This window comes from Oncorhynchus nerka, linkage group LG9a, assembly GCF_034236695.1.
Source record: "Oncorhynchus nerka isolate Pitt River linkage group LG9a, Oner_Uvic_2.0, whole genome shotgun sequence".
Lineage (NCBI taxonomy): Eukaryota > Metazoa > Chordata > Actinopteri > Salmoniformes > Salmonidae > Oncorhynchus > Oncorhynchus nerka.
In genome coordinates this window covers 44,144,210-44,270,282 of record NC_088404.1, presented here as the reverse complement: position 1 = coordinate 44,270,282, position 126,073 = coordinate 44,144,210, and the positions used below count along the sequence as shown (strand labels likewise).

At 43.7% G+C, this 126,073-nt stretch overlaps 4 protein-coding genes across 5 annotated transcripts in view; 1 reads left to right on the top strand and 3 right to left on the bottom strand.

Moving 5' to 3' along the window:
* Positions 1-4,711: 4,711 nt before the first annotated feature.
* jph3b (junctophilin 3b) lies at positions 4,712-50,870 on the top strand. Of its 2 annotated transcripts, none has more exons than XM_029668298.2 (5): positions 4,712-6,116; positions 19,607-20,408; positions 36,753-36,877; positions 44,325-45,322; positions 48,403-50,870. In XM_029668298.2, the coding sequence occupies exons 1-5, from the start codon at positions 5,735-5,737 to the stop codon at positions 48,481-48,483; spliced, it is 2,388 nt and encodes a 795-aa protein (XP_029524158.1). In that variant the 5' UTR covers positions 4,712-5,734; the 3' UTR covers positions 48,484-50,870. The 2 variants fall into 2 exon arrangements, with proteins under 2 accessions (XP_029524158.1, XP_029524157.1); XM_029668297.2 differs by having other exon boundaries at positions 44,319-45,322.
* A 3,777-nt stretch (positions 50,871-54,647) lies between these two features.
* On the bottom strand, positions 54,648-64,079 carry klhdc4 (kelch domain containing 4). Its single transcript, XM_029668296.2, has 12 exons — positions 63,863-64,079; positions 63,544-63,635; positions 63,132-63,210; positions 61,533-61,631; positions 57,667-57,803; positions 57,467-57,559; positions 57,099-57,261; positions 56,878-56,956; positions 56,540-56,748; positions 56,022-56,421; positions 55,811-55,930; positions 54,648-55,473 (listed from the first exon to the last, which is right to left on the bottom strand). The coding sequence occupies exons 1-12, from the start codon at positions 63,962-63,964 to the stop codon at positions 55,298-55,300; spliced, it is 1,749 nt and encodes a 582-aa protein (XP_029524156.1). The 5' UTR covers positions 63,965-64,079; the 3' UTR covers positions 54,648-55,297.
* A 19,546-nt stretch (positions 64,080-83,625) lies between these two features.
* On the bottom strand, positions 83,626-111,826 carry slc7a5 (solute carrier family 7 member 5). Its single transcript, XM_029668295.2, has 10 exons — positions 110,897-111,826; positions 100,855-100,980; positions 90,234-90,339; positions 89,067-89,111; positions 88,706-88,829; positions 88,433-88,536; positions 88,223-88,319; positions 87,842-87,991; positions 86,633-86,810; positions 83,626-86,518 (listed from the first exon to the last, which is right to left on the bottom strand). Exons 1-10 carry the CDS (start codon positions 111,474-111,476, stop codon positions 86,463-86,465), a joined length of 1,566 nt encoding a protein of 521 aa, XP_029524155.1. The 5' UTR covers positions 111,477-111,826; the 3' UTR covers positions 83,626-86,462.
* A 13,565-nt stretch (positions 111,827-125,391) lies between these two features.
* Positions 125,392-126,073, bottom strand: part of LOC115134389 (carbonic anhydrase 5B, mitochondrial-like) — a 21,383-nt gene continuing 20,701 nt past the window's right edge. The window contains exon 7 of the mRNA XM_029668292.2: positions 125,392-126,073. This exon is cut by the window's right edge and continues 5,326 nt beyond it. The gene's annotated coding sequence lies outside the window, so the exon portion shown is untranslated.

Below are 126,073 nucleotides of genomic sequence, written 5' to 3'. Positions count from 1 at the left end.
ACCTTCGTGCTGCTTGTATTGCGCAGATGATTACGGGTCTTGTCCCGTGTGGTATCATTGTGTGCTACGGGTCTCACCTCGGTGTATTCGAGGTACTCCTCGTTCTTTTGTTTGGGTTTCAACCCTGTGTTTTGTATACATGTTTGGTCAAATATGGATTTGATGTAGATTTTTCTTCTGTTCACTCACTTTGCATTTTGTTAATTGATAAATACAAACAATTAACATGTCTATTTTTGAAAGCATTCTTACTTTACAGCATTTTCTCACACCTGCCTAAAACTTCTGCGACGTACTATATATATATATATGAGAGACGACTGGGGCAGCTCTAGCAGGGCAGAAATTTTATGAACTGACTAGTTGGAAAGGTGGCATCCTATGACATTGCCACATTGAAAGTCACTGAGATTTTCAGTGAGGTCATTCTACTTACAATGTTTGTTTATGGAGATTACATGGCTGGGTGCTCGATTTTATACACCTGTCAGCAAACGGTGTGGCTGAAATAGCAGAATACACTAATTTGAAGGGGTGTTTACATACTTTTGTATATATGCTGTATATACTTGATTTTTTTTACTCAGTTGGGCTCTCAACTTACAGCTGCAAGTTAGAATAGTACACTTTTAGAAAAAAAGTGCTATCTTGAACCTAAAAGGGTTCTTTGGCTGTCCCCATAGGAGAAACATTTGAAGAATCCTTTTTGGTTCCAGGTAGAACCCTTTTGGGTTCCACGTAGAACCCTTTCCTATGGGGACAGCAGAACAACCCTTCTGAAACAATTTTTTGTAAGAGTGTAGAATACACAAGGTGCAATTTCAATTAGACCATGTCAGCAAAGATTTTTAGATTGGTAAATTAGTCTAGCGGCCAACTTAGTCTAAACTATCTAAATTTAGTAATCATGGTCGAATTACCGGCCGGAGGGCCCCTGTTGATTTTGTTAGTCAGTCTCAGTCAGATATCACATTATAAACTGCAAACATTTCACCACCCTATGGCAAAATGTGTAAAATTGCGTGAAATTTGCTGTAAAATGGAATTTTCCTCTCCACTCCATGGCAAAATAAGTAAAATGGGGGGGTTGGGGGGTGGTGGTGGTGGTGTGTCAGTCCTCTCAGTCTATTTATTCCCAGCTCAGCTCAGTCTGATCTCATCCCAGGTAATTGACTGGATAAACACATCGCCAACATGCCAGCTGAGTGTGTGATAGGGAGAGACATGGCGATTGGATAAGCGGGAGGGCGGAGTCAGCGAAACACTGGGCGCAACTAAAGAGAGACTAAAGGAGGACAATGTGTAAAGCGATTCTCCTTCACTGTGTCACAGATGTTTAACTCAGCATCCTCTCTCTCTATATCTTTCAATGAAGTCCCAACTTTGGATGTTAATACATCATGTCCTGACATTAAACGTAGGTTCAAAATGGGGATTTAAGAAGACCTGTTTTCTCATTTAAGTATCGTATGTCAATGTTATTCATCTGATGTCATATCAAACCAATGTCCATATATTATTAGTACTATGTGGGTTTACTGAAGGTGATACACATAGATTTTTATTTGTCACACGCTTCGTAAACAACATGTAGAGTAACAGTGAAGTGCTTACGGGTCCCAACAATGCAGAGAAGAAAAACCGAAATAATAGAAAGATAATGACACAAGGAATAAATCAAATCAAATTGTATTGGTCACAAACCAGTGTTTAGCAGATGTTATTGCGGGTTGTAGCTGTCACGACTTCCGCCGAAGTCGGTTCCTCTCCTTGTTCAGTCGGCGGTCGACGTCACCGGATTTCTAGCCATCGCCGATCCGCCTTTCATTTTTCCATTTGTCTTGTCTTGTTTTGCTACACACCTGGTTTTAATTCCCTCAGTATTAGCCGTGTATATAACCCTCTGTTCCCCCCCATGTCTGTGTGTAATTGTTTGTTTCGTGTATGTGCACGCTAGACTGGTTTGCGCTGGGTTATGTCAACCCATATTGTGTTTAGTGTTCTTAGTGCCGTGTGTTTTGTTCGCCCAAATAAAAGGCTCCTTTGTCTACCCAACTTCTGCTCTCCTGACTCCCTTACAGCCAGTTACACATACCTAACAGCAGCAAAATGCTTGTGCTTCTAGCTCCGACAGCGCAGTAATATCTAACAGTTTCGCAACATATACCCAAAATACACGTAAATCTAAGTAAGGAATGGATTAAGAATATATATACATATGTCAGAGCAGCATTGGACTAAGATACAGTGGCATAGTATAGAGTATATACATATGAGATGTGTGATGCAATATTTACACACAATTAAAGTGACTAAGATACCGTAGAATAGTGTAGTGTGCAGTTTACACATATGAGATGAGTAATGCAAGATACGGAGACATTATTAAAGTGGCAAGTTGCTTGGCCACGCAGTCATAGGTGACGAGGGAGTACAGGAGGGGCTGAGCACGCACCCTTGTGGGGCCCCTGTGTTGAGGATCAGCAAAGGGGTGTTGTTTCCTACCTTAACCACCTGAAGGTGACCCATCAGGAAGTCCAGGACCCAGTTGCACAGGGCAGGGTACAGACCCAGGGCCTCGAGCTTGATGATGAGCTTGGAGGGTACTATGTTGTTGAATGAACAGCATTCTTACATAGGTATGCCTCTTGCCTAGATGGGACAGGACAGTGTGCAGGCAATTACATCGTCTGTGGATCTATTGGGGCGATAAGCAAATTGAAGTGGTTCTAGGCTGGCAGGTAAGGTGGAGGTGATATGATCCTTGACAAGTCTCTCAAAGCAATTCATGATGACAGGTGAGGGCTACTATGAGTAATAACTTGGCTATATATATATATATATATACCTTTATTTAACTAGGCAAGTCAGTTAAGAACCAATTGCCTTGTTCAGGGACAGAACGACAGATTTTTACCTTGTCAGCTCGGGGATTCGATCTTGCAACCTTTCGGTTACTGGTCCAACACTCTAACCACTAGGCTACCTGCCGCCCCATACATGGGGTACAAGTACTGAGTCTGTGCAGGGGTATGAGGTAATTTAGGTAGATACGGTATGTACATATAGGCAAGGGTAAAGGATATATAATAAGCAGTAGCAGTAGCATATGTGATGAGTCTAAGGAGTTCCCACAAGGGAAGGGAAAAGGTGAGAGGAGGAGAGTGCATAGATGCGAGACGGAATGCAACAAACAAAGGGATAATGCTGTTATGCAGCTGCTATGAAAGTGAACTGTGTTTGCATGTGATCAGGGGTGTATTCATTCTGCCGATTCTGTTGAAAACCGTTTCATAAACAGAAGCAAACAGAACGAAACGGTGATAAACATACCTGAATTTGTCCAGTAGAAACTCTTCTTTGCAACTGTAGAACTAATGATTACACCCTAAATCAGCTAGATGCAGGCAAGAGTGTGAAAGGCGGTATTGAATGTGTCAATGTCTGTCTCATTGACTACTCAAATTTCTCTCGACCTGTGCACTTACGTTATAAACTTTAATTTGTAGGCTAGGTTGTAGCAACCACATGATGGGTATAGGGAAAATGTTAGTATCATGTAGTAGCCTAAACCTATCGATGTTACATCTAGCTGGGTGAGTGGGATATGAATGGCAGTAGGGGTGTGGACCATGTTAATTATTTACTGATGTGGACACCAAGGAACTTGAAGCTCTGGACCTGCTCTACTACAGCCCCTTGTCACGTTCTGACCTTTATTTCCTTTGTTTTGTATTTATTTAGTATGGTCAGGGCGTGAGTTGGGTGGGCAGTCTATGTTTGTTTTTCTATGTTTTGGGGTATTTCTGTGTTTCGGCCTAGTATGGTTCTCAATCAGAGGCAGGTGTCATTAGTTGTCTCTGATTGAGAATCATACTTAGGTAGCCTGGGTTGCACTGTTTGTTTGTGGGTGATTGTCTATGTTGATGGCTTGTTTCAGCGCAACTCGCATTAGCTTCACGGTTGTTATTTTGTTTACTGTTTTTGTATAGTGTTTCAGTGTTCAGTTCTTTCTTTAATTAAACATTCAACATGAACACATATCACGCTGCATTTTGGTCCTCCGATCCTTCTCGCCTCTCCTCTTCAGATGAAGAGGAGGACGACCGTGACACCCCTTCGATGTGAATAGGGGCCTGCTCAGCCGTCCATTTCCTGTAGTCCCCGAATCTCACAATGAAACAGAATTGTGGTGAATACAATCTTACCACAAGTACGAATGCTGTCTAATAAACTATCGTATAAACAGATTTAGCCGTCTCTATCTATTACCTTATAATTTGCGTACATGTTGATGAATCACGTTTTTATTCACAGACCAGAGATGGAGAGGTCAAAGGAGCTAAAGGATTAAGAAAGCAAATAAAATAACATCTCTACTTTTCAGGGCAGCAAAAGAGAGAGGAGACAGAGGCTTGGATCTTAAGCTGCCTCTGTCTCTTTAAAAACAGGAGCATGCAATCTCTGCTTTTCAGGGCAGCAAAAGAGAGAGGAGAGAGAGGCTTGGATCTTATGCTGCCTCTGTCTCTTTAAAAACAGGAGCATGCAATCTCTGCTTTTCAGGGCAGCAAAAGAGAGAGGAGAGAGAGGCTTGGATCTTATGCTGCCTCTGTCTCTTTAAAAACAGGAGCACGCATGTGAGGGGGAGGGGGTGTTGGCTAGTTGGAACAGTCCTCCTCTAATGAGGAGATTTGAGAGACACCGAAGAGAGAGAGAGACCCAACCATAAGGAGAAAGGGGGAAATGAGATGACAACAGAATGCAGGCTGTGATACATAAAAGAGCATGATGTATTGAATCAAAGGAAAAGGATAAATAAATCTGGATTTCTCACCGGCAAGGGAGCAAGAATAAAAGCATCAGTATCGCTAAACCACTTAAGGACGTGGATTAAAAAAGAGAGAGGGAAAGGGAAAGGAGAGGAGGAAAATAATCAGATCACTTGTTTATTTTCATGGTCCGTGTGCGCACTTGCTGTCGGTGAGAGTGTGCATATGTGTGTGCGCATATGGGAAGAGACTGCATTGCTGTTCACTAGCAGAGGCATCAGGAGAGAACCAAGCTGAATCCCTCTTTTCTTTCTCTCTCTCTATTTCTGTGTTGCACTGTGTGGCAGGAGCATGTTGGGTGGGTTGAGTACAAACGACAAGCTGAGCTAGCCAAAAGAGATGGACCTGTAACGCTGTAAATGCTGTTGGATCTGGCCAGTGGCTGTGTGGGATCCCAGGTTTCTAGGTGGAGCCTGGTGGTCTTCAGCTGCTAGGGAGAATTAAAGCTAAAAGCCCCAGAGAGGAGGAGGCACAAGTATCTGGGAGTGTGCCGGCAGTGGGGCCCTGCGTGGAGGGAGGGGGCCTGAACCTAAACCCCAAAGAAAAGGAGTTTGCTGCGTTTGTGTTGGCAGGGAGGACGCATGGCTGGCGTGGGCCTTCCCCCTTCTGTGAGCTGCAGCTGTAGGAGATTGGACCGGGAGTGAAAGTGAACCAAACCTCCAGGATAATGGTTTGAAGAGGTTCCCGCTGCTCCTCCCTGGCCTGACAGGAGGGACCCTACACTCTGGGGGTCTATTTTGCTTTTTCCTCTTTTTATTTTTCTCTTTAAGTCAACCCGGGGGATTTGTTTGGGTGTCTTCCTCCCCCCCACACCTCATCATCATCACTAACCCCACCTCCATATCTGTTTTTAGTTTGTTTTCTTTTTTTGAGATTTGGGGGATTTGCCAAAACCTATTTCATGCATGTCCACTGGGGGCAGGTTCAACTTTGATGATGGGGGGTCATACTGTGGGGGGTGGGAGGAAGGCAAAGCCCACGGCCATGGCATCTGTACTGGGCCGAAGGGCCAAGGCGAGTACTCAGGGTCCTGGAGCCATGGCTTTGAGGTGGTGGGGGTGTACACATGGCCCAGTGGGAACACCTACCAGGGCACCTGGGCGCAGGGCAAGCGCCATGGGATTGGAATGGAGAACAAGGGCAAGTGGGTGTATAAGGGGGAGTGGACAAGTGGATTTAAGGGACGCTACGGCCTCAGGGAGAGCACCGGCACCAGCGGGAAGTACGAGGGGACCTGGAACAACGGTCTTCAGGACGGATACGGCACTGAGACCTACTCTGATGGAGGTAAGACCCAGTCCCAGACCCAGACTGAGACATGTTTAATGGGTGAGTACCCTCTGTGTAAAGCATCAACATATGGATTTTGAGATACAGACCAGCAGGCCCATTCTTCAGAGTGATTTGACAGTATTCGGGAAACCTAGGTGGTAGGTGTCCCCACCCCACCCCCCTCCACCACACACACACATAATCTAAATGTATCCTGCTTCATTCTTCTCCTATCTCTCAGACACTCTCTAATCTCTTTCTCCGTCCATCTGTCAATTGGGAAAGCAGATCCGTCTCCCCTGCTCGTGCTGCAGTGGGAGAGACATTCCGAGGCCCAAATTAAGGCCACCGGACTCCGCATGCAGCCTGAGAGAGAGATTTCAGGTCACCCCCAAAGCATAGGGAACAAGCAGACAGACAGAATCATGGTAAACCTGGCTGGGAGGCCATAAATACACACCTTGAAGCTGACATTGATGAGAGTCTGGAAGTCCTTACTCTACCTCAAATTCACACACACTCTCTCTCTACTAAGGTGGATTTCAGATCCATTCTGATATATTTATCAAAACACTTCCTTTAGCAAGGCAACGGTACTTAAAACAATCACACAGTCAAAGGGCATGACGGTCTGTAGAATATTTTGATTTCTTCTGGTGAAACTTCCTGGTGCAACATCATAGTCTTAGAATAGAAGGTTCTATCTAGAACCTAAAAGGGTTGTCCAATGGATTGTCCCCATAGGAGAACCCTTTGAAGAATCCTTTTGGGTTCCATGGAGAAGCCAAAAAGGTTCTACATCAGTGGAGGCTGCTGAGGGGAGGATGGCTCATAATGATGGCTGGAATGGAACGAATGGCATCAAACAAATAGAAACCAGCCATCACCACGAGACCGTCCTCCCCAATTAAGGTGCCACCAAACTCCTGTGTTCTACATGTAAGTTTTTTTTCCTCTAATTTGATTTTGAATTCTCTTGTATTTTATATTCATAAAATGTGTGAAATTGTAAAATGCAGGGCTCCCTTGGTCTCAATGGGTATCCTTGTTAAAAATAGTAGAACCATTTTCACAGAGGGTTCTACATAGAACCAAAAAGTGTTCTACCTGGAACCAAAAAGTGTTACCCTATGGAGACAACGAGGAACCCTTATGGAACCCTTTTATCTAAGAGTGCATTGTTAAAGTTATATAACTCTCTAGCACCAGAACCTTACACAACTATGCACCCAACCAACAGTCCAATGAACACTGGCTGAGTCAGGAGAGGAGGCTAATGAGGACAGAATATGCAGAATAGATATGACACAGACAATATCCACAATGATAACAGTTACAGTGTCAGCTCTGAAGTGAGCACCAGGCCAGCGAGGCTTTGTTATAATGAAATGAGTATGAGGCATAAGATAAAGAAAGGGGGTTGGAGAAGACAGACTGGTAGATGAAGATGGAAAAGCCTACGATAGAATAGTGTACTATTTTCATATGAGAGACACTCCAGAGAAACTTCAAATCTACAGTATTCATTATGTAACACTTCAATGTGTCCGTAAATCAGTCAGTGTCTTTAAAATACTCCAAAATACTCTTCCTGTCTGAAGGCTTCAGTATTTTATGCCCAACAACAATTGCTATCAGTTGATTACACCATCTAACATTGACAATAAGAAAGTCTTGCATTCTACCCCCGAACTTTGCTCACACCCTGCTTATCATACCACTCCTCAGGAGAAGGATCTATGCCCGGAGCAGTTGTTTTTCTCTATATTTATATCTGTCTACCTCGTTCCACTGCATTACAGCAGTGGCGCCTCTGTCTCTGTACAGCAAGTTGCTGTGGGAACGCACACAGACATGCAGCAGGGCTGAGTGTCACAGGGGACTCAGTGTTGCTCACTCTGATTGGCTGGCTGACTCTGCTAATGTTGTTTACTTACTTGAGCAGTGAGCGCTTATCTGGCTGCTACATCATAATCACAGAAGAAAGTGACAGAGAGGGGGAGACAAAGATACAGAGAGGTTACAGTAGCATTGTCTTTGCTCTCCGGAGGAGTTAGAAATGGTATACTGTCAATGGCCATGGAATGAGGAACCCATCCAAGGAGCTATCTAAGGAGAACACTACAACAGTGCCTGTAAAAGAGAAGTTACTACATGTCATGTAGTGTTTTTGATGGTTGTTGACACTCCACCTTGATTGCTGATTAGCACATCTGTGATTGGGAGTAAAGCAAACTCACTGTACTGGGAGCTACAGGAAACTGTCCTGACAGTTGTTTCTGGATATGAGTCAATATTACAGTGCAGTAGCCTGTATGATTTGACCCCTGACCTACATACTGAACCATCATGGTTGTTTAGAAATGGTTTGTGCCCTGTAGAGATGAGGAGGGGCCTAATTTTGTAGATGGCCAGGCGATTTAGGTGATTGTATCCTTGGGCAAGGTGTGTTATCTAAGTTACTGAGGTAATCTTTTTGCTGTTGAAACCGATTATGTTAATGAGACCAAAGAGACACCAAGAGCAGTTCCTCAAAATGATGAACATGATGTGAACAAACGTTTGTGATGTCCCAATTCAATTTTTTGAGGGGAATTAACGTTCAAATCATAATTCAATTTTTTAGGATGTTTCTATGAGTTAAATAATCCTTAAATGGACAAATCTAAGACTGGGGCACATCATCGCCTCTCAAAAACTAAATCCCTTAACCGGATAACATCCGTAGTCGATTTAAGCTTACTGAGAGATTTAGCTTTTAAACTGCAGCTCATTTTGAATGTTGCCATTTCTCTAGCAGTTTCGCTAGCTGTAGTCTGTCCTGGATTGCAGTCTGTCTGTGTCTGTTCTAGCCAGCTCTTCTATGGTTGTCTTGCAAGCAGAGTGACATCAAACATTCCCATAGTCACATGATGCTCCTGTTTCAGAAGATGACACACACATTACGAAAGTAGCACCTGCTTACAGTCCAAACCTATCTTACAACACTGCTGTAGTGTGTCTCCTGTTCTGTCCCATGCACATTGCTCTGTGTCTCTCTCTCACACAAAAACACTCAAATCTGATCTGCAAGTGCTGACTTGATGAAATATAAAAATGTTAATAATTCATTGAAGAGTTCATCCAAACACACTTTTTGCCATCCTTACTTCAGTTTGAATATCCTATGTTATGAATTGTACACACTATGCGGTCGAGGGCTTTGTGTTGCATATTGGGGGGTCCAGGTCAATTGGTTCCAGGGTCAACACCCTGGGGGTTCAGGGGTAGACTTCGAGGTAGCCTACGTTTGCTCTGTTTGGTGGGTGTGGCTTGAAGTAATGAGTGACATATTTGAAGGGCAGCGGTGTATTTTGAACCCACAGCCCAACCCCCTTCCCGGTTTGTCAACTGGTTGTTCAGAACATCACTGTTGCCCTTTAATTGAACGTTGCATTAAAACAATTTGTCCTGAACACAGCTCTGGTGTCTTTTCTACTCCAAAATAAATGAAAATAAAATGATGGTAAGGCCATTAAAAGATCATTTCCCCCTCCAAAAATGAGGCTAACAACATATAAGCATGATCACCTGTAGCCCAACTGATGGAGCATAGTGGCTGAACCATAGGGTTGCCCATCTGTATTTGTGCTAATCATTAGCTAGATCAGTGCTTCCTAAACCCTTTCATCATGGGGGAACAGTATCTGCTGAAAAATATTATAAAGGAGAAATAAACCATTGAACCGCTGTGCAATGTCACAATCATCCCCATCAATGAAAACTAAGGTGGGCCAATTTCTTTTTTCAGTTGAAATCAAATGTAAAGGTGGTTCTGAAGCATTCTTAGGGTGATTATTAGGTTGCATTAACATGATGAGTGCTTTCCCCCAAAACATGTTGGCCTTCAAATGTGTTTTCTAAACATAAATATGGAGGATGGGTTGCTGCTGCTGATGGTCAGAGTATGTGAGACAGGCATGCTGCCTCTGACTGGGGAGATAATCAAAATCAAATCAAATTGTATTTGTCACATGAGCGGAATACAACTGGTGTAGACTTTTCCATGGAATGCTTGCTTAAGAACCCTTTCCAACTAGGCAGAGTTTAAATATAGTAATACAAATAGTAACACATTAGATATCAATGAAGATACACAAGAATGGAGCTTTATACAGAGAGTACCAGTACCAGATCAATGTGCAGGTACGAGGTATTGTGCAGGTACGAGGTATTTGAGGGACATGTACATGAAACAGGCTTGCTTGAGCCTACTGCTTGAGGTTCAGAGAAACAGCCCTTCTCTAATTCTGTAGCCTTCTAGAAACCAGTTGTTTCAAAGTTTATAATACTACCAAATTTGACTTTGAACTCACATAATTTTACCTAATATAACCGTTACCAATTATCAGTCATTTTGAGAAATACCGCTCACAATATAGTGGCACAGCAGAAGAGCGCTTCATTGGTTTATAGTTAATCCATGAGGAGCTCTTTGATCATGGGATGAAATACTATAAAGCAAAAAGAAGTTGCTGCTGGATAGTAAACACTGCGGAACAGCCTTTGTGTAAACAAACTTCCAGAAGTAGTCAAAGCACTCTTATTTAAAAGCATTTAATTTATTATGATCACGAACCCCCTGTCCCCCACCGCAAGTTATGCGCCTGTATGCTGCCTATTACAGTGGTCTCCAAAATGACTGGCACCCCTGACTGGCAATGCACAAACAATACTTAAACAAATATTTTAAAAAAATATTATAGAGAGAAACTCAAAATACCAACATGTGAGAAATGCTGTACTTTATTAATGTTTCAATGGAACCAACCAAAATCATTCAATTATTTAATACAAAATACATTTAACCAAAATCAAGGTTTCATAATTATTGGCACTCCTCATTTAGTACCTAGTGCCACCACCTCTGGCAAGGATAACAGCATGGAGTCTTTTCCTGTAATGTTTGACAAGGTTAAGGAACACATTTGGAGGGATTTTGGACCATTCCTCTATGTAGATCCTTTCAAAATCCTTCACATTCTTGGGTTTGCGCTTATCAACTGCCCTCTTCCACTCAGCCCACAGGTATTCGTTTGGATTGAGGTCCGGCGACTGAGATGACCATGGCAGAACATTGATTTTGTTGTCACAGAACCATTTCTGTGTGGATCTTGAGGTATGTTTCGGGTCATTGTCTTGTTGGAAAGTCCACCTAAGGCCAAGTCCCAGCCTTCTGGCAGAGGCAACCAGATTGTCAGCCAAAATTGCCTGATACTTGGTAGAATTCATTATGCCATCAATCTTAACCAGTGCCTCTGGAACTGGAATTAAAACAGCCCCAAAACATCACTGACCCCCCTCCATATTTCACCGTGGGTATGAGGTGCCTCTCCTTGTATACATCTCTGTTTTGACGCCAAACATCTGACCAAAACGTTCAATTTTGGTCTCATCTGACCAGAGCACCTTCCAGTCATAATTTAAATTACGTTTGACAAACTCCAAGCGCTTGCGTCTGTGTCTTGGGGCTTTCATCTCGCAACCCTTCCAAAGAGCCTGTGGATGTGGAGGTGGCGTCTGATGGTGCTTTTTGAAACCTGGTGACCCCAAGACGCCACCAAGGCCTGCAATTCTTTCACAGTGATTCTTGGGGATTTTGTTGCTTCTCTCACCATCCTCCTTCCTATCCTGGGGAACAAAATGCATTTGCGTCCTCTACCCGTGAGGTTTTTAACTGTTCCATATCTTTTGAATGTTCTAATAATTGCCCTGACAGTGCTCAGTGGTTTACTCAATTGTTTGTGGATCTTCCTGTAGCCATTACCAGATTTATGAAGGTTTATGACCATCTGTCTCTTTTGAACTGCTAGTTCTTTTGTTTTCTTCATGGTGTTGGATGACAAAGGGATATTGCATGTGTGTGTTACCTCATTTTTATACTCTAGTGAAACCGGAAGTGATGTCATGGCTCAATATAGTTCCTTAAGACTTAGATCAACTTAAATAAGTGGAATTTAATTTGTGGTTTAATTTTGGTAGATATTATTTACAATAATCTTTAAGGGTGCCATTAATTGTGAAACCTTGATTTGGAGGACATTGATTTTTAATTAAATCACTCAATTATTTTGTTTGGTTCCATTGAAACATTATTCAAGTACAGTATTTCTCACATGTTGGTATTTTGAGTTTATCTCTATAATTATATTGTTTATATTTGTTTAAGCATTGTTTGTGCATTGCCAGTCAGGGGTGCCAGTAATTTTGGAGCCCACTGTATATCAAAATGAGAGCCATCATTTGATTACAGGTTGAGTAAACTTGGAAAAAGTAATGCAATCTCGATTGGAAGGAATATACAAACAGCCAAGTTCAGCCTAAAAGCAGAACAACGCACATTGTTAAATACACTATAATAAATTATGTTTTGGCGCATAATCAAATCAGGGTTGCTGTGATGTGTCCGCGTCTCTGATCTTTCCGCGTTTAACCATTTGTGCTGCCGCCTGTACTGCTGTTCTAACGCATCTCGCAGCACTCCGGATGAAAACCTCCATCGATTTCGTTTTGACATGTGAGTTGCAGAGTCCATAGAAAACTAAAGATTCTTAGAAGATTATTGTAGGCTAAATGCATTACATACTAGGCCTTAATGTAAACAAGCTGTGCATGAAAACGACGGAAAGTGTTTTCGGGTGCGTTTCTTTCCAAATGTTAGCTGTTTTCATGGCTGTGGGGAAATTAAATAATATGCTCCCTGATTATTAACTCGACCGAGAGATGCCTCCACAATGCAGAATTTTCTACTGCGCCCGAGTTAACCGATGAAACTACTTACTGTAGCTTCATTCTGAAATGAAATAGGTTTTCCGACTTCCTGCTCGAGCTGTAAGGGCACATAGCCCGTGGGAAACTGTTCAGGCAAACCACAGATGAACGTGCATCCATCCACCCACCCCCACAAAGAGAACGTTTAATTAACACCATGGAGTCTATAACGGCTACGTACTGTACGGATGACACGATTCAAATAGGCCTGCCTATAACATGTTTTGCTTGATGTGAAATGATTCATGACATGCTTTTTATGTCAATGTCAATGAAAGGAAAATGTCACTGACATTTCAGGTGCGCATAATACCTTTTAATTTAATCAACACACATTTGTTCAAAGTTTATACAGATACTGCATTTTTTCTCTGCTAGATGTGACATTGGATTTAATTTATGTATATAATCCATGTTCATGTGTGATGCACCAGACATTATAGCCTAGCCTAGCTATGCTTGACTAATGACTGTAGTGAGATACAAGTCCTAATGGGGAGATTCCCATGGAGTCAATGGATCCCCAAAGACTCAGTTTACCCATGCCGCCCTCTCCTGAGAGAGAGAGAGAGAGAGAGACATCCATCCCTTCCCTACTTTCTTTATGCTGGACCTCCTTCACTGAGAAAATCTGCTGTTGCAGGTCGGGAACACACCAGTCTTTCATTACGGCCTTATTCTAGTTAATGTGTCTGCAAACTATAACAACAATATAATATGCTGTGTCATGGACCTGATCACACTTTCAAGAGAGGAGAAGTCACTTCTCTGTGTATGTGGACTCTGTTCCAGCCAGACATAACCCACGTTATTTCAGTCAGGAGTTTATTTCAGCTGTGTCAGCAAAAGCTGTAAAAATACAACATTTTCAAAGACACGCGGGAGAAGCACTCATACTCCTACTCACACACAGACACACACTCACACATTCTCAACCCCCCCATCTCTCTCTCTCTTTCTCTCTCCCTCTGTATTTCTCTCTTTACCTTTGGAGAGTCTGTGCTGGAGTTAGAGACAGTGGGTGAAGGTGCGGAGCAGAGAGCTGGAGAACAGGAAGTGATCCTGGATAGAAATACGAGATGTGCCAGAGCAGAGCTGGAAGGCACTGGCTAATTTCACTCTGTCTGTCTTGCTGTCACTGTCTTTCTCTGTGGGAATATAAATGTATCCTATCAATTGAGGCCTGTGTTTGATCCATCATATGTCACACAGCTGTTGACTGATCAGGCGGGTGTGGCCAGATGTCGGCCAGCTGTCTGTGACAGGAAGAGTGTTTTGGAGTATTTTAAAGACACTGACTGATTTACGGACACATTGAAGTGTTACATAATGAATACTGTAGATTTGAAGTTTCTCTGGAGTGTCTCTCATATGAAAATAGTACACTATTCTATCGTATGCTTTTCCATCTTCATCTACCAGTCTGTCTTCTCCAACACAGACACACACAGAAATATACAAATTATACAAAAAACACACACAAACCAAATGTTATTGGTCACATACACATGGTTAGCAGATGTTATTGCGAGTCTAGTGAAATGCTTATGCTTCAGCAGTATCTAACAGGTAATATCTAACAATACCACAACAAAACCTAATATCTAACAATACCACAACAAAACCTAATATCTAACAATTCCACAACAAAACCTAATACACACAATCTAGTAAAGGAATGGGATAAGAATATATAAGTATAAAATATATACAGTGGGGCAAAAAAGTATTTAATCAGCCACCAATTGTGTAAGTTCTCCCACTTAAAAAGATGAGAGAGGCCTGTAATTTTCATCATAGGTACACTTCAACTATGACAGACAAAATGAGAAAAAAAATCCAGAAAATCACATTGTAGGATTTTTAATTAATTTATTTGCAAATTATGGTGGAAAATTAGTATTTGGTCAATAACAAAAGTTTATCTCAATACTTTGTTATATACCCTTTGTTGGCAATGACAGAGGTCAAACATTTCTGTAAGTCTTCACAAGGTTTTCACACACTGTTGCTGGTATTTTGGCCCATTCCTCCATGCAGATCTCCTCTAGAGCAGTGATGTTTTGGGGCTGTTGCTGGGCAACACGGACTTTGCACAATTGGTGGCTGACTAAATAATGTTTTGCCCCACTGTATATAGGCCTGGCAGTATACAGCCCAGAGAAGATGCAGATGCCCACCGAGCTTCAGTCAGACTGCCAGGCCTGTTCTGAAGAGTAGTAGGTTTCAATAGGTTTCCATTCTAACTGTGGCGGCAGAAGTAGCAGCAGCACCAGTATCAGCAGCACCTCTAGCAGAAGTATCAGCAGCACCACTAGCAGCAGTAGCAGAAGTATCAGCAGCAGCAATAGCAGCAGCACCTCTAGCAGCAGTAGCAGAAGTATCAGCAGCACCACTAACAGCAGTAGCAGCAGTAGCAGCAGCACCTCTAGCAGCAGTAGCAGAAGTATCCGCAGCCCCACTAGCAGCAGTAGCAGCAGCTCCTATATCAGCCGAAGCAGCAGTAGCAGCAGCACCTCTAGCAGCAGTAGCAGCAGCACCTTTAGCAGCAGTAGCAGCAGCAGTGTGTTGCTGTGGGGGTGGGGATATCCAACACTCTCTCTGCTGTTGCCTTATTGAGCCATCCAACCCTATGCATTTCACTGACATGCCAGCCCACAGAGATCAATAAAGGCAAAGAGGACAGGGGAGTGTGTGTGCGTGTGCTTGGGGTTAGGGAGTTTGGAAAAGGAGTGATACAAACAGAGATACTGAGATTGGTTGGAATCCTTATAGGGGCCTAAATGTGCTGATTCCACACATAAGCAGCATATTATAGAATGCTTGGCACGTTGAATCACAGAGCAAGAGGAGCTATTACATCAGAGGGTTTGCTCAGTCTTTGGCAGCACGGAAAGGACAGAATATAGATTAGATAGGCTGATACTGTATATAGATGGATCCCATAGATCCGTCAATCCGGCAGTGTGTGTGTAGTGTGTATGTGTGCGTGTAAGAGAGGAAGATATAGAGAGAGAGGAACAGAGAGAAACAGAGAGCGACAGATAGAGAGATAGGCAGTGAATTGTCCTAGATTTCAGCACCACACAGTTGGACCTAAGCTGTAATGGGAAATAGAGGAGAAATCCTGCTACATCTAAAATACCAGCTACTAAGGCAGTATACAGAGGAAAAGTACTGGATTGCGCCTATTCACAGACAAAATAGACTCAGAGTGTAGTTCACGTTTTGAAACCATGCTACTATCTCTAAAGAAAGGCCTGTAATAATTCAAAACTGTCAAAACATCATGTCATGTATCGCATCGGGCTGAAAATCTGTCACATAACCTCACATAATAGTATAGCACTGAACTGAATTACGGAATCCAGAGAGCGGGTCAATCTCAGAGTGAAGCATTATTGTTTTGGAATGACAATTGGAACCTAATCTTTGACCCTAGCCAGTCAGGATCAGTTTGCTACCTCTACAGTGCATTTGTAAAGAATTCAGACCCCTTGAGTTTTTCCACATTTTGTGACGTTACAGCCTTATTCTAAAATGGATTAAATACATGTTTTTCCTCTTCAATCAACACACAATACCCCATAATGACAAAGCCAAAACAGGTTTTTAGAAATTTCTGCACATTTTTGCAAATAAAAAAAACAGAAATACCTTATTTATATAAGTATTCAGACCATTCGTTATGAGACTCGAAACTGAGCTCAGGTACATCCTGTTTCCAGGAACATCCTTGAAATGTTTCTACAACTTGATTGGAGTTCACCTGTGGTAAATTCAATTGATTGGACATGATTTGGAAAGGAACACACCTGTCTATATAAGGTCCCACAGTTGAGAAAATAGCTGTGCAGCGACGCTCCCCATCCAACCTGACAGAGCTTGAGAGGATCTGCAGAGAAGAATGAGAGAAACTCCACAAATACAGGTGTGCCGAGCTTGTAGCATCATACCCAAGAAGACTTGAGGCTGCAATCGCTGCCAAAGGTGCTTCAACAAAGTACTGAGTAAAGGGTCTGAATACTTATGTAAATGTGATATTTCAGTTTTAGTATTTTTTTGTAAATTTTCCAACATTTCAAAAACCAGTTTTTAGCTTTGTCATTATGGGGTATTGTGTATGGATTAATTGTGTGTAAAAATAAACAATTTAATCCATTTTTGAATACTGCTGTAAAGTAACACAATGTGGAATAAGTCAAAGGGTCTGAATACTTTCCGAATGCACTGTATATAGGACTATTCTGAGACGTGATCTGCCAGAGGGGTTGGCAGACAAGATGATAAACAGCTGCCATACTGGACGTCTCAGGGAAAATAACATTCCATTATTTTGTTGGCAAAATGTCCCATAAATAACGGTGCTGACAGGAAATGGGATGGACATGGTGATAGATGTTATAAGTGCTCTTCACTTACTTAGTACCTCTCCACAGTTTCACTCATACATATACTGAGTGTACAAAAGATTAAGGACTGCCCTTTCCATGTCATAGACTGACAAGGAGAATACATGGTAAAATCTATGATCCCTTATTGATGACACGTGTTAAATCCACTTCAATCAGTGTAGATGAAAGGAAGGAGAGAGGTTAAAGTTTTTTTAAGCTTTGAAACAATTGAGACATGGATTGTGTGTGCCATTCAGAGGGTGAATGGGCAATACAAAATATTTAAGTGCCTTTGAACAGGGTATGATAGTAGGTGCCAGGCACATCGGTTTGTGTCAAGAACTGCAACGGTGCTGGGTTTTTCACATTTCCTGTGTGTATCAAAAATGGTCCACCACCCAAAAGTCACCCAGCTAACTTGAGTCAACATGGGCCAGCATCCCTGTGGAACACTTTCTACACCTTGTAGAGCCCATCCCAACGAATTGAGGCTGTTCTGATGACAAAACATGTTCTTCATGTTTTGTACACTCAGTGTATATTGATGACAAGCATAGAGTAATAATACTATCTTTTGTATAGTAGTGTTGGTACTGGTAGTAGTAGTAGTAGTAGTGGTACTGGTAGTAGTAGGGGTAGTGTTGGTACTGGTAGTAGTAGTAGTGGTACTGGTAGTAGTAGTGGTGGTACTGGTAGTAGTAGTGGTAGTGGTGGTACTGGTAGTAATAGTACTGGTAGTAGTAATGGTACTGGTAGTAGTAGTAGTAGTGGTACTGGTAGTAGTAGTGGTAGTAGTAGTGGTACTGGTAGTAGTAGTGGTACTGGTGGTACTGGTAGTAGTAGTGGTAGTGGTGGTACTGGTAGTGGTGGTACTGGTAGTAGTAGTAGTAGTAGTGGTGGTACTGGTAGTAGTGGTGGTACTGGTAGTGGTGGTACTGGTAGTAGTAGTAGTGGTGGTACTGGTAGTAGTGGTACTGGTAGTAGTGGTACTGGTAGTAGTAATGGTGGTACTGGTAGTAGTAGTAGTAGTGTTGATACTGGTAGTGGTACTGGTAGTAGTAGTAGTGTTGATACTGGTAGTAGTAGTGTTGATACTGGTAGTAGTAGTGGTTTTGTTGGTACTGGTAGTAGTAGTAGTAGTAGTAGTAGTAGTAGTGGTACTGGTAGTAGTAGTAGTAGTGGTGGTACTGGTAGTAGTGGTACTGGTAGTAGTGGTACTGGTAGTAGTAGTGGTACTGGTAGTTGTAGTGGTACTGGTAGTAGTGGTACTGGTAGTTGTAGTAGTTGTCGTACTGGTAGTAGTTGAAGCATTCATTGTCTCAGGTAAGATGTAGACCATGCTGGACAGCGAGTATTACTGTAGTTCCATCAGCTGAGTCCCGACAGAGGGATTTACACATAGTAGACTCTTTGTTGAGATATGAAACGACTCCTCCCTCCCCAGTTCTCACTCTCCCCCTCTCAATGGCTGGAGCACATTAAAAAGCATGTCATCACATTTTTCCCCAAATATGACTTTCAGGAAAGTGTGGGGGAAAACATTTAATGGTGTTGCATTAATGAACGTGAATTGTAAGTGAATTTGTTCCAATACTTTTGGTCCCCTAAAACGAGGGGGACTATGTACAAAAAGTACTGTAATTTCTAAACGGTTCACCCGATATGGATGAAAATAGCCTCAAATTTAAGCTGACAGACAGACAGCACGTCAAAATACAGAGAAGTACAGAGCCAAAACAACAACAAATTGTCACTGTCCCAATACTTTTGGAGCTCACTGTATGTGCAATGTTCAGAGACAGTGAAGGAAGAGCTTTGACGTGGGTGCTAAAAAGATTGGAGGAGAAAATGATTGATTGGTTTGTTCTATGAACAGGGAATGAAAGGGAGAGCAGACACAGAGGGAGCTTTGGTATTGTTCTATAAAGCATTAAGTGAGAGGACGGTTGTCATGTAGTGTATTTTGTTGTCTGCTAGCAATCATACCATTCCCTTTTGAAGAACCTAAAGAGTGGGTATGAGTCTAAGGGGATAATATCATTGCTCTCTGCCCAGGAGTTCAGCCCTACAGCTGACCTGTTACTGTTAGTCTGGTGTCTCAATGCTAACAATGTGATACAACAAGGTCTCACTGTGAGGGTGAACAAACATATCTCGCAGTACCCCCAGACACCTTAGGCCCATATCTCCCTCACTAGTGTTGTGGTTGTCCTTGAAATATATGAAAATGAATTATTTATTGATATGCTGTTATATCATAGTGGCATGCATTGTAACATTTGTCTCTGTGTCTTTCTGCAGGTACGTACCAAGGCCAGTGGGTGGGGGGGATGCGGCATGGATACGGCATGCGGCAGAGTGTGCCATACGGCATGGCAGCCGTCATCCGCTCTCCGCTGCGTACCTCCATAAACTCCTTGCGCTCGGAGCACAGTAACGGGACGGCTCTGCTCGCGGACCGGGCCGGCGTGGGGAGTGTGGGCGGGACAGGCTCCACCAGCAGTCCGGCAGTGTCGCGGGGGGGCTTCGTGCTCACTGCTCACAGCGAGGCAGAGCTGCTGAAGGGCAAGAAAAAGGGTCTGTTCCGAGGTCGCTCCATCCTCAGCGGACTCAAACTGAGGAAGTCAGAGTCCAAGAGCTCCCTGGCCAGCCAGCGCTCCAAGCAGAGCTCGTTCCGCAGTGAGGCGGGCATGAGCACGGTCAGCTCGGTCAACTCTGACATCAACTCCACCATCAGCCTGGGAGAGGGCGAAGCCGAGCTGGCCGTCGCCGAGGACGACGTGGACGCCACGGCAACGGAGACCTACTGCGGCGAGTGGAAGAACGACAAGCGCACGGGCTGTGGGGTGAGCCGGCGCTCGGACGGCCTGCACTATGAGGGTGAGTGGGTGGGAAACAAGCGGCACGGGTACGGCTGCACCACCTTCCCTGACGGGACCAAGGAGGAGGGCAAGTACAAGCAGAACGTCCTGGTGAGCGGCAAAAGGAAGAACCTAATCCCCCTCCGAGCCAGTAAGATCAGAGAGAAGGTGGACCGGGCTGTGGACACGGCCGAAAAGGCTGCGGACATCGCCAATCAGAAGGCTGAGATCGCCATGTCCAGGTAAGACCCAGCAGCAGGTCCATGTATAGGCCTTAAGCCTAATTGACACCTTCCCGCTTCTTTGCTGTCCTCTAGGTCAACTCAAATTAAATGATCCAATTCGTACGTCCAGTCCCTAAATCTCTGCGACCACAGAACACTTTTCAAGGGAGTTGCCCTGATGAGGATGTGGACAACTGTGCGGAAAGGGGCGGACTTAAGTGGAAGGTGTAAATCACTAGTAGGCCTTATTAGGAGCAGGTCCATGTGTAGGCCTTACTAGCAGCATGTCTATGTGTAGGCCTTACTAGCAGCATGTCCATGTGTAGGCCTTACTAGTAGGCCTTACTAGCAGCAGGTCCATGTGTAGGCCTTACTAGTAGATGTTACTAGCAGCAGGTCCATGTGTAGGCCTTACTAGTAGGCCTTACTAGATGTTACTAGCAGCAGGTCTGTGTAGGCCTTACTAGCAGATGTTACTAGTAGCAGGTCTATGTGTAGGCCTTACTAGTAGATGTTACTAGCAGCAGGTCCATGTGTAAGCCTTACTAGTAGGCCTTACTAGATGTTACTAGCAGCAGGTCTGTGTAGGCCTTACTAGCAGATGGTACTAGCAGCAGGTCCATGTGTAGGCCTTACTACTAGATGTTACTAGCAGCAGGTCCATGTGTAGACCTTACTAGTTGGCCTTCCTAGCAGCAGGTTCATGTGTAGGCTTTACTAGTAGATGTTACTAGCAGATGTTACTAGCAGCAGGTCTATGTGTAGACCTTACTAGTAGATGTTACTAGCAGCAGGTCCATGTGCAGGCCTTACTAGCAGCAGGCCTATGTGTAGGCCTTACTACAGTAGTCTGTGTTTAGTTTCAAATGTCAAGATTTATTTGACACATGCACAAGTACAGTGAAATGCTTAACTTGCAAGCCCTTCCCAACAGTGCAGTACTCAATATCAAGATAGTATAGCAACACAAAAATAAATAGGAAATAAGAAAGGAAGAACCACATTTACAATGTGCAGGGATACTGGAGTAGCTCAGGTAGATACAAGTTACTGCCAAAATAATGAAAATACTTGAGTAAATGAAGGATAAAAAGTTTATTGAAATTAAATGCTTCCACACAGGTGTGGTTCCTGAGTTAATTAAGCATCATGCTTAGGATCATGAATAAAAATGATGGGAAGACTATTATTTTGGTCATTATTCTGCTACCATGACAATGCCACCAATTACAGGGCTGGAGTGGTCACTGAATGGTTTGATGAGGATGACAATTATTTAAACCATATGCCATGGCCATCTCAGTCACCAGATCTCAACCAAATTGAACACTTATGGAAGATTCTGAAATGGCGCCTGAAACGGCGCTTTCCCCCGCCATCGACAAAATTCTGTAATTTCTCGTGGAAGAATGGTTTCGCATCCTTCCGATAGAGTTCCAGACACACTGTTCTGGCTCGTGGTGGCCCAACACCCTAAGACACTTTACATAGTTTTGTTTAATTGGGCAGTTACCTGTATGTACTTGTTGGCAGGGATCAGGAGAAAGTGACTAGTAGCTGGAGAAATAATAATTATAGTGAACAATATGGCAGGAGGCTAAGCAATGGGTGTGTGAGTCTGCAACAGTGTCAGTGTAGGTGTGTGTGAGTGGGTAGCTATCGTCTATCTGTTTAAAAGTCCCATTGCTTGGGGTTAGAAGCGGTCTCAGAGCCTGTTGGTCCGAGACCTGATACTCTGGTACCGCCTGCTGGACGGAGGCAGAGAGAACAGTCTATGGCAGGGGTGGCTGGAGTCTTTAGCAATTTTTCTGGCCTTCCTCAGACACCACCTGGTGTGTATGTCCTGAATGGCTGGGAGCTCGCGTTGCAGTTGCCATACCAGGCAGTGATGTAGCCAGTGAAGATGCTCTCAATGGTGCTTCTGTAGAAGTTTTCAAGGGTTTAAGGGGCCATGCCAAATCTCTTCAGCCTCCTGAGGGCAAAGAGGCACTGTCCATGTTAAGTTATCAGTGATGAGGATGCCCCCATCCCATCAATGTGGATAGGGGTGTGCACGATTAGTTCCTTGGTCTTGCTGACGTTGAGGTGGAGATGTAGTCCTGGCGCCACATCAGGCCTACTACCGTTGTGTCGTCATCAAACGTGATGATGGAGTTGGAGCCGTGCATGGCCACGCGGTCGTGTGTGAACAGGGAGTACAGGACAGAACTAAGTACACACCCCTGGGGGGCCACGTGTTGAGGGTCAGCGTGTCAGATGTGTTGTTGCCTACCCTCACCACCTGTGGGCGGCCCATCAAGAAGTCCAGGACCCAGTTGCAGTGGGAGGTGATCAGTCCCAGGATCCTGAGATTGGTGCCAAGCTTGGAGAGGACTATGGTGCATGTTGAACGCTGAGCTGTAGTCAATTTACAGCATTCTCACATACACACAGCATTCTCAGGAGGCTGGTAGAGGGTCAGCTTTGGGTTAAGCTGGATGGATGGAGAGCTTATAGTATCTCCAAATAGCATTTACTAGGGCTTAGTTTGTGGAAGTATCCCCTAATGGATGAAGACTGGCTTTCACTTTCTGATTGGACTGACGAAATACACGGAACAAAAATATAAACACAACATGTAAAGTGTTGCTCCCATGTTGCATGAGCTTAAATTAAAGATCCCACAAATGTTCCATGTGCACAAAAAGCTTATTTCTCTCAAATGTTGTGCACAAATTTGTTTACATCCCTGTTAGTGAGCATTTCTCCTTTGCCAAGATAATCCATCCACCTGACAGCTGTGGCATATCCAGAAGTGGAATAAACAGCATGATCATTACACAGGTGCACCTTGTTTTGATGGAGCATGCAAAAGGCAAGATGACTGCAGGAATGTTCACCAGACCTGTTGCCAGAGAATTAAATGTTAATTTCTCAACCATAAGCCACCTCCAACGTTGTTTTAGAGAATTTGGTAGTATGTCCAAACGGCCTTCCAACCTCAGAAGATGTGTATGGTGTTGTGTGATCGAGCCGTTTGTTGATGTCAACACTGTGAACAGAGTGCCCCATGGTGGCGGTGGGGTTATGGTATGGGCATGCATAAGTTACGAACAACGAAAACAATTGAGTTACCGTGACGAGATCCTGAGGCCCATTGGCGTGCCATTCATCCGCCGCCATCGAAAGATCTGTACGCAATTCTTAGAAGCTGAAAATGTCCCAGTTCTGCATACTCACCAGTCACCCATTGAGCGTGTTTGTGATACTCTGGATCGAAATGCATGACAACGTGTTCCAATTCCTGCCAATATTGAGCAACTTCACAAAGCCATTGAAGAGGAGTGGGACAACATTCTACAGGCCACAATCAACAGCCTGATTAACTCAATGCGAAGGACAAGTGTTGCGCTGCATGAGGCAAATGGTGGTCACACCAGATACTGACTGGTTTTCTGATCCACGCCCCTACCTTTTTTAAAAAAGTATCTGTGACCAACAGATGCATATCTGTATTCCCAGTCATGTGAAATCCACAGATTAGGGCCTAATGAATTCATTTCAATTGACTGATTTCCTTATATGAACTGTAACAGTAAAATCTTTGAATTGATGCATGTTTTGCGTTTATATATTTTTTCAGAATAAAAGACTATGATAACATTGTGGTATATATCACATTGTGTTTCTTTTGAAGTAAATATCTTCAGGGAGTATTTATTTAGTGATAAACGAGGGTTGGACTACAAAGATGGTTGCTCTTGGAAATCATATATGGATATGGAAATTTGAATGGTGTCATGGCTATATAAACAGTGCATCCCTCTTTCAAACCATGTGTGCATTTGTTTGTATGTACGTGTGTATGTCAAATCAAATTGAATGATATTTGTCACGTGCTTCGTAAACAACAGGTGTAGACTAACAGTGAAAAACGTACATACGGGTCCTTCCTAACAATGCAGAGAGATAGATAAATAATATGTGTGTGTGTGTGTACTTGCCTGCCTGTCTGTCTGTTTGTCAGTGTTTGTGTGTGGTTGACAGATAATTAGAAAGTGTAACTAGGCCATAAGCTTTCATAACAGAATATCTGTGTGTGATCTGCTTGTTTATTAATTTAGTTCTCTACTCCTGTGTTGGGCCATGGAGGCCTGACCTACTCCTGGAGGGATGTGTGGGCCATGGAGGCCTGGCCTACTCCTGGAGGGATGTGTGGGCCATGGAGGCCTGGCCTACTCCTGGAAGGATGTGTTGGGCCATGGAGGCCTGGCCTACTCCTGGAAGGATGTGTTGGGCCATGGAGGCCTGACCTACTCCTGGAGGGATGTGTGGGCCATGGAGGCCTGGCCTACTCCTGGAGGGATGTGTGGGCCATGGAGGCCTGGCCTACTCCTGGAGGGATGTGTTGGGCCATGTAGGCCTGGCCTACTCCTGGAGGGATGTGTTGGGCCATGGCGGCCTGGCCTACTCCTGGAGGGATGTGTTGGGCCATGGAGGCCTGGCCTACTCCTGGAGGGATGTGTTGGGCCATGGAGGCCTGGCCTACTCCTGGAAGGATGTGTTGGGCCATGGAGGCCTGGCCTACTCCTGGAGGGATGTGTTGGGCCATGGAGGCCTGGCCTACTCCTGGAGGGATGTGTTGGGCCATGGAGGCCTGGCCTACTCCTGGAGGGATGTGTGGGCCATGGAGGCCTGGCCTACTCCTGGGGGGATGTGTTGGGCCATGTAGGCCTGGCCTACTCCTAGAGAGATGTGTTGGGCCATGGAGGCCTGGCCTACTCCAGGTGGGATGTGTTGGGCCAGGGAGGCCTGACCTACTCCTGGAGAGATGTGTTGGGCCATGGAGGCCTGGCCTACTCCTGGAGGGATGTGTTGGGCCATGGAGGCCTGGCCTACTCCTGGAGGGATGTGTTGGACCATGGAGGCCTGGCCTACACCTGGAGGGATGTGTTGGGCCATGTAGGCCTAGCCTACTCCTAGAGGGATGGGTTGGGCCATGGAGGCCTGGCCTACTCCAGGTGGGATGTGTTGGGCCAGGGAGGCCTGGCCTACTCCTGGAGGGATGTGTTGGGCCATGGAGGCTTGGCCTACTCCGAGAGGGATGTGTTGGGCCATGTAGGCCTGGCCTACTCCTAGAGGGATGTGTTGGGCCATGTAGGCCTGGCCTACTCCTAGAGGGATGTGTTGGGCCATGGAGGCCTGGCCTACTCCTAGAGGGATGTGTTGGGCCATGTAGGCCTAGCCTACTCCTGGAGTCATGTATTGGGCCATGGAGGCCTGGCCTACACCTAGAGGGATGTGTTGGGCCATGGAGGCATGGCCTACTCTTAGAGGGATGTGTTGGGCCATGGAGGCCTGGCCTACTCTTAGAGGGATGTGTTGGGCCATGTAGGCCTGGCCTACTCCTAGAGGGATGTGTGAGAAAGGCAGTATGAGAGGAAGAGCGAGAGAAAGCAAGCGAGAGAGAGAAGAGGGAGGGAGGGAGCGATTTCCGCATTATGCCAACAGTGTTGGCGGACAGCCGGAAAGAGACCAGGAAGGCTGAACTGGAGGCTGGCCCACGCACGCACGCACACACACACACGCACACACACACACAATTTGCAGCCAACAAATGTTCAAACATCCATGCTTACAACAGTCATACCCAGCACACTCTTCCAAGAGCTCCAAAGTCTTAAAGGGCAATTCTACCACTTTTGTGTTTTCGTGTCTGTACACATACATACAGTGCCTTCAGAAAGTATTCATACCCCTTGACTTTTTCACATTTTGTTGTGTGTCCGGATAAAAAATATACTTAATCAATTTTGAATTGAGGCTGTAACACAACAAAATGTGGAATAAGTCAAGGGGTATAAATAGTTTCTAAGTATCTACGTAAGGCACACTGACTACAGCTAAGTATCTACATAAGGCACACTGACTACAGCTAAGTATCACTGACTACAGCTAAGTATCACTGACTACAGCTAAGTATCACTGACTACAGCTAAGTATCTACATAAGGCACACTGACTACAGCTAAGTATCACTGACTACAGCTAAGTATCTACATAAGGCACACTGACTACAGCTAAGTATCACTGACTACAGCTAAGTATCTACATAAGGCACACTGACTACAGCTAAGTATCACTGGCTACAGCTAAGTATCACTGACTACAGCTAAGTATCTACATAAGGCACACTGACTACAGCTAAGTATCACTGACTACAGCTAAGTATCACTGACTACAGCTAAGTATCTACATAAGGCACACTGACTACAGCTAAGTATCACTGACTACAGCTAAGTATCACTGGCTACAGCTAAGTATCTACGTAAGGCACACTGACTACAGCTAAGTATCACTGGCTACAGCTAAGTATCTACATAAGGCACACTGACTACAGCTAAGTATCACTGACTACAGCTAAGTATCACTGGCTACAGCTAAGTATCACTGACTACAGCTAAGTATCTACATAAGGCACACTGACTACAGCTAAGTATCACTGACTAAAGCTAAGTATCTACATAAGGCACACTGACTACAGCTAAGTATCACTGACTACAGCTAAGTATCACTGACTACAGCTAAGTATCTACACAGGGCACACTGACTACAGCTAAGTACCACTGACTACAGCTAAGTGTCTACATAAGGCACACTGACTACAGCTAAGAATCTACACAGGGCACACTGACTACAGCTAAGTACCACTGACTACAGCTAAGTATCTACATAAGGCACACTGACTACAGCTAAGTATCTACACAGGGCACACACTAAGTACGTATCTACAGTGCATTTGGTAAGCATTCAGACCCCTTGACTTTTTCCACATTTTGTTACGTTACAGCTTTATTTTTAAATGGCATCCCCCACAGCATGATGCTGCCACCACCATGCTTCACTGTAGGGATGGTGCCAGGTTTCATCCAGACGTGACGCTTAGCATTCAGGCCAAAGAGTTCATTCTTGGTTTCATCACACCAGAATCTTATTTCTCATGGTCTGAGAGTCCTTTAGGTGCCTTTTGGCAAACTCCAAGCGGGCTGTCATGTGTCTTTTACCGAGGAGTGGCTTCTGTCTGGCCACTCTACCATACAGGCCTGATTGGTGGAGTGCTGCAGAGATGGTTGTCCTTCTGGAAGGTTCTTCCATCTCAACAGAGGAACTCTAGAGTGACCATCGGGTTCTTGGTCACCTCCCTGACCAAGTCTCTTCTTCCCCGATTGCTCAGTTTGGCCTGGGCAGCCGGCTCTAGGAAGAGTCTTGGTGGTTCCAAACTTCTTCCGTTTAAGAATGATGGAGGCCACTGTGTTCTTGGGGAACTTCAATGCTGCAGAATTGTTTTGGTGTCCTTCCCCAGACCTGTGCCTCGACACATTCCTGTCTCTGAGCTCTACGGACAATTCCTTCGACCTTATGGCTTGGTTTTTATCTCTGACATGCACTGTCAACTGTGGGACCTTATATAGACAGGTGTTTGCCTTTCCAAATCATGTCCAATCAATTGAATTTACCACAGGTGGACTCCAGGTTGTAGAAATATCTCAAGGATGATCAATGGAAACAGGATGTACCTGAGCTCAATTTGGAGTCTCATAGTAAAGGGTCTGAATACTTATGTACATAAGGTATTTCTGTTTCTTATTTTTTTATACAGTTCCAGTCAAAGGTTTGGACACACCTCATTCAATGTTTTTTCTTTATTTTTCCAATTTTCTAAATAGTAGAGTAATAGTGAAGACATCAAAACTATGAAATAAGACATATGGCGTTCTCCCAACCAGCTTCATGAGGTAGTCACCTGGAATGCATTTCAATGAACAGATGTGCCTTGTTAAAAGTTAATTTGTGGAATTTCTTTCCTTCTTAATGTGTTTGAGCCAATCAGTTGTGTTGTGACAAGGTAGGGGTGGTATACAGAAGATAGTCCTATTTGGTAAAATACCAAATCCATATTAAGGTAAAGAACAGCTCAAATAAGCAAAGAGAAACAACAGTCCATCATGATTTTAAGACATGAAGGTCAGTCAATATGGAAGATTTCAAGAACATTTAAAGTTTTTTCAAGTGCAGTCACAAAAACCATCAAGCAGCTGGTTGAGAGAATGCCAAGAGTGTGCAAAGCTGTCATCAAGGCAAAGGGTGGCTGCTTTGAAGAATCTCAAATATACAATATATTTAGATTTGTTTTTACACTTTTTTTGCTTACTACATGATTCCATGTGTTATTTCATAGCTTTGATGTCTTCACTTTTATTCTACAATGTAGAATATAGTCAAAAGAAAGAAAAAGAACGAGTAGGTGTGTCCAAAGTTATGACTGGTACTGTAACCTTTCGCTTTGTCATTAAGGATTAATGTGTCTAGATTGAGGAGGAAAAATATTTATTTCATCAATTTTAGAATAAGGCTGTAACGGAACAAAATGTGGGAAAAGTAAAGGGGTCAGAATACTTTCCGAAGGCACTGTAGGTCCTCGCTACAGCAGGAGATGGCAACCCATGTCAGCTGACTCAGTGTGTCACTGTTGTAGAATGGAGGGAGAGGAGAGGAGAAGAACTGGGGTAAAATAATGAGCTCAGAGCTGTATGAAGGTTCAGTAGGAACCCCAAATAAGACCCATACAGAGAAATGTTTTTATTTTGTATACAAGGAACAATAGCAGTCACTGCTTTACTTTGCAGCTGTGCTAAATACAGTAAGGAGAACGTCGGGAGCATATGTCTGTCTGTGAGAAGAGAGGACAGGGGAGCACATTTCGAGGAACAGTGTGTGAGAAGAGAGCTTGACCTCAGCCCTTCTATGCTAAAAATTGGAATTGCCTGTAGAACAGTTCTCTGGTGCATGCAGTACTCAGGCTAACCCAGATATTATGAGAGGGAAGGTATTTTCCTGGTAGAACACCAAGACAAAAGTTACTGTAAGAGGTAAGATACCAAGCACTAATGCATAGTCAAAGAATAATATAGACAATATTTTGGACAACAACAAACTCTCCCTCACACACAAACAGGGGCAAAGGGAGACCAAAGTAACAGTAGACAGAAACAGATGTTTGTGAGATGTGTTAAATTAAGCTTATCAGAGTCCCTGTGTCTTGTAGGTCATGTTTAAAACAGAATCCTGTCCTACACACATGTGCTGCTGATGAGGCACTGATACCGGAAACAAGCATGAATCATCTCTGGCTCCGCTTAAGTCCATCTTGATGCAACTTATTAAAAAGAGGCAGCTTACATGTGTCATCCTGAGGATTAGTGAGACTCTTTGTGTTCCAAATGGCACCAATTTCACCATGGGGCTCTGGTGAAACTTAATGTACTATATAGGGAATAGGGTGCTATTTGGGATGGAGCCTCTCACGCCTTGCCGTGTCTTCGCTATGCCTTAGTCAGGCCATTCTAGGTTATTGAAGATTGTAAGCATGGCCCCTTTTACAGTAACATAACGTTAGCAGCTTTTCTCAAGACAAATCCACTGAGTGTAAAAAATATTATGAACACCTGCTCTTTCCATGACCAAGTGAATCCAGGTGAAAGCTATGATCCCTTATTGATGTGAAAATCCACTTCAATCAGTATAGATTAAGGGGAGGAGACAGGTTAAAGAAGGAATTTTAAGCCTTGAGACAATTGAGACTTGAATGGCAGGGGCTGATTCCTCACTGTTCCCATTATCATTGCAACTCCACGAGGAGTAGCTCGTGGAGTTAATAGTTACTACTCCACGAGGAGTAGCTCAAGAAGAAGCACATTAAGGTCCTTGAGTGGTCTAGCCAGTCTCCAGACCTTAAACCCATAGGGAATATGTGGAAGGAGCTGAAGGTTTGAGTTGCCAAACGTCAGCCTCGAAACCTTAATGACTTGGAGAAGATCTGCAAAGAGGAGTGGGACAAAATCCCTCCTGAGATGTGTGCAAACCTGGTGGCCAACTACAAGAAACGTCTGACCTCTGTGATTGCCAACAAGGGTTTTGCCACCAAGTACTAAGTCATATTTTGCAGAGGGGTCAAATACTTATTTCCCTCATTAAAATGCTAATCATTTAAACATTTTTGACATGCCTTTTCCTGGATTTTTTTATTCTGTCTCTCACTGTTCAAATACAGCTACCATTAAAATTATAGACGGATCATTTCTTTGTCAGTGGGAAAACGTACAAAATCAGCAGGGGATCAAATACTTTCCCCCCTCACTGTATGCTCCCTGCTTTTGTTTTGCCGATTAGCTGAACAATCTGTCTTCAGGTCACTGTACCAATCTTTCACCCAAGGCTCAGACTTTCCAGAAAGCAGGCAAGGCCAGCAATACAGGCGGCTTGATGAAAGGCTCCCTGTTAACCAGCTATACATTTGATACCAATTGGTATTAAATGCCCTCACCTTTTCATCCCTCTTCATGAAACTAATCTCAGGCAGTGTCACGTGTGCTCCCTCTTCGGCCTCTAGGTCACCAGGCTGCTCGTTATGGCGCACACCTGTCACCAGCGTTACGCGCATAATGACACTCACCTGGACTCCATCACCTCCTTGATTACCTGCCCTTTATATGTCAATCCCTTTGGTTTCTTCCCCAGTCGTCATTGTTTCTGTTCCAGTGTCATGTCTGTGCGCTGTTTGTGGTTCTTGTTTTGTATTTAGATGCGACTAGATCCCGACTCTCAGCGCACATGGTTACACAGAGGTCGACCCTCGGTTTTATTCACACCTTTTCTGTGTACCCCTGAGAATGAAAGGGGTTCTTCAACAACATTTGTAGTAGTGTTGGTGAAAACTGCGCACTCGAGCTGGTAGCTACTGCTACTTGCTACTGAAGTTAGCAAGGCAAATTGAAATAAATTGCACTAACTGGACACAAAAATAAAGTTCTAAAACCAAGAAAACTATTTAGAATCTACCTCCACTGTCTCCTGTAATTTTAAGAAACTATTTTGAATTGAATAATATCCCAAAAATGCTGAACTATCACTATCCAATAATTTCCCCAACTCACCAAGCTTCTCAACACATAGAACCTCCCCCCATAATGATCTGTGGCACAACCCCAATACAACATACTAGGTTCATTCTCTGATCCTAATCCTATGATTGGATGGACGACATGTTAGTTCATACTGCATAAGCTTTGATTGGTTGGAGGTCGTCCTCTGGAAGTGATCATAATTACCATGTAGAGTACCAGTCAAAAGTTCGGACACACCTACTCATTCAAGGGTTTTGCTTTATTTGGACTATTTTCTACATTGTAGAATAATAGTAAAGACATCAAAATTATGAAATAACACATATGGAATCATGTAATATCCAAAAAAGTGTTAAACAAATCTAAATGTACTTTATATTTGTAACGTATACGCTGGGAGTTGGAAAGCAAGTGCAGTTAAATAATGAACGGAACATAGACCAATACAAGAACCACGAGTAGCGTATAGACATGAAACACATAGTCAATACTGCCTGGGGAATGGAACTAAGGAAGTGACAGATATAGGGGAGGTAATCAGTGAAGTTATGGAGTCCAGGTGTGTCTCATGATGTGACATAGGTGTGCGTAATGATGGTTGCCAGGGCCGGTGGTTAGTAAACCGGTGATGTCGAACGCTGGAGGGGAAGAGCGGGAGTAGACATGGCAATATTTTAGATTCTTCAAAGCAGCCACCCTTTGCCTTGATGACAGCTTTTCACACCCTTAGCATTCTCTCAACTGGAATGCTTTTCCAACATTCTTGAAGCAGTTCCCACATATGCTGAGAATTTGTTGGCTGCTTTTCCTTCACTCTGTGGTCCAACTCATCCCAAACCATCTCAATTGGGTTGAGGTCAGGTGATTGTGGAGGCCAGGTTATTTGATGCAGCACTCCATCACTCTCCTTCTTGGTCAAATAGCCCTTACACAGCCTGGAGGTGTGTTGGTTCATTGTCCTGTTGAAAAACAAATTATAGTCCCGCTAAGCGCAAACCAGATGGGATGGCTTATCGCTGCAGAATTCTGTGTAGGCATGCTGGTTAAGTGTGCCGTGAATTCTAAAATAAATCACTGACAGTGTAACCAGCAAAGCACCCCACACCATCACACCCCCTCTTCCATGCTTCACGGTGGGAACCACACTACTCTGCGTCTCACAAAGGCACGGGGGTTGGAACCAAAAATCTCACATTTGGACTCATCAGACCAAAGGACAGATTTCCACCGGTCTAATGTTCATTGCTCATGTTTCTTGTCCCAAGCAAATCTCTTCTTATTATTGGTGTCCTTTCGTAGTGGTTTCTTTGCAGCAATTCGACAATGAAGGCCTGATTCACGCAGTCTCCTCTGAACAGTTGTGTCTGTTACTTGAACTCTGAAGCATTTATTTGGGATTCAGTTTCTGAGGCTGATAACTATAATGAACTTATCCTCTGCAGCAGAGGTAACTCTGGGTCTTCCTTTCCTGTGGCGTTCCTCATGAGAGCCAATTTCATCATAGCGCTTGATGGTTTTTCCAACTGCACTTGAAGAATCTTTCAAAGTTCTTGAAATGTTCCGTATTGACCTTCATGTCTTGAAGTAGTGATGTCGTTTCTCTTTGCTTATTTGAGCTGTTCTTGCCATCATATGGACTTGGTAATTTACCAAATATATACCACCCCTACCTTGTCACAACACAATTGATTGGCTCAAACGCATTAAGAAATTCCACAAATTAACTTTTAACAAGGCACACCTATTAATTGAAATGCATTCCAGGTGACTACCTCATGAAGCTGGTTGAGAGAATGCCAAGAGTGTGCAAAGCTGTCATCAAGGCAAAGGGTGGCTACTTTGAAGAATCTCAAATATAAAATAGATTTTGATTTGTTTAACACTTTTTTGGTTACTACATGATTCCATGTGTTATTTCATAGTTTTAGTTTAAAAAAAAAAGTAAAAATAAAGAAAAACCCATGAATAATTAGGTGTGTCCAAACTTTTTTACTGGTACTGTAGGTCTTTGGAAGGGGATGAGGCCTTTGAGCCTCCCAGGTTTTGTATTGAAGTCAATGTACCCAGAGGAGGACAGAAGCTAGCTGTCCTCTGGCTACACCATGGTGCTACCCCAAAGAGTACTGTTGAAGTTACTATAGACATTCATTACAAAACTGTTTGTTTTAATCAATTATTTGGTGACATATGAATATATTTAGTATAGTTTTATCAAAAATGTGTAACTTTTTTAGTGTTTCATTTAAAAAAAAAAATGAAATTTCACTGAGGAGGATGGTCCTCCCCTTCCTCCTCTGAGGAGCCTCCACTGGTAAAGAGAGATCCTTGATGAAAACCTGCTCTGGAGCTCTCAGGACCTCAGACTGGGGCGAAGGTTCACCTTCAAACAGGACAATGACCCTAAGCACACGCCAAGACAACGCAGGAGTAGCTTCGTGGACAAGTCTCTGAATGTTCTTGAGTGGCCCAGCCAGAGCCCGGATTTGAAACTGATCGAACATATCTGGAGAGACCTGAAAATAGCTGTGCAGTGACGCTCCCCATCCAACCTGACAGAGCTTGAGAGGATATGTAGAGAAGAATGGGAGAAACTCCCCAAATACAGGTGTGCCAAACTTGTCGCGTCATACCCAAGGCTGTAATCACTGCCAAAGGTGCTTCAACAAAGTTCTGAATAAAGGGTCTGAATACTTGTGTTAATGTGATATTTTTTTAATATATTTTTTTTATAAATGTGCAAACATTTCTAAAAACCTGCTTTTGCTTTGTCGTTATGGGGTATTGTGTGTAGATTGATGAGGGGAAAGAACTATTTAATCATTTTTAGAATAAGGCTGTAACGTAATAAAATGTGGAAAAAGTAAAGGGGTCTGAGTACTTTCCGAATATACTGTAAATAGACAGAAAATCAGTACACCCCAACCCAGTACCACAGTAAATATAGATCAGATCAATATTTGCCTTACACGCCATCCCTACTGTGTATGTGTGTGTGTGTGTGTGTGTGTGTGTGTGAGAGAACCCTAATCCCATTACCATTAATTCCCTAAAGTATGTACATTGTATATAATTTACAAGTAATACATAATGTAACCATCATCCGTGTACATTTAGTTATTTATTAACCTTTCTTTTTCTTTTTATAATCTTAGTTTTCTTTAATTAAATGTATCGACCGACGATTACACAATACAACAGCAGTAGTGTTGTACCTGTATACATGATTATATGTACTATTATTATTATTACTAGTGAAATTAACTGTAACCTCATTGCATTGTACTGTATTTACTGAAACACTGTACCACTATACTGCTTTGGCAATATCTACAAATTGTATTTCATGTCACTAAAGAAATCTGAATTCGAATTTGAGACCACCACAGAGCCCCACGACAGCAACACAATTAGACTCAACCAAATCAAAAAGATAATTACTTGACACATTGGAAAGAATTTACCACAAAACAGTGCAAACTAGAATGCTATTGGGCCCTAAACAGAGAGTACAGAGTGGCAGATTACCTGACCACTTTGACTGACCCAAAATTAAGGAAATCTTTGGCTATGTACAGATGCAGTGAGCATAGCCTTCCTATTGAGAAAGGCCACCGAAGGCAGACCTGGCTCTCAAGACGAGACAGGCTATGTGCACACTGCCCACAAAATTAGGTGGAAACCTCCTGCCAAATGTATGACCATATTAGAGACACATATTTCCTTCTAATTACACAGACCCACAAAGAATTTGAAAACAAATCCAATTTTGGTAAACTCCCATTTCTTTTTGGTGAAATACCAAGGTGTGCCATCACAGCAGCAAGATTTGTGACCTGTTGGCACAAGAAAAGGGCAACCAGTGAAGAACAAATTCCACTGTAAATACAATTTATATTTATGTTTATTTATTTTCCCTTTCGTACTTTAACTATTTTCACATCATTACAACACTGTATATATACATAATATGACATTTGAAATGTCTTTATTCTTTTGGAACTTTTCTAAGTGTAATGTTTACTGTTCATTTCTATTGTTTATTTCACTTTTGTTTATTATCTATTTCTAAACATAAGTTTCTCATGCCAATAAAGCCCTTACATTGACATTGAAATTGAATTGAATTGAGAGAGCGATGATCACTGCATTATGTCTGAATCATGAAACTCTAAATGAACTCATGCAGTGCTCTGGGGCACAGTAACACTGAATGGAAGATTCCTATCCTCCCTCACGCTGCCTCCCTTCCCTTTCTCTCTCATTCTCTCTCTCTCGCTATTTTTCAATATTTAGTTCCTGCAGTTGCTAGGACAACGGTCCAGGAGAGGGCTAGTTCCCAGTGTAGAGCAGGAAATGGAGCTCTATCTCACCTCAGCTGCCTCCTCACCCCCATCCTGACCACACCCCTCTCCAACATCCACTAATGTGTCCCTACCAAACACACCAAGCCAGCCAACACTTTCGACACATGGCTAACTAAACCTAATAAACAGAAAAATGTACAGACTATTAGTCACGCTATAACTCATACAATATCTCTCTCGCTCACACACACACAGACACAGATACACACAGTGTTGTGAGTTCTCTGACATGTCCAGCATGGCTCTATTGCCAGGGTGAAGAGAGCCAGAAGCAAAAAGAAACAGAGAGGCAAAAAAAAATCAATAACCATCGACATGCAATACTGCACCAAGACAGTTCCTGCACAAACAAGGAGGAGAGAGGGAAATAGAAAAGGAAAGAGACTGAATAGAGGGTGGAGAGAGAGGGAGAGACAGAGAGAGAGAGACACACACAGAGCGAGAGAGAGACTAGGAAGAATGGTAAAAGCAAAACGCCTTCATGTCGGCATTATGTCATGCGAGCTTAAACAGAACTATCCATTTGAAGGGATTGTAAGTGCACATTATCATCAGGCCTCTATTCTTTTATAAGACCAGAGTAGCATGACAGAGAAAGATGAAAGCCTGGGGCTGTCTGTCTGTCTGTCATCGTATGTACTGTACACTCAGTAGGCTACCTCACCAGACTGCAGGGAGGAATCTCAGTCTAACGTGGGATTGAAGGTAGGTAACAAATATGGCAGAGATCAATGAGAGAGCAGCCAGATGAAAACACAGAGGAGACAGTGATTATGTCTGGGAATACAGGGTGGGCTCATTGTTTCTGCAGGTGCATTATTTATTAGGCTATGCCAGCTGGTCAGCCTCTTACTACTTAGAGGACCTCAAACAGAGTGGCTCTTAGGAAAAGGGAAATTGGCCATCTATTATATTTTAAGCACAACAAAAAAGCTGTACTTTCCAATGCACTTACAGTACAATCACAGTCAGTCATATCAACATGCCCCATTTAGTTGCTGTCTTGAATTTATTTTGATTTTTTATTAATATGATTATTACCCCCCTCCCCCCTAGGACGGCCCATGCACGGGGGAAGGCGGAGGCGGCCATGGGAGCCAGCCAGAAGGCCCAGGAGGAGTGTCGCCTCGCCAGGGTCACCGCCAAAGGGTTCTCCCCCTCCTTCCAGCACCGCGAAAACGGTGAGTGTGCCACCACTCACTGCCGGGATCACCATCCCCATGGCAACCATCAATACAATACACCAGAAGCACCAGTTTTAAAGACACACAGTCGTCTTTTTATAACCACAAATGCCAATGCACTAATGCTATTAGTCTATTTGACACTTACAGTGTGTCACTTTATGTTATCAACTCGAAATGCTGAGAGAAAATACTGTATCAAAGGGAGGCAACCACCTCATTGTCACATATGTCTCCTGAACATGTAACTAATGGAGAGGAACATGTAACTAATGGAGAGAGGAACATGTAACTAATGGAGAGAAGAACATGTAACTAATGGAGAGAGGAACATGTAACTAATGGAGAGAAGAACATGTAACTAATGGAGAGAAGAACATGTAACTAATGGAGAGAGGAACATGTAACTAATGGAGAGAAGAACATGTAACTAATTGAGATAGATAGGAGACAATGACAAAGTAAATCAGGTGTCAGTGTCAGACGTGTGGTTGCTGTAGAGTATGTGCTTGGGCCCAATGGGACCGGTTACCCACAGTGCAGTGCAGGCCATGAGTGATGGAGGCAGCAACAGGAAGCTGGAGGGAGGTCAACAATGACCTTTCCAACAAGCCCACGCAAGGCAGGCTGACTGGCACAAACACACAATCATACACACACACTTCCTGACATATACTGTCCCTAGCATGTTTTTTTTTGTCCACGTACCTGACGATACCTTGATAGCGGTTTTTAATGTCATGACATTATAAAGAATCACAGTCACAGATTCCCTATAAGGCTGGGTTTATCCTCAGAGCCATGGCAGCAGATTGTCCCAACCGCTCTGAAAAAGAGTTCATTTCAACAAGCTGCTATGGGCGAATAAAACGTAAGGTTACTATACTGCATAACCCCGGTTCACTGATATTATGAGTGAGATATCTCACAAGAGGGATTCACCAGAATCTCAGAAGCTCGAAGAACCAATCACGCACATCTGTCGGAGACAGACATGTTGAGTGTCAAAAAGTGACAGTAGGTGTACTCTGTGCCACAGAATAATCCTGACTGTGTAAGTGACGGGAGCAAATGCCGTTCTGATCAAGACGTGAAAATTCTGAAGGGAGGGTCAAAAGTGTCTCAGAGAGAGAAGCACTGTCAGCAATTCAAGGTAATTTATGTGAACAATGCAGAGTTGTGGGTTCCACACTCCATTTATTGGCTTCCCCTCGTGACCTACGCCCCAGCCTGTGAGTGACGAGTGTGTCGTCATCACGTTCCTCGTTGCCACTACCTCAGGAGAGTGCCAGTGCCAGGAGCGAAGATCGAGGGGCTTTTCTGGTGACGGAGAGCCAAGAAACATGCTTAAAGATGGCGGCGGCGGAGATGGCTGCTGTTTTATGGGTTCCTATCCAATTGTGCTATCATGTGTGTTTTTTCGCATTATTTGAAACTTATTTTGTGCATAATGTTCCTGCCACCGTCTCTTATGACCGAAAAGAGCTTCTGGATATCAGGACAGCGATTACTCACCTCATAACGGACAAAGATTTTTTCTTTAACGAGTCGGGCGCAAAGGTTTTACTTCAGACACCTAACAAGGCCTAAATCCCTGTCATTCGCATGAAGAAGAGACAGAGATATCGGGGACGTAGGTCGGGGCGCCTCTACCATGAGTCCTATTAGCCAACGTGCAATCATTGGATAATAAAATGGATGAGCTCCGATCAAGGTTAAGTGGTTAAGGGTGCTGTACTGCAGCGCCAGCTGTGCCACCAGAGACCCTGGGTTTGCGCCCAGGCTCTGTCGTAACCGGCTGCGACCAGGAGGTCCATGGGGCGACGCACAATTGGCCTAGCGTCGTCCGGGTTAGGGAGGGTTTGGCCGGTAGGGATATCCTTGTCTCATCGCGCACCAGCGACTCCTGTGGCGGGCCGAGCGCAGTGCACGCTAACCAAGGTTGCCAGGTAAATGGCGCTTCGTCTCTCCCGAGCCCGTACGGGAGTTGTAGCGATGAGACAAGAGAGATTACTAAAAACAATTGGATACCACGAAAAAGGGGTAAAATAAAAATATCTATATATATTTTTTTCATTAAAAAAAGAAAATGCTCATCCAGAGGTGGCGCAGCGGGACTTTAATGCTGGGAAACTTAAATCCGTTTTACCTTATTTCTACCAGCATGTCACATGTGCAACCAGAGGGAAAAAAACTCTAGACCACCTTTACTCCACACACAGAGACACATACAAAACTCTCCCTTGCCCTCCATTTGGCAAATCTGAACATAATTCTATCCTCCTAATTCCTGTTTACAAGCAAAAACTAAAGCAGGAAGTACCAGTGACTCGCTCAATAAGGAAGTGGCCAGATCACGCAGATGCTAAGCTACAGGACTGTTTTGCTAGCACAGACTGGAATATGTTCCGGGATTCTTCCGATGGCATTGAGGAGTACACCACATCATCCACTGGCTTCATCAATAAGTGCATCGATGACGTCGTCCCCACAGTGACCGTACGTACATACCCCAACCAGAAGCCATGGATTACAGGCAACATCCGCACTGAGTTAAAGGGTAGAGCTGCCGCTTTCAAGGAGTGGGACTCTAACCCAGACGCTTATAAGAAATCCCTCTATGCCCTCTGACAAACCACCAGGCAAAGCATTAATACAGGACTAAGATTGAATTCTATTACACCAGCTCCGACGCTCGTCACATGTGGCAGGGCTTGCAAACTATTGGAGACTACAAAGGGAAGCACAGCCGCAAGCTGCCCAGTGACACACGCTTACCAGACGGGCTAAATTACTTCTATGCTCGCTTCGAGGCAAGCAACACTGAAGCATGCATGAGAACATCAGCTGTTCCAGATGACTGTATGATCACGCTATCCATAGCCGATGTGAGTAAGACCTTTTAAACAAGACCAACTGGCAAGTGTCTTCACTGACATTTTCAATCTGTCCCTGATCGTGTCTGTAATACCAACATGTTTCAAGCAGACGACCATAGTCCCTGTGCCCAAGAACACTAAGGTATCCTGCTTAAATGACTACCAACCCGTAGCACTCACGTCTGTAGCCATGAAGTGCTTTGAAAGCCTTGTCATGGCTCACATCAACACCATTATTCCCTGAAACTCTAGACCCACTCCAATTTGCATACCGCCCCAACAGATCCACAGATGATGCAATCTCTATTGCACTCCACACTGCCCTTTCCCACAAGGTCAAAAGGAACACCTACGTGAGAATGCTATTCATTGATTACAGCTCAGCGTTCAACACCATAGTGCTATCACTGATCTTCACTAAGCTAAGGAACCTGACGGGCCATCCCCAGGTGGTAAGGGTAGGTAACAACACATCTGCCCTTAGGGTTGTGTGCTCAGTCCTGTACTCCCTGTTCACCCATGACTGCATGTCCAAGCACGACTCCAACACCATCATTAAGTTTTCCCGAAAACACAACAGTTGTAGGACTGATCACCGACAACGATGAGACAGCCTATAGGGAGGAGGTCCGAAACCTGGCAGTGTGGTGACAGGATAACAACCTCTCCCTCAACATGATCAAGACAAAGGAGATGATTGTGGACTACAGGAAACAGAGGACCGAGCACATCCCCATTCTCATCGACGGGGTTGTAGTGGAGCAGGTTGAGAGCTACAAGTTCCTTGGTGTCCACATCACCAACACACTATCAGGGTCCAAACACACCAAGACAGTCTTGAAGGGGGCACGACAATGCCTATTCCCCCTCAAGAGACTGAAAAGATTTGGCTTCGGTCCTCAGATCCTCAGAAAGTCCTACAGCTGCACCATCGAGAGCATCCTGACTGGTTGCATCACCGTCTGGTATGGCAACTTCTCGGGCTCCGACCACAAGGCACTACAGAGGTCCCAGTACATCACTGGGACCAAGCTTCCTGCCATCCCAGACCTCTATATCAGACTGTGTCAGAGGAAGGCCCTAAATATTGCCAAAGACTCCAGCTGTCACGTTCTGACCTAAGTTCCTTTGTTTTAGTATGGTCAGGGCGTGAGTTGGGGTGGGCAGTCTATGTTCTTTTTTCTATAATAAGGGATTTCTGTGGCCTGGTATGGTTCTCAATTAGAGGCAGCTGTCAATCGTTGTCCCTGATTGAGAACCATACTTAGGTAGCCTGGTTTCACCTTTGAGTTGTGGGTGATTATTTTCCGTTTCAGTGTTTGCACCATTCGGGACCGTTTCAGTTTTAATTTTGATTCTCTTGTTCTTTTGTATTTTTTTATTCAGTCTCATTCAATTATATTATGGATACATACCACGCTGCATTTTGGTCCTCCGATCCTTCCTACTACTCCTCCTCGTCAGACCGTTACACCAGCCACCCTAGTCATAGACTGTTCTCTCTGCTACTGCACGGCAAGTCTAGTTCCAAAAGGCTTCTTAATTTAACAGCTTATACCCCCAAGCCATAAGACTTCTGAACAGCTTATCAAATGGCTACCCGGACTACTTTCATTGTAGTAGAGGTGGAGGTCACCTTTATCTGACGATTGAGGTCACACCGTGCACACAGACATTGGGCATATGCCCAGCACTGGAAGTCTCTCATCCTCAGTAGGCCAAGATTTACCACTGAGTTGGTGAACGCCGTCAACCCAGTGTTAATTTTGTCAACAATAACTATGATAACTATGACTACTCGGCAACTACCTATTTTTCCAGATGAAAACGAATGATGATAACAAGACCAGATGCACTTAGAAATATGATAACTATTATCATTTACTTTTCATTTTTGCTGACGAAAATGTAACGAGACTAGAATTCCACATGAGAATGTGGATGTTCAATTTGACATGAAGCTCCTTTTCATCTGTTTTGTCCAATCATAAGCATGCATCTCTTTGCAGAAAATATAATGCATTCCTCTCAGTGGCCGATAATGTCTTTCTGTTATGCAGGTTGATTGAGTTGATCTGGCTCGTGGGCTAGTAGCCTAGCACAATGTTAGCTAAAGTAAGCTAGCGCTTTGTGGGTCTCGAAACGAAGAAAAGCATGGCTCTCAACCGATAAGCAGTGAAGCTAGGACGGTTGGTCTAGTCAACGTGGTGGGTTGAGCTAAACAAGAGAGCGAGCTAGTAATTCTACCCTTCCAGGTAGAAAAGCTAGTCAGCAGGATAGCTAGCCTTGCGGCAAGCTAGCCAGGTTAGCTAAGCCTTGCAGCTAAGCTAGCTAAGTCTCAGTAGCTAACCGTGAGATGCTAGCTACCACAGGAGACAAAGGAAAGAAAAAGCGGAAAAGCTAATTCTTACCTGAAACGAAAACGTTTGTTTTGGTAAAGTCACCCAACACAGAAAACCTGCGTTCAGCGGCGTAACCTCGCGGCACACCTGCGAACGGGAAAACTGGTCAAGTCGTGCTGAGGAAAGCTTAAAGTAGGACTCTTCTGTGAGGAAGAGAGGTGAGAATGATCAGAGGGCGGGCAAGTGGCTCTTGATGATGAGGGGAGGGGCTAACTTCATTCGCCACTCATACCCTATGCATACATTATTTGTGCATTTGTGCATGATAAATTAGCCATTTGAGCACTGTGCTGAGGATCAGAGTGATAGTGTGTTATGCTGTGCACTGTTAGAATTAGGGGTGACTCAAGGAACCCCGGAGATCCTCAAGGACACCTGGAGTTCCTCAAGTAACCATTGCAGTCAATGGGTTAATATTTGCACCTTTGGTTAGTTGAGGGGTTCGTAGAGGAACCTTTAATGTTTCAATATAGCACAGGGTTCCTGGAGGAACTAATCTTCTGTGCATGCAGAGCAATTTATTTAGCTGTTGGATTAGTTGTGCTGCCAGACTCAGAAGAAGATGAAAATATGTGGTTTTCGGCAATGGCTTTATGGGATAGCTAGCAACTTGTAAACAATTATCCATTCTTATATCTGAAGCATGCATGAGATTACTATCTCAATAGCAATATTAAATAATACAGCATTGGCTGTAAAGCCAATTATATTATGACTGCTTATTCCAAAAAGTGATGGTCATAACTTTTGTTTATGAAGATTTATGACTGATGATTTGATTGGATGTTGGCTTAGGTCGCTAGCTAGCTACAGTATCTTCAGCCTAGCTTTTAGCTAGCTCTGTAAGAGTAACAGCAATAATATTGTAGCGGTGGCAGCCTAACAGAAGATTGGAGGCTTGGCTTATTGGAGGCATGGCTTTCATATAGTTATTTTTGTCCACCCATGATAGTAAATGTCATGCCTGTTCTGTTATACTGATATTAAAGGCAAAGCTTGTACATTATCAGTTCCAAAGACTTACATAAGTGCATATGATACTAAGAGCCAAATAGCATTACATTTTTCAGATAGTCACAATTTTGTTAGTATTTTAACGAGGCTTCAGAACTGTCAGTGTACAACCTTAACCTATAATGACAATACAACAGAACACATGAATAGGTATAACATTTACTCCCACAGGTGGCCAAAAACAACTATCTGAAAGCCACGCCAATATGCCACGCCTCCCATCTTCTGATCACAAAAAGGTTCATGCTTGAAACTTTTCAGAGGGGTTCCTCTAAGAACCTTTTCAGAGGGGTTTCTGAATGAACCTTTTCAGAGGGGTTCCTCAAGGAAACTTTTAGAATTGAAAAGGTTCTCCCACAGTGACAATCGTTTTGAACCCCAAAAGGTTCTTCAAGGGTATTTTTCTTCTATGAGTGTACTGTGATGTGTTGCAAAAGATAAAGATTGTGTGCTGTGACTGTCTGGGTGCAGATGTCTAGGAGACAACAAGGTAAGGTAGGCAATGCAGAGAAAGAGAGGGGTGATTAGAGTAACTGAGTAGAATGCTTCACCAGCTCCCGATCTCACTCTGGTTCTGCTGACTTGAAAAGAGGCAGAGTCTAGTCTACAGACAAGACAAGGGTGGTCACGAATAGTCTGTCTAATTTAAAGAGGTATTATGTGCTGTGTGCATGATTGCATAATAGAATGGGGATGTCAACTACACGCATCTCTGGAAAGGAAATTAGGTCATTTAATTAAAGTCAATGTGTGGGGTAATGGTTCCTTCCAGATGCACTTCCCTTTGACTTCCTTAACATTATACTGACATCATCTGGTTGACATTAGCAGTACAGTTGTTCATGGCATTCACAAGGTAAGTTGGTCTCGCCCATAAAGCAGTTGTTGGACTACATGCATGCAAAACAGAGAATAGCTAAATAACTCTAAATCATTCACTTTGAAATGGAACTATGCCAATGTTCTGAAATGTGACTTTCCCAAAGTTGTGTGTCATGCTGTCCTTACTCTATGTGTGTGTCTCTCTCTCTGTGTCTCTCTCTGTGTCTCTGTCTCTCTCACTGTGTCTCTCTCTGTGTCTCTGTCTCTCTCTATGTCTCTCTCTCTCTGTCTCTCTCCCTGTGTCTCTTTGCTGTTGGTCAGGAGTAGAGGTCCAAAGGCCAAAGCATCAGAACTCCAGTGAGAACGACATTGAGGTGATCTCCAGTGGCACGGGGCCAGACAGTCCTGAACTCTACATAAAGGGCACCACACCCCCCAACCTGACCCCTGACCTTAGTCCTGAGGCCAGACACCCCTCCTCTCCACCCTGCAGCCCCACCACCTCCAAGCCATACCGCACCAAAAACGCACGCTTCCTGCGGCAGAGTGCTGTGGACGACGCTGGGGGTGGTGGCGGTGGGGGTGGGAGAGGGGGCAGTGGTGGCCAGGAGATCCAGGTGCTGATGGAGGGCCGTGGAGGAGGGGAGTACCTAAGGGCCAACAGCTGGAGCGAGGACAAACGCTCTTCTAAAGAGGGCAGCAGGGGGGGCAGCAGGGGCAGCAGTCGCTCCACCACCCCCTCTGTCCAGGACGAGGCCAGGGGCCGCACCAACGGCCACGGCCATAAGCACGCCTCCTCCAATCACAAGTCTCGAGAGCATGGCTCGTCCAATCACAAGGCCTCCAGGGACCGATGGTCGGATTGCCCGTCGGCATCGTGGAGGTCCCAGCGGACGCACAGCGGTGACACGCGGCTGCTAGAGCAGGATGAGGAGAAGCTGAGCAACTACGAGATGGAGATGAGGCCACTGCAGCCCATGGACTCCAACTCCCAGAAGCCCTATGGGTTGGGAGAGGAGCACCATGGTCACAGTGGCGAGGCCCGCTCCCACACGCTGCAGAGACAGCGGCCTTCTAAGACCCGGGAGGCCAGGGAGGGCAGGGAAAGGGAGGCAGCACGGCCGTCAGGAGCGCGGGAGGGCAAAGAGAGAAAGGAGGGACCGGGCCCAGACTCAATGCAAAAGCTGGACAGTCTGAGCAAGGGGGACAAGTTGGAGGCTCGGCCTCTGCGCAGGGATCTCACCCTCTCCCCCCCACAGAAATCCTCACCCATTGCACTAGAACACGACGACGACAAGAAACTAACCCAGCTCAAAGCAAACTCGGTAAGGACGCCTCCTCTCACCCACACATTCATAGCCACACTTAGTCATATAATTTGCTTGTCATGTGCACACATGCAGAAAATCACACACGCATGAGTAATCACTTGCATGCAGATGTTAACTGCATTTACACAGCATTCAGACACAATTGTACTGTAATCAATGATAGAAGAGCTATGAATGTATCATTACTGTGCGATGTACAGACATAATAACAGAATGAACTCATACAGTAGCTATGTACAGTAGTAAGTGGGAGCATCCGGGGCCCTGGTGTAGTCCCCTGATAGGCAGGTGCTCTACACAACACAGACTCTATGGTTGGACACTCTAACCTCCCACATCCCCTCCACCGCACCACACAGCCTCAGCTAGCTATCTCCCACTGCACCTTAGTAACAGCAGATTGGCAAAGTAGCTCCTTCCACAAAGCATCCCCGCATTGGCTGCCCCACGCTCTGTTGCTAGGAAACAGCTTATGCCTTGCTTCAGCAGTAGCCAATCAGTGGGCGTGTGATGGTGACTGGGGGGGGTTGCAGCCGCAGAGAGGCGAGTAAATGCAGCGGACTTGTGTAAGACAGGTTCACATGAAACACAGATACATTCACGCATAAGCAGACACAGATTCTGCAAGTGATCGCACTGTAGAACACTTTTGCACAAAGCTCTCCCCTATAATCTATTCCAGCAGAGCACAGTTAAACATACAGATATCCACGAGGATACGCCAACAGTGCACATGGAGCTAATGTCCACGTATCACACAGACAAATGGGATCAGTGAACTGAGCCATCTACAACATTTCTGGCATGGAGAGTGCACCACCGTAAAGACAGGGTCACTGGCATATGAAATGCATCAATTATACACAACATACATATCCTTCGGGAATGATCATTCAGTTACATGGTGTAGAGTAAACATAGCTGTTGTTAGAGGCTACCAATGAGCATGTGAATTACAGTTTAAAGTATTTTAGATGTCATACTATGGACTCAACTTATGTAATTGCTTTGATAATTACATAGGTGATCTGTAATGCTCTTTCCCTTTTATGAGTGCTCCAGTCCTATACATTTTCCATGGCAGTTACAAAAACCCATCAGTTAGATGTCCCTAATAGTCTGCTGTTTTAACAAGCTGGCTCTCAATAACATTGAGAGACTCATTTACAGTACATGAAAATGCAGTATCTCTCAAATGAACCTAATTATACAGAGTAAATACCAACATTAAATAAAGTACACATTAGCTGTGCCTTTGATTTTGTGTGTGTACAGGTAGAGCTACAGTGGGGCAAAAAAAAGTATTTAGTCAGCCACCAATTGTGCAAGTTCTCCCACTTAAAAAGATGAGAGAGGCCTATAATTTTCATCATAGGCACACTTCAACTATGACAGACAAAATTAGAAGAAAGAAATCCAGAAAATCACATTGTAGGATTTTTAATTAATTTATTTGCAAATTATGGTGGAAAATAAGTATTTGGTCACCTACAAACAAGCAAGATTTCTGGCTCTCACTGACCTGTAACTTCTTCTTTAAGAGGCTCCTCTGTCCTCCACTCGTTACCTGTATTAATGGCACCTGTTTGAACTTGTTATCAGTATAAAAGACACCTGTCCACAACCTCAAACAGTCACACTCCATTATGGCCAAGACCAAAGAGCTGTCAAAGGACACCAGAAACAAAATTGTAGACCTGCACCAGGCTGGGAGGACTGAATCTGCAATAGGTAAGCAGCGTGGTTTGAAGAAATCAACTGTGGGAGCAATTATTAGGAAATGGAAGACATACAAGACCACTGATAATCTCCCTCAATCTGTGGCTCCACGCAAGATCTCACCCCGTGGGTTCAAAATGATCACAAGAACGGTGAGCAAAAATCCCAGAACCACACGGGGGGACCTAGTGAATGACCTGCAGAGAGCTGGGACCAAAGTAACAAAGCCTACCATCAGTAACACACTACGCCGCCAGGGACTCAAATCCTGCAGTGCCAGATGTGTCCCCCTGCTTAAGCCAGTACATGTCCAGGCCCGTCTGAAGTTTGCTAGAGAGCATTTGGATGATCCAGAAGAAGATTGGGAGAATGTCATATGGTCAGACGAAACCAAAATATAACTTTTTGGTAAAAACTCAACTTGTCGTGTTTGGAGGACAAAGAATGCTGAGTTGCATCCAAAGAACACCATACCTACTGTGAAGCATGGGCGTGGAAACGTCATGCTTTGGGGCTGTTTTTCTGCAAAGGGACCAGGACGACTGATCCGTGTAAAGGAAAGAATGAATGGAGCCATGTATCGTGAGATTTTGAGTGAAAACCTCCTTCCATCAGCAAGGACATTGAAGATGAAACATGGCTGGGTCTTTCAGCATGACAATGATCCCAAACACAAACTTCGTAAGAAGCATTTCAAGATCCTGGAGTGGCCTAGCCAGTCTCCAGATCTCAACCCCATAGAAAGTCCATGTTGCCCAGAAACAGCCCCAAAACATCACTGCTCTAGAGGAGATCTGCATGGAGGAATGGGCCAAAATACCAGCAACAGTGTGTGAAAACCTTGTGAAGACTTACAGAAAACATTTAACGTCTGTCATTGTCAACAAAGGGTATATAACAATGTATTGAGATAAACTTTTGTTATTGACCAAATACTTATTTTCCACCATAATTTGCAAATAAATTCATTAAAAATCCTACAATGTGATTTTCTGGATTTTCTTTTTCATTTTGTCTGTCATAGTTGAAGTGTACCTATGATGAAAATTACAGGCCTCTCTCATCTTTTTAAGTGGGAGAACTTGCACAATTGGTGGCTGACTAAATACTCTTTTGCCCCACTATATATGTGTGTGTGTGTGTGTGTGTGTGTGTGTGTGTGTGTGTGTGTGTGTGTGTGTGTGTGTGTGTGTGTGTGTGTGTGTGTGTGTGTGTGTGTGTGTGTGTGTGTGTGTGTGTGTGTGTGTGTGTGTGTGTGTGTGTGTGTGTGTGTGTGTGTGTGTGTGTGTGTGTGTGTGTGTGTGTGTGTGAAGTCTGAATTAACATGTACTATTCTCTCCCTCCCTCCTCCACAGGGCTCCAGCTCAATTCTGGTCATCATGGTGATTTTGCTCAACATTGGAGTTGCAATTTTGTTTATTCACTTTTTTATTTAAAAATGGATTGCCTATTAATATCTATGCTATTATTATAACATATTATGAGTATTATCATGACTATACAGCCCTTGGGAATTTGACACTATGTAAAGAGTACAGTAAGAGGATTAACAATATGGGGATAAAGCTGGTTCCCAATGCCCAGATGAAAGATAAGCAGTGATCTGCAAAATATATATATATATATATATATGTAATTCTTTCTCTCCCTGACATTACCTGTTTTTCATCTTAAATCAATGTTTAAAAAAGGTTTGTAACTTATAATTTAACTTATTAATTTGCTCACGTATGATATATTCATTTAAATTATTTTTTATTCCTTACTTGCCTTTTCTCTGTTAATATTGCTGATGTTCTTTTGGTTTAGTTTGTTTGGAATGGTAGACTCAGATGAGCACTTCTTGTATAATGGTGTAGCGGGTCGAATGAGACAGGATATAATGTATCTAGTCTGGTTATGGCTGTGTCCACCTGACCTGGGTTCAAAAACTATTTGGCATAATTTAAAATTCTTTAGCTGTGCTTGATTGAGCTTGCCTGTTGCACTGGAAACAATCGAAAAGTCTGAAAAGTGCAAAACCCTGCCTACCTGGTGGTTGAGGCAGGCTAAAAGCAAATGCTGAAAGTATTTTAAAGATTTCAAGTAGTATTTGAACCCAGGTGTGTTGTCCACCCAGGTAATACAATGTTAAAGGGATGGGAAATGGACCCCTGTCCTACCCACTGCCCTCCAAACCCTCCCCCTTCTCTCCCTCCTGACACGTTGTTCCTCTTCCCAATTATTAATTCAGTCTCTCATCCCCCCTTCCTCCCCTTCCCGGTAGTCCCCTCATGACATCACGCCGTATCCTGTTACCCCCTTTATTTGTTTCATGTAACTCTCCTTTTATTTAATATTCCACCATGCTCCCCTATTCCTACAACCAGCCATCTTAACCAAGACTTCCCCAAATAGACCAGAGAATGTCCATGGCAAGCAGGTGTTTCATGAAAAATGAAACAACATATATATAGATATGATTAAATAAAATAGGGCTACAAAAACACTTTTGCAACTACAGATCCTAGTTAGCAACAGGACATGTTTACAATCTGAAAAACCGGGATGACCAACACAAAATTGCCTCTAACAACTATAGCACCATAAAACCTATCTATGTTAGAAAACCTGTTGCAAATTTAGCAACTTGGGTTACCAAGATTGAGCCATGTGCAAAGAACTACTGTGTATCAACTCTAATCTGTCTGTAACTGGAGTAGGAATAGTTTTGTCTGAAAGGGCTTCTAATGTGAAAGATTCTCTTTATAGTCAACATACAACAAAATGAACAAATGATCTAAAGGAAAGAACTCTCAAACACACACACACACACATTGTACAATACCATGTACACAACAGGTACAATACTCCCACACATACAGTGGTATGTGAATGATAAGCTATATTCATATAAAATATTGACATTCCAAAAAACTTTCTCAATGTCTCTCTGGCCTTTAACGCACAGGTTGAACTTTATATGAGGACTAGCGAATAACATTCTGTCAGTTCTCATCTATCTGCTCCTCTGTCCCCTACAGAGCCATTCTCTCTCTCTCTCTCTCTCTCTCTCTCTACAGTATCATGTCTAAAGGTTTCTACCCAAACCTCACCCCACACACCTGGTCTGGTCTGGAGGCACTGGCTGGCCGTACTGTAAGAGGCCTAGTGCAAGTTCAGAGACTGTTATGTTTAAAACTGCTGCTTTCAAAACAAATGATTTACCAAGACAGAAAAAAATAATATTTTTGAGCTATTTGCAAGACTTCTGAAAAAACGCCTACTGCCTTGTTTTATAAAGTTGAAAAAAATATCTAAAATGCATGCTCATGTATGTTTTAGTTTTGTATAGATAAATCTTTTTGGGGAAAAATATAAATGTCTCCTCTAGCCCTCTACTGCTAATATTCCATCCTATTTTTTGGGAAGATTTGGGCTTTTCTCACCCTCCACCCAGATTTCATTGTTGCTAAAACACTAAGGAAAACCTGATATATTTAGAACATTTATTAAGAGGAACATACTAGGGAAAAAACACTCTTTTCATAAGGAAATACAAGTTGGGGGCATAAACTAGTATTTCACTGCCTCTCAAACCTGATTCTTCTTCGCTGTCACTGTCCTCCAGCTCACTGTCCTCCAGCTCACTGTCCTCACTATCAGAGGGTGATCCTAACTACTCCATTAGGATCCTTTCGCCCATAGAATGTCGCTGTGTCCATTGCATGTGAATGTCAGTGGATATTTTGGCAAAAAATATCCATATCCATCAAATGTCTTTCATTGAGCATGATATTGCCCTGAAAAGTAGCCTAACTGCACAACGTTGCCCTGAGGCAACAAAAAGAAAACTACATTTGTTTTTTCATATATATATATATATATATATATATGAAAAAGAAAACTACATTTGTTTTTTCATATATATATATATATATATATATATATATATATATATTTGTGTTCAAAAATCAAATATGCTTCTTTACAGGTTCCTACACAATTAGATATTTTTAATTGTCAAGTTATCTCTAGTTAAACATGCAAAATAATGAAATGTATTGTACACTTCAGTCACACCACGTGCTCAGGCTGCTCTGCTTCCTGAAAGAAGGTCCCTCCCCCAGTTGATACATCATACCAACTTCTGCACCTCATTGGATTGTTTACAGACATGTCATCACATATTATCATAATAAGGGGAGGTTGAGGGGCAAAAATATTTTCTGTTGCCTAAGGGCAACGATGTGCAGTAGAGGGCTAGTTTTGGAAGCAGTATAAGAAGGGAGTGGGGGGGTGGGAGGCTGCAAAAAAAATAAAAAAAAAAAAAGTGGTACTTTACAGGCTTTGCCAAGTTGCTCTTAGTCCTGAGCAAGCAGAACTTTTCCAGCTGTTGTCCAGTATTGTTCTGTGAAGCAGACTCTTCCATAGGGTAGCCTGGGCTTGCGCTACAGTACAGTACATTACAGTACATTACAAGATCCAGACACAGGCTACTAGTCTACTGCATCCCACTGCTTCTCCAAGACAAAGCCCACATCTTAGACGCAATGAAAACAAGAGAGAAAAAACAAACAGACAAACTAAGAGAAGTGTTTTGCTTTTTTTTTTTTATATATAGCTGGCTAACTAACTCAAAGACTCTGAGATGTTTTTATAGCATGTCTGTAAGGGGCTTGTACTCCACCCTGATTCTCCTGGTCCTCCTGTAAGTGATCATCCGGTCTGTGTGTGCTCGCTCTTCTCTTCCTCCTATGCCTCTCCGTTTCTCTATCCAGCAAAGTTAAACAGAGCTGCCAATGTGAAGGAATGAAAGTTGGGGCCAAACGTGTGTAGTTTTATTTTTCAACAACGTTTGCTCCCCCAGTCTTGACTACATGAGTTAGTAGGTACTGTTGGAAACTGGACTGATACCGTTAGAGGGTTAAGGCATATTATGGGAAAGGGTTTACTGATTCAAAGAACAACTATGGAAAAGTGTTCCAGTGGCTGTTGATGATACTGAGAGGTGCAGAGGTGACGACTGGCTGATCTACCTGCTCCTGTGGTTTTTCTACCATTCCGACTGGAAGTACCCATCGCATGCCAAAGCATGCCCAGTTCTTTTCTTCTCCTCTCTTTTATTTCTTTACTTTTTGGGGGTCTGTTCGTTTTTGAGTTATGTGGAGAAAATAATGAAAGTGTTTGAAAGAAAACTCCTGGTTTGTGGTTATTGAATCTTTGTCCTCTCCCTCTTTCTTCAGGTCTGATTTTAATCAGGTCTTCTTTCCATAATGAAAAAGAGTATTGAAGATATCAGAGATAAAATTATTTGAATGTGCGTGTGTATGCAGGTATACACTGCATATTGTTAAATAGTTTAAGGTGAACAACATGTTAGATACCAAAGTGCAACAGAGACAGGAGTAAACCAAGCTGCTACTTTAAACTGCAGCATTGGAGTGTGGGTCACCATGGCAACCCTGACTTCGTATTCCCCTCCATCATATGAGGGGCGTGGTCAGACCGATGAGGGCGGGGTTTGTCTCCCGGGACCCATCTTCACAATGAAAGGGAGGGCAGAGAGAGAGAGAAAAGGCAGAGGAAAATGGTGAATCAAGCTCGACACACCTTCATTTCCCTCAGTCTTCCCTCTCTGTGCCGTTTCAGTCTATATACTGTATATGAACCCATCCTCTATCCTTTTCTATTCTTCTTTATTTCCCATGCTCTTGCATTACCATTACCCAGAGAGAAAAAAAGTATTCCCCTGAATAGATTTAAAATGGTACACTCCAAATACACAACTGCAGCTTGGCTTGTAGGCTTCATGTCAATAACATTAGTTTGTGTGTGTTGCCTTCATGTTGCTACATCAGCCAGCAAGACCACACAACAAAACCAGAAGGATGCAACTTACATACAAAATATATTCTTTAGCTTAGCTGGTATATAATGGCACAAGTACATGAGAACATATCCTAGTTGTATTGCTAGTATTGTCGTAGCCCTGTCAACTCCTATCTCAATTCCACTGTCCTTTTCTCAGTGCAGTTTTCGGTCTGTCTTGTCGTGTCTCTGACTGCCTCCCTGTCTGCTCATTGTCTGAAGGGAAGTTAAGCCAATTTCACCAGATTACTGTAATGAAATCACTGCGTGAAGTTTAGCTGTGTCCCACCACTGAACAGGATGATGGGTAATTTCTCTAAATCTATTGGAGGAGGTAGAGAAAGAGGTAACAGTCTGTCATGGACTCACCAAATATCTGTCCAGCTGACAGCTGTGTGTATGATCACAACTACTCACATTAAACACACAAACAAATGGCTATAAATTGAATTATTTGACTTCTTATCTTGGAAACTGTATTAGCATATTATGAGTCAGAATACCGGGCCGGAACAGCTTCAGTGCGACAACATTGAGAAGGGTTGATAATGAATGATGATTATTGCACCTAGTCAGTCTAAAAACACCTAATATGGTATTATAAAATAGGAGAACACCAAAAAGATCAAGAAAACAGGGAATGAAATTATACAACTAACACTGAAGTAGCCATACACTCTGAATGAGTCTCACTCTCACATGGGACCACTGACGAGTCTGTGACGATAACACTTCATGTGCTCCGACACGTCAGCAGCACTGGGCCCCCCAAAAAGTCTATTTTTAGTTATTTATATCGGTCTTTTTTACAGGATTTAAAAATTTGGGGTCGAAGGCGAATGAAGAAGAGAGTGAGGGAAAGAGTTGGAGACAGTCTGCAGCATCCCAGTAACCTCATCCATCTATCTGCTTTCCATCTATTATTCATCCCTCCACTCGTCATCCCTCATTCTTCTCAGAGCTGAGAAAATAGGTCACTCTGGGATAGCTAGCTAGCTAGGCTGCGTTTCATTTGGAGGCACAGCTTTCCTCGCCCCTCGTCTCTTATCTTGAAGAATGATCTGGCCTTAATGGCCATGTACTCCTATAATCTCCACCGACACAGCCAGAAGAGGACTGGCCATCCCTCAGAGTGTGGTTCCTCTCTAGGTTTCTTTCTAGGGAGTTTTACCTAGCCACCATGCTTTTACATCTGCATTGCTTGCTGTTTGGGGTTTTAGGCTCGGTTCCTGTATAGCACTTTGTGACATCTGCGGATGTAAAAAGGGCTTTAAAAAAACATTTGATTGATTGATACCTGACTACTATTCTAAAGTATTTTCATTGTCCTTTTCAAATCACTCACTCGCTGAATTGTCCTCCCTCTGCGATATACCTTCCTCTCTCCATCATCAGATAAGAAGATGAGTCTGGAGGAGAGGTAGAGCTAAAACGAAGGAACTGTTTTACCTTTAGCATACAGCAGGGGAAGTTTGACTACATGTTTGACCGCTGCACAGTGCGTAGTAAACAGTCAGGGAGCCAATGTACTACAGTATATGTTCTGGCAAAGCTTTGGTAGCAGGGTAGAGTGGTTCAAATATGTCAAAAGTTGAGTCAACAACCTATTTTAAAGGCTAAAACATAATCTTCTTATCTTCAATACAACACAAACACTGGGAAAGATCAACCAGTATTTATCAGGTTGAGCAGTTTTCAACACTACACACATTGGCCGTCACCTTTAAAAATACTACAGACACTACAGAAGTATTATGGTTGGATGTTTAATGACAAATTGGTTTAGAAAACAATAAATCAAAGGGGGTGAGCAATGACAAGGATTTTCTGACCATCTTCTTGAAGATATGAAACTAGAAACTAATTCCAAATACGATACAGTATACATACTGCAGTGTAGTCCAACTGCCAAAACAGCAGCATATTTTCGTGCACAATTAGGCCTACTGTACAAAGGCATGGGTGGTTATGAGGGCAGAAAATGTTCACCAAGCAGAGAGATTATTTAATTGGCCTCTTCAGTTTAAAGAAGTGTTTTCCAACTCTAATAATGTGTCATAGGGAAGAATGAGGATACTCATCAGTGGTTCCCAACTCCAGTCCTTGAGTACCCCCAACCGTGTACATTTTTGTTGTAGCCCCAAACAAACTAACCTGATTCAACTCATTGAGGTCTTGATGATTAGTTGAATCAGGTGTGCTTGTCCGTGGCTACAATACAAATGTGTGCTGTTGGGAGGGGGGGGGTACTTGAGGACTGGAGTTGGGAAACACTGATGAGTACCCTCGTTCTTCCCTATGACAAACTATCACTCTCCACCTGTCCCACACACACACACACACACACACACACACACACACACACACACACAAAGAAGGCGGATACACATACACCCTGGCTCACTGCTGGTCTTCATAGAACACCTTGGCCATGGCTATGCCCACTTTCTGCACCTTCGTGTCCTTAGCCTCTGGGCCCATGTTGGCCCGGGCCTGGCCTACCCAGTATTGCTCTGTACGGCTCTGGAAGTCTTCCAGCGCCTCACCTGGCTGCACTGGGGGGTGATCCTCCTCATCTGTAAACGCATACACCACACAGAAGAGAGTGTTACTGCTGGTGTCAACACTACTGCGACTGACATTGTGTTTAGACAGCACTGTCCCTTGAGGCTTTCTATAAGAGGCTTTTGGCTTCGGCTTTGATGCAACCTGTTCACTGCTCTAGTGGAGAAGTACATTCTCTGATATACTACGGCTTTCAGCCAATCAGCATTCAGGGCTCGAACCACCCAGTTGATATAGCCTGATATACCACAGCTTTCAGCCAATCAGCACTATTGAACACATGAAGAGCAGAATAAAGTAGGGTTAGAAACATACACCGAAAAGAATAAAGGGATATTTCTCATTTACCCTGTAAGTCACTTTCTTCTTCAGATTCCTCCCCTTCGTCATCACCTCCTTTAGCCTCCTCTTCATCCCCCTCCTCATCGTCCTCTGAGTCAGACCAGTCATCCAGCCACTCTTGGGTCTCTACAGAGAGAAGGGGTCAGTGTGATCAGGAAGTCAACCTCCATCCCACAGAAACACACGGACAGAAAAGCCCAGTTTCCCTCTTACTTACTGGGGTCCATCTCGACCAGCACCTCCCACTGGTCCATCTTGTGGAGGTCCAGACAGTACAGGTCGTTGAGGGTGAACTGGCGGTCACCCACCTCAAACATGCCCCCGTACAAATACAGCTTCCCATATTTCACTGTTGCCATGGCACTGGAGCGAGCACAGGGCTCGACAAGGATGGCCGAGGCACCTTCCTCACCTTCCTCCTCTTCCTCACTCTCTTCCTCCACCTGTGTCCCGGGGATTATTTCCTTGATGGTCATGACTGTTCCGTCTTCAGTGACGATCTCCTTGATGACCTCCACAGGTCCCTGTGCTGCTGCTCCTTCCTCCTCCTGACCCTCCCCTGACCCCTCCCCTTCCTTCTTCCCCCGTCGACGCTTCTTCTTCTCCGACTTACAGCCCTGGACAAGGGGAGGGAAAAACAGGTCAACAACAACAATATTAACACAGCTGCTTACAAATGTCCAAGTAAACATTATATCTACTGTATGTGCCAAAATAGAAGTTTCCAGCAGTTACCTTGAGCTGAGCAGGGAACCAGCGGTGCTTGTTGATGTCATACAGGTAAAGGTCGTTGTAGAAGTCCCCCTCCAGAGTCTCATCTTCCTCCTCGTCACACACCCCTCCGAAGAGCAGCGCCCGGCCCGTGGGCCCCACAGCCAGGGAGAAGCCCGACCGGGCGGGTGGCTTGGAGCCTGAGGGACTCACCCGGGACCACAACCACTTCTCTGAAAGGGACAGGGAGAAAATAAACATGAGGAACAATGTCATGTGAATAGAAATCCCATTGCCCTGCGTTTTATTTGTCCAGGCTAGTCTGTAGCCAATAGTAAGTATAAGCCTGAGCATCACTGTACCTTGTTCTTCTTTGCCATCTCTCTTGAGGAGAAACATGTCAGAGTGGATGGTTCCCTTTTCCACATCTTTCTTAGCTTTCTAATAGGGAAGAATAAAAACACAACTTTGATTTAAAATGTCATGGAGTCATTCAAAGACTTGCTGCATATCTCTCAATATCATATCAAATTAACATGAGCAAACTTAAGAACCTGTTGTGCACACACACACACACACACACCACTTTGGAGTATCCTCCGTAGATGATGACCCCGGAGCCATCGGGGGTAGAGGTCATCTGGCAGGCTGAACGAGGGGAGGGGCCAGTGCCGGAGGGGGAGAGGCGACTCCAGGTGAAGGAGTCCAGACTGAAGGCATGTACATCGTTGTAGTAGATAAAATCCCTGCAAGATAAGAAGTACACTATCAACAAAATAATCTAGTTCATTTTGCATATTTCATGCAGCGGCTGCATCTCATATTGTGATAGTTTGACCTCCATAAAGCTAGCCAGAAGGTTCTCTTTCCTCTCCTCTTATTTCCTACAATTACTCTGCCTATCACCTCTCCTTAACTGACACGATAGCTCCTCCCATCATCTCTCCTTACCTAGCACTTTCGTGGAAGCCTCCGAACACCAGCAACTGCCTCTTACTCAGGACCATACGATGTCCACTCCTACCAGAGGGGGCACCTGGAACCCTGGGTTACAGACACAACACTTGAACTCACACAAACAGGTTCATCTAGTAGCATCTCAAACATACGTTTAACACACTATTACTACTACAGCAATATGGCTCCCTCACTTGATCTGCTCCCAGGTGTTTGTGGAGAGGTGAAGAACCCAGAGGTCTTTATAGTGGTAGAACTGCTCCCCGTCAGGAGACGCAAACTCCCCTCCAAACAACCACAGCTGCCCCCCTGCCTGGGGAACTACCACCGCCTGCAGAGAGAGAGAAAGAGAGACAGAGAAAGGAGAGAGAGAGAAAGATGGAAGGGAGAGAGAGAGTTATCAGGTAGATATCATCTACTCTGGCAATCTCTCAAATCTCTTCATAGCTGTATCAAAGGTATAGTCTGTCCTCTGGTGTCCAAAAGGGAGAATGACAGCACAATGGGCAGGCTGCCACCTGAGACCCGCAGTGAGAGAAATCATTCATCCACAACAGAGAAAAAGTGAAAAATAAAATGTGTCAGTAAAGGTGTGACATGCCTTTGAGTTCCCCAAAAGTAGAACAAAGGTGTGAAAAAGTTACCCTGAGCTGTCTAAGTGACTATAAATAGTAAAGGTAGAATCCTGAAAGAAGGCAGGGGGGGGATCTGGTGAGCTCTGTAAAGTACAAGGATGCAAACTGGTGAGGGCCCAAAAAGTTTAAACAAATGTTTTGAACGGAAACACACGAGAAATCGATGGAAATGTTCTGAGTGGGGTTGTCTCTCTGCATTTAGATATATTCATACGGATACTGTACATTTTTACAGCCACTGTGTATCAACTGTATATCAACTGTATATCAACCATATACCCACTGTATAGCAACCATATACCCACTGTATATCAACGTATACCCACTGTATATCAACGTATACCCACTGTATATCAACCAGATACCCACTGTATATCAACCAGATACCCACTGTATACCGACTGTATATCAACCATATACCCACTGTATATCAACCGCATACCCACTGTATATCAACCACATACCCACTGTATATCAACCACATACCCACTGTATATCAACCACATACCCACTGTATATCAACCGTATACCCACTGTATATCAACCGCATACCCACTGTATATCAACCGTATACCCACTGTATATCAACCACATACCCACTGTATATCAACCGTACACCCACTGTATATCAACCGTACACCCACTGTATATCAACCGTACACCCACTGTATATCAACCGTACACCCACTGTATATCAACCTTATACCCACTGTATATCAACCGTATACCCACTGTATATCAACCGTATACCCACGGTATATCAACCGTATACCCACGGTATATCAACCGTATACCCACGGTATATCAACCGTATATCAACCGTCTACCCACTGATTATTTGTATATCTGCTCATTCTCTTATAGCTCTATGCTCACTGTACCTAATTGTATATCATGTATGTAAACTTTGTTTAAATGCTGCTGTCTGTATTCTGTCTATAAATATTGTCTATCACTAGCAGCACCATATCACTAAGTACAGTGGGGCAAAAAAGTATTTAGTCAGCCACCAATTGTGCAAGTTCTCCCACTTAAAAAGATGAGAGGCCTATAATTTATCATAGGTACACTTCAACTATGACAGACAAAATGAGAAAAAAAATCCAGAAAATCACATTGTAGGATTTTTTATTAATTAATTTGCAAATTATGGTGGAAAATAAGTATTTGGTCAATAACAAAAGTTTATCTCAATACTTTGTTATATACCCTTTGTTGGCAATGACAGAGGTCAAACGTTTTCTGTCTTCACAAGGTTTTCACACACTGTTGCTGGTATTTTGGCCCATTCCTCCATGCAAATCTCCTCTAGAGCAGTGATGTTTTGGGGCTGTTTCTGGGCAACACGGACTTTCAACTCCCTCCAAAGATTTTCTATGGGGTTGAGATCTGGAGACTGGTTAGGCCACTCCAGGACCTTGAAATGCTTCTTACGAAGCCATTCCTTCGTTGCCTGGGCGGTGTGTTTGGGATCATTGTCATGCTGAAAGACCCAGCCATGTTTCATCTTCAATGCCCTTGCTGATGGAAGGAGGTTTTCACTCAAAATCTCACGATACATGGCCCCATTCATTCTTTCCTTTACACGGATCAGTCGTCCTGGTCCCTTTGCAGAAAAACAGCCCCAAAGCATGATGTTTCCACCCCCATGCTTCACAGTAGGTATGGTGTTCTTTGGATGCAACTCAGCATTCTTTGTCCTCCAAACACGACGAGTTGAGTTTTTACCAAAAAGTTCTATTTTGGTTTCATCTGACCATATGACATTCTCCCAATCTTTTTCTGGATCATCCAAATGCTCTCTAGCAAACTTCAGACGGGCCTGGACATGTACTGGCTTAAGCAAGGGGACATGTCTTGCACTGCAGGATTTGAGTCCCTGGTGGCGTAGTGTGTTACTGATGGTAGGCTTTGTTACTTTGGTCCCAGCTCTCTGCAGGTCATTCACTAGGTCCCCCCGTGTGGTTCTGGGATTTTTGCTCACCGTTCTTGTGATCATTTTGACCCCACGGGGTGAGATCTTGCGTGGAGCCCCAGATCGAGGGAGATTATCAGTGGTCTTGTATGTCTTCCATTTCCTAATAATTGCTCCCACAGTTGATTTCTTCAAACCAAGCTGCTTACCTATTGCAGATTCAGTCTTCCCAGCCTGGTGCAGGTCTACAATTTTGTTTCTGGTGTCCTTTGACAGCTCTTTGGTCTTGGCCATAATGGAGTGTGACAGTTTGAGGTTGTGGACAGGTGTCTTTTATACTGATAACAAGTTCAAACAGGTGCCATTGATACAGGTATCGAGTGGAGGACAGAGGAGCCTCTTAAAGAAGAAGTTACAGGTCTGTGAGAGCTAGAAATCTTGCTTGTTTGTAGGTGACCAAATACTTATTTCCCACCATAATTTGCAAATAAATTCATTAAAAATCCTACAATGTGATTTTCTGGATTTTGTGTACCTATGATGAAAATGACAGGCCTCATCTTTTAAAGTGGGAGAACCTGCGCAATTGGTGGCTGACTAAATACTTTTTTGCCCCACTGTAACATTCAGAGTACGTGTAAATGTACTTGTCGAATAAAGGGGATTCTGATTTTCCTAACAATGTGATACCAGGCCAACTATAACAATACCTAGTAGTATGGTGATCCACCCCCTCAGATTGAGTTTAGAATGATATTGATTAGACATATGCATCCTACTTCGAAGCATCTCTTTGAGTAGGCTATCTATCCCTTTTCCCTGCGCCATCCAAATGTGTGTATAGCCAAGGTACCATGGTGTTCGTTAGCCAGGTAACATGACTAAACAAGGTCGTTTGTTATGAAACCAAAAACTCGCAAAATGGCCTGCTTGTTCTTAGAGGTGAAATCAAAAGATACCTATCCACTTTGCTCACCCTGGGAGCTGCTCTAATAATTGAACAAATTTAACAACAGAAATCCCATGACTGTCTGCACTCCCCAACTCGCCATTGCAGCTAAATAACATTTTCAAAACTTATGGAGATGCGCATAAAGAACAGACGGAGCGAAGCAGCTGAGTAGGCGAATGGCTGGTTAGGGGGACGCGGGTAACTGCTCACATCAGACACACGTGATATTGGATGAAGCACTCATTTTGATATAACATATCTGACATCACGCTCTGAACTCCGTTTGATATTCAATTTGTAGGACGCGTATGGTAGGGATGCATCCTGTACTCGTTAGAGAGAGAAGGAAGTAATCGCAGAGGGAGAAGATCTGCTTGCGCTCTCTCTTTTATAGCTTAATGTGTGATACACTCTAGGTCTGCACACTCTGATCCGCTAAGGTGTTGATCTATTTTGAGATCTAAACGGCGGATATCGTCGAAAAGAGACATGTTTGCATCCCTGAAAGAAAACGGAGGTGGTTGTAGAGATGGTGGTTGAAAGGAGGTACATAGTTACCTGGTGAGCACAGCGTCGTGGAGGAGGGTTGGGGATGTCTGACTTCACCCAGGTGTTCTTCTTTATGTTATAGAAGAACAGGTCATTGTAGAGGTACGTCTGAAAGGAAGAAAATTAACCCACTGTTAACCCTATTCATCCAAAGTCAATAAGGATTAATAACAGACAAAAAATGGTGAATATAAATATAAAAATACATTAATAAATATATGAATACATTAATAAGTATATGAATATAAAGGCTCCCGAGTGGTGCAGTGGTCTAAGGCACTGCTTCTCAGTGCTAGAGGCATCACTACAAACCCTGGTTCGATTCCAGGCTGTATCACAACCAGCAGTGATTGGGAGTCCCATAGGGCGGCACACAATTGGCCCAGTGTCGTCCTGGTTAGGGTTTGGCCGGTGTAGGCCGTCATTGTAAATAAGAATGTGTTCTTAACTGACTTGCCTAGTTAAATAAAAAAAATAAAAGGTGTTCAGCATATACTATATATACAAAATTATTTGGACACCCCTTCAAATGAGTGGATTTGACTATGCTGACAGGTGTATAAAATCGAGCACACAGCCATGCAATCTCCATAGACAAACATTGGCAGTAGAATGGCCTTGCTAAAGAGCTCAGTGACTTTCAATGTGGCCCCTTCATAGGATTCCACCTTTCCAACAAGTCAGTTCATCAAAATGCTGTGCGGTTATTGTGAAGTGAAAACATCCAGGACCAACAACGGCTCAGCCGCAAAGTGCTAGGGCAGACAAGCTCACAGAACGAGACTGTAAGCTTGAGTGCTGAAGCGCGTAAAGATCGTCTGTCCTCAGTTGCAACGCTCACTACCGAGTTCCAAACTGCCTCGGGAAGCAACATCAGAACAAGAACTGTTTGTCTGGAGCTTCATGAAATGGGTTTCCATGGCCGAGTAGCCACACAAGCCTAAGATCACCATGCGCAAGAGGTGTAAAGCTCGCCGCCATTGGACTCTGGAGCAGTGGAAACGTGTTCTCTGGAGTGATGATTCACGTTTCACCATCTGGCAGTCTGACAGACGAATGCATAGTGCAAACTGTAAAGTTTGGTGGAGGAGGAAAAATGGTCTGGGGCTGTTTTTCATGGCCCCTTAGTTCCAGTGAAGGGAAATCTTAATGCTACAGCATGCAATGACATTCTAGACGATTCTGTGCTTCCAACTTTATGGCAACAGTTCGGGGAAGGCCCTTTCCTGGTTCAGCATGACAATGCCCCCGTGCACAAAGCGAGGTCCATACAGAAATGGTTTGTCGAGATCGGTGTGGAAGAACTTGACTGGCCTGCTCAAAGCCCTGATCTCAACCCCATCGAACACCTTTGGGATTAATTGGAATGACGACTACGAGCCAGGCCTAATCGCCCAACATCAGACTTCACTAGTGCTCGTGGCTGAATGGAAGCACATACCTGCAGCAATGTTCCAACATCTAGTGGAGAGCCTTCCCAGAAGAGTGGAGGCTGTTATAGTAGCAAAGGAGGGACCAACTCCATATTAAAGCCCATGATTTTGGAATGAGATGTTCGACGAGCAGGTGTCCACATGCTTTAGGTCATGTAGTGTATATGAATCGTACCTTTTTGCCATTGAAGAACTCGCCTCCAAACAAGATCAGCTCATCCTTGTCGGGGTGTGCTGACAGTGAGGCGTTCAACCTGAGTGATGAGACAAACAGGATACCACTACTATCAAATCAAATCACATTTTATTGGTCGCATACAAATATTTAGCAGATGTTATTGCAGGTGTAGCAAAAATGCTTGTGACACCTGGCTCTGACTTGAGCTGCCACACCTAACACAAAGGCTCATGTTCAGTAGGCACGAAACAGCAAAGGTTTTGAAATGGAAAAAAAAATGAAAACGAGACAATTCTTATTGTACAAGATCAGCCAAAGTAACTCAGTAACACATTTTCTCCAGTTTTGTGCCCATTGAACATGATCCAGGTCAACACCTATCAACATCTAGGACAGAGTAGTGGGTCACCTGGGTGAGGGGGGCGGGCAGGCGGTCTCCACAACTGTTGTCTTCTTTGCATCCAAGGACTGAAACTCAGCTATCAGTGCAGCCAGGTCCTCCTGTATCAATGCCAAATGAAAACAACACAGCAGTGAACAGCTGAAACTATTCACTCTGTACAATGTCATGTGATTGAGTAGAAGTTAATTGACTTGGAATTTCACACACACGATTTTATGTAATAAGATGGTATGCTATAAATACATTGTAATGTACTGTAGAACTATCTAGCTAGCTAATGTTAGTAGCCAGCAGTTGAAAGGGAGACAGACATGCCTAACGTTACCTCTTCTCGTTTAGACCGCTTTGAAATCTTTTTATCCATTTTGGCTGCTGTCTTCTCTGCTCCTTTCATTTTCTTTTGTTCTTTTTGACCCTTTTTGCCCATTTTTACAGGACAGTACTAGCTACAGATTAGCTTTGAATCAGTTGTTGAAGCAGAACCACATGGAAATTGTCCAGCTAAATAAACTCACATGTACTTCCACAGACAAGCGCGGTTCACTTCCGGCAACAACAGCGAAGTGACATGGAAACATGTCTATTGTCTATACAGTATGAAATAGTGCCACCTGTTGCACTGGATGTAGTACTAGCTCACTCCGAGTAAAATGAGAAGCAGGTTTAGACTAGAAATATCAACTTGGAAAGTGTAGGCTAGTTCTGTGGACCAGTTATCTGGGAAGCATTGCAGATGTTATTTCACACAATGAGTTCAGTAGATTATGCTACATTTAAAGAAATGATGTTTCAACTCATATTTGTATCATGTAAGACATAATGCCTGGTATTGTAAAGAACTATGCTAAAGGGCACGTAAAAAGATTAAGCTCATTGTTTTTAGAGAGGACAAGCCTGTTGCATGTTGTAACATCATTCATTGAGCTGGTCAGGAGAGTCCCAATCACTCCATTCATTTCCATTCATCTTCTGCACATCTACCATTCCAGTGTTTAATTGCTATATTGTAATTACTTCGCCAGCATGGCCTATTTATTGCCTTAACTCCCTTATCTTACCTCATTTGCACTCACTGTATATAGACTTCTTGTCTTCTTCTTTTTCTACTGTATTATTGACTATGTTTTGTTTATTCCATGTGTAACTCTGTGTTGTTTTATGTGTCGAACTGCTATGCTTTATCTTGGCCAGGTCGCAGTTGCAAATGAGAACTTGTTTAAACTAGCCTACCTGGTTAAATAAAGGTGAAAAATAATAATAATAAAAAAATATATATTCCTCCTGGTGGTGTATAATTTAACATCACCTTCAAATTGATGGAACGAGTGTCAGTTTACTGTTGAAACCCTGTGACAGGCATAGACCATGTGCACCCAGCAGGCTTCATGTATGGCTCTCACACAAAGTGTCTAATCTTGATGTTGTTTTTGGCCCCTGCCTTCCTTGCTTTCTCTTTGAGTCCTGCCCTGATCTACAGTTGTAGCATTGAGGTATAACAATTTATTCTGGGAACCTTAAGGAACATGGTCAGTATGTCAGCATGCACGCGGAAGTTAGCTGATAGGATGGTTGGTCAGATAAGGTTAGTCACATTAGGCAAGTAGTACCGGTGCATCAAGTCTGACATCAACAGCTTCTATCCCCAAGCAATACGAGTGGTAAATAACTAACAAAATAGCTACATGGACGGAGTTTACCTTGTATCTTTACTTACCTTTTATTCCAATATTTGCACTGTCTCTATGCCCTCTCACAGGGCCCTACACACTCGGTCACTCCAACACACACACACACTCCTAATAAAATCTTGGACACAGAGCATTGGTAAGGAATTTTCTTTTTTAGGACACACCACTTGTTTTTCCATACATTGAGCGTGTAGAAGGGGCTCGGGCATTGGATACTCAATGGCCTTGAGTGGCAAGTCTGTCACATTCAGATTCAGCCTCTCACAGGCCAGGGCCAGCGGGTCATGGCTTCTTGGTGAGGATGGCAAATCTCCTCATTCACTTGGGTCAAAAGATCCCTGCGTAAAGATAGCTGCCTGGGCTGGTTGTAAAGCAGGAGAGTGATCTCTGCCAACCAAAGCTTCCCTGGTCATCGAAGGGGTCTCGAAGATTAGGGATAAGCCCTGTTCCATCACTCTGTTTACTGGAGTGGGGACTATTAGGCATAGAGTGGGAAAAAGCATAAGGCGTTATGCTTGCCAAGGGTGTGCTAGTGCTTTCACCCCTAGTGGTGCATTTTCCCCACGTGGGGATGGAGTCTCTAAAAACCCTTACAGGATTGTCACCTCTAACAGTCTGGGAGTCAGTCTGGATCGATGCGAGAAGCGGCGTCTCTAGAGGCTGGAATAAGCTAGTGCCTGCGTGTCATGCGCACCCAAGGGTGTAATAAATCTGCAGAGGGGGAAGAGAGTGTGTCCCAGTAACTGGGGTACTTCGAAAATGAGTGAAAACATGCTCAATACTCGTGGATTGTGCCCTAGTGAGTGGCGACAGGTATGGCCATAACATGTCACCATGCTGGGCTATGTGCAAGAGAGAAATGACGAAATAATGGAATGACGTCAGACAGTGTAGCTAAAAGAAAGAAGGAAACATGCTGGTTTCCCAGATGTCCTAATCCTGAGCAGTAGAGCAGCTACAGTATGTGTCTGGTCTGTCTTGGCTCTAAAATATTGTGGAAGTAGAGTGTGCCTTGACTGCACGTACCAAGCACAAGTGTAAAAACAGGACGAGGAAAAGACCTGAGCGTTTGGTACTCACAAATAACCGACAGCTGTCTGGGGCTCTTCTCTCTTTTTAACCAGAAAGTAGAAGTAACTGTACTGATAGTACTGAGCTCGATAGATAGGGTTCTCCGTCAATAGAGCCGAGTTTCCATTGGCTTGTCAAAAAATCCCCAAAACTAAGTGGGCTGTAGATGCAGGATCTTAATTTGAGCCAGTTTGCTACAGCAGGAAAGTTCTCCTGCAAATGTGATCAAATTTAGATCCTACACCTGTAAGGGGGTTTCATGGGTGAGCCAACAAAAACCTGTTCCCCTGTTAAATAAATTAAAACTGAGCTAATGAGTGACCGGAAGCCACAGAGTGAATGGGGAAGTGTTAATCAGGTTACATTTACATGCCTTGTTCACCTAGAGTGATGGCAACCGATAAGATCAGAGGGAATGCGGATATGCTGACTTTCGCCCCTGGCTGAAACCTGACAAGGCTCTGAGGGTAGAGTCTAAAGGGCTCTACACAGGCTAAGCAAAGGGAGCCGACGGAGTCCCTTTGCGTTGCATTCCAAAAATTCAGCTGGACAAATGTATGTAGAAATACGCCGAGAGCGATGCAAACAGATCCAAATCAGTCAGGTTTCAAGACTAGTCATTCAACTGAGACTGCTCTTCTCTGTATCACGGAGGCGCTCCGCACTGCTAAAGCTAACTCTCTCTCCTCTGCTCTCATCCTTCTAGACCTATCGGCTGCCTTCGATACTGTGAACCATCAGATCCTCCTCTCCACCCTCTCCGAGTTGGGCATCTCCGGCGCGGCCCACGCTTGGATTGCGTCCTACCTGACAGGTCGCTCCTACCAGGTGGCGTGGCGAGAATCCGTCTCCACACCACGTGCTCTCACCACTGGTGTCCCCCAGGGCTCTGTTCTAGGCCCTCTCCTATTCTCGCTATACACCAAGTCACTTGGCTCTGTCATAACCTCACATGGTCTCTCCTATCATTGCTATGCAGACGACACACAATTAATCTTCTCCTTTCCCCCTTCTGATGACCAGGTGGCGAATCGCATCTCTGCATGTCTGGCAGACATATCAGTGTGGATGACGGATCACCACCTCAAGCTGAACCTCGGCAAGACGGAGCTGCTCTTCCTCCCGGGGAAGGACTGCCCGTTCCATGATCTCGCCATCACGGTTGACAACTCCATTGTGTCCTCCTCCCAGAGCGCTAAGAACCTTGGCGTGATCCTGGACAACACCCTGTCGTTCTCAACTAACATCAAGGCGGTGGCCCGTTCCTGTAGGTTCATGCTCTACAACATCCGCAGAGTACGACCCTGCCTCACACAGGAAGCGGCGCAGGTCCTAATCCAGGCACTTGTCATCTCCCGTCTGGATTACTGCACTCGCTGTTGGCTGGGCTCCCTGCCTGTGCCATTAAACCCCTACAACTCATCCAGAACGCCGCAGCCCGTCTGGTGTTCAACCTTCCCAAGTTCTCTCACGTCACCCCGCTCCTCCGCTCTCTCCACTGGCTTCCAGTTGAAGTCGCATCCGCTACAAGACCATGGTGCTTGCCTACGGAGCTGTGAGGGGAACGGCACCTCAGTACCTCCAGGCTCTGATCAGGCCCTACACCCAAACAAGGGCACTGCGTTCATCCACCTCTGGCCTGCTCGCCTCCCTACCACTGAGGAAGTACAGTTCCCGCTCAGCCCAGTCAAAACTGTTCGCTGCTCTGGCCCCCAATGGTGGAACAAACTCCCTCACGACGCCAGGACAGCGGAGTCAATCACCACCTTCCGGAGACACCTGAAACCCCACCTCTTTAAGGAATACCTAGGATAGGATAAAGTAATCCCTCTCACCCCCCTTAAAAGATTTAGATGCACTACTGTTCCACTGGATGTCATAAGGTGAATGCACCAATTTGTAAGTCGCTCTGGATAAGAGCGTCTGCTAAATGACTTAAATGTTAAATGTTAACAAACCTCCATTGCTCCATTTGCTGTGTAAATGTTAAAACTGTGTAAATTAAGGGACGATGGCACTTGGGAGTAAAGTGCAGCTCCTCCATTTTCTCATGTGAGCAAGGCCACCAAAGTGAGCTGCACAGTGATATAAAAAAAGTGCACCGTGCCTCCCCACTGCCTTTTCAGGCGGAGGGGGAGAAATGGCTCACGTTAAACCTGAGAGAGAGTGTAAGGCAGGAAGGCGTAGGCTTTGCGCGCTATCTTCCTCCGCTGCCAGTGCTGCGTCCTAGGAGAGCGGACATGCTGAGTCTAAAGAGCGCTACACAGTCTTAGCAAACGGAGCCGAAGGAGGTCCGTTTGCATCGCGTTCCAAAAATTCAGCCACACAAACGTACGTAGAAATATGTAAAGAGCGACGTAAACCGACTTCCATCTGCTCCGTTTGTGTACAGTGTAGCACCTGTGCAGCTCACTTTCATGGCCTTGCTCACATGGAAAAACGGAGGAGCTGCACTTTATCCCCAAATGCCATCATCCCAAAGCCAGTTTGTTGTTCCCTCCAGTGTTGCCAACTCCTCAGTAAGGAAAGTAGCTATTGGCTGTCCTAAAAGTCGCTAGAAGTTAATTAAATGACGCCATCGCCGAATTTGCATAATTGGCCATGTACATGTAATTGTGATGGATGCAGTAGGAGAGAGGAATAACATCATGGGAGAGACAAAAAGTGAGTAAAAAAAACACCCTAAATATGTTTAGAACTACAAATGAACTCTCTTCTGTTTCTTCTTGAGGGTTTTTAATGTCACAATTCCAACCCTCCTCCTTTATCCGGGCTTGGGACTGCCAAAAGTGACCCTCTGGCAGAGTTACTTAGTTTTCTATTTCATTTTTTATTTTATTTTTTTGTTTTTAAGTTTAGTTTTCTTAGTTTGGTTTGTAACCTTATGGGTCCACTTAGGAGCCTACAACAAGTCACAGTAAAACATGAACATTTTTAACCATAACATTTTATTTTATTTTTGTACAATCGACATTAACAATCTAAATGGACCAAAAATAGAAAATAGAAAAAAACGGTCAATGGCATTGTGAGACAATTATGGTAACTAGTCTGGCCCTAATTCAGGTTAATTGTTTTGTTTTTCCAGACCCTCCTCCACACACACAAAGGGTGTGCTGGCTCACAGAAAGAGTGGGTCATCATCATTTTGGTCAAGGCTCTCTATGGCAGGTTCAGCAACTGAAGGAGCTGACTTACATGAGTAAGCAGCTGATGTGCCAAAAAGCTGAAAAACATTATCAGGCAGCTGGTGCTCATAGCAAGCCTCACCAGACAGCTTCAGTCCATATCGAATGTACAGGATGGAGTTAAGAGTCTGCAAGGACATTTGTTTTCTATTTAGCTTTTTACCACACTCATCTGGCTGAATACTCTCTCGACTTCAGCATTCGAGTGTGGCAAGGACAACACAGACACAGCATCCATGGCAAGTTCTTGAAACAGGTTGATATCAGCTGCATCCCTGAACACTCCAGAAGCCCAGTGTGTTTTTTGTCTCATTCCATTTACCAAGATGGATGGCATGCCATTGCTGGAGAATCTTGTCTATCTCTGCAGGGGAGTAGCCAAGGAGCTTGGCTATTTTTCTTTTTCTCCAGGGCTCTTATTGTGCTTCAGAGTTTCCTCCACATTGAAAACTGACATGTACTGCAATGCTTCGATGTTGTCCGGCAGTCTCACGCTCAACTCATTAGTGAGGGAGATGGTGAAGGCTACACACCGCTTTCAGACATTGTTTTCATCCTCAGGCGCAAGGTGGAGCTTAGCTGCCTTTGACTCAAAAAGGTAACCAAAGTACAGTTTGGGACTGATGTATCCATCTATTGGCCCTTTGATTACATCAACATTTGCCAGTGGATTCAGCACCCTGCTGCTCACAGACTTGATCAGGCTAACCAAGCTGTCAAGTAGCTTAAGAGGATCTACTTGCTCTCCCTCAAAAGCCTTCATGGCCAACTGTATCTCACCCAGCACTGACTTCAAAAAAGTCAGATACAATATGTTTTAAGGATCACTGTACATGGAGTATAAAACCTCTGCCATGTAGCAGTGTTCACTGGACTTGGTGACTGTGAAATGCAGCCTAAGCTCCTCCCACTGGTCCAAAATGCGTGAAACCGCAGGTTCAATGGAGAGCCAACGTGTGGCACACACCTTGGTTACCTGTAAAGGTTTCTCCACACAGTTTATGGTCTCATATATGGCCTTTTGTAGGCCTCCCTGCGCTTTGGAGACACTGAAAACCAGTTATAAGTCTCTCGTACCAAGTACTCCACACTACGGGGATGGTGTCATTGGAAGCATGACTTACAGCAAGCTGCAGAGAGTGGCACACACAGCGAATAAGAACCAGATATTTGAGACCAAACTCCTCCTCCAGCACTTTATGGACCCCATTGTTAATCCCCGTCATAAGAGGCATTGTCAGTCCCTATCCCCAGGAGTTTCTCTTTTTTAAGACAACACTTCTCGAGGAAAGCCACAACAGCACAGGCTATAGATTTGGCATCTACTCCCACCAACTCAACAAGCACCAGAAATGTTGATACAATTGTTTGCTTGGTGTCACTAAAGTACCTTATCATAACCCCCAGGTACTTAGAAACACTTACATCCATTGTCTCATCGAGGAGGCTGAAACGCTGGTCACCCACATCTCTGGACTCATCGAGGAGGCTGAAACGCTGGTCACCCACATCTGTGGACTCATCGAGGAGGAGGCTGAAAACGCTGGTCACTTACATCCGTTGTCTCATCGAGGCGGCTGAAACGCTGGTCACCCACATCTGTGGACTCATCGAGGAGGAGGCTGAAAACGCTGGTCACTTACATCCGTTGTCTCATCGAGGAGGCTGAAACGCTGGTCACCCACATCTGTGGACTCATCGAGGAGGCTGAAACGCTGGTCACCCACATCTGTGGACTCATCGAGGAGGAGGCTGAAAACGCTGGTCACCCACATCTGCGACCAACTTTTTCAGAAAGTATGGTGCTAGAACACCATTAATAATTTCTGTGCACTTTGTCCTGTGCATGTTGAAGTGGGTAGCAGTAGTGGAGTCTGAGAAAGCAGCTCTACATGCTTCTCCAATGTGATCACATGCCAGCATAGAACAGTGTTCAGAGATAGCTAATGCCATGGTGGCCTCAGCCTTTTTTGCAGAGCCAATTTTTTTAACCATAAATGCAGCTTGTTTTGGGTGGAACTGTTATAAGACTTTGCCTTTTGAGTATGTTTTTGAGTTTTCATGTTTTTTTTTACATCAATAAGTTTGGTGTAGAAATCAGCCTTACAATACAGGCACTATGCCCATGTATCATCTCCAATAAATGGCTTCAACCAGCCTCTGAATACATTTTTGAGTGTACAGTTTAGACTGAGACATGATGAGCTAGCCAGCTAGATGTTTAGCTTGTGTCACAGAGAGGCGCACACACACAGTGGACAAGGTGAGTAAGTGACTGAGGCTGTGTGAGTCACATGCAGTGATTTATTTTAGACAAAGAACATTTTACATTTACATCCCGCCCTGAATGTAAGCCAGGGCGGGATCAGCCAGCGGCGGCTTCCCGCAAGCGTGATTCATTTGCAGTCTGGACGCGGAGGGGTGAAAATCTGCTCTGACTGCAGCTGGGAGGGACTGCAGCGAGAGGACTGGGTGTTCTTTGGGACGGGGGTGGGGCCCAGGGTGGGGCCCACGGCAGCACCCACTGCTTGTTGAGAAGAGTAAGAACGATACGTGCTTTCACGTCAGAGTCTCCAAAAGTCTCCAATAACACCAGAAAAAGTACTAGATTTGTTGAAAATGTGTCGCTAGAGGGGTCTGAATACTCGCTAAATATAGTGACGAAGTCGCTAAATTAGCAACACTGGTTCCCTCCCGGTTGTGAGGCTGGAACGAGTTGTAGGACCCAACAGGCTGTGCCTTCTTTCTTATGTACAGTGCATTCGGAAAGTATTTAGACCCCTTCACTTTTTCCACATTTTGTTGCTTTAGAGAATTATTCTAAAATGGATGAAATAGTTGTTTTACCTCTGTCTCCACACAATACCCCATAATGAAAAAGCAAAAATAGGTTTTTAGAAATTGTTGCAAATGTATAAAAAAGAAAAAAAGGAAATCTAACATTTACATAAGTATTCAGACCATTTACTCAGTACTTTTGTTAAAGCACCTTTGGCAGTGATTACAGCCTCGTGTCTTCTTGGGTATGGCTGCACAGCTATCTCTGCACAGCTATGTCTCTCCAGAGATGTTCACTCAGGTTAATGTGCGGGCTCTGGTTGAGCCACTCAAGGATATTCAGAGACTTGTCCCGAAGCAACTACTGCATTGTCATAGCTGTGCACTTAGGGTTGTTGTCCTGTTGGAAGGTGAACCTTCACCCCAGTCTGAGGTCCTGAGCGCTCTGGAGCAGGTTTTCATCAAGGATCTCTCTGTACTTTGTATCGTTCATCTTTCCCTTAATCCTGACTAGTCTCCCAGTCCCTGCCGCTGAAAAACATCCCCACAGCATGATTCTGTCACCAGCATGAATTCACCATAGGGATTGTGCCAGGTTTCCGACAGACGTGACCCTTGGCATTCAGGCCAAAGAGTTCAATCTTGGTTTCATCAGACCAGATAATCTTGTTTCTCAAGGTCTGAGAGTACTTTATAGATCCCTTTCACCAAACTCCATGGGGGCTTAAAATATGAATTTTACTGAGGAGTGTCTTCCGTCTGGCCACTCTACCATAAAGGCCTGATTGTTGGAGTGCTGTAGAGATGGTTGTCCTTCTGGAAGGTTCTCCCATCTCATCAGAGGAACTCCAGAGCGACCATCGGGTTCTTGGTCACCTCCCTGACCAAGGCCCTTCTCCCCCGATTGCTCAGTTCGGCCGGCCGGCCAGCTCTAGAATGAGTTTTGGTGGTTCCAAACTTCTTCCATTTAAGAACGATGGAGGGCACTGTGTTCTTGGGGATCTTCAATGCTGCAGAAATGTTTTGGTACCATCCCCCAGATCTGTGCCTCGACACGATCCTGTCTCTGAGCTCTACGGACAATTCCTTCGACCTCATGGCTTGGTTTTTGCTCTAACATGCACTGTCAACTGTGGGGCCTTATATAGCCAGATGTGTGCCTTTCCAAATCATGTCTAATCAATTGAATTTAACACAGGTGGACTCCAATCAAGTTGTAGAAACATCTCAAGGATGATCAATGGAAACAGGATGCACCTGAGCTCAATTTAAAAAACAAACAAAATACCTTATTTATCTTTTATAAATTTGCTAAAATGAAGAAAAAAAATCTGTTTTCGCTTTGTCATTATGGGGTGTGTAGATTGATGAGGAAAATGTTTCATTTAATCAATTTCAGAATAAGGCTGTAACCTAACAAAATGTGGGGGGAAAACACTACTGCCATAAGGCAGTGACATTGGGCCCAAACATTTCCTCCAGGAGGTCCACTTTTTCTTTGTCTGTCAACCTGGACAAACTTAATCGAAGTGCCCGCTCTCCCACCACAGCCAGGCTCATGGTACCACCACAGCCTTGGATGGCATTACGAGAGGTGCTGACGTTTAGGTCTGTAATTATACAGAGCTCATCCCAAGCATCTGGATTCAGGGTGTCTGAATCCAGGTGATTCCCCACCTCCTCCAGTAACTCAAATCAAATTGTATTGGTCACATACACATGTTTAGCAGGTGTTAATGCGAGTGTAGCGAAATGCTTGTGCTTCTAGTCCCGACAATGCAGTAATATCTAACAAGTAACCTAACAATCTAACTAAGCCAACAATCTAACTAAATCAATAAAGAGGTCATGTTGAGTGCTCTGAATTATCTGGGCTGAGGATTTGTACATCTTCTGAAAAATGGAAGCAGAAAAGCATTCCATCTTTCCATGGAGGCAGGTACTGGTGTTGTTAGTAACACAACGCGTGGGGTGGAGGTGGTCAGACAGTGATGGCTCCACCGTGTGGGGTTGCAAAACCCGGATTCCTCCATATTTTGTATGTCCAGGCTAAGGGAACTCCTAGCAAGGATCTCACTAGTAAGGAACTTTTCCCACGTGCCCTGAGGAAAGCTGGGACAGTGGGAAGCAGTTGTTTAACAGTGGCCATACGGGATGGGAGTCTTTTCCCATCGTACAGGTCCCTTACGAAATCTTGACACCCACCAAGGGAGCCGGCCACTCGATGCAGAGTCTGTCCGAGGCTCACTTTTAAACACTGAAGAGCCCAAACTTAAAGTTGGGAAGAGCAGCTCCCCCGTCCTGGGGGCAGGGAGACATGGAGACTTGAGAGAGAGGAAGAATCTATCTGCCCGTGATGAATGGGGCGGCAGGAAAGAGGGGAGATCAGGAGTAATAGTGTTATCTGACTTGATAGGTGTTCCATTTCTTAAATATGAATGTTATCGCATATAGACCCATACACACAGGAGAAATAACCTGCTATTTCCTTGTTGCCCAGAGACAAGGCAAGCCGTGGTCACGCTCAATTACTCATCTGAACAATATCCCTTTCTCTCTCTCCCACAGACAAACACACACACTAATTTTACAATGACAGCCACCGCTTTCAAATATAATGGTGGACATTAATTGCGTCCAGATTGCCCTGTCCTTGTATGATGAGTAAGACTGGTTATTGAGGGAGAGTAGACGTGGGATATAAAGTGAAGGCATCTCCATGGTGATGATACCAGGCCGTAGCACCTGCCAATTCTGCCCACTGGGTGTTTCTCAGTGACATGTTGGGAAATGTTGTACTGGAGGTAACATATAAATAAAATGTCATGTGATAAGGAAGTGGTGATATCTGTATGATAATGTTATGTGATAACATCATCACACTACCTGTGTTAGCCTGTCATATATGATGAAATGCACTAAACTGGCACAATGTGGCAGCACTAATAATGAAACTATGAATGGTAGGGGAATGAGAATCTGACTGCAATGATAGTCGGGGCTCGGTAGGTAGAGCTCTTTTGCACAATAATTGTTTGAAATCATTCAATGAATTGATTTGAAGACATGCTGTAAATCATGATTTATGGAGGAAAAAATGTGCACACATTCACACTTCTCCTTTATTGTATTTCCAAGAACTTGTAAACCCCTTTTTCAAGGGTAGGCGTATTGTAATATTACTTAAAGGAAAGTGCATGTTCTTTCCCCTTTCCTGCCCCATGGACCACATGACTGCTCCATGCCTTCTACTCCTACCTCCTGACTGACTACTAACCTTTTTCTGTGAAGGCGGCATTGTGAGATTTGTGTGAGAGCGTGTTTGTGCTCGAGCGTGGATGTTGGTAGCTCAGAGGGTAGACACAGACTTTATCACAAGCTCCACTCACGCTGCCCTGTGAGTGCCCTGGGACACACACACACACACACACACTCTCCTCCATGCCTCCCCTGTTCCCTCTAATGAAGATGGACAGAAATCTGCTTTGCAAACTATGAGTGCTTCCTTTAACTTATTGTTTCAAATTTAGAGAGCTTGTTTTTGTTGCCTCTCTTTGATTGTTTGTTTGCGAGGAGCAAAAGTGGCGATGGTTGAGAATCGTTTAAAGTGTGTGTGCTCACACGCACATGTGAATCAGCACAACCTGTGTCAATAATAGCATAGCAGTTAGAGCACAGGGCCAGTAACTGAAAGGATGCTAGTTTGAATCCACGAGCCGACAAGGTGAAAAATATGTTGATTTGCCCTTGAGCAAGGCACTTAATCCTCATTTCTCCAGGGTAGCTGTTGATAATTTGAAGAAAATTACGGACTCCTCTTTAAATCTGCGTATTCCTTCAAAGCTCAGTTGTCCTGAGTCTGCACAACTCTGCCAGGACCTAGGATCAAGAGAGACGCTCAAGTGTTTTAGTACTATATCTCTTGACACAATGATGAAAATAATCATGGCCTCTAAACCTTCAAGCTGCATACTGGACCCTATTCCAACTAAACTACTGAAAGAGCTGCTTTCTGTGCTTGGCCCTCCTATGTTGAACATAATAAACGGCTCTCTATCCACCGGATGTGTACCAAACTCACTAAAAGTGGCAGTAAAAAAGCCTCTCTTGAAAAAGCCAAACCTTGACCCAGAAAATATAAAAAACTATCTGCCTATATCGAATCTTCCATTCCTCTCAAAAATTTTAGAAAAGGCTGTTGCGCAGCAACTCACTGCCTTCCTGAAGACAAACAATGTATACAAAATGCTTCAGTCTGGTTTTAGACCCCATCATAGCACTGAGACGGTACTTGTGAAGGTGGTAAATGACATTTTAATGGCATCGGACCGAGGCTCTGCATCTGTCCTCGTGCTCCTAGACCTTAGTGCTGCTTTTGATACCATCGATCACCACATTCTTTTGGAGAGATTGGAAACCCAAATTGGTCTACACGGACAAGTTCTGGCCTGGTTTAGATCTTGTCTATCGGAAAGATATCAGTTTGTCTCTGTGAATGGTTTGTCCTCTGACAAATCAACTGTAAATTTCGGTGTTCCTCAAGGTTCCGTTTTAGGACCACTATTGTATTGTTTTCACTATATATTTTACCTCTTGGGGATGTTATTCAAAAACATAATGTTAACTTTCACTGCTATGCGGATGACACACAGCTGTACATTTCAATGAAACATGGTGAAGCCCCAAAATTGCCCTTGCTAGAAGCATGTGTTTCAGACATAAGGAAGTGGATGGCTGCAAACTTTCTACTTTTAAACTCGGACAAAACAGAGATGCTTGTTCTAGGTCCCAAGAAACAAAGAGATCTTCTGTTGAATCTGACAATTAATCTTAATGGTTGTACAGTCGTCTCAAATAAAACTGTGAAGGACCTCGGCGTTACTCTGGACCCTGATCTCTCTTTTGAAGAACATATCAAGACCATTTCAAGGACAGCTTTTTTCCATCTACGTAACATTGCAAAAATCAGAAACTTTCTGTCCAAAAATGATGCAGAAAAATTAATCCATGCTTTTGTCACTTCTAGGTTAGACTACTGCAATGCTCTACTTTCCGGCTACCCGGATAAAGCACTAAATAAACTTCAGTTAGTGCTAAATACGGCTGCTAGAATCCTGACTAGAACCAAAAAATTTGATCATATTACTCCAGTGCTAGCCTCTCTACACTGGCTTCCTGTCAAAGCAAGGGCTGATTTCAAGGTTTTACTGCTAACCTACAAAGCATTACATGGGCTTGCTCCTACCTATCTCTCTGATTTGGTCCTGCCGTACATACCTACACGTATGCTACGGTCACAAGACGCAGGCCTCCTAATTGTCCCTAGAATTTCTAAGCAAACCGCAGGAGGCAGGGCTTTCTCCTATAGAGCTCCATTTTTATGGAACGGTCTGCCTACCCATGTCAGAGACGCAAACTCGGTCTCAACCTTTAAGTCTTTACTGAAGACTCATCTCTTCAGTGGGTCATATGATTGAGTGTAGTCTGGCCCAGGAGTGGGAAGGTGAACGGAAAGGCTCTGGAGCAACGAACCGCCCTTGCTGTCTCTGCCTGGCCGGTTTCCCTCTTTCCACTGGGATTCTCTGCCTCTAACCCTATTACAGGGGCTGAGTCACTGGCTTACTGGGGCTCTCTCATGCCGTCTCTGGAAGGGGTGCGTCACCTGAGTGGGTTGATTCACTGATGTGGTCATCCTGTTTGGGTTGGTGCCCCCCCTTGGGTTGTGCCATGGCGGAGATCTTTGTGGGCTATACTCAGCCTTGTCTCAGGATGGTAGTTGGTGGTTGAAGATATCCCTCTAGTGGTGTGGGGGCTGTGCTTTGGCAAAGTGAGTGGGGTTATATCCTTCCTGTTTGGCCCTGTCCGGGGGTGTCCTCGGATGGGGCCACAGTGTCTCCTGACCCCTCCTGTCTCAGCCTCCAGTATTTATGCTGCAGTAGTTTATGTGTCGGGGGGCTAGGGTCAGTTTGTTATATCTGGAGTACTTATCCTGTCCTATTCGGTGTCCTGTGTGAATCTAAGTGTGTGTTCTCTAATTCTCTCCTTCTCCCTTTCTTTCTCTCTCTCGGAGGACCTGAGCCCTAGGACCATGCCCCAGGACTACCTGACATGATGACTCCTTGCTGTCCCCAGTCCACCTGGCCATGCTGCTGCTCCAGTTTCAACTGTTCTGCCTTATTATTATTCGACCATGCTGGTCATTTATGAACATTTGAACATCTTGGCCATGTTCTGTTATAATCTCCACCCGGCCCAGCCAGAAGAGGACTGGCCACCCCACATAGCCTGGTTCCTCTCTAGGTTTCTTCCTAGGTTTTGGCCTTTCTAGGGAGTTTTTCCTAGCCACCGTGCGCTTCTACACCTGCATTGCTTGCTGTTTGGGGTTTTAGGCTGGGTTTCTGTACAGCACTTTGAGATATCAGCTGATGTACGAAGGGCTATATAAATACATTTTATTTTATTTTATTTGATGATGGCAGATCCTGGCCGTGAACCCACTCTCATGGGGAGTTGGGATATGCAATGAAACACATTTCCAATTCACACGTGTATTAATACACACGTGTACATGTGTGAAATAGGACAAATGTAAGCACCCACCAAATGATTCTAGCTAGGTGCAGGTCTCTGGTATCTGTCCTCTCAGAGCTGAAAGGCTAATCTATCTGCCCGTGATGAATGGGGCTGCAGGAAAGAGGGGAGATCAGGAGTGTTATCTGACTTGATAGGTGTTCCATTTCTTAAATATGAATGTTATCGCATATAGACCCATACACACAGGAGAAATAACCTGCTATTTCCTTGTTGCCCAGAGACAAGGCAAGCCGTGGTCACGCTCAATTACTCATCTAAACAATATCCCTTTCTCTCTCCCACAGACAAGCAGACACTCTCATTTTACAATGACAGCCACCTCTTTCAAATCTAATGGTGGACATTAATTGCGTCCAGATTGCCCTGTCCTTGTGTATGATGAGTAAGACTGGTTATTGAGGGAGAGTAGACATGGGATATAAAGTGAAGGCATCTCCATGGTGATGATACCAGGCCGTAGCACCTGCCAATTCTGCCCACTGGGTGTTCCTCAGTGACATGTTGGGAAATGTTGTACTGGAGGTAACATATAAATAAAATGTATTGGTCACACACACCGATTTGTAGGTTTTATAATCCCCTAGAGACCATTGAAGCACAGGTGTTTCAATCTAAGTACATAATAGGATGTGTCTCAAGCCACCGAATCCGCCGAAGTTGCCTTTCCTTATCTGCAGTGAAAGGTGGCAGAGCTAGAGTTGTGTTTGTCATCCCGAAAAAAATCGATCTTCTCACGAAAACATCTTTAGCATCCAAACGGTTTGACCTACAAAACAATTATGTCCACTCTATGGAAACGGGAGACTCTCACAAACATGATGGGGTATCCGTACCTACCCAAAAAAGGGGTTCAATATGTGTAAAAAATAGTCACCAAATATATATTTCCTGACCTTTATTATTATCTCCTTTTTTTAAAATAATTTTTGTAATTTTGAGACATGTAATTTATTTTGTTGCAATAAAGAAAATGTCACATCAAAACAGGGACATTCCTGTCAATACAATGAAAATAATTTAATCATAGAACATTAGGTGAATAATTCAGCATAGACCCCCCTCTCACCCCATCTGATACAGTAGTAGGTATACCAGGATGAACTATGTTGGGAATACAGTATATTCATACACAGTGAGTAAAGAACAGTATATAAACATACAGGACAGGAGGAGGGACAGTAAAACAACAATAAATCCCTCTGTGTCAGTAACTTCCAGTTCCAGCCCAGACTTCAGGAAGCCTCCCGGTGCATTGTGACTGGCATCCTCCTCTATCTCCCCAACAAACCAGCTCAACAACAGAGCTAAATAACAGACTGTAACAAGCACAGTAACTGGCATCCTCCAGTTCCCCAACAAACCAGCCTCAACAACAGAGCTAAATAACAGACTGAAGCCTCAGTTCCAGCCCAGACTTGCATGCATTGTGACTGGCATCCTCCTCTATCTCCCCAACAAACCAGCTCAACAACAGAGCTAAATAACAGACTGTAACAAGCACAGTAACTTCCAGTTCCAGCCCAGACTTCAGGAAGCCTCCCGGTGCATTGTGACTGGCATCCTCCTCTATCTCCCCAACAAACCAGCTCAACAACAGAGCTAAACAACAGACTGTAACAAGCACAGTAAACAGACAGTGTTTGAGCACCCCTCCGTTTGTGTCGACATAGGGAAGTGTAAATCAGGGTAACATTGTCTGCCCCTCACACCTGTGACTTCCTGCAGAATCAATATTGGGTGCCTGTTGTTGAGGACTATCTCATGTCCCCCCCTCACATACAGCAGGCAATGTTTCACCAGCAGGCTCACAGTGTGGGATGGAGCTTGATCCTGCACTTGTTTCCCCCTTCCCAACTCTGTCTCTGTCTTTGTGGTGGGTTATCGAGAAGACAATCCAATCAACTAATGTGGTTAGCAATGAACACCTGCCCACTCTGCATGTAACTCTGAAAGAGGGTATCTACAAACTATCCGTTTAAACAAAAAATGAGGCACTATCAGTGAGGACACATGGAATAACCTCTGAGCACTCTAATGGGAAATGCTTCCATGTTTTTACCTTTTTGCCCTGTCTTCTTTGCTCAGTCTCATTGAACTGTGTGACTGGCACGTCATAATTAACTGCAACATATTTAATCCTGTTTACCTTAATGTTCTTGAACTACCAGGTATGCAAACACATTGATCCGATGTCACGTGAATGCTTCGCAAGATTACATTCACTCCTATGCCACAATTACTTGAATGGAATATACGTGCACAACCTCATATTTTTGGCAATTTTCTGTCCTGGAGGTTTAGCATCATGCTCATTGTCACTTCAATGGGTATTTTTTTCCCGAGTTCCCAGTTCTTTTGAACGCCGCATCAGTATCGACACACGCTCCAAGGCTTCAGTTCTTTCTGCGTCATGTTTTGGAAAACGTCATTGTAGGAAAGATGCATCGTTAAAACACTCATAAACACGTTTCTTTCAACATTTGGAGTGCAACACGTTGTTCCAAAAAAAATCTTAATTGGGCTTGCCTATAAATTGGGAAAATGAAGGCTTCTAGGGCATAGGTTAACTTTGATTTTGTTCGATGAAAATGATAGACCTTTCAAACGTTGTATGCAACGTTGTATTAATCATTATTGGCAAGTGACTCGATGCGATATGAGTTGTTAAACGGGAATGACGAGTGTGTTGATATAATGGTAATTATTGTCAAAATTACGAATTTAACAACCATCAGAATTTTATTTTGTTTTAAGGTTATGCATATTAGGAAAAGTGATCGTGTCAAGCTGAATTGATCAAAAGTTGTACTATTGCAACATTTGAAGTACAGTCACATTTGATTCACCATGCTTTTCTGAAGCAATGCTTGTTGACAGATGGCAAGGACTGGTCGGACTGGTTATTTAAGTAATAAAGCAGGAGGGCGTGTGGTATAAGAATTGGTTCTTAACTGGTTTGTCTAGTTAAATAAATAAATATGTATATACACACACACACACACACACACCCCAAGGCTAAGGGCTTTTCTTAGTCATGCAGAGTGCCTGGATACAGCCCTTAGCTGTGGTACATTGGCCATACACCACAAACCCAGAGGTGCCTTATTTCTTATATAAACTTGTTACCAATGTAATTAGAGCACCCGTGGTATACAGTCTGATATACCATGGCTGTCAGCCAATCAGCATTCAGGGCTCGAACCACCCAGTTTATTATTGTCTAGTCTACTCCTTCTATCCCATTCCAGTGCTTGACATAGCTGGTCTACTAACCACCAGTTCTGGCAACCTATCATCATGCACATCTGGCAACCATCATTACGCACACCTGCGCCCCATCATGAGACACATCTGGACTTTATCACTACCCTGATTACTTCCCCTTTATCTAGCGCTCTGTTGTATCACCCATTAGGTAGTATTGTTTCCTGTTTAGACTCTGCTTTCTATTTTTCTATTCTATTTAAACTCACCTACTCCCTGTGTCTCCATTACAATCATCCTAAATTTGCAACAATGTCAATGAGCGTTATCACCATCTTTTCTTTGCGGAACCTCAAACTGTCGTGATTACAGCTGAGAAACTTTGTCTGGGCAATGTCTTATCCTAAAACCTACTCTGAGCTGGGAGTTTGTCTTAAAAGACACCGATGTCACAGGAAGGCCATAAAGATCATCAAGGACAACAACCACCCGAGCCACTGCCTGTTCACCTTGCTATCATCCAGAAGGCGAGGTCAGTACAGGTGCATCAAAGCTGAGAGCGAGAGACTAAAAAACAGCTTCTATCTCATGGCCATCAAACTGTTAAATAGCCATCACTAGCAAAAAGAGGCTGCTGCCTACATACAGACTTGAAATCACTGGCCACTTTAATGGAACACTAGTCACTTCAATAATGTTTACATATTTTGCATTACTCATCTCATGTATATACTGTATTCTCTCCTACTGTATCTTAGTCTATGTATTACTCATCTCATATGTATATACTGTATTCTCTCCTACTGTATCTTAGTCTATGCTGCTCTGACATTGCTTGTCCAAATATTTATATATTCTTCATTCCTTTAGATTTGTGTGTTGTGAAGTTGTTAGATATTACTGCACTGTTGGAACTAGAAACACAAGCATTTTTCTACACCTGCAACAACATCTGCTAAACACATGTATGTGACAAATACAATTTGATATGAAGCATGTGTATGGAATAAAGTGTACTACAGCCAGATTTAGAAGTGTGTCAGGACCCACCTTGCTGAGAAAGAACAGTATTCCGCTCCATCCTAGCTTCTGCCCTCAAGGCAGAATCAGGAAAACTGTTATCCTCTGAGTAGCAGGTTTGTAATTACACATACAGGCTTGAGCAACTTAATGATAATCAGCACGAACCACTGTATAACATATAGGGGTGGTTTCCCAGACACAGATCAATCTTAGTCCTGGACTACCAAGCTATTTTAATAAAGATTCTCCATTGACCGTACTTCATGGTCCAGGACTATGCTTAATCTATGTCTGGGAAACCAGCCTGTAGTGCATAAAGATGTGTGTAATGTATCCTGGGAGGTCAAGGATCAAAGTTGAAAGGATGGGCCAAGTCATTGGTGTAGGCTACTTATTGTCTTCTGCGTCATCCCTTCAGCAAATCACCCGGTATAGTATATGGGCTATGTACAATCAACACATCTGTTCCGGAGGATTGTAATTGAAACATTTTACACATAAGAACACTGAAAAACTAAACAAAAAAATGGACAATACATGTATGGAATAAAATGTAAGCTTTATTCATAAAGCACTTTCACAAATGCCCTGTAAAAAAATAAGGACCCCCAAAAAATGAGAACGCTAACAGTTCCTACAATAAATAAATAAACCTACGGTACTATTTAAATGACTTCTGATGGCTGGAGTGTTAGCTTGCTATGCAGCTGTTCTAAATACAATGACAGATCCTCTGAGAAACTGATGGGAGACCAGACTCGTGAACTATACGTTACCATAGCAACCATGTGGTCTATAGCACAACACATCATACGCTTTACCACGGTAACGATACAGCGTGGAGGAACACGGGTCTGGACAAGCTTCTGGAGGATGAGTTCAGTTAATACAGTACACAACACAGGTCCTTTCAGCAAAAAATAATAAGAATAACAATGAATTAATCTTGTCAACCTTCCCAACACACTTTCCACCTCCTGTCCTATGTCTCCACTGTCCCACCCCCTGAGGCATCTGTATCCAAAGACTGTGGTTTTAACCTCTACTCTGAATGCCCTGCCTGCCTCCCCCTTTTGACTGGGCAACTACCCATCTTCCACTACCATGGTCCATACCTCATCAAACCTTTTACAGCACAAATATCATTATCACCCTAAAATAATGAAATCCTTCTATGAAGTTGTGCGCTGACAGTAGTGACAACATACAATATACCTTTTCTAATGTAGGATACCAAGACACACATAAGCACAGAAACACTAAAACACTGAAAGAATATTCACAGCTATGAACCTATTCTTAGACACAGACCTCACACACTCACGCACAACGGCCATTCTAACCCAATATCTAAGATTATTAGCCACCCTTGTCGTCGTAGGTAAAAACAGTGGCTGTGACATCAGTGCTCCTATCGGGGGCCTTTGTTACGACCTGCTCTGTTATAAAAACACTAACTTAACAGTAGTTAGTAGCAATGTGCATCAGATGATACCCACAAGATAACCGTGATCTAAGAACAAATGAAGTCCTCAAGCAGGCAACTAATTATGTTCATACGCTGGTGTTAATGCCAGTATTAAAAAACCATGACGTTGTGACCTTCACAGGACACAAGCAACTTGTATATGAGAAATAGTTGTAATAATAACTATAATTAAAATGTCCCCTGCATTGGTATAATTGTGAAGCAGAAATCTCATAGGAATTTACCAATGACCTGGATTTACAAAATTGTTAATTGACAGCATTAAAAAAAGCTCCACTGCATATACCTATAAAAAGAAATGAATTCAAGTAGAAATTCATATCTACAAAGAATTTAAAAAAGAACTGCCAAAGCTGTGATTTCCAACGTGTACAGTCTAGGCGCAGTGAACCAGTCTGGTCTGCCATAGATGCCGAGGGGAGGGGTGCGATCACATAAGAAGTATACCACTGACACTCCTCCAATCGCTGTTACACATGTATGCATTTATCTGTCTACCTGTCTTCAGCTTCTCTGGGGTCAGATGAGTTGTACTGTATCTGTAGTCGGGGAACTGAATAGCCTTTGGCTTCATCAGAGGCACTAGTTTAAGCAAATGTTATTTGTGGGTCCTTCATGTTTGGCTATTCTTTACAAATACCCACCCAAAAGCTGAAAACATAAAAGCATACAGAAAACACAAATATACACAGATATTTAGATACACACCCAGATGACAACACATAATGGCTGCATTATACAGCCTGTAAGGTGCTGAAATGTAAATAGAAGCCATGGCAACACAGAGATGATACCCTACTGGGAAGCAGTTGACTCCCTGACTGGGTAATGGCAGAACTACTGAGAAACAGTGAGTCTACCATGAAAATCTGAACAAAAGATCTAGCTTTAGCCTACAAGGAATTGGCAAAAAGCCAGGCCACAAGTGTCCATCACAACTCCATGAAAGCACAGATTGTAATTACATGAACACACGGATGCTAAACCCTCAGTGAAATAATAGTTTGAACGAGAGGACATTTCTCTGCAACTCAAATATGAAAAATAAAAGTAACATCATTCTTATAAAAACCACACTTGTGGGTCATGGTGGGATAAGAGTACAAAGATATTCAAAAATACAAATCAACTAAAATGTTAAAGGTCCAATGCAGCAGTTTTTATCTCAATATTAAATCATTTCTGGGTAACAATTAAGTACCTTACTGTGATTGTTTTCAATGAAAATGTTTTTTGTTTTTTTTAATTTGATGATTCTTAGCAAAGAACAATTTCTCAAGCAAGACTTTTGCTCGGACTGACTGGGAATGTTCTGAGTGGGGAGGGGAAAACTAGCTGTTGGCAGAGATTTTTGGAACTCTCTTTCTTATTGGTCTATTAACTAAATTACCGCCTGGTGATGTCACTAGCCAGGCCAAAGCTTCATCCCACCAAAACAAGCAGACATTTCAGGTAGTCTTTTCAAATAGCTCTTCACGAAAAGGGCATTATGATCATGTTCACAGTATTATTCCAACCTCGTAGTATGGAAATATAAAAACACAGGATCACCATGTTTTTGACTGTACTGGCCCTTTTAAACGGATACTATGCAGTGAAAACCTGTCTGAATATATCCCAGCACTTATCAAACGGCCTATGAGTGGCGTGGGGGTGGCCGTGCCCCTGCCTGGTGCGGAGGAATGAAGGAGGGGCTCTGACATGTAAACCAGTCTGCAGCATGGCTCTCCTTCACTACAGCACTAGCAGATCAGGAGGAATGATTGGAGTGTGCTTGAAGAACAGATCGATAGGGGCTGAGTTAGGGTGTACACTGGGTGCAGGGGGGTAGGGTAAATGAGCAGTTACTGGGTTTTCCGTGACGAGGGGTTTCATCGATTTATCTCCTCTTTAGGACTCCTGTGGTACCACCTCCATCATCTTCTGGCATAGCGCCGTGGAAGAGACTGGGGAGAGAGACAAATACACACCATCAATTATAACCACTGTATAATCAGAAACAGACTACATCATGAAGACAGATCAAGAGTACAGTGAAGCAATTCATAAGTAAAACTTACAGATTAATTGAAGGAGCCATTTGGGCTTGTTTTGCCACCAAACGCCAATAAAGTAGACTGGCACTCCCGTGGCAATGATGCCAAAGCCGATGGCACACTCCACAGGTGTTTTCCAGATGGACACCAAGATAAGGAACATACAAGCCAGGACGAAGCTGATAGGCAGCAGGATATTCACCTGGGGGAAACGGTTCAATGGGATACTGAATACATTACAAACAGACAAAGACATTGAAACTCCCGCTAACAAAATACACAGAGAATGACTGGATTCAAACTAAACTGAAATAGGAAAATAATGTGAAATTGTGTGACCGTAATTGGCAAAGCATCTTTATATACTAAATATAATATTTTAAATCCAATATTTTGAAAATAAGGAATCCTTTCATCAGAAAATACTCCTTTTCCTCAGCTTTACTGAGGTACATGCCTAAGGTTAAAGTTCTGACGAGGGTTAAAGGTGAAATTCTGACTAACCAAATGGCATTCATCCAGAGGACCAGAGAGAGAGGGAGAGTGTTGGTGCTCTTGGTCACACAGTGATCAGAACACTAACTCACATCCAGCAGAATGTGGAGCATAAGACCAGTAATCAACTGTCATCTTTTCAGAGGCTGACAAAGGCTGTGTGTGATGTTAAGCCACACAAACTTAATGAGTACCAGCGAGTGCGTATATGAGAGAGAGATATTCAAAGGCCGACAATTGAATGAACAGTGTTGGGAAAAAAACTCCACCCCCTCCTCTGTGGTGGCACAGACCAGGCCACTGTATGGTCCTCTGTCCCAAACACACAGGACATATTTATGTGGTCAATAGATAAGATAGATCCATCTGAACCACCAGCACTGTGCAGCGATGGCCTCTTTCACTTCACTGCCTTTCTCGGCCACTCCCCTCATTAACACATCGCTATGTCAACCAGGAATTAGGGGTCCATTCTGAGGGCAGGCAGAGGACCCACAGTCCCACAGTTGCACAAAGGGGCTCTGTGTGCCCAACAGTCCTAGGGCGACTGTATCAGTGCACATGCTGTTCTACCTTCACTAGCCAGCAGCTCATGCCCATGGCAGGTCACACTGCAGCCTACGCTTCCAACTAACCAGTTCCAGTTCCTTTTATCATTATATTTTTCTCCCTCGCCCTTCTCCCTCTCTGGTGCCTGATCAGTTGATAACAGGTTAGAGGCATTACACATATTCTCACCTTGATTGGTCGTTCCAGCTCAGGTTTCTTGTAGCGCAGCCACATCATGCCAATGATCGCCATGGCAATACAGAGCCAGTTGAAGAAACTGAAGAAGTTGATGACGGAGAAGATGTCGTTGGAGAAGGCGTACAGCAGCGTCATCAGGCACTGAAGGAGAGAAGGAAGTGTGTGAGAGAGAGAGGGAGGTTTGGAATGCAGCAGACAGCAGTGACTATCAATGACAGCCATGGAAAAAAGCTAATATGACAATAATACTGAGCCTCAATTCTCGGGATTAATGTTCGACTTCCAACATGTTTTACTCGTTGAATGATGAGAGCCCTTGGTGTTGGGGTGGTTTTGAGAAGCCCCTGGTTAGAAGGAAGTTTGTGTACGTACTGTGAAGATGAGTGACGGCAGAGGAGTCAGCAGGTTGGGGTGGATCATGGACAGCAGACTGGGGAGGTGGCCCTCTCTTGAGCCCACAAAGAACAACCTGACAGAGGACAGGGGTTACAGTAATTCTACATACACACAAACCAAAGTAGTCCATGGAGGAGCATACTCGTCGTTGGTGTGTGTGTGAATCAAAGCATGTGTGTGTGTTACCTGGATGATGTAAAGAGAGAGCCATTGACGGAGCCGAAACAGGACAGTCCCACAAACACCGGGATGATCCAAGCCATGGGGCCCAGGTGGTAGTTTCCAAAGTCCTGACAGACAGACAAACAATTTCAGCAAACTGTCCATCTACCAGTCACTGGGGCTGTGTGTACAGGGACATAGAGCGATGTATTTATAGCCAGAGATTGTGTGTGCTTAAGGGAACATAGAGAGTACAGTATGTGCAGGCTGCATGGTGTGGTATGGGGGAGAACTCACCACAGCCACTGCCTCAGAGCTGAGCATCTCATCTGGGGTCAGAGTAGTGAAGTAGGCCAGGTTAGTTAGTACGTACACCACAGTGACGATGGGAAGGGAGATGATGATTGCACGCGGCAGGTTCCTGTGGGAGAGGGGGGCAGTGAGGGTTACGCAGTTAAACTCTTCAGCTGTGACATTATACTTCCTATGTTTACCTACATTTGAAGAGAATCTCATGTAATTCTACATTTAATACGGACTGAGAAAGGGATCGTGCCAACATAAAACATGCAAGTACCAGTCATTCTTCTAAATTCACAGGGAGTCATTCTTGACATATAGCATGTTACAGGGAACACAGAATAGAGTTGACACTCACTTGTAAGGTTCAATCATTTCTTCTGTGACAAAGTTCAAGTAATTCCTGCAAGATGAGGATGACATGGTTTAGAGACACTAGCTAAGTTTCCATCCAATTGGCGACAGATTTTCATTTTCATTTTAGAATCCGCATAAAGAAAATATGTACATTTTTCCACCATTGGTGGGGTTCCACCAAATGGACTTATTGCAGCTAAAAGAAAATGTAATGTACTGAATAAAATCTAAAGTTCAATTTGTTTCCATCGCATGTTAAACTCTACCGATAGTTTTGTCACAAAAACGGTTGTGTTAAATAGCAAATGCGCCTACACTGGGCATGGCATGTGCGCTCTAGCCATCAGCTCACAGATACAGTGCGGGTAGGCTAGTCTACATTATGAGATTATTATGGATAAGAGCGAGAATATTTGTATTAGTCAAAAACGGCAGTCAAGCATCGATCATCATGCCACCAAACTAAGACTCTTGATATTTATTGAAAAAAGGAGCATCTAGATCCTGTGAAGTTCATCATAACGTATTTCATATGTAACCTAATAAATTGTGTGGTTTCCCCGAGTCGAGAGGACCACACACACCATATCATCGTGCGACTCCAAGTTTACTTCGATACAATGGTTATTATATAAATATTTGCACATAAATAAGTTTCCACCGTCATTTCTCACATAACACATTTTACAGACACAAAAAGATCCCACCACGTCGAACAAACAAATTATCTGTCAGCATTTCTAAAATTATACCGAAACTTCCTGTTTCCATCACAGCTGTCGTGATTTTACTCGCATAAAAACTGTGGATAGATGCATGTTTACAGACAGACAGAACACCGTGTGCAAATCTATTGTAGACAGGCTGTGATTTCATTGAGTGTGAGTGAGGATAAAGTATTCAATCATACAGTAATGTTCATGTCCCATAGAGCAACAAAACAGTGCTAAAAAGACCAAGGGGAAGAGGGACTGTTTTAGGTTGAAACCTGAGCACCATGCATTGGGAGAATTAGTCTGAGCAGAGTTTTCAATTCACTTAGTAGAGTTCTTAATTGGTCAGCCCTCCTAAAAGGTGGTTTACAATGAGATTACATGGAGGACAAAATGCTGCTCTCGTGTTAAATACTCCTGGATGTGTCAGTCAAGTTCTAGTTCTCTGTACTTACCAGCCCCCATAGGCAAACAGACCACTGTACAGGGCCAGACCAATGTTCCCAAAATCGTAATTTGAATTCTTGAAAGAATTTTCTGGTAGGAGATTGACTGTGTCACCTGGAAGAAGGGAAGAAAGAGTTGGAAAGGTAAGTCCAAAGTTGACACTGAATTATTGACCACAAAGTGGACAGAATGAGCAGCCCTGTGAATTGTGTCCGAGCAGGGCCCTGGAATGGTGAAACACAAGATCACATAAATGCACCATGAAAACTAAGATCAACATGAGAAAGTTTTAAAATAGTGGAAGACCAGACAAATATACCCAGACAAAATACCAGTGTTAATACCAGAGCTAGATTAAAAGGCTGTGAGCAGTGCTTGGGTTCAACCTAAATCCCCTATAATAAACAGTTATGGAGGTTTCACTAAATCCACCACTCAGGGGGGTAGAATGGCGATGGGGCTACCTGTTTTATTAAATGAAAAACAAGACAAATATGTGGAACGTATACGCCTGAGGGGGGACACAAGGGATGGACATTCCAGGAGTACCAGCCGGCCAAAAGAGCCAGACATCCTCAGAACAAACAACTCCCAGAGAGTTGTTTCAGACAGAGGCCCATGCTTAACCAGGACCAGCACTGGGCCGTGTCCCTCTTCATGTAGGACCATGACCTTCCACCTTTATTGTCCCCAAACTCCAACCCTAAAGCCTGCATGACACCCCAACATGGAAAGGGTCTTTCCAGGGTGGTGCAACATCAGCTAGTACACTGAAACTATATGACACAAATACATAGTAACCACAGTCCTATATACACGGAGTGTACAAAACACTTGGAACATCTTCCTAATATTGAGTTGCACCCCCCCTTTGCCCTCAGAACAGCCTCAATTCGTCGGGACATGGAATCTACAGTGTTAAAAGCATTCCACAGGGATGCTGGGCCATGTTGACTCTAATGCTTCCCACAGTTGTGTCAATTTGGCTGGATGTCCTTTGGGTGGTGGACCATTCTTGATAAACACAGGAAACTGTTGAGCGTGAAAAACCCAGCAGCATTGTGGTTCTTGAAACAAACCTGGCACCTACTACCATACCCCATTCAAAGGCTCTTAAATATTTTGCCTTGCGCATTCAACCTCTGAATGCCACTCATACACAATCCATGTCTCAATTGTCTCAAGGCTTCAAAAACCTTCCTTAACCTGTCTCCTCCCCTTAATCTACACTGATTGAAGTGGATTTAACTGCTTTGTCAAGCATCGAACATCCCAACAGTGTATTGGCTGCTCTCCATACACACAACATACACACACACACACACACAGGTTTCTGAATGCCTTGATATTGGTGGTGATGGAAAGGTGAGAGGCAGTGAGTGAGCGTGTGTCTGGGTAGATGACTGACTGAAAAGAGTCACGAGAGGCCGTTTTGGCCTCAGCTCATGTGACCCACCGCCCGCCCGGGACAGGCCTCAGGAGCCTGCCATCAGTTATTCACATGACTGCAGTACCAGGCAGAGGGAAGGATGCAGTGGCCTTAGGGTCAGGCATGGCAGAAAAGCGGGCAGGCAGACAAATGGGCCAGACGGGCCCCAGTGAGTATTACCAGTTCAGACATGACTCTGCAGAATGCAGATAAGTGTCAGAGCCTCGAGGCAGTTTGTCTGAATGGGAGCTACCACTGTGAACACATCACATCTTTCAGACACACAGTATGTAAAGTATGGGTGATCTGTACCTTTCAAGTTTCAAGTTGTATTAGTCATATGTACAGGATACACATGGTGTACACCGTCCAGTGAAATGCTTACTTGCAGCTTCCTTCTCGATAATGCAATAACAATAAGAAATAATAAAAGATAAGAATAGGAGAATCAAGTAAATGGCTCATTAGAATAGAATACATTTTTTAGCATGAGTCTAATTTATAGTCCAATATTTACGTGTTTTGGGGAACGGGGCATTGGGGGGGGCAAGTGTTTAAATTGTGCAGTATTTAGCAATCATAATAAGAGTCTGGTAGCAGCATGTGTGTGTGTGTGTGTGTGTGTGTGTGTGTGTGTACATATAAATGTCTGTGTAGGTGTGTGTGTGAGTGCATGTGAGCTAAGGTGCAGAGAATCAGCAGATGATCAGTCCAGTTCAAGTGTTCAGCAGTCTGATGGCTGGTAGAGAGAAACTATCTCTGAGTCTGTTGGTATCAGACCTCATGCTCCGATACCGTCTGCCTGATGGTAAGGGAGTGAACAGCTCGTGGCTGAGGTATGTGGGGTCCTTGATGCTGCAGGCCTTCCTCAGGCACCGTTTTCGAGTAGATGCCCTGGATGGGTGTGCACTGTCCCAGTGATGTACTGGACCTTGCCGCACCAGGCCGTGATGCAACCGGTCTGGACGCTCTCGATGGTGCAGCGGTACTATTTGTAGAGGACCCGGGGCGGCATGCTGAATTTCTTCAGCCGCCTTAGGAAGTAGAGACGCTGTTGCCCCCTATTCACAATAGTGGTGGTGTTGTTGGTCCCTCGGTGATATGTGTGTGTCATCCATCTCAAGTTTCTTGAGCAATTTCAGGTGAACACATCACTACATCAAACAAGTCTATCCTTGTTTGATGAATAAAGGTTCATTAATTCATACCAGTGAAACATTAATGATCCTAAAAGAGCTCTCCTCTTGTAAACTTTACCTGCACCTTTCTGCCTGAGAGATAGCTTTGGGACACAAAGACAGCCAGTTCTTTCACACACATGCTGCCAAAGAGGAGCGGTGAAGGGTTGACATAATAAAATGGGGTCATACAGGAGCTGGTATGCTGCCTGTATTCCTGAGTTTGTACAGGGAAATATAAACAAAGATGGCTGCCACTTCAGATCATAAATGGATTAGATCAACATGTCCAGGGCGGTGAGCACAGAAGTGCATGCCCCCGAATCCCAAACCTAATATTTTCAGGAACTCCTACTGAGTAGTACATGACTGTGGAATAGTACAAGTAAAATTACACGAGCTGAGATTACAACAGCAGGCCAATTCTAATCTTTTTTCCACTAATCTGACCAATCACATCAGATATTTTTCAGAGCTGATCTGATTGGTCCAAAGACAATTCATGAAAAAAAATATCAGAATTGGGCTGCCTGTTTCAACACAACCACTGATGGCCAGTAGTGTGTACATACAGTGCCTTCAGAAAGTATTCATACCCCTTGACTTATTCCACATTTTGTTGTGTTGCAGTCTGAATTAAAAAATGTATTAAATATATGTTTCTCACCCATCTACCCCATAATGACAAGGTGAAAACAACAAATGTATTGAAAATGAAATACATAAATATCTAATTTACGTAAGTATTTACACCCCTGAGTCAATACAAGTTAGAGTCACCTTTGACAGCGATTACAGCTGTGAGTCTTTCTGGGTAAGTTTCTAAGAGCTCTTCACACTTGGATTGTACAATATTTGCATTTTATTATTTTCAAAAATTCTTAAAATTGGTTATTGATCATTGCTAGACAGCCATTTTCAAGTCTTGCCATAGCCAGTTTAAGACAAAACTGTAACTAGGCCACTGAGGAACATTGAATGTCTTCTTGGTAAACAACTTCAGTGTAGATTTGGCCTTGTGTTTTAGGTTATTGTCCAGCTGAAAGGTGAATTGATCAGACTGAACCAGGTTTCAAGATGACTGAACCAGGTTTTCCTCTAGGATTTTGTCTGTGCTTAGCTCCATTTCTTTTTTATCCTGAAAAACTAACCAGTCCTTAACGATTACAAGCATACTCATAACATGATGCAGGCACCACTACGCTTGAAGATATTTAGTGGTACTCAGTATGTGTTGTTTTGGATTTGCCCCAAACATAACACTTTGTATTCAGGACAAAAAGTGAATTGATTCACCACAGTTTTTTGCAATATTTCTTTAGTGCCTTGTTGCAAATAGGATGCATGTTTTGTCATATTTATATTTGTACAGGCTTCCTTCTTTTCACTCTGTCAATTAGATTAGTATTGTGGAGTAACTACAATGTTAAATAATGTTCATCCTCAGTTCTCCTATCACAGCCATTAAACTCTAACTGTTTTAAAGTTACCATTGGCCTCATGGTGAAATCCCTGAGTGGTTTCCTTCCTCTCTGGCAACAGAGTTAGGATGGACGCATGTATCTTTGTGGTGACTGGGTGTATTGATACACCATCCACAGTGTAATTAATAAATTCACCATGCTCAAAAGGATATTCCATATTTGTATTCTTACCCATCTACCAATAGGTACACTTCTTTGCGAGGCATTTGAAAACCTCCCTGGTCTTAGTGTTTGAAATTGACTGCTCGACTGAGGGAGCTTACAGATAATTGAGATGAGGTAGCCTTTCAAAAATCATGTTAAACACTATTATTGCACACAGAGTGATCCATGCAACGTATTATGAGACTTGTTAAGCACATTTTCACTCCTGAAACGTATTTAGGCTCGCCATATCAAAGGGATTGAATACTTATTGACGCAAGACTTTTCAGTTTTTTTCATTTTGATTTAATTTGTAAAAACTTCTAAAAACATAATTCCACTTTGACATTATGAGGTAATGTGTGTAGGCCAGTGACACAACATCCCAATGTAATCTATTTTAAATTCAGGCTGTAAGACAAAACGTGGAAAAAGTCAAGGGGTGAGAATACTTTCTGAAGGTGCTGAATATTCTGTCACGTCAGCCAAGGGGAGACACGGGGCTGTTCTGATATAGTGAAGGTCGGTGCGTACCTGCTGCCTAACCTGTATTTCTGAGTTGTACGGTTAAACAAATACAAACAGGGCTGCCACGTCATCCTGTCAGGTCGCATAGATTAAATCACTCCCTGGTCACTGAGCAATGGCCCTCGTCGCTCTGTTCTCTGCTAAGCTGTTTATATTCCAGACAGATATCTGTCAACCCTCATTTGACACTTCAGTTGAATTCTGATTTGCATAAAGAAACAGGGACCGTAGTTGTCTATTTGACACGAGGGCTGCATGGGAAGAATCATTGACATTTTACCATTTACCCCCATCTTTATCACTAGCGCATTTACATTAACAGCCGCCCCTCAGGTAAGGCTAAGCTCTGAATTCACCTCTTCCCGTTTCTTTGTCAAGCGATACTGGCTTGGCCTACAAGCAAGCAGTCTCCAGCTCTAGGTTCTCCTAGTTTGGACCAACTTCCTTATTTGGTCAAGATAACAAAACAATGGCCCAGTAGTTTAGAACTTTTTAATACAATATCAGTGTATAAACAGCAACCGGTGGACTGCATGGCACATATCTGGTCTAACCTTAAATCAAGTGCTTGAAAGGTAGAAACAGGTAAGCCTTGTATGATTAGCCACCTGGGGGCGGCTGTGTTGTGTGTGGGGATGGGTTAAAGTCAGTCACAGCAGCTCGGTGAGCAGCTGGGTCAGGTTGTAAATAAACCATTGAGAGATCCCGTTACACTACTGACTACCTTCAAATGAACCAGCAGATAACATGTGATGGTGAAACCAAGGCTGGGCTGCCTCTTTCATAAAGGAGCCAAGGGGAGAAACTTGTTTTCAAACAGAGACATAGAGATGTACACCCGACACACACAAGAGACACGCAGACAAGGAATGTCCCTACAGAGGACTCAGGACTGGCTCCCAAAGACAAACAAAAATGCTTTTGATTGAAAAGGAACTGGATCATTGGAGTAGCCTAATGAGATTATTTTTGTAACAATCCTGTTGTCATTAACCTGGTAGAGCCTATTACCAAATGAAGGAATGACCCAGAATCGTACACTTCATCCGTTAACCCTAGAAGACGGTCTGGTGTAGATAACAGGCATTCTAAAATGCACTGAAGTGAGGATGTCTCTCAGTCAAGAAGAGAAGACAAAGACAAGTGGAGCATTCATTTGATCTCTGTCGTTAGATTTCTCTCTCCCACCCAGTGGAGTCCCAACCGGACCAGACCGGACCAGACCAGCTCTGGAAGACCCTCCTCCATACAACAGTCCTGAACTGGCAGCAGGAGGCTCTAATAACTCAACATAGGGATATTTCACAACACTGAGTCAGTCACAAGGCAATAAAACTACTATCACCCACAGACAGAAATAGACAGACAAACACACTTAAATCATTTAGCAGATGCTTTACACAGAGTGACTTACAATTTCTGCATTCAACTAAAGACAACCACTACCATGACCAACCTTCATAAAAATGAGCCTCTATCTGAAAGATCTGTCCTAGAAAAAAAAAGGTACAATATTATATTTTTGTGAGAACTTGGCTGACAGTAAGCAGTGTCGTCCCATGCTCATTGGGGAATGCAAGAGATGAATTGACAAATCCATCGATAGAAAACACACAATATCAATTATCGATCTTGCAGACACAGCTCTTCTTTATTAAAATGTATCCCCCCTCACAGAACCTACCGCCCGTCTGCATGTGACCACTGGATGAACCATGTGGATGGAGGGGAGGAGAGTGGGGCTGCTGTATTAAAGACAGGAATACAGTCTGACCACTGGAAGAACCATGTGGATGGAGGGGAGGAGAGTGGGGCTGCTGTATTGAAGACAGGAATACAGTCTGACCACTGGAAGAACCATGTGGATGGAGGGGAGGAGAGTGGGGCTGCTGTATTGGAGGGGAAGACAGGAATACAGTCTGACCACTGGAAGAACCATGTGGATGGAGGGGAGGAGAGTGGGGCTGCTGTATTGAAGACAGGAATACAGTCTGACCACTGGATGAACCATGTGGATGGAGGGGAGGAGAGTGGGGCTGCTTTATTGAAGACAGGAATACAGTCTGACCACTGGATGAACCATGTGGATGGAGGGGAGGAGAGTGGGGCTGCTGTATTGAAGACAGGAATACAGTCTGACCCCTGGAAGAACCATGTGGATGGAGGGGAGGAGAGTGCGGCTGCTGTATTAAAGACAGGAATACAGTCTGACCACTGGATGAACCATGTGGATGGAGGGGAGGAGAGTGGGGCTGCTGTATTGAAGACAGGAATACAGTCTGACCCTGGATGAACCATGTGGATGGAGGGGAGGAGAGTGGGGCTGCTGTATTGAAGACAGGAATACAGTCTGACCACTGGATGAACCATGTGGATGGAGGGGAGGAGAGTGCGGCTGCTGTATTGAAGACAGGAATACAGAGTTATATATTGTATTTATCTCTGAATTATTGCGAGTCTTAAATCCGCCATCTTAGAATGTTTAATAAAAATATATGCAAGTACACCACCAATGTTATGGTATATTGACTCTAGTCTGGTGCTTCATAAAGGGGACTCATTACTCTCTGGCATGCTAAGAAACTCTCATTTTTTATTTTCAAGAAACTCATGTGCCAGCTCGACTTCAGATGTATCCAAATATACTCCTTACTACTACTTCAAACATAGTAATTAGATGTACTCCACCAAAAACACATGATTTCACATGATGGTAAACCACCCAAATCAGACACAATCATATTCTACAAACATTGACTCAAAGCTCTCAATGCCTCACTCAACAATTAATATCATCAGATTGTCTACATTATGCCCTGAGTGGACTCTGAGGGCAACCTCCATCGGCTGACTGATTCATTCAGGCACGCTTACGCTTCACTAGGTCACTGGCTCTTCCAGAAGAATGGCCGTTGCTGGTCTGGTTCACTCCAACGTCCGCCAGTAAAGCCTGCCAGGAGTTAATGCAAATCTTGGTGTCTCGTTCTCCCTCCTGCTCACTCTCTCTCTTTTCATAGTCTCTCCATCTCTCCCTTTGTATGTGCTCCAGCTCTGAATGGAGAACAATCCCGGGCAGTGTTCTGGGCACGCCACACCACAGTCAGCAGTTCTGACTGCGGAACGGTTCAGCCTGAGCCAACCTGGCCAATCGCATCCACCAGGCCATAGCTTCGGCCCCAGCCAGCCCAAATTCAATATGTATTTGGTATTTTATTAGGATCCCCATTAGCTGTTGCAAAAGCAGCAGCTACTCTTCCTGGGGTTCACACAAAACATGAAACATAATACAGAATGACATAATACAGAACATCGTAAGACAAGAACAGCTCAAGGACAGAACTACATACAACTACATACATAAAAAGGCATACATAGCCTACATATCAATGTATACACACAAACTATTTATGTCAAATAGGGGAGAGGCGTTGTGCCGTAAGGTGTTGCTTTATCTGTTTTTTGAAACCAGGTTTGCTGTTTATTTGAGCAATATGAGATGGAAGGAAGTTCCATGCAATAATGGCTCTATATAATACTGTAGGTTTTCTTAAATTTGTTCTGGATTTGGGGACTATGAAAAGACCCCTGGTGGCATATCTGGTGGGATAAGTGTGTGTGTCAGAGCTGTGTGTAAGTTGACTATGCAAACAATTAGGGATTTTCAACACATTGTTTCTTATAAAAAGAAGAAGTGATGCAGTCAGTCTCTCTCCCAAGAGAGACTGGCATGCATAGTATTTATATCAGCCCTCTGATTACAATTAAGAGCAAAACGTGCCGCTCTGTTCTGGGCCAGCTGCAGCTTAACTAGAGTCACACTCCATGGCCCAGGTCACATGGGAGAGGCCATCGACATGGCAAATACTGGGGGCAACAAGGAGAGGGGGAAGAGCTGTGATAACAAGCAGGTCAACAAGAAGGATCCAGGACCAGCAATGGCTACACAGCTGGCCAGGACTACACATATTCACCTAACAGAGGGGATCTGGCCCCTTAGGGCACAGGGTTACCTGGGAAAGGTTAGCAGTCTCAGAAATGATTCGATAAGCAGCGGTGGAAATTTGATGTACCTTACACATTGCAGTCTTGGTACACTGAAGGAGGGTGGCATCTCTCAGTAAGCTGTTTAGTAGCTTGAATCACACATTTTTACCCATGCACTGACCACACACTTCTATAAAGAAATTCTCAGTTGCTACAGTACAACATCAGGTTACAAAATCTCAGTAGTCTCCAGGACAGAGGTCTGAAGAAGTGCAATTCGTTGCACTTCAACGATACCTTAAATTCAAACAATTACTTATACACAACATTAAAATCAGTCTGATTGGGGGACTTCAAGGTGGCCCATAAGCCCCTTCTGGGGGAGAAGAAGAAATGTATTGTTTGTATAATGTTACAAAATGGTAGCTGTACTTACCATGAATAGGTTTTATTGTGTGTAATTTTGTTTTGTATTTTGTGCACATGATTCTTCAAGATATGGGCACTGTGCTTCACGGATGGAAAGGCTATGTTTCCACTGTCAAAATTCATATCATAACCAACAGTGTTACTGCTGAAACTAGCATTTGGTTGGTCTTAAATATTCCTATCAGTGTTGCATGAAACTAGCACTTTGGATCATGTTTTTAAGGACACACCTCAAATATTTCAACTCCGCCTATAAAAAATAAATAATGTTCAAAATTGATTGGATTTGTAAAAAGTCATCAATGTAAGCGAATTTCGTCTTTTTTTCACCCAACTTTTAACTTAAATCCAATGACATGGTGAAATGTTTTGTTGATTTCATGTTGAATTCACATTAGTTGACAACTCAACCAAATCAAAACTATACGTTGAACTGATGTCTGTGCCCAGTGGGATCACTCTCTAGGGCAGGAGTAGGCAACTAGATTCGGCCAAAAGGCAGATTTTTAGTGGAGCAAATGGTAGTTACAATAATTATAATAATTTGTTGTGTTGGGATTTTTATGAATAATGACTAAATTATGTATACATTTAACTTAGAACTATAACTAAACAGAATACTACTATGTTACTGTATGAATCATATTATAATCATAATACTGAATATAATGTGTGTAGTTTTAGTCAAGAATTATAACAAGGACTTTCTGTTCCTTGTTAGAAATGAATGGAGCTATCGTCAGACCGGCTGGAATACTGTGTTCCGTACAGGACATTCGGTCCCCACCCAGGGAGGGGAGAGCCCTTGGGCTTGTAGTAGATCGTTTAACAGGTGGCAGACAATGTGGGAAGGCTTGTGAACTACAGTATATTGCCATTGTATCTTAGAGAAGGAGAGACATTTATGACGAAATGTGAGGTATATAAATCAATGTACATGATATTATGACCAGAGCTCTCGAAAATGAACGCTACTGATTAATTATGAGACTGGTCTCTGTCCATTTTATGCAAATAAGTATCTTACAAATTCTTAGAAACGGACAGTGTTTTTTAATTGAACATATAGAAAATAAATTCCTCTAACAAAAATGTCATACCTTGATTACATTGAGAAACGGTCACAACCCTTTTTTTTATTTGAGGGAATACTTGGGAACAGATTTCCTAAATGAAACAAATGTTTTTCTGAATCTTTCACCAAAAGATGAGATCATAAAAATAAAGCTGTTTCCCCTCTGTGGGGAAACAGCTTATTGGCCATGAAAGCCAAGAGGTGCCGCCACTTCCTGTTCCTGATCACGTGACTCAGACTACATCGTTATCGGCCCTGAATTCCTTTCCTGTCCCATTGCACTTTATGTCTTGTTTGGTTTGCACTGTGCACCTCCTCCTGTAAAGGGCATTTTGTAGAGTGTGGTAGTGTAAGTGATTATGTATGGCCGTAGCTTACCTTTCCCAATCTCCACAAAGCCCACAATAATGATGAGGCCCAAGGCAAGGAGCTTGGCAGCAGCGAAGGCATCCTGGACCCGCGTGGCTGCCTTCACACTGTAACAGTTTATAGCAGTCAACAGCACTGGGCAAAGAGAGAGACAGAGGAAGAGAGAAACAGAGTGTGTGAGTTATTCCTTTCTATTTTTGACTACTGTCTACATCAGTGGTTCCCGAACTCTTTATAGTCCCATACCCCTTCAAACATTCAACCTTCAGCACACTCTCAAATGTTGTTTTTTTGCCATCATTGGAAGCCTGCCACACACACCCATAAGAATGGGTGTGAGTTTGTCACTTCCCACAAGCCGGGTTGTGACACAAAGAGTTCTTACAGGACCAGGGCACAAATAATAATCAATAATTTTGCTCTTTATTTTGTCATCTTACATATAAAACCTTATTTGTTCATTAAAAATTGTGAATAACTCACCACAGGTTAATGAGAAGGGTGTGCTTGAAAGGAGGCACATAACTCTGCAATGTTGGGTTGTATTGGTGAGAGTCTCAGTCTTAAATCATTTTCCACACACAGTCTGTGCCTGTATTTAGTTGCCATGCTACTGAGGGCCGAGAATCCACTCTCACATACAGTGGCGAGAACAAGTATTTGATAACCTGTAAAATCGGCAGTGTTTCCTACTTACAAAGAATGTAGAGGTCTGTAATTTTTATCATAGGTACACTTCAACTGTGAGAGAATCTAAAACAAAAATCTAGAAAATCACATTGTATGATTTTTAAGTAATTAATTTGCATTTTATTGAATGACATAAGTATTTGATACGTCAGAAAAGCCGAACTTAATATTTGGTATAGAAACCTTTGTTTGCAATTTAGAGATTGTACGTTTCCTGTAGTTCTTGACCAGGTTTGCACACACTGCAGCAGGGATTTTGGCCCACTCCTCCATACAGACCTTCTCCAGATCCTTCAGGTTTCGGGACTTTCAGCTCCCTCCAAAGATTTTCACTCAGGTGCTTCGCTATATCACATTTGACATTGTCCGTAAGCTTGACTTCGTTTGCTCACAAAAATAATACAATGATGGAAAGACCTGTGTGTTGTCCTTGTTAATGCAGACAGAAAAGAGCTCCAACTTCTTAATCATAGCCTCAATTTTGTCCCACACATTGAATATAGTTGCGGAGAGTCCCTGTAATCCTAGATTCAGATCATTCAGGCAACCTTGATAACCAGCACACTTCTGTATGTTATAAAAGTGTTACATAGTCTCTGCCCATATCATTGCATAATGCAGAAAATACACGAGAGTTCAGGGGCCTTGCTTTAACAAAGTTAACCATTTTCACTGTTTTGTCCAGAAGGTCAAGCTGTCAGGCATTCCCTTGGCAGCAAGAGCCTCTCCGTGGATGCTGCAGTGTACCCAAGCGTCGTCGGGAGCAACTGCTTGCATGGGTGTTACCACTCCACTATGTTTCCCTGTCATGGCTTTTGCGCCATCAGTACAAATACCAACACATCTTGACCACCAAAGTCCATTTGATGTCACAAAGCTGTCCAGTACTTTAAAAATATATTCTCATGTTGTCCTGGTTTCCAGTGGTTTGCAGAAGAGGATGTCTTCCTTAATTGACCCCCCATAAACGTAACGGACATATACCAGGAGCTGTGCCAGGCCTGCCATGTCTGTTGACTCATCCAGCTGTAACGCATAGAATTCACTGGCATGTATATGAAGCAGTAATTGTTTCAAAACATCTCCTGCCAAGTCACTGATGTGTCGTGAAACAGTGTTGTTTGATGAAGTCATTGTCTGTATAGTTTTTGTTGGCCTTTTCCCCCAGCATTGTCCCAGCCATATCCGCGGCAGCAGGAAGAATTAAGTCCTCCATAGTAGTATGGGTATTGCCTGTCCTAGCCACTTGATCGCTCACCATATAGACGCTTCTAGCCCCTTCTTATTAATGGTATCTGTTGCGTTTATACAGTTGAAGTCGAAAGTTTACCTAGTAAACAGATTCTTGAGGGAATAAAATCAAGCCCCCCACAGCCAGCCAGCCTCCACTCCCTGTCCCCCAGCCTCCCCTCCCGGTCCCACAGCCTCCCTTCCCGGTCCCACAGCCTCCCTTCCCTGTCCCCCAGCCCTCCCTCTCCCTGTCCCCCAGCCCTCCTGTCCCCCAGTCCCCCCTCCTCTCCCTGTCCCCCAGTCCCCCCCTCCCTCTCCCTGTCCCCCAGCCTCCCCTCCCTGTCCCCCAGCCTCCTCTCCCTGTCCCCCAGCCTCCTCTCCCTGTCCCCCAGCCTCCCTCCCTCCCCCAGCCCCCTCCCTGTCCCCCAGCCTCCTCCTCCCTGTCCACCAGCCTCCTCTCCCTGTCCACCAGCCTGTCCACCAGCCTTCTCTCCCTGTCCACCAGCCTTCTCTCCCTGTCCCCCAGCCTCCCCTCCCTGTCCCCCAGCCTCCCCTCCCTGTCCACCAGCCTCCCCTCCCTGTCCCCCAGCCTCCCTCCCTGTCCACCAGCCTCCCCTCCCTGTCCCCCAGCCTTCTCTCCCTGTCCCCCAGCCTTCTCTCCCTGTCCCCCAGCCTTCTCTCCCTGTCCCCCAGCCTCCCCTCCCTGTCCACCAGCCTTCTCTCCCTGTCCACCAGCCTCCCCTCCCTGTCCACCAGCCTCTCCCTCCCTGTCCCCAGCCTTCTCCCTGTCCCCCAGCCTTCTCCCTGTCCCCCAGCCTCCTCCCTGTCCCCCAGCCTTCTCTCCCTGTCCCCCAGCCTCCCTCCCTGTCCACCAGCCTTCTCTCCCTGTCCCCCGGACTCCCCATTAAAAATGATTAACTAACAAACACTTCAAAGCACCATAAGCCGTAAATCAGCCCGGGTAACAGTAGGGAACCCAACAGCCTTTGTGTGGACCCACAGCACAATGAGGGCCTGTGTGGGAGAGTACAGTATAGACTGGGAAGAATGGCACATAAACACGAAAACGCACACTCCCGCTGAGGGTGAGAATGAGAGCGCAGAGCAGTCCTGTTGCCTGTAGGTTCAGGGCAGACAGGCTTCAAGGTCTCAGCCTCCTAAACACACCACATGGACTGAGACTGAGGTTTCCCCACAACCCACTAAAGAAGCCATACAGAGCCAGCCAGGGGGTCACTATAAAACCTCACTACTGGGACCTACAGGATGCACTAAACTAAAAGCACAGTGACCTAATAACTACAAAACACTAAATAAATAGGTCACTGGAACAATAACTCAAAGTCGGTCAGACAAATCCTGTAGCCTAGCACAACAACTCAATAGATCAGCAAATGTGGATAAGAGTGGCTTGGCTATCCAGACTGACCCTGTCAAACCACCAAGACCAGAATAAGCAGACTGGACTAACAACATCATGGCTTCAATTCTATCTCTTTATCTATACTTTCGCCCTGGCCTGGCTGCGGCCTTATCTCAGTTTCTATCATGTGGTCACTGGCGATTACACACTTAGAATAGGGATTAGAGACTAGCGCAAGTACTGAACCGTACAACATTCACACACAGAGTCTGTGAGAGCTTTTTCCACCAGGCAGGAGCAGCCATGAGCCTGGCTTGAATTCAATCTCTACAGTACCACGGCCCTGCAATGATTGCCGCTGCCACTTCTGCTTCCGCTGCCCACACATTTCTCATTGCAAAATGTATTGACAGATGGTACTGTTAGGTCTGGTATTCAGCATCCACTGGGAAATGGTAATGAACACTGATCACACAATGTCCAAAACCCTCAGTGGGTTGGACGCAGAAAGAGAATCATGTCAGAGTTTGAATAGAATGTTATATATATGGGGGATACAATCTTCCCAGATCTGCAGATTTTGCTGCGAGGAGGCAGAGTCATTAGATCATTTATTTTGGTCACAAGTCCAGGAATGGCTGAAGAATTGCAACATTTACCTAGAGCTAACACTGCAGATACTGTAGCAATACTGGGTGATTTAAAAAGTCAGTCAATCGATCAATAGTATAATAATTATTTTAGCAAAAATGTTTCTTTAATTTACCATCTGTAGAAACTATGAGAATAGGACATTCCGTAACTTTTGTGAAGCATCACAGCACAGTTGACAAATATATGGCAAATAGAAATCCAAAATGGATGGTGTTAAGAGATAGATGGGAGGAGCTGAATGGAGCTGAAGGGTGGGACTAATAACAAGATAACCAACGTAAAACATACAGGGTTTGTAAAATGTATATAGGTTCAGAACTTTTGTGAAATAGCACAGTTACAAATAGAAATCAGATGGACATCAGAAATAGAGGAAGGCCAGGACTAAAAACAAACTAAATATAACTATTGTAAAATAGACTGTGTCTGTAAAATGTGTATAAACTGGAAGTAGAAGCCTAAGTGTTATTGTTTATTAGTTTACCCCATTTTGGGGAGGGGTGGTAGGGTTTACAGGGAATAATAAAGGCAAATATATTGGAAGAAATGTGCAGATGCAAAGTTTGGAAACAGAATTACGGTCAAATCTTCCTCAGTTTTTTATGCGACCACGTTCTTCAAAAACTTTGGTAGATATCGACTCCGAATTGAGGATTCAAAGATGTCTGCAGAAGAAATGGGGTGTCCGCCATATAATGACACCTTGAGTTTGAAACAATCTCTTTTGGTTATTGAACTACAGTAGGTGGATTTACATCCGTTAAGGTAACAGAATTCTGGTAACAGAAATACATCATGGGTCCCTGATCTGTACTGGGTAATTCCACCAATTAGCTGCCTTTTGAGTAGTGTAACTTGTTTGGGGGAAGATTATTATTTATTTTTTAAATGTAAAATTACATTATGTCATAATTATCATCATTATGTTCAACTTAATAAAAAACACTTTCTCCCATCTCAAGGGGTTGAATAAATAACAAATCCTATAGTAACTGCCTATTTAGTGCCAAATAAAGTAACAGGGTTGATAGCATGGCTATCTATGGGTAACAGGGATGACATGTTACACTCAGTTTTCCACCACAAAACACCAGAAAATGGCCAAAAAGAGTAGAACCAGCTCACCTGTTTTTACACTATGATTTGACTATTAGCTGGTCAATGTAAAAAAAAAAGTTTAAAAAAAAAAGGGAATAGTTTCACCATATTAAAACGACAGTTCAGTTCACGTAACAGGGTTGACCTTAAAATGAGGGACAATCGGTTGTTCGTTTTTAACCTTAACATTCATTAAATAATATTCAGAAATTCAGAAATTACTTTGCCAAAGCAACAAAATACCTAGGGTTTACAATGATGGTGAATACTTCAATATAATATCATTGAAAAGCTTCAAGCTGGTACGTTAATGCTAAAAGATATACATCAAGAAACATGACGCTTATGTGTATACAGTACATTGCATTCAATTGGGGGAAGATTAGTGTCAATATATTGACGCCAAGAGATACGCATCAAAGACATGATGTCAAAGTGAATACATTTCATTCAATAGGGGGAAAATTAGTGCAACAAAATTGATTCATAGAGATAGCCATCATAGACAGACGCATAAGTGCCAAAGAAATCCAAAACAGTTTCACATTGTGGAGATTGCTGGTCATCTCAAACAGACTTTTCAAATCCAAATTTGCCCCATTCATTTTTTGTTGTAAAAATATAATTTAGCTAAAACCCCATCTACTTTTGTGACTATGTACCATTTGGTTTTGAAGTAGGCTGTCATAAGAAGCTTCAACATTTCAACAACATGTCGTAGGCTATTATACAAGGACTTTCCAGATGATTTGCAGCCACTGTGTTAAAAAAACAAATAGCTTTTTCTCTAATCTATTGATGATCAGATACTTCAGTCGTAACTGGCTCTGTTGCGCTCACATTTTACAGGTGATAGCAGTGGTAAAGTTGTCTACAAACTTAGATTTGTCTTTTTTAACAATAGCATACATCAAAACGTCTCCAGTGCTGCTGCATTGGCTCATTCATTGTCTTGCTATCAATTACACAGGCTGTGTGACCTATTTCTTCGATGACTCATATAGAATATCTGTGCATTAGTGGTGGGGTAGGCTAAATAAATACAACAGAATAGGCCAAATGAAAATAAGATTGATAAAGGAAATGAAAAAAGCTGCATGCCCAGACCTCGTGGCTGAGCACGTGCTGAATAATCCCATACGTGAAATGTGTTTCTAGCCTCAACCGTTCTACCGATGTCACTCAAAAGGACCTTAACTTTAGGTCAGGCTTCAAGTGAGGCCTACCTTTTTGCCATGTAGTGGGGGAGGGGTGAAAATAAAAACGAATAAATATGATTTTTTTACCCTATTTTCAGCCCAATTTTGTGATATCCAATTGGTATTTACAGTCTTGTCTCATCGCTGCAACTCTAATACGGACTCGAGAGAGGCGAAGGTTGAGAGCCATGCGTCCTCCGAAACGCAACCCAAACAAGCCGCACTGCTTCTAGACACAATGCCCACTTAACCCGGAATCCAGCCGCACTAATGTGTCGGAGGAAACACCGTACACCTGGCGACCGTGTCAGGAGTCAGTAATGGGACATGGACATCCCTGCCGGCCAAACTCTCCCCTAACTCGGACAACGCTGGGCCAATTGTGCGCCACCCCATGGGTCTCCCGAGCGTGGCTGGCTGCGACAGTGCCTGGACTCGAACCCAGAATCTTTAGTGGCCTTAAACTCGGCCTCATGAATGGCACAGTGGTCTAACATTTATGTACACTACCATTCAATAGTTTGGGGTCACTTAGAAATGTCCTTGATTTTGAAAGAAAAGCACATTTTTTGGCCATTAAAATTACATCAAATTTATCAGAAATACAGTGTAGACATTGTTAATGTTGTAAATGATGCAGATTTTTATGGAATATCTACATAGGCGTACAGAGGCCCATTATCAGCAACCATCACTCCTGTGTTCCAATGGCACGTTGTGTTAGCTAATCCAAGTTTATCATTTTGAAAGGCTAATTGATCATTAGAAAACCCTTGTGCAATTATGTTAGCACAGCTGAAAACTGTTGTTCTGGTTAAAGAAGCAATAAAACTGGCCTTCTTTTGACTAGTTGAGTATCTGGAGCATCAGCATTTGTGGGTTTGATTACAGGCTCAAAATGGCCAGAAACAAAGACCTTTCTTCTGAAACTCATCAGTCTGTTCTTGTTCTGAGAAATTAAGGCTATTCCATGCGAGGAATTGCCAAGAAACTGAAGATCTCATACAACTTGGTGTACTACTCCCTTCACAGAACAGCGCAAACTGGCTCTAACCAGAATTGAAAGAGGAGTGGGAGGCCCCGGTGCACAACTGAGCAAGAGGACAAGTACATTAGAGTGTCTTGTTTGAAAAACAGATGCCTCACAAGTCCTCAACTGGCAGCTTCATTAAATAGTAACTGCAAAACACCAGTCTCAACGTCAACAGTGAAGAGGCGACTCTGGGAGGCGGGCATTCTAGGCATCTTCTGAATACCACCCCTACCTATCTTCTGTATACCACCCCTAACTTGTCACAACACAACTGATTGTCTCAAACGCATTAAGAAGGAAAGAAATTTCACAAATGAACTTTTAACAAAGCACACCTGTTAATTGAAATGCATTCTAGGTGACTACACTATGCCAAGAGTGTGCAAAGCTGTCATCAAGGCAAAGGGTAGCTACTTTGAAGAATTTGTTTAACAATTTCCTGGTTACTACATGATTCCATGTGTTATTTCATAGTGTTGATGTCTTCACTATTATCCTACAATGTAGAAAATAGTAAAAAATAAAAGAGAAACCCTGGAATGAGTAGGTGTCCAAACTTTTGACTGGCACTATATACACATACAATATGACCAAAAGTATATGGACACTTCCTTGTTAAACATTAATATGGAGTCGGTCTCCCTTTTGCTGCAGTAACAGCCTCCACTCTTTTGGTAAGGCCTTCCACTAGATGTTGGAACATTGCTGTGGGGACTTGCTTCCATTCAGCCACAAGAGCATTAGTAAGGTTGGGCACGGATGTTGGGTAAGGGCCTTCCCCAAACTGTTGCTATAAAGTTGGAAGAACAGAATTGTCTAGAATGTCATTGTATGCTGTAGCTTTAAGATTTCCCTTCACTGGAACTATGGGGCCTAGCCCGAACCATGAAAAACAGCCCCAGACCATTATTCCTTCTCCACCAAACTTTACAGTTAGCACTATGGTGTATATTTATACTCTGGAATCCGACACTGCTCATCCTAATATTTCTATATTTCTTAATTCCATTCTTTTACTTTTTAGATTTGTGTGTATTGTTGTGTGTTGTTAGAGATTACTGCACTGCCGGAGCTAGGAACACAAGCATTTCGCTAAACCCGCAATAACATCTGCTAAATGTGTATGCGACCAATAAAATGTGATTTCCTTTGACGCCCTGGAACAAAGCTACTGCCTCAAGCATTGTACACAACCAACAAACATCTACAGGTTGCATACCATCTAAGATTAACGCTTATGTGCTTTGAGGTTCGCAGACCAGGCGCAGTCAGCACTCATAATCACTGCTGGATGCTTCTCAGCTAGCTAGCCATTGTAGCCAATTTATCAAGGTGACAGCTAAAGCACAAGCAACTGAGATTTCTTGGTTGTAGTGCTAGGTAGCTAACTCTCCCAAGTTTGACCACTGCAATTGTGTATTGCATCATTCATTTCGTATGATATGTTACGTCCTTTTTTTCGGGTGCAATTCGTATGCTATGTTACGAATTCAATTCATACAATATGTTATGAACTTGTTGTGCTTAAGATCCCAGACTGCATCTTTAACTAGAGAGAGAAAGAAGAGAGACAAAAAGAGAGAAAGAGGGAGGGGTTGTCCAGACTGCTCCACACTCTCGCTTTGACCACAAGACACAGAAATAAAACAGTTATGAGCTGAACATAACAGTATGCCAGTGGAAGGGAGGACAGTAGAAGGTGACCCGGTGGTTTGTGACGACTGTGATTTGTCATTGTAACCAATTCAATTGCAGTAATTCCATTGGTGATTTTTCTGTAATTATGTTACCAATTTGGTAACAACAATGGTATAAGTAAAAACACTATAACTAATTGATAGGTCTACCCTTTACTTGTTACTTCTGCGAACTTTCATTATCGGAGAGAAATTAGAATGTGGGTTTTTGTTAATGGCATTAAAAGGCACAAGGCAATGTTTCTTAAACTTACAGAAGGCAAGTAATTTCAAGTGTTGATATGAGATGGCAGGGGTCTTTATTTCAACACGATTGTTGACAAATACTTTTTCTGGTAGTCTAGATGTTTTCTAAGACCCCTTTTCCATCTGTTTGACCAGAAATCAAAGCCATTACCTATTCATAATTTTTATGATGGAAAATTGTTGAAAAATTTATCTATGGCTTAATTTCCCAAAAATATAGACTTAGCTTTCATTTGACACCCTGTTTATCATACTGCTAAGAACTTCAAATGTTGGTGCTCATGGGTCCTTTTACATGGAAATGACCTGTGTATTGCACGTGCAATAGTGTAATGCAATGTGCATGAGACAAAAGGCTGAATTAATTGAATTTGCAATCTATTGTAGATTTTTTAAATTTTATTATTCTTATTATTGTCATCATTAATAATGAATTATCTTATCTAAAAGATAGATACAATTTCCATTTGAGTTTGATGAGACATTATGGCGCGTGGGTGACGCTGGCTCTATAGGCCTACTAACCAAAGATGATGAAATAACGCTGTAGTTTTACAACAGTAGCCTAGTACACCCAGTGTTTCCGTTTGGGTGAGTCTCGTGCGGCTGCCAATAGAACAGTGCATAATACTACGATATCCTTATGTGGCGCAATCACACTGGACACAAACGTCATTTCAACGTCAATTCCGCGTTAGTTCAACGTCATTTAATTTAATTTAAACAAACGTGTATTCAACCTGTGTCTGCCCAGTGGGATGCAACGTGTAGGCTACAACAGTTCCAACTTCTAATCGTGCTTAGTGTGGTAATAGTGAATTGCATCGGCTTGGATACTTACAGATGCAAAGACAGGCTATCAGCTTCGCCCCATTCTCGGGCACTGGGCAGTCAGGGAAAATGGGCTTGAGGAGGTAGGTAGCGAAGACGTACGCGACAATGTACTGCGATGATGGCCGGATGATGAGCAACTCGATCCACAATTTCAGGAAAGCCGGCAGGGAACCATACACTTCAAGGATGTAAGCATAGTCTCCACCTGATTTGGAAATAGTGGTGCCCAGCTCAGCATAGCACAGGGCACCTATGGTTGAGAACACTCCACACACTGCCCAAACAATAAGGGACAGTCCGACTGACCCGGCTTCCTTTACCACTCCAGTCGGGGTCACAAATATACCCGAGCCGATAATGGTACCTACAATGATAGCTACGCCATTCACCAGGGTAATGGTTCTCTCTAGGACAACCTTATCTTCGCCGGGTACAGATACCTTGTCCGGGCTTCCCGGTGCGCCTCCCGTTCGGCTCGAGTTTCCATTCTCCCCTCCCGCCGGAGAGAGCATCTTCTCCGTAACCTCCTTGTCTTCCACATCCCGGTCAACTGACGAATTCGAATTTCTTTTCTTTAAACTAGACATTGTTCGATCCTGTGGGGACACAGCTTTTAGCTTGTTGTCTGTGTCTCTCCTTGCGTTGTTTTTTCTATTCAATGTCTATGATTCTGTCTGAGTCGCTCCTGTAGCAAATACACGATGCTGCCGTGGCTTACACGGAAAAACGTGCTTGCTCTGTGCTGTGTCAACGCAAATCTGTGTATAAAGGACTCGAGTAGAATGCATCAAGGGGAGAATCTTAAGTGCCCTGTTGCGTCCTCTCTCCTTACCTCCCTCCCATTGGAAAAGGTCAGAGGGGCGGGACCTCTGGCTTTCTCATTCAAATTGTTTTTGAGGACGCGACGACGAAACATTTGAAATTGTCATATGGGCCAGTCTCCTTCTTTTTTTTGCCTGTCATGACAGCGTCACAAATCCACCCCAAATGATGCTGCTGAGTTGCTAAATGTGAGACCGAAGCTTTTACGCCCTCTAGTGATGTTTTCGCAGAGACAAACCGTTTAAGGGACCAAACTGCCAGACAAGCTGAAATGCTTTTGTTGGCATTCTCTGCTAGACAGTTAAAGAGTGAAAACTGAGATCATTTTAAGGAAATTACAAAATACAAAATGGCCATTGTGGTAAAGACGCACTAGTTGCCAATCCATACGCATTCCTTTCATTATGTGACATGTTGGCCTTTGTTTATCAGTGCCACATTAAATATATCACAAGTCGTCCATTTAACTTTAATCCTTGACATTTCAAAGAATCTAGAATGTTTGTTTATGGTAATTCTTGTTAGTTTACTCAATATATTATTGGGGTATACATTACTTTAGCCTATCACTTTCATTCTACAAGTGGACATGTAGCTTGAAGAGCTCACAAACTGCGTTGCCTACACTTATGTGGAATTCGTTTTGGTTCATTAAATTCCATTTACATGTTTTATGTCAATTTCTTAATTGTCTGTTGTCTGGAGCGCTTCATGTAGGCCTATGCATTATGTGTGAACGGGCGCACATAAAAGTACCTAGGCTAGAGCTGCCGCTTTCAAGGAGCGGGAGACTAATCCGGACGCTTATAAGAAATCCCACTATGCCCTCGTACAAACCATCAAACAAGCAAAGCGTCAATACAGGATTAAGCTTGTATCCTACTACACCGGCTCTGAAGCTCGTCGGATGTGGCAGGGCTTGAAAACTATTATGGACTACAAAGGGAAACCCAGCCGTGAGCTGCCCAGTGACGTGAGCCTACTAGACGAGCTAAATGCCATTTATGCTCACTTTGAGGCAAGCAACACTGAAGCATGCATGAGAGGACCAGCTGTTCTGGACGACTGTGTGATAACGCTCTCGGTAGCCGATGTGAGCAAGACCTTTAAACAGGTCAACATTCACAAAGCTGCGGGGCCAGACATTACCAGGACGTGTACTCAAAGCATGCACGGACCAACTGGCAAGTGTCTTCACTGACATTTTCAACCTCTCCCTGACCGAGTCTGTAATATCTACATGTTTCAAGCAGACCACCATAGTCCCTGTGCCCAAAGAGGCGAAGATAGCCTGTCTAAATGATTACCGCCCCATAGCACACACGTCGGTAGCCATGAATTTCCTTTAAAGGCTGGTCATGGCTCACATCAACAGCATCCTCCCGGATACCCTAGACCCACTCCAATTCGCATACCGCCCCAACAGATCCACAGATGAAGCAATCTCAATCGCACTCCACACTGCCCTTTCCCACTTCCCACCTGGACAAAAGGAACACCTATGTGAGAATACTGTTCATTGACTACAGCTCAGCGTTCAACACCATAGGGCCCACAAAGCTCATAACTAAACTAAGGACCCTGGAACTAAACACCTCCCTCTGCAACTGGATCCTGGACTTCCTGACGAGCCGCTCCCAGGTGGTAAGTGTAGGAAACAACACGTCTGCTACACTGATCTTCAACACTGGGGCCCCTCAGGGGTGTGTGCTTAGTCCCCTCCTGTACTCTCTGTTCACCCACGACTGAGTTGCCAAACACAACTCCAACACCATCATTAAGTTTGTTGACGACACAACAGTGGTAGGCTTGATCACCTAATGATGAGACAACCTATAGGGAGGAGATCAGAGACCTGGCAGTGTGGTGCCAAGACAACAATCTCTCCCTCAATGTGAGCAAGACAAGGAGCTGATCTTGGACTACAGGAAAAGGTGGGCCAAACAGGCCTCCATTAACATTGACAGGGCTGTAGTGGAGCTGGGTGAGAGTTTCAAGTTCCTTGGTGTCCACATCACCAACGAACTATCCTGGTCCAAACATACCAAGACAGTCTTGAAGAGGTTACGACAATGCCTATTCCCCCTCAAGAGACTGAAAAGATTTGGCATGGGTCCTCAGATCCTCAAAAGGTTCTACAGCTACACCATCGAGAGCATCCTGACCGGTTGCATCACCGCCTGGTATGGTAACTGCTCGGCATCTGACCATAAGGCGCTACAGAGGGTAGTGTGTACTGGCCAGTACGTCACTGGGGCCAAGCTTCCTGCCATCCAGCACATATATACTAGGCAGTGTCAGAGGAAGGTCCAAAAAATTGTCAGACTCCAGTCATCCAAGTCATAGACTGTTTTCTCTGCTACCACACGGCAAGAGGTACCGGAGCGGCAAAGGCGTCTTAACAGCTTCTACCCCCAAACCATAAGACAATTTATCAAATGGCCACAAGATTATTTACATTGGCAACGCCCCATTTGTTTTTTACACTGCTGCTACTCGCTGTTTATTGTCTATGCATAGTCATTTCACCCCTACCTACATGTACAAAGTTACCCTCGACTAAGCTGTACCCCAGCAAATTTACTCAGTACCGGTACCCTCTGTATGCAGCCTCATTATTGTTATTTTATTGTGTTACTTTTTATAATTTTTTACTTTAGTTTATTTGGTAAATATTTTCTTAATTCTTTCTTGAACTGTACTGTTGGTTAAGGGCTTGTAAGTAAGCATTTCACGGTATGGTCTACACGTTGTGTTCGGCGCATATGCCAAATAAAGTTTGATTTCAGCCACTTGAAAATGAGGCAGTTACTCAGTGATGTGTTGTGTTGGATTTGCTCCAAATATAAGGCTTTGCATTTAGGCCAAAAAGTGTATTCCTTTGCCGTTTTTCCCCAGTATTACTTCAGTGCCTTGTTGCATATTATGTATATTTGTATTCTTCTTTTCACTCTTGTCATTTAGCTCATTATTGTGGAGTCCCTACCATGTTGTTTTGGCCGTCCACAGTTTACTCCCATCACAGCCATTGAACTCTGTAGCTGTTTTAAAATCACCAATGGCCTCATGGTGACATCCCTAAGCAGTTTCCTTCCTGTCCTGCAGCTCAGTTCAGTAGGGCGACTGCAGCCTATAGCCTAGGCCTACCTCTACTCGCTCAGCCATGCATTGAACAGTCTTTTTTGTGAACAGTGATTGAGTTACTGTATATTATTAGCCTACATTCTTACTATTCAATCTACTCATTACATTAGGAATCGTAGGCTATCACACATAAGTCTGCAAATACAATGATGCATGGAATGCTTTATTATAAAGGTGCATTTTTTATGGAGAAAATTAACTTCCCCAAACTTGAAACTCACGCACCGCCTATGGTAAGATACTTAATTATTACGTAGAAATACTTTTATATTGATATCTCTGTGTCCGACCACGCTACCCCATAGGGGTTAATAAAAAAAATATTTAACCTTTATTTAACTAGGCAAGTCAGAAAATAATAAATTCTTATTTACAACGACGGCCTACCAATGAACAGGAAGGGTTAAGAAAATGAGATGAAACAAGCCCCACTATGAGGCCTTTGCAGAGATTTGCCCTGGAGTTCCCTCACCCAGACACACAGACCCACAGACAGACCCTTGCCATAATTGCATCTGGAGCTCAGACAAACAAATATTGCCCCACTCAAGACAATTTCCTGTTGTGTCCTCAGAAGAGGAGGACATAGTTAAATAATAGTGGCCGGATTTACCCCTAAGGTCTTCAAGTTATTGGCTCCTCATTTAACACAGCAAAAAGACAGACAAGATGCAGGCTTAGCGTTTCATATATAGTCTGAGTAGTTTCTTCCTTCCTAAATACCATTTCAGGTCACTGCAGAGAGTTGAAGAAATACATTGGAGTCTGATGTTTGCCCTCTACTTGTGTAATTGCAGATCATATTTTTTAGAGGCAGACCTATGATCTCCTATTGCACAATATGACATTCCACATTCTTTGAGTTCAGTCAGTCACAAGAACACAGATATTAACGCACTTGGAAAGACTCATTTGTCCAAATTTCTTGCCCGCTTCTCTTTTTGTGCTATCATGATGTCCAGTTTTTTAAATTCCCACCTAATTCACCCAGGAATTACGGTATGTAGCCTGTAAAAAAATGCTATTTTTATATGACCCCCTTTCAAACTGTCCCATTTTTTTTTATCACATTCCTTCCTGCATAAGCCTTTTCTATATCCGTGTGCATGCCAGCACTGTTGGCGAGTGGGAGTAGCGATGTGGGATGTTCCGTTGTTAGTGGGAGTAGCAGTGTCTGGTGTTCCGTTGTTAGTGGGAGTAGCGGTGTCGGGTGTTCCGTTGTTAGTGGGAGTAGCGATGTTGGGTGTTCCGTTGTTAGTGGGAGTAGCGGTGTTGGGTGTTCCGTTGTTAGTGGGAGTAGCGGTGTCGGGTGTTCCGTTGTTAGTGGGAGTAGCGGTGTCGGGTGTTCCGTTGTTAGTGGGAGTAGCGGTGTCGGGTGTTCCGTTGTTAGTGGGAGTAGCGGTGTCGGGTGTTCCGTTGTTAGTGGGAGTAGCGGTGTCGGGTGTTCCGTTGTTAGTGGGAGTAGCGGTGTCGGGTGTTCCGTTGTTAGTGGGAGTAGCGGTGTCGGGTGTTCCGTTGTTAGTGGGAGTAGCGGTGTCGGGTGTTCCGTTGTTAGTGGGAGTAGCGGTGTCTGGTGTTCCGTTGTTAGTGGGAGTAGCCTTGCCGGGTGTTCCGTTGTTAGTGGGAGTCTATTTTAATAAATCCATTGAATGCATTTGGAAAGTATTGAGACCCCTTCACATTTTCTACATTTTATAACGTTTCGGCTTTATTCTAAAATGGATTAAATGTTTTTTTTACCCTTATCAATCTACACACAATACCCCATAATGACAAAGCCAAAACAGTTTCAATTTTTTTTCCTCCAAATGTATTAAAAATAAAAACTGAAATATCACATTTACATAAGTATCCAGAACCTTTTCAGCGATTTACAGCCTCAAGTATTATTGGGTATGACGCTACAAGCTTGGCACACCTGTATTTGGGGAGTTGCTTCCATTCTTCTCTGCAGATCCTCTCAAGCTATGACAGCTTGGATGGGGAACGTCGCTGCACAGCTATTTTCCTCACTCTCCAGAGATGTTTGATCGTCTTCAAGTCCGGGCTCTGGCTGGGGCACTCAAGGACATTCAGAAACTTGTCCCGAAGCCGCTCCTGCCTTGTCTTGGCTGTGTGTTTAGGGTCGTTGTCCTGTTGGAAGATGAACGTTCGCCCCAGTCCTGAATGCTCTGGAGCAGGTTTTCATCAAGGATCTCTGTACTTTGCTTCGTTCATCTTTTCCTCGGTCCTTACTAGTCTCCCAGTCCCTGCCACTGAAAAACATCCCCACAGCATGATGCTGCCACCACGCTTCACCGTAGGGATGGTATTAAGGTCAGGACGTGACATATGCATATCACCTACACTTTGTCATGTAGCCTAGGCTTTTTTATTTATGTACATTTATGAAAAATAGATTTGAATATTATTCCAATGTTGGCCTCTGATCCAATTCTGATCCGAGTAATTGTTTGAAATTGTGATTTTTGTGTGATAAAAAAAAAAAACTTAAATGTATATTCTTCTTCTTGTCTGATTATAATTTTGGGGGACTTTTCCTAGACAAGAGGACAAAGTTGAGTCCTGAGGAAGGTGTAGTACTGCTTTTCTAGCAGCTTCCCAGTCCCAGCACCAAAACCAGAGGAGAGAGGGAAGCAACGGTGTCCCCGGCAGCGGTGAGCCCTCCAGCAACGGTGACCAGCCCAGCGACTGTGACCCCAGTAGCGGTGACCCCAAGTGGCAGTGACCCTAGCGGCGGTGAGCGGCGGTGAGCCCAGCAGCGTGGGTCTCGATACAGGGCAAGGCCACCACCCTGCTGCCTGCGCCAACGTCCTCACCCTCAACACCGGGCAGAACCACCACCCCGCTTCCAGTGCCAAGGGCCTCACCCTCAACACCGGTCAGAGCCGCCACTCCTCTTCTGGTACCAAGGGCCTCGACACAGGCACCACAGACCTGTGCTTCAGCCAGCCCAAGGTGAAGAGAAGAAGTAGTGTGCCCTCACTGAACCTTGTGTGTTCCTGAACATTCTTCCTGACATCTCAGGCACTACAGTGGAGAACCCCCAGTCCATAGTGTCAGGAAAGAGCCAACCAGATACCGGCTGCATCCTGACAAAGACTTCCATGACACACCCCACCCACCAAACTTAAAGTGGTTTTTTCATGCCCTGCTGAAAGGATATTTTAAATAAATGACTGGACATGAAAGAAGACAGTTTTGGGTCCTGTTGTATTGTTGCCTTGCATATGTTGAATATTTGAACAAGATATTCAGGATTCACTAGTAATGTTTACTTACCTATTGTTCTTATAGCTTTAACCGTTTACTCCACAAAGTGTTTTTAGAAAATGTTTTATTTGTTCCTGCCTTTTTCGGCACTGCTGGAGCAGGGCTACAGTGCGACCGATTTACTTGCATATGCGCCTAAAAATAGATATTTGAAAAAAATCAAGTATGAGCACGAGTTGTGATTTTGCCATTTTGTTTCATAGCTGGTAGCTAATCACACAAAGAAACTACAGAGTCCTATACATCTCACAATCTCATGCAGCAATAGTGCTTGGGGCGCTGTGCCCACCGGGAGACCAGTAGAATAAAAAGTATGAGAATGTATGTACTCACTACTGTAAGTTACTCTGGATAAGAGCGTCTGCTAAATGACTCAAATGTAAAAAAAAATGTGCTGAAAGATTAATTTTTAGAAGTGCACAGGCATAGAAGTTAGTCGAACTTACCCGAAAGGGTACTAAAAGTGTGACTTAGTCCTCGAGTTTTTGGGCTATTTACAGTTTTGTTCACACACTAGGTTGTTTTTCAATGTTAGCTAAGCTTTGCTCAACTGCTAGCAAAGAAGGTACTGTATGTCGGAGAAAAGAGAGCAATAGTAATGCTGTCTTTTTGTAGGCACTAACTACGCCATGGTTCATTGGACAAAGCCTATGGGGTTTTTGTAGCGTTTTAAGATAAATGCCGAAAATAAGTGCTCTGGTAAACAGGCATAGGAGATCTTATACGTTTTGTTCTATGAGATATTCTTCATCAGCTTTCATTTTTTGTGAATTTTGAAGCATTTATGTTAAAAAAAAAAAGCACAAGGCTTCATAATTGATTAAGGTCATGTTAACTGACTGATATTATGTCATAGAACAAAACATATAAGATATCCTAAGACTGTGTTAACCCCAGACTTTATCTTCGGCATTTATCCCAAAACCTATTCTTTCCCCCATTAATTTCCCTCATAGGAATGGCTGAACGAACCAGCGGTAACTAATTTCCGGGTTTTAGGACTACAAACTGGTTAGCTATGTATCATCTCTCAAAGACAGACATCTGAGGCCCACCATTACCATGGTAACAGCCAGCCCCTTAAAGGGGCAGCTGAACATTGTTGTGTCACCTAAGTTCACTTTATTGAGAATGGAACACTCCAAAACCTTTTAATGAACTTTTAGTCATTTATCATAAAAACACTCTTCCTCAAATACTTTCATTGTGCTCCAAAATGTCTTTGTGTGCTACTAATTTATTTGACTTAGGAGCACATATGAAAGTCAGCGTAGAGCCCTCTGGAGGGGATAGTGTTGTGAATGCAGTTCTGCTCTTTTATGCCCCGCCTACTGGGTGGATTGATTGGCAGTGGTGTTGGCCAATCATCTGTCAGCCCCACATTGCCATGCTATGTAACTGACAGTTTGCCTTCAGTTTTGTTGTATGGCCCCAGTATGGACACTGTGCTGTGTGATCTGTGCTGAAGCTCAACAGTAACGAAATGTGAAATTTGACTGCAATTAACATCCTAAAACAAGACATAAGGTTGTCATAGACCAGGGTTCCCCAACTGCCGGCCCGCGGTTTTATTTCGCCCTCCATGTTTTCTGAGCAAAAAAGTATATATTTTTGTTTTCATTGTTAAAAAAAGACTGTAAAAACAACAGGAAATCAGTGATTTTAATTTAAGAAATCTGTTCTCAAGTATAATAGAGAGACACGTGATAATATACAAATGTAAGCAAGGTTTGATATGATTATGTTTTAGTCAAACATTCTGTTTGGGCTTCTTGCGGTCAATTTGCAGTCTACAAATGATTTGTAATTGTGTTCCAGCCCCCCAAACATCCGCTCAACAAAAAAATCTGCCCACGGCTGAATCTAGTTGATGATCCCTGTCGTAGACCTTCCCACACCGTCCACACATAAGGTCTGTGTAGATAGAAGAGAGTAGGCAGCTACAGTACTGTAACGATAGTTAGTTCAGCTTGCTAACTGTTAGCTAATGGTCATCTGGAGACTGAAGAGCCTATCTACACTAAGTGGACAAGACCAGCAAATCTCCAAACATGACAATAGCTAGGTGAGACCACCACATCACAGTCATTGTAAGTACATACTCTTTGAAGATGTAGGGCTTCAGACGTTTTTGGAAGATATGCAGGGACTCTTCTGTTCTAGTATCAGGGGGAAGCTGGTTCCACCTTTGGGGTGCCAGGACAGAGAAGAGTTTTGACTGGGCTGAAGCTGATCTCCCATAGCGGTGGGACAGCCAAAAGATCAGAGATGGCAGAACGGAGTGCTCAGGTTGGGATGTAGGGTTTGAGCATTGCCTGAAGGTAGGGAGGCGCAGTTCCCCTTGTTGCTCCGTGGGCAAGCACCATGGTCTTGTCGTGGACGCGAGCTTCGACTGGAAGCCGGTGGAGTGTATGGAGGAGCGGGTGACATGGGAGAACTTGGGAAGGTTGAACACCAGACGGGCTGCGGCGTTCTGGATAGGTTACAGGTTGAGTTTGATGGCACAAGCGGTGAGTCCAGCCCACAGAGAGTTACAGTAGTCCAGATGGGATATGACAAGTGCCCAGATTAGGACCTGTGCCACTTCCTGTGTGAGGAATCAAATCAAATTGTATTTGTCACATACACATGGTTAGCAGATGTTAATGCGAGTGTAGCGAAATGCTTGTGCTTCTAGTTCCGACAATGCAGTAATAACCAACAAGTAATCTAGCTAACAATTCCAAAACTACTACCTTATAGACACAAGTGTAAGGGGATAAAGAATATGTACATAAAGATATATGAATGAGTGATGGTACAGAGCGGCATGGGCAAGATACAGTAGATGGTATTGAGTGCAGTATATACATATGAGATGAGTATGTAAACAAAGTGGCATAGTTAAAGTGGCTAGTGATACATGTATTACATAAAGATGCAGTAGATGATATAGAGTACAGTATATACATATACATATGAGATTAATAATGTAGGGTATGTAAACATTATATTAGGTAGCATTGTTTAAAGTGGCTAGTGATATATTTTACTTCATTTCCCATCAATTCCCATTATTAAAGTGGCTAGAGTTGAGTCAGTGTGTTGGCAGCAGCCACTCAATGTTAGTGGTGGCTGTTTAACAGTCTGATGGCCTTGAGATAGAAGCTGTTTTTCAGTCTCTCGGTCCCAGCTTTGATGCACCTGTACTGACCTCGCCTTCTGGATGATAGCGGGGTGAACAGGCAGTGGCTCGGGTGGTTGTTGTCCTTGATGATCTTTATGGCCTTCCTGTGACATCGGGTGGTGTAGGTGTCCTGGAGGGCAGGTAGTTTGCCCCCGGTGATGCGTTGTGCAGACCTCACTACCCTCTGGAGAGCCTTACGGTTGTGGGCGGAGCAGGTGCCGTACCAGGCGGTGATACAGCCCGACAGGATGCTCTCTCGATTGTGCATCTGTAGAAGTTTGTGAGTGCTTTTGGTGACAAGCCGAATTTCTTCAGCCTCCTGAGGTTGAAGAGGCGCTGCTGCGCCTTCTTCACGATGCTGTCTGTGTGGGTGGACCAATTCAGTTTGTCTGTGATGTGTACGCCGAGGAACTTAAAACTTACTACCCTCTCCACTACTGTTCCATCGATGTGGATAGGGGGGTGTTCCCTCTGCTGTTTCCTGAAGTCCACAATCATCTCCTTAGTTTTGTTGACGTTGAGTGTGAGGTTATTTTCCTGACACCACACTCCGAGGGCCCTCACCTCCTCCCTGTAGGCCGTCTCGTCGTTGTTGGTAATCAAGCCTACCACTGTTGTGTCGTCCGCTAACTTGATGATTGAGTTGGAGGCGTGCGTGGCCACGCAGTCGTGGGTGAACAGGGAGTACAGGAGAGGGCTCAGAACGCACCCTTGTGGGGCCCCAGTGTTGAGGATCAGCGGGGTGGAGATGTTGTTGCCTACCCTCACCACCTGGGGGCGGCCCGTCAGGAAGTCCAGTACCCAGTTGCACAGGGCGGGGTCGAGACCCAGGGTCTCGAGCTTGATGACGAAAAGGTCGTACTCTACGGATGTTGTAGAGGTCTTCCTATGAGGTCCAGAGCATGCTGGTTTTCTGTTCTACCTGATAATGAATTGCACCAGTTCTACCTGATAATTAATCAGTCCCTGATTAAAAGGGGAACCATTTTCAAAAGCAGTGGAACTGGCTTCGAGGCTGTTACAGGAATTAAATTCCTATATGTTTTAATACCCAATTAAAATTAAACACGGTCAATTCCTAAGAATTTGTAAGACTCTTATTTGCATAAAATGGACAGAGACCAGTCTCAAAATCAACCAGCAGCGTTTATTCTCGAGAGTGCTGAACATGATACAGTTTACCACAGGTTATAAACTGAAAATGACGTCATTAGTTTTCGTACTATCCCGTCTCATCTCCACCCCAGTACAATGGCTGTATAGTTTTCAAGACTTCCCACATCGTCTCTCCCAAACTTAGATAATTTATGACCCGAGCCAAGGTCTGCCTGTGTAGATAAGCATTCTAGCCAGTCTGATGATAAATTCATTCATTTCTACCAAGGAGTAGACAGTCATTGTTCTACTTCTTGATTATAATTACACACATTATATTCAGTACTAGGATAAAAAGAAAATTCATACATATACAGTAACATAATAGTATTCTGATTAGTCAGTCCTGATTGAAATGTATACATAATTAGTCATTATTGATTTTTAAACTATTTTGATGTTTGCGGAGAATGACAGCATCACGTCAGGATTCTTTGATGAAGCAGCTGCTGCCTCCATGTGTGGAGGTTCTGCTTTTTCTCCTGGCAGGTGATCCAAGGGTGGGACTGACCTCAATTTCAGGGCTGGTCAACATCAGGAAGAGAAAATCATCATTCCGTCCTCTGAATTGGAGCCCATAGTAGGCCTGTCAGCGGGGGCACAGAGAGGATCTGAGGCATGGAACACTTTTGTTTGTTAAGAGTGTGGTTATTAGGATAAGGAGTCCCATAAACAGTAATCTTCAAAGCAGTGAGGATAAGTGAAAACAATTACACAACTGAATGAATGTTATACAAGCTCGACTGTGTTGGAAGCTCACATTATCTGAGATGAAGGCAAAGTTACCTGGAAGTAGCCTAACATTCACTGAATGCAGTACTTGAACATTTCAGCAAGTATATTGAAAAATCAAGAGAACGACAGTCCCCATTCCTAATGTCTCTGTGTGTAATGTGAATTTGACTGATAAATCAATAATCCAATCAAAATCCAATCATATCAAACTTAATTTGTCACATGCGCCGAATACAGCAAGTGTAGCTTTTACCGTGAAATGCTTACTTACAAGCCCTTAACCAACAGTGCAGTTCAAGAAGAAGAAAATATATACCAAGTAGGCTAAAATAAAAATAAATTATAAAAAGTAACACAATAAGAATAACAATAACGAAGCTATATACAGGGGGCACCGGTACCGAGTCATGGTGAAGGGGTACAGGCTAGCTGAGGTAATCTGTACATGTAGGTGGGGGTGAAGTGACTATGCAAAGGTAACAAACAAACAGTGAGTAGCAGCAGTGTAAAAGAGAGGGGGGGGGTGTCAATGTAAATTGTCCGGTGGCGATTTTTATGAATTGTTCAGCAGTCTAATGGCTTGGGAGTAGAAGCTGTTAAGGAGCCTTTTGGTACTAGACTTGGCGCTCCGGTATGCTTGACCGTGCGGTAGCAGAGAAAACAGTCTATAACTTGGATGACTGGAGTCTCTAACAATTTTATGGGCATTCCTCTGACACCGCCTAGTATATAGGTCCTGGATGGCAGGAAGCTTGGCCCCAGTGATGTACAGGGCCATTCGCACTACCCTCTGTAGCGTCTTACGGTCACATGCCGAGCAGTTACCATACCAGGCGGTGATGCAACCGGTCAGGATGCTCTCAATGGTGCAGCTGTAGAACTTTGAGGATCTGGGGGCCCATGCCAAATCTTTTCAGTCTCCTGAGGGGGAAAATGTTTTGTCGTGACCTCTTCACGACTGTCTTGGTATGTTTGGACCATGATAGTTCGTTGGTGATGTGGACACCAAGGAACTTGAAATTCTCAACCCGCTCCACTACAGCCCAGTCGATGTTAATGGAGGCCTGTTTGGCCCACCTTTTCCTGTAGTCCACGATCAGCTCCTTTGTCTTGTTCACATTGAGGGGGAGGTTTTCGTCCTGGCACCACACTGCCAGTTCTCTGATCTCCTCCCTATTGGCCATCTCATCGTTGTCGGTGATCGGGCCTACCACTGTTATGTCGTCAGCAAACGTAATGATGGTGTTGGAGTCTTGTTTGGCCACGCAGTCGTGGGTGAACAGGGAATACAGGAGGGGACTAAGTATGCGAATTGGGGCGGTTCGCAAATTGGAGTGGGTCTATAGTATCCGGGAGGATGCTGTTGATGTGAGCCATGTCCAGCCTTTCAAAGCACTTCATGGCTACCGACGGAAGTGCTACAGGGCGGTAAGTAGCCGGTGTAGTAGGATTCAATCTTAATCCTGTATTGACACTTTTGTTTGATGGTTCGTCTGAGGGCATAGTGGGATTTCTTATAAGCGCCCGGATTAGTCTCCCGCTCCTTGAAAATCGGCAGCTCTAGCCTTTAGCTCGATGTGGATGTTGCCTGTAATCCATGGCTTCTGGTTGAGATGTGTACGTACAGTCACTGTGGGGACGAAGTCATCTATGCATTTATTTATGAAGCCAGTGACTGAGGTGGTGTTTTCCTCAATGCCACTGGATGAATCCCGGAACATATTCCAGTCTGTGTTAGCAAAACAATCTGACCAGTTCCGTATTGAGCAAAATTACGTTAATGCCATTTCACTTTCAGATCGACTGAAAACAATGAACAAACAAGTTATTTTCTTCAGTTCAAAACAATGTGTGAATATCCTATGAACAAAACATACTGGCATAAGGAGTGCCCAGTATACTGCCAACCAGACTCATAACAAAGAGCCTGGACTATCCTAATTTCGTGTTTCAAGGAGCTAATTACTGTTGAAGCCAAGGTCTTCCATTCACGTCACAGAGAGGACTTCCTAGTTCTAAATCCCCATCTATGAGAATCTGATTGGAATATCTAATAAACCAAACATAAAAAGAGTTGAGGGGGAGGAAGAGCAGCTGGATGAGAGTTCTGAGAGAACGTCCTCAAGCTGCAGGTTCCTGTTACACTTTCAGCATCTGGTCTTTTGGTCTAAAAAAATATACTGTTAAAACAACAAACAAAACCAAGAGAAGAAGAAATTATCTTTAATTAGAGCTTTTCCTTTCATTTTCTAACCACCACTTCATCTTGAAGTGTATGGTCAGAAGAAAGAGGTCCAAAGGCCTTCATAAGAATGGCATTTTACATTGACATTTTAGTAATTTAGTAGACACCTTTATCAAAAGCGATTTACAGTAAGTGCATTAAACTGAAGATAGCTAGGTGAGACAACCACATCAGTCACAGTACATTGTTCCTCAATACAGAAGTTATAGAGCAGATTCAGTGCTAATAGGAAAAGACAAGGGGGGATACCTAGTCAGATGTCCAACTAAATCTATTCAATTGAAATGTGTCTTCCGCATTTAGGTGGATAAAACTGAGAAGTCTTTAAGATGCTCTTTGACGATGTTTTCGGAAGATGGGAACGGACTCTGCTGTCCTAGCTTCAGTGGGTGGATTCTCATGCTCTGAATGCAGAGTTGATAGCTATGTGGTCACGAAAATATTCAGACTAATCGAATGTTAATTTAATTCCCCCATGTGTTATACACAGTTCAAAGAGCAGGTACTCAAACTCTCCCACACAATGGGAAACCTGCAGCCTTTTGGGAGACAACTCTCATCCCATTTTTATATCCCGTGGCCAACCATAATAAACAGATATGAGGGTCTGTTTGAATCAGGTTGAGACAAAACTCAAACCATGT

Coding starts and splice junctions, on each gene's coding strand:
- slc7a5 (XM_029668295.2), bottom strand. CDS start 111,476: ATGTCTAGTTTAAAGAAAAGAAATTCGAATTCGTCAGTTGACCGGGAT. Junction 90,340..100,854: donor CTTTGTGGAGATTGGGAAAG/GTAAGCTACGGC, acceptor CCCTTCTTCCAG/GTGACACAGTCAATCTCCTA. Junction 86,811..87,841: donor AGCTGGAACGACCAATCAAG/GTGAGAATATGT, acceptor CGTTTCCCCCAG/GTGAATATCCTGCTGCCTAT.
- klhdc4 (XM_029668296.2), bottom strand. CDS start 63,964: ATGGGCAAAAAGGGTCAAAAAGAACAAAAGAAAATGAAAGGAGCAGAG. Junction 63,636..63,862: donor AGCGGTCTAAACGAGAAGAG/GTAACGTTAGGC, acceptor GCATTGATACAG/GAGGACCTGGCTGCACTGAT. Junction 57,560..57,666: donor AACACCTGGGAGCAGATCAA/GTGAGGGAGCCA, acceptor TCTGTAACCCAG/GGTTCCAGGTGCCCCCTCTG.
- jph3b (XM_029668297.2), top strand. CDS start 5,735: ATGTCCACTGGGGGCAGGTTCAACTTTGATGATGGGGGGTCATACTGT. Junction 36,878..44,318: donor CTTCCAGCACCGCGAAAACG/GTGAGTGTGCCA, acceptor GCTGTTGGTCAG/GAGTAGAGGTCCAAAGGCCA. Junction 45,323..48,402: donor CCCAGCTCAAAGCAAACTCG/GTAAGGACGCCT, acceptor CCTCCTCCACAG/GGCTCCAGCTCAATTCTGGT.